Below are 141094 nucleotides of genomic sequence, written 5' to 3' on the forward strand. Positions count from 1 at the left end.
AGAGCAGAGCCAGTTAAGGGCTCTGGGAAATAGCAGAGTCAAGAAAGGACTTTGGGGAAAGTAGTTTAGTCCGGTGGAAGAGACCCGGGGAAGAGGAGAGCCAGTTAGGGCTCTGTTGTGAAGCTGTGAGAATTCAGTAGTTCCTAGAATTTGTGAATATTTCTTCAGCAAGAGAGCTGAAGGGGTTACCTTGTTAGATTGCTTAGGTTAAAAGAATCTAACAGAGGGGGTCTTCAGGATTGCCAGTAAGGAAAGACTGGTGATCAGTGGTTTGTTCCGAGTATAGGGCAAACAGTGTGGACATTCACAATAGGGAACTCTGAAGTAATATAAACACTTCACTAAAGAAGAAGTTTGTAGAATTGTATCATCAGAAGCATGTATCTCAAACCAGCCATGTTGTAACATCAAGCCTTGTGCCAAGTTCAAATTCTCAAAACTGCAACAATTACGTTCTGTTAACAATAAATCTTGTTCTCTTTGTATTTCAAACCTGCCTCATCCATTTCTTTTATGCTTGGTGCATTCCACACTACCAAAGTCACCTCACAACACAACTAAAGATAAATAGAGACATAATCCAGCGTCTCTAAACATATTGGTGGCAGCTTAATTGATATTTAAAAGAAGGTTCCTCACAGAATATTGGTGGCATTAAAGAAGATTAATACTTCCTCACATAATTTTGGTGGCATCTAGTGAGATTAGCGCTGCTTCTTTACATTTTTGTTGACAAGCGGTGGGATTAACTACTTCTTTACACCAGCAATCCCTTGGCCAAGCTTGGAGAAGCCAGCAATCCCTTGGCCAATCTTGGAGAAGCCAACAATCCCTTGGCGAAACTTGGAGAAGCCAGCAATCCCGTGGCCAAGCTTGGAGAAGCCAAAAATCCCTTGGCCAAACTTGGAGAAGCCAGCGATTCCTTGGCCAAACTTGGAAGGAGACAGCAAATGTGCCTCTTATTTGTGGCAGCAGGTTACAAAATAGTGGTAGATCAGTAAGGGTGTATTTCCCTTGGCCAAAGATGGCAAGATACAGCAATTGTGCCTCTTTTTTGTGGCAGCAAATAACAAAAGAGTGGAGAATCTGTAAGGGTTTGTTTCCGTGGGCCAAAGTTGGGTGCAGACAGCAAATGTCCCCTTTTTCTCGCAGCAGGTTACAAAACAGTGGAGAATCAGGAAGGCCGTATTTCCCTTGGCCAAAGTTGGCAAGACCCATCAAATGTGCCTCTCATTGTGGGAGCAAATAACAAAACGGTGGAGAATCAGTAGGGGTTTATTTCTCTTCGCCAAAGTTGGCAAGACACAGCAAATGTGCCTCTTTTTGTGGGAGCAAATACCAAAACAGTAGAGAATCAGTAAGGGTTTATTTCCGTTGGCCAAAGTTGTCAGAAGACAGAAAATTTCATCTTTTTTTGTGGCAGCAGGTATCAAAACAGTGTAGAATCAGTAACTGGAGAAGCCAGCAATCCCTTGGCCAAGATTGGAGAAGCCAGCAAACCCTGGGCCAAACTTAGAAGGAGACAGCAAATGTGCTTCTTTCTTGTGGTGGCAGGTTACAAAACAGTGGAGAATCACTAAGGACGTATTTCCCTTGGCCAAAGTTGGCAAGACCCATCAAATATTCCTCTCTTTGTGGGAGCAAATAAAAAAACGGTGAAGAATAAGTAGGGGTTTATTTCTCTTCGCCAAAGTTGGCAAGACACAGCAAATGTGCCTCTTTTTGTGGGAGCAAATAACAAAACAGTGGAGAATCAGTAAGGGTTTATTTCCGTTGGCCAAACTTGTCAGAAGACAGAAAATTTCATCTTTTTTTGTGGCAACAGGTAACAAAACTGTGTAGAATCAGTAACTGGAGAAGCCAGCAATCCCTTGGCCAAGCTTGGAGAAGCCAGCAATCCCTTGGCCAAACTTGGAAGGAGACAGCATATGTGCCTCTTTTCTGTGGCAGTAGATTACAAAATAGTGGTAGATCAGTAAGGGTGTATTTCCCTTGGCCAAAGTTGGCAAGATACAGCAATTGTGCCTCTTTTTTGTGGCAGCAAATAACAAAAGTGGAGAATCAGTAAGGGTTTGTTTCCGTTGGCCAAAATTGGCAGCAGACAGCAAATGTCCCCTTTTTTGTGGCAGAAGGTTACAAAACAGTGGAGAATCAGTAAGGATGTATTTCCCTTTGCCAAATTTGGCAGCAGACAGCAAATGGGCCTCTTTTTTGTGGCAGCAGACTACAAAACATTGGAGAAACAGTACGGGTTTTCTCCCCTTGGCCAAAGTTGGCAAGATACAGCAAATGTGCCTCTTTTTGTGGGAGGAAATATCAAAACGGTGGAGAATCAGTAGGGGTTTATTTCTCTTCATCAAAGGTGGCAAGACACAGCAAATGTGCCTCTTTTTGTGGGAGCAAATAACAAAAGAGTGAAGAATCAGTAAGGGTTTATTTCCGTTGGCCAAAGTTGTCAGAAGACAGAAAATTTCGTCTTTTTTTTGTGGCAGCAGGTAACAAAACTGTGTAGAATCAGTAACTGGAGAAGCCAGCAATCCCTTGGCCAAGCTTCGAGAAGCCAGCAATCCCTTGGCCAAACTTGGAGAAGCCAGCGATTCCTTGGCCAAACTTGGAAGGAGACAGCAAATGTGCCTTTTTTTAGTGGCAGCAGGTTACAAAATAGTGGTAGATCAGTAAGGGTGTATTTCCCTTGGCCAAAATAGGCAAGATACAGCAATTGTGCCTCTTTTTTTGTGGCAGCAAATAACAAAAGAGTGGAGAATCTGTAAGGGTTTGTTTCCGTTGGCCAAAGTTGGCAGCAGACAGCAAATACCCCTTTTTTGTGGCAGCAGGTTACAAAACAGTGGAGAATCAGTAAGGGTTTATTTCCCTTGGCCAAAGATGGCAAAAGACAGCAAGTGTCCCTTTTTTGTGGCAGGAGGTTACAAAACAGTGGAGAATCAGTAAGGATGTATTTCCCTTTGCCAAATTTGGCAGCAGACAGCAAATAGGCCTCTTTTTTGTGGCAGCAGACTACAAAACAGTGGAGAAACAGTAAGGGTTTTGTCCCCTTGGCCAATGTTGGCAAGATACAGCCATATTTTTTTTGGAAGCAGGTAACAAAACATTGGAGAATAAGTAAGGGTTTATTTCCCTTGTACAAAGTTGGCAAGATAGAGTAAATGGGCCTCTTTTTTGTGGCGTCAGGTTACAAAACGATGGAAAATCAGTAGGGGTTTATTTCCTTCGTCAAAGTTGGCAAGATACAGCAAATATGCCTCTTTTTCTGGTAGAAAATAACAAACCACTGGAGAATCAGTAAGGGTTTATTTCCTTTGGCCAATAGTGGCAGAAGACAGCTGGTGTCCCTTTTTTGTGGCAGAAGGTTACAAAGTGGAGAATCAGTAAGGATATATTTTCCTTTGACAAATTTGGCAGCAGACAGCAAATGGGCCTCTTTTGTGAGAGCAAATAACAAAACAGTGGAGAATCAGTATGGGGTTTTTTTTGTGTTGGCCAAAGTTGGCAGAAGACAAAAAATGTCGGGTTTTTTTGTGGCAGCAGATAACAAAACAGTGTAGAATCAGCAACTGGAGAAGCCAGCAATCCTTTGGCCAAACTTGGAGAAGCCAGCAATCCCTTGACCAAACTTAGAAGGAGACAGCAAATGTGCTTCTTTCTGGTGGTGGCAGGTTACAAAACAGTGGAGAATCACTAAGGACCTATTTCCCTTGGCCAAAGTTGGCAAGACCCATCAAATGTTCCTCTCTTTGTGGGAGCAAATAAAAAAACGGTGAAGAATCAGTAGGGGTTTATTTCTCTTCGCCAAAGTTGGCAAGACACAGCAAATGTGCCTCTTTTTGTGGGAGCAAAAAACAAAACAGTGGAGAATCAGTAAGGGTTTATTTCCGTTGGCCAAAGTTGTCAGAAGACAGAAAATTTCATCTTTTTTTGTGGCAACAGGTAACAAAACTGTGTAGAATCAGTAACTGGAGAAGCCAGCAATCCCTTGGCCAAGCTTGGAGAAGCCAGCAATCCCTTGGCCAAACTTGGAAGGAGACAGCAAATGTGCCTCTTTTTTGTGGCAGTAGATTACAAAATAGTGGTAGATAAGTAAGGGTGTATTTCCCTTGGCCAAAGTTGGCAAGATACAGCAAATGTGCCTCTTTTTTGTGGCAGCAAATAACAAAAGTGGAGAATCAGTAAGGGTTTGTTTCCGTTGGCCAAAATTGGCAGCAGACAGCAAATGTCCCCTTTTTTGTGGCAGAAGGTTACAAAACAGTGGAGAATCAGTAAGGATGTGTTTCCCTTTGCCAAATTTGGCAGCAGACAGCAAATGAGCCTCTTTTTTGTGGCAGCAGACAACAAAACATTGGAGAAACAGTACGGGTTTTCTCCCCTTGGCCAAAGTTGGCAAGATACAGCAAATGTTCCTCTTTTTGTGGGAGCAAATAACAAAACAGTGGAGAATCAGTAAGGGTGTATTTCCGTTGGCCAAAGTTGGGAGAAGACAGAAAATATTGGGTTTTTTTGTGGCAGCAGATAACAAAACAGTGTAGAATCAGTAACTGGGAGAAGCCAGCAATCCTTTGGCCAAACTTGGAGAAGCCAGCAATTCCTTTCCAGGTTACAAAACAGTGGAGAATCAGTAAGGCCGTATTTCCCTTGGCCAAAGTTGGCAAGACCCATCAAATGTGCCTCTCTTTGTGGGAGCAAATAACAAAACGGTGGAGAATCAGTAGGGGTTTATTTCTCTTCACCAAAGTTGGCAAGACACAACAAATGTGCCTCTTTTTGTGGGAGCAAATAACAAAACAGTGGAGAATCAGTAAGGGTTTATTTCCGTTGGCCAAAGTTGTCACAAGACAGAAAATTTCATCTTTTTTTGTGGCAACAGGTAACAAAACTGTGTAGAATCAGTAACTGGAGAAGCCAGCAATCCCTTGGCCAAACTTGGAAGGAGACAGCAAATGTGCCTCTTTTTTGTGGCAGTAGATTACAAAATAGTGGTAGATCAGTAAGGGTGTATTTCCCTTGGCCAAAGTTGGCAAGATACAGCAAATGTGCCTCTTTTTTGTGGCAGCAAATAACAAAAGTGGAGAATCAGTAAGGGTTTGTTTCCGTTGGCCAAAATTGGCAGCAGACAGCAAATGTCCCCTTTTTTGTGGCAGAAGGTTACAAAACAGTGGAGAATCAGTACGGATGTGTTTCTTTGCCAAATTTGGCAGCAGACAGCAAATGAGCCTCTTTTTTGTGGCAGCAGACTACAAAACATTGGAGAAACAGTACGGGTTTTCTCCCCTTGGCCAAAGTTGGCAAGATACAGCAAATGTGCCTCTTTTTGTGGGAGGAAATAACAAAACAGTGGAGAATCAGTAAGGGTGTATTTCCGTTGGCCAAAGTTGTCAGAAGACAGAAAATTTCATCTTTTTTTGTGGCAACAGGTAACAAAACAGTGTAGAATCAGTAACTGGAGAAGCCAGCAGTCCCTTGGCCAAGCTTGGAGAAGCCAGCAATCCCTTGGCCAAAGTTGGCAAGACCCATCAAATGTGCCTCTCTTTGTGGGAGCAAATAACAAACGGTGAAGAATCAGTAGGGGTTTATTTCTCTTCGCCAAAGTTGGCAAGACACAGCAAATGTGCCTCTTTTTTGTGGCAGCAAATAACAAAACAGTGGAGAATCAGTAAGGGTTCATTTCCGTTGGCCAAAGTTGTCAGAAGACAGAAAATGTCATCTTTTTTTGTGGCAACAGGTAACAAAACAGTGTAGAATCAGTAACTGTAGAAGCCAGCAATCCCTTGGCCAAGCTTGGAGAAGCCAGCAATCCCTTGGCCAAACTTGGAAGGAGACAGCAAATGTGCCTCTTTTTTGTGGCAGTAGATTACAAAATAGTGGTAGATCAGTAAGGGTGTATTTCCCTTGGCTAAAGTTGGCAAGACACAGCAAATGTGCCTCTTTTTGTGGGATCAAATAACGAAACAGTGGAGAATCAGTAAGGGTTCATTTCCGTTGGCCAAAGTTGTCAGAAGACAGAAAATTTCATCTTTTTTTGTGGCAACAGGTAACAAAACTGTGTAGAATCAGTAACTGGAGAAGCCAGCAATCCCTTGGCCAAGCTTGGAGAAGCCAGCAATCCCTTGGCCAAACTTGGAAGGAGACAGCAAATGTGCCTCTTTTTTGTGGCAGTAGATTACACAATAGTGGTAGATCAGTAAGGGTGTATTTCCCTTGGCCAAAGTTGGCAAGATACAGCAATTGTGCCTCTTTTTTGTGGCAGCAAATAACAAAAGAGTGGAGAATCAGTAAGGGTTTCTTTCCGTTGGCCAAAGTTGGCAGCAGACAGCAAATGTCCCCTTTTTTGTGGCAGCAGGTTACAAAACAGTGAATCAGTAAGGGTTTATATCCCTTTGCCAAATTTGGCAGCAGAGAGCAAGTAGGCCTCTTTTTTGTGGCAGCAGACTACAAAACAGTGGAGAAACAATAAGGGTTTTGTCCCCTTGGCCAATGTTGGCAAGATACAGCCATATTTTTTTTGGAAGTAGGTAACAAAACATTGGAGAATAAGTCAGGGTTTATTTCGCTTGTACAAAGTTGGCAAAAAATGGGACTCTTTTTTGTGGCATCAGGTTACAAAACGATGGAAAATCAGTAGGGGTTTATTTCCTTCGTCAAAGGTGGCAAGATACAGCAAATATGCCTCTTTTTGTGGTAGAAAATAACAAACCACTGGAGAATCAGTAAGGGTTTATTTCTGTTGGCCAAAGTTGTCAGAAGACAGAAAATGTGTTTTTTTTTTGTGGCAGGATGTAACAAAACTGTGTAGAATCAGTAACTGGAGAAGCCAGCAATCCCTTGGCCAAACTTGGAAGGAGACAGCAAATGTGCCTCTTTTTTGTGGCAGTGGGTTACAAATTAGTGGTAGATCAGTAAGGGTGTATTTCCCTTGGCCAAAGTAGGCAAGATACAGCAATTGTGCCTCTTTTTTGTGGCAGAAGGTTACAAAGTGGAGAATCAGTAAGGATGTATTTCCCTTTGCCAAATTTGGCAGCAGACAGCAAATGGGCCTCTTTTTGTGAGAGCAAATATCAAAACAGTGGAGAATCAGTATGGGTGTATTTCCCTTGGCCAAAGTTGGCAAGATACAGCAAATGTGCCTCTTTTTTGTGGCAGCAAATAACAAAAGTGGAGAATCAGTAAGGGTTTGTTTCCGTTGGCCAAAATTGGCAGCAGACAGCAAATGTCCCCTTTTTTGTGGCAGAAGGTTACAAAACAGTGGAGAATCAGTACGGATGTGTTTCTTTGCCAAATTTGGCAGCAGACAGCAAATGAGCCTCTTTTTTGTGGCAGCAGACTACAAAACATTGGAGAAACAGTACGGGTTTTCTCCCCTTGGCCAAAGTTGGCAAGATACAGCAAATGTGCCTCTTTTTGTGGGAGGAAATAACAAAACAGTGGAGAATCAGTAAGGGTGTATTTCCGTTGGCCAAAGTTGTCAGAAGACAGACAATTTCATCTTTTTTTGTGGCAACAGGTAACAAAACAGTGTAGAATCAGTAACTGGAGAAGCCAGCAGTCCCTTGGCCAAGCTTGGAGAAGCCAGCAATCCCTTGGCCAAAGTTGGCAAGACCCATCAAATGTGCCTCTCTTTGTGGGAGCAAATAACAAACGGTGAAGAATCAGTAGGGGTTTATTTCTCTTCGCCAAAGTTGGCAAGACACAGCAAATGTGCCTCTTTTTTGTGGCAGCAAATAACAAAACAGTGGAGAATCAGTAAGGGTTCATTTCCGTTGGCCAAAGTTGTCAGAAGACAGAAAATGTCATCTTTTTTTGTGGCAACAGGTAACAAAACAGTGTAGAATCAGTAACTGTAGAAGCCAGCAATCCCTTGGCCAAGCTTGGAGAAGCCAGCAATCCCTTGGCCAAACTTGGAAGGAGACAGCAAATGTGCCTCTTTTTTGTGGCAGTAGATTACAAAATAGTGGTAGATCAGTAAGGGTGTATTTCCCTTGGCTAAAGTTGGCAAGACACAGCAAATGTGCCTCTTTTTGTGGGATCAAATAACGAAACAGTGGAGAATCAGTAAGGGTTCATTTCCGTTGGCCAAAGTTGTCAGAAGACAGAAAATTTCATCTTTTTTTGTGGCAACAGGTAACAAAACTGTGTAGAATCAGTAACTGGAGAAGCCAGCAATCCCTTGGCCAAGCTTGGAGAAGCCAGCAATCCCTTGGCCAAACTTGGAAGGAGACAGCAAATGTGCCTCTTTTTTGTGGCAGTAGATTACACAATAGTGGTAGATCAGTAAGGGTGTATTTCCCTTGGCCAAAGTTGGCAAGATACAGCAATTGTGCCTCTTTTTTGTGGCAGCAAATAACAAAAGAGTGGAGAATCAGTAAGGGTTTCTTTCCGTTGGCCAAAGTTGGCAGCAGACAGCAAATGTCCCCTTTTTTGTGGCAGCAGGTTACAAAACAGTGAATCAGTAAGGGTTTATATCCCTTTGCCAAATTTGGCAGCAGAGAGCAAGTAGGCCTCTTTTTTGTGGCAGCAGACTACAAAACAGTGGAGAAACAATAAGGGTTTTGTCCCCTTGGCCAATGTTGGCAAGATACAGCCATATTTTTTTTGGAAGTAGGTAACAAAACATTGGAGAATAAGTCAGGGTTTATTTCGCTTGTACAAAGTTGGCAAAAAATGGGACTCTTTTTTGTGGCATCAGGTTACAAAACGATGGAAAATCAGTAGGGGTTTATTTCCTTCGTCAAAGGTGGCAAGATACAGCAAATATGCCTCTTTTTGTGGTAGAAAATAACAAACCACTGGAGAATCAGTAAGGGTTTATTTCTGTTGGCCAAAGTTGTCAGAAGACAGAAAATGTGTTTTTTTTTTGTGGCAGGATGTAACAAAACTGTGTAGAATCAGTAACTGGAGAAGCCAGCAATCCCTTGGCCAAACTTGGAAGGAGACAGCAAATGTGCCTCTTTTTTGTGGCAGTGGGTTACAAATTAGTGGTAGATCAGTAAGGGTGTATTTCCCTTGGCCAAAGTAGGCAAGATACAGCAATTGTGCCTCTTTTTTGTGGCAGAAGGTTACAAAGTGGAGAATCAGTAAGGATGTATTTCCCTTTGCCAAATTTGGCAGCAGACAGCAAATGGGCCTCTTTTTGTGAGAGCAAATATCAAAACAGTGGAGAATCAGTATGGGTGTATTTCCCTTGGCCAAAGTTGGCAAGATACAGCAAATGTGCCTCTTTTTTGTGGCAGCAAATAACAAAAGTGGAGAATCAGTAAGGGTTTGTTTCCGTTGGCCAAAATTGGCAGCAGACAGCAAATGTCCCCTTTTTTGTGGCAGAAGGTTACAAAACAGTGGAGAATCAGTACGGATGTGTTTCTTTGCCAAATTTGGCAGCAGACAGCAAATGAGCCTCTTTTTTGTGGCAGCAGACTACAAAACATTGGAGAAACAGTACGGGTTTTCTCCCCTTGGCCAAAGTTGGCAAGATACAGCAAATGTGCCTCTTTTTGTGGGAGGAAATAACAAAACAGTGGAGAATCAGTAAGGGTGTATTTCCGTTGGCCAAAGTTGTCAGAAGACAGACAATTTCATCTTTTTTTGTGGCAACAGGTAACAAAACAGTGTAGAATCAGTAACTGGAGAAGCCAGCAGTCCCTTGGCCAAGCTTGGAGAAGCCAGCAATCCCTTGGCCAAAGTTGGCAAGACCCATCAAATGTGCCTCTCTTTGTGGGAGCAAATAACAAACGGTGAAGAATCAGTAGGGGTTTATTTCTCTTCGCCAAAGTTGGCAAGACACAGCAAATGTGCCTCTTTTTTGTGGCAGCAAATAACAAAACAGTGGAGAATCAGTAAGGGTTCATTTCCGTTGGCCAAAGTTGTCAGAAGACAGAAAATGTCATCTTTTTTTGTGGCAACAGGTAACAAAACAGTGTAGAATCAGTAACTGTAGAAGCCAGCAATCCCTTGGCCAAGCTTGGAGAAGCCAGCAATCCCTTGGCCAAACTTGGAAGGAGACAGCAAATGTGCCTCTTTTTTGTGGCAGTAGATTACAAAATAGTGGTAGATCAGTAAGGGTGTATTTCCCTTGGCTAAAGTTGGCAAGACACAACAAATGTGCCTCTTTTTGTGGGAGCAAATAACAAAACAGTGGAGAATCAGTAAGGGTTTATTTCCGTTGGCCAAAGTTGTCACAAGACAGAAAATTTCATCTTTTTTTGTGGCAACAGGTAACAAAACTGTGTAGAATCAGTAACTGGAGAAGCCAGCAATCCCTTGGCCAAGCTTGGAGAAGCCAGCAATCCCTTGGCCAAACTTGGAAGGAGACAGCAAATGTGCCTCTTTTTTGTGGCAGTAGATTACAAAATAGTGGTAGATCAGTAAGGGTGTATTTCCCTTGGCCAAAGTTGGCAAGATACAGCAAATGTGCCTCTTTTTTGTGGCAGCAAATAACAAAAGTGGAGAATCAGTAAGGGTTTGTTTCCGTTGGCCAAAATTGGCAGCAGACAGCAAATGTCCCCTTTTTTGTGGCAGAAGGTTACAAAACAGTGGAGAATCAGTACGGATGTGTTTCTTTGCCAAATTTGGCAGCAGACAGCAAATGAGCCTCTTTTTTGTGGCAGCAGACTACAAAACATTGGAGAAACAGTACGGGTTTTCTCCCCTTGGCCAAAGTTGGCAAGATACAGCAAATGTGCCTCTTTTTGTGGGAGGAAATAACAAAACAGTGGAGAATCAGTAAGGGTGTATTTCCGTTGGCCAAAGTTGTCAGAAGACAGAAAATTTCATCTTTTTTTGTGGCAACAGGTAACAAAACAGTGTAGAATCAGTAACTGGAGAAGCCAGCAGTCCCTTGGCCAAGCTTGGAGAAGCCAGCAATCCCTTGGCCAAAGTTGGCAAGACCCATCAAATGTGCCTCTCTTTGTGGGAGCAAATAACAAACGGTGAAGAATCAGTAGGGGTTTATTTCTCTTCGCCAAAGTTGGCAAGACACAGCAAATGTGCCTCTTTTTTGTGGCAGCAAATAACAAAACAGTGGAGAATCAGTAAGGGTTCATTTCCGTTGGCCAAAGTTGTCAGAAGACAGAAAATGTCATCTTTTTTTGTGGCAACAGGTAACAAAACAGTGTAGAATCAGTAACTGTAGAAGCCAGCAATCCCTTGGCCAAGCTTGGAGAAGCCAGCAATCCCTTGGCCAAACTTGGAAGGAGACAGCAAATGTGCCTCTTTTTTGTGGCAGTAGATTACAAAATAGTGGTAGATCAGTAAGGGTGTATTTCCCTTGGCTAAAGTTGGCAAGACACAGCAAATGTGCCTCTTTTTGTGGGATCAAATAACGAAACAGTGGAGAATCAGTAAGGGTTCATTTCCGTTGGCCAAAGTTGTCAGAAGACAGAAAATTTCATCTTTTTTTGTGGCAACAGGTAACAAAACTGTGTAGAATCAGTAACTGGAGAAGCCAGCAATCCCTTGGCCAAGCTTGGAGAAGCCAGCAATCCCTTGGCCAAACTTGGAAGGAGACAGCAAATGTGCCTCTTTTTTGTGGCAGTAGATTACACAATAGTGGTAGATCAGTAAGGGTGTATTTCCCTTGGCCAAAGTTGGCAAGATACAGCAATTGTGCCTCTTTTTTGTGGCAGCAAATAACAAAAGAGTGGAGAATCAGTAAGGGTTTCTTTCCGTTGGCCAAAGTTGGCAGCAGACAGCAAATGTCCCCTTTTTTGTGGCAGCAGGTTACAAAACAGTGAATCAGTAAGGGTTTATATCCCTTTGCCAAATTTGGCAGCAGAGAGCAAGTAGGCCTCTTTTTTGTGGCAGCAGACTACAAAACAGTGGAGAAACAATAAGGGTTTTGTCCCCTTGGCCAATGTTGGCAAGATACAGCCATATTTTTTTTGGAAGTAGGTAACAAAACATTGGAGAATAAGTCAGGGTTTATTTCGCTTGTACAAAGTTGGCAAAAAATGGGACTCTTTTTTGTGGCATCAGGTTACAAAACGATGGAAAATCAGTAGGGGTTTATTTCCTTCGTCAAAGGTGGCAAGATACAGCAAATATGCCTCTTTTTGTGGTAGAAAATAACAAACCACTGGAGAATCAGTAAGGGTTTATTTCTGTTGGCCAAAGTTGTCAGAAGACAGAAAATGTGTTTTTTTTTTGTGGCAGGATGTAACAAAACTGTGTAGAATCAGTAACTGGAGAAGCCAGCAATCCCTTGGCCAAACTTGGAAGGAGACAGCAAATGTGCCTCTTTTTTGTGGCAGTGGGTTACAAATTAGTGGTAGATCAGTAAGGGTGTATTTCCCTTGGCCAAAGTAGGCAAGATACAGCAATTGTGCCTCTTTTTTGTGGCAGAAGGTTACAAAGTGGAGAATCAGTAAGGATGTATTTCCCTTTGCCAAATTTGGCAGCAGACAGCAAATGGGCCTCTTTTTGTGAGAGCAAATATCAAAACAGTGGAGAATCAGTATGGGTGTATTTCCCTTGGCCAAAGTTGGCAAGATACAGCAAATGTGCCTCTTTTTTGTGGCAGCAAATAACAAAAGTGGAGAATCAGTAAGGGTTTGTTTCCGTTGGCCAAAATTGGCAGCAGACAGCAAATGTCCCCTTTTTTGTGGCAGAAGGTTACAAAACAGTGGAGAATCAGTACGGATGTGTTTCTTTGCCAAATTTGGCAGCAGACAGCAAATGAGCCTCTTTTTTGTGGCAGCAGACTACAAAACATTGGAGAAACAGTACGGGTTTTCTCCCCTTGGCCAAAGTTGGCAAGATACAGCAAATGTGCCTCTTTTTGTGGGAGGAAATAACAAAACAGTGGAGAATCAGTAAGGGTGTATTTCCGTTGGCCAAAGTTGTCAGAAGACAGACAATTTCATCTTTTTTTGTGGCAACAGGTAACAAAACAGTGTAGAATCAGTAACTGGAGAAGCCAGCAGTCCCTTGGCCAAGCTTGGAGAAGCCAGCAATCCCTTGGCCAAAGTTGGCAAGACCCATCAAATGTGCCTCTCTTTGTGGGAGCAAATAACAAACGGTGAAGAATCAGTAGGGGTTTATTTCTCTTCGCCAAAGTTGGCAAGACACAGCAAATGTGCCTCTTTTTTGTGGCAGCAAATAACAAAACAGTGGAGAATCAGTAAGGGTTCATTTCCGTTGGCCAAAGTTGTCAGAAGACAGAAAATGTCATCTTTTTTTGTGGCAACAGGTAACAAAACAGTGTAGAATCAGTAACTGTAGAAGCCAGCAATCCCTTGGCCAAGCTTGGAGAAGCCAGCAATCCCTTGGCCAAACTTGGAAGGAGACAGCAAATGTGCCTCTTTTTTGTGGCAGTAGATTACAAAATAGTGGTAGATCAGTAAGGGTGTATTTCCCTTGGCTAAAGTTGGCAAGACACAACAAATGTGCCTCTTTTTGTGGGAGCAAATAACAAAACAGTGGAGAATCAGTAAGGGTTTATTTCCGTTGGCCAAAGTTGTCACAAGACAGAAAATTTCATCTTTTTTTGTGGCAACAGGTAACAAAACTGTGTAGAATCAGTAACTGGAGAAGCCAGCAATCCCTTGGCCAAGCTTGGAGAAGCCAGCAATCCCTTGGCCAAACTTGGAAGGAGACAGCAAATGTGCCTCTTTTTTGTGGCAGTAGATTACAAAATAGTGGTAGATCAGTAAGGGTGTATTTCCCTTGGCCAAAGTTGGCAAGATACAGCAAATGTGCCTCTTTTTTGTGGCAGCAAATAACAAAAGTGGAGAATCAGTAAGGGTTTGTTTCCGTTGGCCAAAATTGGCAGCAGACAGCAAATGTCCCCTTTTTTGTGGCAGAAGGTTACAAAACAGTGGAGAATCAGTACGGATGTGTTTCTTTGCCAAATTTGGCAGCAGACAGCAAATGAGCCTCTTTTTTGTGGCAGCAGACTACAAAACATTGGAGAAACAGTACGGGTTTTCTCCCCTTGGCCAAAGTTGGCAAGATACAGCAAATGTGCCTCTTTTTGTGGGAGGAAATAACAAAACAGTGGAGAATCAGTAAGGGTGTATTTCCGTTGGCCAAAGTTGTCAGAAGACAGAAAATTTCATCTTTTTTTGTGGCAACAGGTAACAAAACAGTGTAGAATCAGTAACTGGAGAAGCCAGCAGTCCCTTGGCCAAGCTTGGAGAAGCCAGCAATCCCTTGGCCAAAGTTGGCAAGACCCATCAAATGTGCCTCTCTTTGTGGGAGCAAATAACAAACGGTGAAGAATCAGTAGGGGTTTATTTCTCTTCGCCAAAGTTGGCAAGACACAGCAAATGTGCCTCTTTTTTGTGGCAGCAAATAACAAAACAGTGGAGAATCAGTAAGGGTTCATTTCCGTTGGCCAAAGTTGTCAGAAGACAGAAAATGTCATCTTTTTTTGTGGCAACAGGTAACAAAACAGTGTAGAATCAGTAACTGTAGAAGCCAGCAATCCCTTGGCCAAGCTTGGAGAAGCCAGCAATCCCTTGGCCAAACTTGGAAGGAGACAGCAAATGTGCCTCTTTTTTGTGGCAGTAGATTACAAAATAGTGGTAGATCAGTAAGGGTGTATTTCCCTTGGCTAAAGTTGGCAAGACACAGCAAATGTGCCTCTTTTTGTGGGATCAAATAACGAAACAGTGGAGAATCAGTAAGGGTTCATTTCCGTTGGCCAAAGTTGTCAGAAGACAGAAAATTTCATCTTTTTTTGTGGCAACAGGTAACAAAACTGTGTAGAATCAGTAACTGGAGAAGCCAGCAATCCCTTGGCCAAGCTTGGAGAAGCCAGCAATCCCTTGGCCAAACTTGGAAGGAGACAGCAAATGTGCCTCTTTTTTGTGGCAGTAGATTACACAATAGTGGTAGATCAGTAAGGGTGTATTTCCCTTGGCCAAAGTTGGCAAGATACAGCAATTGTGCCTCTTTTTTGTGGCAGCAAATAACAAAAGAGTGGAGAATCAGTAAGGGTTTCTTTCCGTTGGCCAAAGTTGGCAGCAGACAGCAAATGTCCCCTTTTTTGTGGCAGCAGGTTACAAAACAGTGAATCAGTAAGGGTTTATATCCCTTTGCCAAATTTGGCAGCAGAGAGCAAGTAGGCCTCTTTTTTGTGGCAGCAGACTACAAAACAGTGGAGAAACAATAAGGGTTTTGTCCCCTTGGCCAATGTTGGCAAGATACAGCCATATTTTTTTTGGAAGTAGGTAACAAAACATTGGAGAATAAGTCAGGGTTTATTTCGCTTGTACAAAGTTGGCAAAAAATGGGACTCTTTTTTGTGGCATCAGGTTACAAAACGATGGAAAATCAGTAGGGGTTTATTTCCTTCGTCAAAGGTGGCAAGATACAGCAAATATGCCTCTTTTTGTGGTAGAAAATAACAAACCACTGGAGAATCAGTAAGGGTTTATTTCTGTTGGCCAAAGTTGTCAGAAGACAGAAAATGTGTTTTTTTTTTGTGGCAGGATGTAACAAAACTGTGTAGAATCAGTAACTGGAGAAGCCAGCAATCCCTTGGCCAAACTTGGAAGGAGACAGCAAATGTGCCTCTTTTTTGTGGCAGTGGGTTACAAATTAGTGGTAGATCAGTAAGGGTGTATTTCCCTTGGCCAAAGTAGGCAAGATACAGCAATTGTGCCTCTTTTTTGTGGCAGAAGGTTACAAAGTGGAGAATCAGTAAGGATGTATTTCCCTTTGCCAAATTTGGCAGCAGACAGCAAATGGGCCTCTTTTTGTGAGAGCAAATATCAAAACAGTGGAGAATCAGTATGGGTGTATTTCCCTTGGCCAAAGTTGGCAAGATACAGCAAATGTGCCTCTTTTTTGTGGCAGCAAATAACAAAAGTGGAGAATCAGTAAGGGTTTGTTTCCGTTGGCCAAAATTGGCAGCAGACAGCAAATGTCCCCTTTTTTGTGGCAGAAGGTTACAAAACAGTGGAGAATCAGTACGGATGTGTTTCTTTGCCAAATTTGGCAGCAGACAGCAAATGAGCCTCTTTTTTGTGGCAGCAGACTACAAAACATTGGAGAAACAGTACGGGTTTTCTCCCCTTGGCCAAAGTTGGCAAGATACAGCAAATGTGCCTCTTTTTGTGGGAGGAAATAACAAAACAGTGGAGAATCAGTAAGGGTGTATTTCCGTTGGCCAAAGTTGTCAGAAGACAGACAATTTCATCTTTTTTTGTGGCAACAGGTAACAAAACAGTGTAGAATCAGTAACTGGAGAAGCCAGCAGTCCCTTGGCCAAGCTTGGAGAAGCCAGCAATCCCTTGGCCAAAGTTGGCAAGACCCATCAAATGTGCCTCTCTTTGTGGGAGCAAATAACAAACGGTGAAGAATCAGTAGGGGTTTATTTCTCTTCGCCAAAGTTGGCAAGACACAGCAAATGTGCCTCTTTTTTGTGGCAGCAAATAACAAAACAGTGGAGAATCAGTAAGGGTTCATTTCCGTTGGCCAAAGTTGTCAGAAGACAGAAAATGTCATCTTTTTTTGTGGCAACAGGTAACAAAACAGTGTAGAATCAGTAACTGTAGAAGCCAGCAATCCCTTGGCCAAGCTTGGAGAAGCCAGCAATCCCTTGGCCAAACTTGGAAGGAGACAGCAAATGTGCCTCTTTTTTGTGGCAGTAGATTACAAAATAGTGGTAGATCAGTAAGGGTGTATTTCCCTTGGCTAAAGTTGGCAAGACACAGCAAATGTGCCTCTTTTTGTGGGATCAAATAACAAAACAGTGGAGAATCAGTAAGGGTTCATTTCCGTTGGCCAAAGTTGTCAGAAGACAGAAAATTTCATCTTTTTTTGTGGCAACAGGTAACAAAACTGTGTAGAATCAGTAACTGGAGAAGCCAGCAATCCCTTGGCCAAGCTTGGAGAAGCCAGCAATCCCTTGGCCAAACTTGGAAGGAGACAGCAAATGTGCCTCTTTTTTGTGGCAGTAGATTACACAATAGTGGTAGATCAGTAAGGGTGTATTTCCCTTGGCCAAAGTTGGCAAGATACAGCAATTGTGCCTCTTTTTTGTGGCAGCAAATAACAAAAGAGTGGAGAATCAGTAAGGGTTTCTTTCCGTTGGCCAAAGTTGGCAGCAGACAGCAAATGTCCCCTTTTTTGTGGCAGCAGGTTACAAAACAGTGAATCAGTAAGGGTTTATATCCCTTTGCCAAATTTGGCAGCAGAGAGCAAGTAGGCCTCTTTTTTGTGGCAGCAGACTACAAAACAGTGGAGAAACAATAAGGGTTTTGTCCCCTTGGCCAATGTTGGCAAGATACAGCCATATTTTTTTTGGAAGTAGGTAACAAAACATTGGAGAATAAGTCAGGGTTTATTTCGCTTGTACAAAGTTGGCAAAAAATGGGACTCTTTTTTGTGGCATCAGGTTACAAAACGATGGAAAATCAGTAGGGGTTTATTTCCTTCGTCAAAGGTGGCAAGATACAGCAAATATGCCTCTTTTTGTGGTAGAAAATAACAAACCACTGGAGAATCAGTAAGGGTTTATTTCTGTTGGCCAAAGTTGTCAGAAGACAGAAAATGTGTTTTTTTTTTGTGGCAGGATGTAACAAAACTGTGTAGAATCAGTAACTGGAGAAGCCAGCAATCCCTTGGCCAAACTTGGAAGGAGACAGCAAATGTGCCTCTTTTTTGTGGCAGTGGGTTACAAATTAGTGGTAGATCAGTAAGGGTGTATTTCCCTTGGCCAAAGTAGGCAAGATACAGCAATTGTGCCTCTTTTTTGTGGCAGAAGGTTACAAAGTGGAGAATCAGTAAGGATGTATTTCCCTTTGCCAAATTTGGCAGCAGACAGCAAATGGGCCTCTTTTTGTGAGAGCAAATATCAAAACAGTGGAGAATCAGTATGGGGGTTTTTTTGCGTTGGCCAAAGTTGGCAGAAGACAAAAAATGTCGGGTTTTTTTGTGGCAGCAGATAACAAAACAGTGTAGAATCAGTAACTGGAGAAGCCAGCAATCCTTTGGCCAAACTTGGAGAAGCCAGCAATCCCTTGGCCAAACTTAGAAGGAGACAGCAAATGTGCTTCTTTCTCTCGGCGGCAGGTTACAAACAGTGGAGAATCAGTAAGGCCGTATTTACCTTGGCCAAAGTTGGCAAGACCCATCAAATGTGCCTCTCTTTGTGGGAGCAAATAACAAAACGGTGAAGAATCAGTAGGGGTTTATTTCTCTTCGCCAAAGTTGGCAAGACACAGCAAATGTGCCTCTTTTTGTGGGAGCAAATAACAAAACAGTGGAGAATCAGTAAGGGTTTATTTCCGTTGGCCAAAGTTGTCAGAAGACAGAAAATTTCATCTTTTTTTGTGGCAACAGGTAACAAAACAGTGTAGAATCAGTAACTGGAGAAGCCAGCAATCCCTTGGCCAAGCTTGGAGAAGCCAGCAATCCCTTGGCCAAAGTTGGCAAGACCCATCAAATGTGCCTCTCTTTGTGGGAGCAAATAACAAACGGTGAAGAATCAGTAGGGGTTTATTTCTCTTCGCCAAAGTTGGCAAGACACAGCAAATGTGCCTCTTTTTGTGGGAGCAAATAACAAACCACTTGAGAATCAGTAAGGGTTTAATTCTGTTGGCCAAAGTTGTCACAAGACAGAAAATTTCATCTTTTTTTGTGGCAACAGGTAACAAAACAGTGTAGAATCAGTAACTGGAGAAGCCAGCAATCCCTTGGCCAAGCTTGGAGAAGCCAGCAATCCCTTGGCCAAACTTGGAAGGAGACAGCAAATGTGCCTCTTTTTTGTGGCAGTAGATTACAAAATAGTGGTAGATCAGTAAGGGTGTATTTCCCTTGGCAAAAGGTGGCAAGACACAGCAAATGTGCCTCTTTTTGTGGGATCAAATAACAAAACAGTGGAGAATCAGTAAGGGTTCATTTCCGTTGGCCAAAGTTGTCAGAAGACAAAAAATTTCATCTTTTTTTGTGGCAACAGGTAACAAAACAGTGTAGAATCAGTAACTGTAGAAGCCAGCAATCCCTTAGCCAAGCTTGGAGAAGCCAGCAATCCCTTGGCCAAACTTGGAAGGAGACAGCAAATGTGCCTCTTTTTTGTGGCAGTAGATTACAAAATAGTGGTAGATCAGTAAGGCTGTATTTCCCTTGGCTAAAGTTGGCAAGATACAGCAAATGTGCCTCTTTTTGTGGGAGCAAATAACAAACCACTGGAGAATCAGTAAGGGTTTATTTCCGTTGGCCAAAGTTGTCAGAAGACAGAAAATTTCATCTTTTTTTGTGGCAACAGGTAACAAAACAGTGTAGAATCAGTAACTGGAGAAGCCAGCAGTCCCTTGGCCAAGCTTGGAGAAGCCAGCAATCCCTTGGCCAAAGTTGGCAAGACCCATCAAATGTGCCTCTCTTTGTGGGAGCAAATAACAAACGGTGAAGAATCAGTAGGGGTTTATTTCTCTTCGCCAAAGTTGGCAAGACACAGCAAATGTGCCTCTTTTTTGTGGCAGCAAATAACAAAACAGTGGAGAATCAGTAAGGGTTCATTTCCGTTGGCCAAAGTTGTCAGAAGACAGAAAATTTCATCTTTTTTTGTGGCAACAGGTAACAAAACAGTGTAGAATCAGTAACTGTAGAAGCCAGCAATCCCTTGGCCAAGCTTGGAGAAGCCAGCAATCCCTTGGCCAAACTTGGAAGGAGACAGCAAATGTGCCTCTTTTTTGTGGCAGTAGATTACAAAACAGTGGAGAATCAGTAAGGCCGTATTTCCCTTGGCCAAAGTTGGCAAGACCCATCAAATGTGCCTCTCTTTGTGGGAGCAAATAACAAAACGGTGAAGAATCAGTAGGGGTTTATTTCTCTTCGCCAAAGTTGGCAAGACACAGCAAATGTGCCTCTTTTTGTGGGAGCAAATAACAAAACAGTGGAGAATCAGTAAGGGTTTATTTCCGTTGGCCAAAGTTGTCAGAAGACAGAAAATTTCATCTTTTTTTGTTGCAACAGGTAACAAAACAGTGTAGAATCAGTAACTGGAGAAGCCAGCAATCCCTTGGCCAAGCTTGGAGAAGCCAGCAATCGCTTGGCCAAACTTGGAAGGAGACAGCAAATGTGCCTCTTTTTTGTGGCCGTAGGTTACAAATTAGTGGTAGATCAGTAAGGGTGTATTTCCCTTGGCCAAAGTAGGCAAGATACAGCAATTGTGCCTCTTTTTTGTGGCAGCAAATAACCAAAGAGTGGAGAATCAGTAAGGGTTTGTTTCCGTTGGCCAAAGTTGGCAGCAGACAGCAAATGTCCCCTTTTTTGTGGCAGCAGGTTACAAAACAGTGGAGAATCAGTAAGGGTTTATTTCCCTTGGCCAAAGATGGCAGAAGACAGCTGGTGTCCCTTTTTTGTGGCAGAAGGTTACAAAGTGGAGAATCAGTAAGGATGTATTTCCCTTTGCCAAATTTGGCAGCAGACAGCAAATGGGCCTCTTTTTGTGAGAGCAAATAACAAAACAGTGGAGAATCAGTATGGGGTTTTTTTTGCGTTGGCCAAAGTTGGCAGAAGACAAAAAATGTCGGGTTTTTTTGTGGCAGCAGATAACAAAACAGTGTAGAATCAGTAACTGGAGAAGCCAGCAACCCTTTGGCCAAACTTGGAGAAGCCAGCAATCCCTTGGCCAAACTTAGAAGGAGACAGCAAATGTGCTTTCTTGTGGCGGCAGGTTACAAAACAGTGCAGAATCAGTAAGGCCGTATTTCCCTTGGCCAAAGTTGGCAAGACCCATCAAATGTGCCTCTCTTTGTGGGAGCAAATAACAAAACGGTGAAGAATCAGTAGGGGTTTATTTCTCTTCGCCAAAGTTGGCAAGACACAGCAAATGTGCCTCTTTTTGTGGGAGCAAATAACAAAACAGTGGAGAATCAGTAAGGGTTTATTTCCGTTGGCCAAAGTTGTCAGAAGACAGAAAATTTCATCTTTTTTTGTGGCAACAGGTAACAAAACAGTGTAGAATCAGTAACTGGAGAAGCCAGCAATCCCTTGGCCAAGCTTGGAGAAGCCAGCAATCCCTTGGCCAAAGTTGGCAAGACCCATCAAATGTGCCTCTCTTTGTGGGAGCAAATAACAAACGGTGAAGAATCAGTAGGGGTTTATTTCTCTTCGCCAAAGTTGGCAAGACACAGCAAATGTGCCTCTTTTTTGTGGCCGCAAATAACAAAACAGTGGAGAATCAGTAAGGGTTCATTTCCGTTGGCCAAAGTTGTCAGAAGACAGAAAATTTCATCTTTTTTTGTGGCAACAGGTAACAAAACAGTGTAGAATCAGTAACTGTAGAAGCCAGCAATCCCTTGGCCAAGCTTGGAGAAGCCAGCAATCCCTTGGCCAAACTTGGAAGAAGACAGCAAATGTGCCTCTTTTTTGTGGCAGTAGATTACAAAATAGTGGTAGATCAGTAAGGGTGTATTTCCCTTGGCTAAAGTTGGCAAGACACAGCAAATGTGCCTCTTTTTGTGGGATCAAATAACAAAACAGTGGAGAATCAGTAAGGGTTCATTTCCGTTGGCCAAAGTTGTCAGAAGACAGAAAATTTCATCTTTTTTTGTGGCAACAGGTAACAAAACAGTGTAGAATCAGTAACTGGAGAAGCCAGCAGTCCCTTGGCCAAGCTTGGAGAAGCCAGCAATCCCTTGGCCAAACTTGGAAGGAGACAGCAAATGTGCCTCTTTTTTGTGGCAGTAGATTACAAAATAGTGGTAGATCAGTAAGGGTGTATTTCCCTTGGCCAAAGTTGGCAAGACACAGCAAATGTGCCTCTTTTTGTGGGAGCAAATAACAAACCACTGGAGAATCAGTAAGGGTTTAATTCTGTTGGCCAAAGTTGTCACAAGACAGAAAATTTCATCTTTTTTTGTGGCAACAGGTAACAAAACAGTGTAGAATCAGTAACTGTAGAAGCCAGCAATCCCTTGGCCAAGCTTGGAGAAGCCAGCAATCCCTTGGCCAAACTTGGAAGGAGACAGCAAATGTGCCTCTTTTTTGTGGCAGTAGATTACAAAATAGTGGTAGATCAGTAAGGGTGTATTTCCCTTGGCGAAAGGTGGCAAGACACAGCAAATGTGCCTCTTTTTGTGGGATCAAATAACAAAACAGTGGAGAATCAGTAAGGGTTCATTTCCGTTGGCCAAAGTTGTCAGAAGACAAAAAATTTCATCTTTTTTTGTGGCAACAGGTAACAAAACAGTGTAGAATCAGTAACTGTAGAAGCCAGCAATCCCTTAGCCAAGCTTGGAGAAGCCAGCAATCCCTTGGCCAAACTTGGAAGGAGACAGCAAATGTGCCTCTTTTTTGTGGCAGTAGATTACAAAATAGTGGTAGATCAGTAAGGGTGTATTTCCCTTGGCTAAAGTTGGCAAGACACAGCAAATGTGCCTCTTTTTGTGGGAGCAAATAACAAACCACTGGAGAATCAGTAAGGGTTTATTTCCGTTGGCCAAAGTTGTCAGAAGACAGAAAATTTCATCTTTTTTTGTGGCAACAGGTAACAAAACAGTGTAGAATCAGTAACTGGAGAAGCCAGCAGTCCCTTGGCCAAGCTTGGAGAAGCCAGCAATCCCTTGGCCAAAGTTGGCAAGACCCATCAAATGTGCCTCTCTTTGTGGGAGCAAATAACAAACGGTGAAGAATCAGTAGGGGTTTATTTCTCTTCGCCAAAGTTGGCAAGACACAGCAAATGTGCCTCTTTTTTGTGGCCGCAAATAACAAAACAGTGGAGAATCAGTAAGGGTTCATTTCCGTTGGCCAAAGTTGTCAGAAGACAGAAAATTTCATCTTTTTTTGTGGCAACAGGTAACAAAACAGTGTAGAATCAGTAACTGTAGAAGCCAGCAATCCCTTGGCCAAGCTTGGAGAAGCCAGCAATCCCTTGGCCAAACTTGGAAGGAGACAGCAAATGTGCCTCTTTTTTGTGGCAGTAGATTACAAAATAGTGGTAGATCAGTAAGGGTGTATTTCCCTTGGCTAAAGTTGGCAAGACACAGCAAATGTGCCTCTTTTTGTGGGAGCAAATAACAAAACAGTGGAGAATCAGTAAGGGTTCATTTCCGTTGGCCAAAGTTGTCAGAAGACAGAAAATTTCATCTTTTTTTGTGGCAACAGGTAACAAAACTGTGTAGAATCAGTAACTGGAGAAGCCAGCAATCCCTTGGCCAAGCTTGGAGAAGCCAGCAATCCCTTGGCCAAACTTGGAAGGAGACAGCAAATGTGCCTCTTTTTTGTGGCAGTAGATTACAAAATAGTGGTAGATCAGTAAGGGTGTATTTCCCTTGGCCAAAGTTGGCAAGATACAGCAATTGTGCCTCTTTTTTGTGGCAGCAAATAACAAAAGAGTGGAGAATCAGTAAGGGTTTCTTTCCGTTGGCCAAAGTTGGCAGCAGACAGCAAATGTCCCCTTTTTTGTGGCAGCAGGTTACAAAACAGTGAATCAGTAAGGGTTTATTTCCCTTTGCCAAATTTGGCAGCAGAGAGCAAGTAGGCCTCTTTTTTGTGGCAGCAGACTACAAAACAGTGAAGAAACAATAAGGGTTTTGTCCCCTTGGCCAATGTTGGCAAGATACAGCCATATTTTTTTTGGAAGCAGGTAACAAAACATTGGAGAATAAGTCAGGGTTTATTTCGCTTGTACAAAGTTGGCAAAAAATGGGACTCTTTTATGTGGCGTCAGGTTACAAAACGATGGAAAATCAGTAGGGGTTTATTTCCTTCGTCAAAGGTGGCAAGATACAGCAAATATGCCTCTTTTTGTGGTAGAAAATAACAAACCACTGGAGAATCAGTAAGGGTTTATTTCTGTTGGCCAAAGTTGTCAGAAGACAGAAAATGTGCCTCTTTTTTGTGGCAGTAGATTACAAAACTGTGTAGAATCAGTAACTGGAGAAGCCAGCAATCCCTTGGCCAAACTTGGAAGGAGACAGCAAATGTGCCTCTTTTTTGTGGCAGTGGGTTACAAATTAGTGGTAGATCAGTAAGGGTGTATTTCCCTTGGCCAAAGTAGGCAAGATACAGCAATTGTGCCTCTTTTTAGTGGCAGAAGGTTACAAAGTGGAGAATCAGTAAGGATGTATTTCCCTTTGCCAAATTTGGCAGCAGACAGCAAATGGGCCTCTTTTTGTGAGAGCAAATAACAAAACAGTGGAGAATCAGTATGGGTTTTTTTGCGTTGGCCAAAGTTGGCAGAAGACATAAAATGTCGGGTTTTTTTGTGGCAGCAGATAACAAAACAGTGTAGAATCAGTAACTGGAGAAGCCAGCAATCCCTTGGCCAAACTTAGAAGGAGACAGCAAATGTGCTTCTTTCTCTCGGCGGCAGGTTACAAAACAGTGGAGAATCAGTAAGGCCGTATTTACCTTGGCCAAAGTTGGCAAGACCCATCAAATGTGCCTCTCTTTGTGGGAGCAAATAACAAAACGGTGAAGAATCAGTAGGGGTTTATTTCTCTTCGCCAAAGTTGGCAAGACACAGCAAATGTGCCTCTTTTTGTGGGAGCAAATAACAAAACAGTGGAGAATCAGTAAGGGTTTATTTCCGTTGGCCAAAGTTGTCAGAAGACAGAAAATTTCATCTTTTTTTGTGGCAACAGGTAACAAAACAGTGTAGAATCAGTAACTGGAGAAGCCAGCAATCCCTTGGCCAAGCTTGGAGAAGCCAGCAATCCCTTGGCCAAACTTGGAAGGAGACAGCAAATGTGCCTCTTTTTTGTGGCAGTAGGTTACAAAATAGTGGTAGATCAGTAAGGGTGTATTTCCCTTGGCCAAAGTTGGCAAGACACAGCAATTGTGCCTCTTTTTTGTGGCAGCAAATAACAAAAGAGTGGAGAATCAGTAAGGGTTTATTTCCGTTGGCCAAAGTTGTCAGAAGACAGAAAATTTCATCTTTTTTTTGTGGCAGCAGGTAACAAAACAGTGTAGAATCAGTAACTGGAGGAGCCAGCAATCCCTTGGCCAAGCTTGGAGAAGCCAGCAATCCCTTGGCCAAACTTGGAAGGAGACAGCAAATACCCCTTTTTTGTGGCAGCAGGTTACAAAACAGTGGAGAATCAGTAAGGGTTTATTTCCCTTGGCCAAAGATGGCAGAAGACAGCAAATAGGCCTCTTTTTTGTGTTAGCAGACTACGAAACAGTGGAGAAACAGTACGGGTTTTGTCCCCTTGGCCAATGTTGGCAAGATACAGCCATATTTTTTTTGGAAGCAGGTAACAAAACATTGGAGAATAAGTAAGGGTTTATTTCTCTTGTACAAAGTTGGCAAGATAGAGTAAATGGGCCTCTTTAATGTGGCGTCAGGTTACAAAACGATGGAAAATCAGTAGGGGTTTATTTCCTTCGTCAAAGTTGGCAAGATACAGCAAATGTGCCTCTTTTTGTGGGAGAAAATAACAAACCACTGGAGAATCAGTAAGGTTTATTTCTGTTGGCCAAAGTTGTCAGAAGACAGAAAATGTGTTTTTTGGTGGCAATATGTAACAAAACTGTGTAGAATCAGTAACTGGAGAAGCCAGCAATCGCTTGGCCAAGCTTGGAGAAGCCAGCAATCCCTTGGCCAAACTTGGAAGGAGACAGCAAATGTGCCTCTTTTTTGTGGCAGTAGGTTACAAATTAGTGGTAGATCAGTAAGGGTTTATTTATTTCCCTTGGCCAAAGTAGGCAAGATACAGCAATTTTGCCTCTTTCTTATGGCAGCAAATAACAAAAGAGTGGAGAATCAGTAAGGGTTTGTTTCCGTTGGCCAAAGTTGTCAGAAGACAGAAAATTTCATCTTTTTTTGTGGCAGCAGGTTACAAAACAGTGGAGAATCAGTAAGGGTTTATTTCCCTTGGCCAAAGATGGCAGAAGACAGCAAGTGTCCCTTTTTTTTGAGGCAGCAGGTTACAAAACAGTGGAGAATCAGTAAGGATGTATTTCCCTTTGCCAAATTTGGCAGCAGACAGCAAATAGGCCTCTTTTTTGTGGCAGCAGACTACGAAACAGTGGAGAAACAGTACGGCTTTTGTCCCCTTGGCCAATGTTGGCAAGATACAGCCATATTTTTTTTTTGGAAGCAGGTAACAAAACATTGGAGAATAAGTAAGGGTTTATTTCTCTTGTACAAAGTTGGCAAGATAGAGTAAATGGGCCTCTTTATTGTGGCGTCAGGTTACAAAACGATGGAAAATCAGTAGGGGTTTATTTCCTTCGTCAAAGTTGGCAAGATACAGCAAATGTGCCTCTTTTTGTGGGAGAAAATAACAAAACACTGCAGAATCAGTAAGGGTTTATTTCCTTTTGCCAAAGTTGGCAGAAGACAGAAAATGTCGTGTTCTTTTTTGTGGCAGTATTTAACAAAACAGTTTAGAAATAGTAACTGGAGAAGCCAGCAATCCCTTGGCCAAGCTTGGAGAAGCCAGCAATCCCTTGGCCAAACTTGGAGAAGCCAACAATCCCTTGGCCAAACTCGGAGAAGCCAGCAATCCCTTGGCCAAGCTTGGAGAAGCCAAAAATCCCTTGGCCAAACTTGGAAGGAGACAGCAAATGTGCCTCTTATTTGTGGCAGTAGGTTACAAATTAGTGGTAGATCAGTAAGGGGGTATTTCCCTTGGCCAAAGTTGGCAAGATACAGCAATTGTGCCTCTTTTTGTGGGAGGAAATATCAAAACGGTGGAGAATCAGTAGGGGTTTACTTCTCTTCACCAAAGGTGGCAAGACACAGCAAATGTGCCTCTTTTTGTGGGAGCAAATAACAAAAGAGTGAAGAATCAGTAAGGGTTTCTTTACGTTGGCCAAAGTTGTCAGAAGACAGAAAATTTCGTCTTTTTTTGTGGCAGCAGGTAACAAAACAGTGTAGAATCAGTAACTGGAGAAGCCAGCAATCCCTTGGCCAAGCTTCGAGAAGCCAGCAATCCCTTGGCCAAACTTGGAGAAGCCAGCGATTCCTTGGCCAAACTTGGAAGGAGACAGCAGATGTGCCTTTTTTTAGTGGCAGCAGGTTACAAAATAGTGGTAGATCAGTAAGGGTGTATTTCCCTTGGCCAAAGTTGGCAAGACACAGCAAATGTGCCTCTTTTTGTGGGATCAAATAACAAAACAGTGGAGAATCAGTAAGGGTTCATTTCCGTTGGCCAAAGTTGTCAGAAGACAGAAAATTTCATCTTTTTTTGTGGTAACAGGTAACAAAACAGTGTAGAATCAGTAACTGTAGAAGCCAGCAATCCCTTGGCCAAACTTGGAAGGAGACAGCAAATGTGCCTCTTTTTTGTGGCAGTAGATTACAAAATAGTGGTAGATCAGTAAGGGTGTATTTCCCTTGGCCAAAGTTGGCAAGATACAGCAATTGTGCCTCTTTTTTGTGGCAGCAAATAACAAAAGAGTGGAGAATCAGTAAGGGTTTGTTTCCGTTGGCCAAAGTTGGCAGCAGACAGCAAATGTCCCCTTTTTTGTGGCAGCAGGTTACAAAACAGTGAATCAGTAAGGGTTTATTTCCCTTTGCCAAATTTGGCAGCAGAGAGCAAGTAGGCCTCTTTTTTGTGGCAGCAGACTACAAAACAGTGAAGAAACAATAAGGGTTTTGTCCCCTTGGCCAATGTTGGCAAGATACAGCCATATTTTTTTTGGAAGCAGGTAACAAAACATTGGAGAATAAGTCAGGGTTTATTTCGCTTGTACAAAGTTGGCAAAAAAATGGGACTCTTTTTTGTGGCGTCAGGTTACAAAACGATGGAAAATCAGTAGGGGTTTATTTCCTTCGTCAAAGGTGGCAAGATACAGCAAATATGCCTCTTTTTGTGGTAGAAAATAACAAACCACTGGAGAATCAGTAAGGGTTTATTTCTGTTGGCCAAAGTTGTCAGAAGACAGAAAATGTGCCTCTTTTTTGTGGCAGTAGATTACAAAACTGTGTAGAATCAGTAACTGGAGAAGCCAGCAATCCCTTGGCCAAACTTGGAAGGAGACAGCAAATGTGCCTCTTTTTTGTGGCAGTGGGTTACAAATTAGTGGTAGATCAGTAAGGGTGTATTTCCCTTGGCCAAAGTAGGCAAGATACAGCAATTGTGCCTCTTTTTAGTGGCAGAAGGTTACAAAGTGGAGAATCAGTAAGGATGTATTTCCCTTTGCCAAATTTGGCAGCAGACAGCAAATGGGCCTCTTTTTGTGAGAGCAAATAACAAAACAGTGGAGAATCAGTATGGGTTTTTTTGCGTTGGCCAAAGTTGGCAGAAGACAAAAAATGTCGGGTTTTTTTGTGGCAGCAGATAACAAAACAGTGTAGAATCAGTAACTGGAGAAGCCAGCAATCCTTTGGCCAAACTTGGAGAAGCCAGCAATCCCTTGGCCAAACTTAGAAGGAGACAGCAAATGTGCTTCTTTCTCTCGGCGGCAGGTTACAAAACAGTGGAGAATCAGTAAGGCCGTATTTACCTTGGCCAAAGTTGGCAAGACCCATCAAATGTGCCTCTCTTTGTGGGAGCAAATAACAAAACGGTGAAGAATCAGTAGGGGTTTATTTCTCTTCGCCAAAGTTGGCAAGACACAGCAAATGTGCCTCTTTTTGTGGGAGCAAATAACAAAACAGTGGAGAATCAGTAAGGGTTTATTTCCGTTGGCCAAAGTTGTCAGAAGACAGAAAATTTCATCTTTTTTTGTGGCAACAGGTAACAAAACAGTGTAGAATCAGTAACTGGAGAAGCCAGCAATCCCTTGGCCAAGCTTGGAGAAGCCAGCAATCCCTTGGCCAAACTTGGAAGGAGACAGCAAATGTGCCTCTTTTTTGTGGCAGTAGGTTACAAAATAGTGGTAGATCAGTAAGGGTGTATTTCCCTTGGCCAAAGTTGGCAAGACACAGCAATTGTGCCTCTTTTTTGTGGCAGCAAATAACAAAAGAGTGGAGAATCAGTAAGGGTTTATTTCCGTTGGCCAAAGTTGTCAGAAGACAGAAAATTTCATCTTTTTTTTGTGGCAGCAGGTAACAAAACAGTGTAGAATCAGTAACTGGAGGAGCCAGCAATCCCTTGGCCAAGCTTGGAGAAGCCAGCAATCCCTTGGCCAAACTTGGAAGGAGACAGCAAATACCCCTTTTTTGTGGCAGCAGGTTACAAAACAGTGGAGAATCAGTAAGGGTTTATTTCCCTTGGCCAAAGATGGCAGAAGACAGCAAATAGGCCTCTTTTTTGTGTTAGCAGACTACGAAACAGTGGAGAAACAGTACGGGTTTTGTCCCCTTGGCCAATGTTGGCAAGATACAGCCATATTTTTTTTGGAAGCAGGTAACAAAACATTGGAGAATAAGTAAGGGTTTATTTCTCTTGTACAAAGTTGGCAAGATAGAGTAAATGGGCCTCTTTAATGTGGCGTCAGGTTACAAAACGATGGAAAATCAGTAGGGGTTTATTTCCTTCGTCAAAGTTGGCAAGATACAGCAAATGTGCCTCTTTTTGTGGGAGAAAATAACAAACCACTGGAGAATCAGTAAGGTTTATTTCTGTTGGCCAAAGTTGTCAGAAGACAGAAAATGTGTTTTTTGGTGGCAATATGTAACAAAACTGTGTAGAATCAGTAACTGGAGAAGCCAGCAATCGCTTGGCCAAGCTTGGAGAAGCCAGCAATCCCTTGGCCAAACTTGGAAGGAGACAGCAAATGTGCCTCTTTTTTGTGGCAGTAGGTTACAAATTAGTGGTAGATCAGTAAGGGTTTATTTATTTCCCTTGGCCAAAGTAGGCAAGATACAGCAATTTTGCCTCTTTCTTGTGGCAGCAAATAACAAAAGAGTGGAGAATCAGTAAGGGTTTGTTTCCGTTGGCCAAAGTTGTCAGAAGACAGAAAATTTCATCTTTTTTTGTGGCAGCAGGTTACAAAACAGTGGAGAATCAGTAAGGGTTTATTTCCCTTGGCCAAAGATGGCAGAAGACAGCAAGTGTCCCTTTTTTTTGAGGCAGCAGGTTACAAAACAGTGGAGAATCAGTAAGGATGTATTTCCCTTTGCCAAATTTGGCAGCAGACAGCAAATAGGCCTCTTTTTTGTGGCAGCAGACTACGAAACAGTGGAGAAACAGTACGGCTTTTGTCCCCTTGGCCAATGTTGGCAAGATACAGCCATATTTTTTTTTGGAAGCAGGTAACAAAACATTGGAGAATAAGTAAGGGTTTATTTCTCTTGTACAAAGTTGGCAAGATAGAGTAAATGGGCCTCTTTATTGTGGCGTCAGGTTACAAAACGATGGAAAATCAGTAGGGGTTTATTTCCTTCGTCAAAGTTGGCAAGATACAGCAAATGTGCCTCTTTTTGTGGGAGAAAATAACAAAACACTGCAGAATCAGTAAGGGTTTATTTCCTTTTGCCAAAGTTGGCAGAAGACAGAAAATGTCGTGTTCTTTTTTGTGGCAGTATTTAACAAAACAGTTTAGAAATAGTAACTGGAGAAGCCAGCAATCCCTTGGCCAAGCTTGGAGAAGCCAGCAATCCCTTGGCCAAACTTGGAGAAGCCAACAATCCCTTGGCCAAACTCGGAGAAGCCAGCAATCCCTTGGCCAAGCTTGGAGAAGCCAAAAATCCCTTGGCCAAACTTGGAAGGAGACAGCAAATGTGCCTCTTATTTGTGGCAGTAGGTTACAAATTAGTGGTAGATCAGTAAGGGGGTATTTCCCTTGGCCAAAGTTGGCAAGATACAGCAATTTTGCCTCTTTCTTGTGGCAGCAAATAACAAAAGAGTGGAGAATCAGTAAGGGTTTGTTTCCGTTGGCCAAAGTTGTCAGAAGACAGAAAATTTCATCTTTTTTTGTGGCAGCAGGTTACAAAACAGTGGAGAATCAGTAAGGGTTTATTTCCCTTGGCCAAAGATGGCAGAAGACAGCAAGTGTCCCTTTTTTTTGAGGCAGCAGGTTACAAAACAGTGGAGAATCAGTAAGGATGTATTTCCCTTTGCCAAATTTGGCAGCAGACAGCAAATAGGCCTCTTTTTTGTGGCAGCAGACTACGAAACAGTGGAGAAACAGTACGGCTTTTGTCCCCTTGGCCAATGTTGGCAAGATACAGCCATATTTTTTTTTGGAAGCAGGTAACAAAACATTGGAGAATAAGTAAGGGTTTATTTCTCTTGTACAAAGTTGGCAAGATAGAGTAAATGGGCCTCTTTATTGTGGCGTCAGGTTACAAAACGATGGAAAATCAGTAGGGGTTTATTTCCTTCGTCAAAGTTGGCAAGATACAGCAAATGTGCCTCTTTTTGTGGGAGAAAATAACAAAACACTGCAGAATCAGTAAGGGTTTATTTCCTTTTGCCAAAGTTGGCAGAAGACAGAAAATGTCGTGTTCTTTTTTGTGGCAGTATTTAACAAAACAGTTTAGAAATAGTAACTGGAGAAGCCAGCAATCCCTTGGCCAAGCTTGGAGAAGCCAGCAATCCCTTGGCCAAACTTGGAGAAGCCAACAATCCCTTGGCCAAACTCGGAGAAGCCAGCAATCCCTTGGCCAAGCTTGGAGAAGCCAAAAATCCCTTGGCCAAACTTGGAAGGAGACAGCAAATGTGCCTCTTATTTGTGGCAGTAGGTTACAAATTAGTGGTAGATCAGTAAGGGGGTATTTCCCTTGGCCAAAGTTGGCAAGATACAGCAATTTTGCCTCTTTCTTGTGGCAGCAAATAACAAAAGAGTGGAGAATCAGTAAGGGTTTGTTTCCGTTGGCCAAAGTTGTCAGAAGACAGAAAATTTCATCTTTTTTTGTGGCAGCAGGTTACAAAACAGTGGAGAATCAGTAAGGGTTTATTTCTCTTGGCCAAAGATGGCAGAAGACAGCAAGTGTCCCTTTTTTTTGAGGCAGCAGGTTACAAAACAGTGGAGAATCAGTAAGGATGTATTTCCCTTTGCCAAATTTGGCAGCAGACAGCAAATAGGCCTCTTTTTTGTGGCAGCAGACTACGAAACAGTGGAGAAACAGTACGGCTTTTGTCCCCTTGGCCAATGTTGGCAAGATACAGCCATATTTTTTTTTGGAAGCAGGTAACAAAACATTGGAGAATAAGTAAGGGTTTATTTCTCTTGTACAAAGTTGGCAAGATAGAGTAAATGGGCCTCTTTATTGTGGCGTCAGGTTACAAAACGATGGAAAATCAGTAGGGGTTTATTTCCTTCGTCAAAGTTGGCAAGATACAGCAAATGTGCCTCTTTTTGTGGGAGAAAATAACAAAACACTGCAGAATCAGTAAGGGTTTATTTCCTTTTGCCAAAGTTGGCAGAAGACAGAAAATGTCGTGTTCTTTTTTGTGGCAGTATTTAACAAAACAGTTTAGAAATAGTAACTGGAGAAGCCAGCAATCCCTTGGCCAAGCTTGGAGAAGCCAGCAATCCCTTGGCCAAACTTGGAGAAGCCAACAATCCCTTGGCCAAACTCGGAGAAGCCAGCAATCCCTTGGCCAAGCTTGGAGAAGCCAAAAATCCCTTGGCCAAACTTGGAAGGAGACAGCAAATGTGCCTCTTATTTGTGGCAGTAGGTTACAAATTAGTGGTAGATCAGTAAGGGGGTATTTCCCTTGGCCAAAGTTGGCAAGATACAGCAATTGTGCCTCTTTTTGTGGGAGGAAATATCAAAACGGTGGAGAATCAGTAGGGGTTTACTTCTCTTCACCAAAGGTGGCAAGACACAGCAAATGTGCCTCTTTTTGTGGGAGCAAATAACAAAAGAGTGAAGAATCAGTAAGGGTTTCTTTACGTTGGCCAAAGTTGTCAGAAGACAGAAAATTTCGTCTTTTTTTGTGGCAGCAGGTAACAAAACAGTGTAGAATCAGTAACTGGAGAAGCCAGCAATCCCTTGGCCAAGCTTCGAGAAGCCAGCAATCCCTTGGCCAAACTTGGAGAAGCCAGCGATTCCTTGGCCAAACTTGGAAGGAGACAGCAGATGTGCCTTTTTTTAGTGGCAGCAGGTTACAAAATAGTGGTAGATCAGTAAGGGTGTATTTCCCTTGGCCAAAGTTGGCAAGACACAGCAAATGTGCCTCTTTTTGTGGGATCAAATAACAAAACAGTGGAGAATCAGTAAGGGTTCATTTCCGTTGGCCAAAGTTGTCAGAAGACAGAAAATTTCATCTTTTTTTGTGGTAACAGGTAACAAAACAGTGTAGAATCAGTAACTGTAGAAGCCAGCAATCCCTTGGCCAAACTTGGAAGGAGACAGCAAATGTGCCTCTTTTTTGTGGCAGTAGATTACAAAATAGTGGTAGATCAGTAAGGGTGTATTTCCCTTGGCCAAAGTTGGCAAGATACAGCAATTGTGCCTCTTTTTTGTGGCAGCAAATAACAAAAGAGTGGAGAATCAGTAAGGGTTTGTTTCCGTTGGCCAAAGTTGGCAGCAGACAGCAAATGTCCCCTTTTTTGTGGCAGCAGGTTACAAAACAGTGAATCAGTAAGGGTTTATTTCCCTTTGCCAAATTTGGCAGCAGAGAGCAAGTAGGCCTCTTTTTTGTGGCAGCAGACTACAAAACAGTGAAGAAACAATAAGGGTTTTGTCCCCTTGGCCAATGTTGGCAAGATACAGCCATATTTTTTTTGGAAGCAGGTAACAAAACATTGGAGAATAAGTCAGGGTTTATTTCGCTTGTACAAAGTTGGCAAAAAAATGGGACTCTTTTTTGTGGCGTCAGGTTACAAAACGATGGAAAATCAGTAGGGGTTTATTTCCTTCGTCAAAGGTGGCAAGATACAGCAAATATGCCTCTTTTTGTGGTAGAAAATAACAAACCACTGGAGAATCAGTAAGGGTTTATTTCTGTTGGCCAAAGTTGTCAGAAGACAGAAAATGTGCCTCTTTTTTGTGGCAGTAGATTACAAAACTGTGTAGAATCAGTAACTGGAGAAGCCAGCAATCCCTTGGCCAAACTTGGAAGGAGACAGCAAATGTGCCTCTTTTTTGTGGCAGTGGGTTACAAATTAGTGGTAGATCAGTAAGGGTGTATTTCCCTTGGCCAAAGTAGGCAAGATACAGCAATTGTGCCTCTTTTTAGTGGCAGAAGGTTACAAAGTGGAGAATCAGTAAGGATGTATTTCCCTTTGCCAAATTTGGCAGCAGACAGCAAATGGGCCTCTTTTTGTGAGAGCAAATAACAAAACAGTGGAGAATCAGTATGGGTTTTTTTGCGTTGGCCAAAGTTGGCAGAAGACAAAAAATGTCGGGTTTTTTTGTGGCAGCAGATAACAAAACAGTGTAGAATCAGTAACTGGAGAAGCCAGCAATCCTTTGGCCAAACTTGGAGAAGCCAGCAATCCCTTGGCCAAACTTAGAAGGAGACAGCAAATGTGCTTCTTTCTCTCGGCGGCAGGTTACAAAACAGTGGAGAATCAGTAAGGCCGTATTTACCTTGGCCAAAGTTGGCAAGACCCATCAAATGTGCCTCTCTTTGTGGGAGCAAATAACAAAACGGTGAAGAATCAGTAGGGGTTTATTTCTCTTCGCCAAAGTTGGCAAGACACAGCAAATGTGCCTCTTTTTGTGGGAGCAAATAACAAAACAGTGGAGAATCAGTAAGGGTTTATTTCCGTTGGCCAAAGTTGTCAGAAGACAGAAAATTTCATCTTTTTTTGTGGCAACAGGTAACAAAACAGTGTAGAATCAGTAACTGGAGAAGCCAGCAATCCCTTGGCCAAGCTTGGAGAAGCCAGCAATCCCTTGGCCAAACTTGGAAGGAGACAGCAAATGTGCCTCTTTTTTGTGGCAGTAGGTTACAAAATAGTGGTAGATCAGTAAGGGTGTATTTCCCTTGGCCAAAGTTGGCAAGACACAGCAATTGTGCCTCTTTTTTGTGGCAGCAAATAACAAAAGAGTGGAGAATCAGTAAGGGTTTATTTCCGTTGGCCAAAGTTGTCAGAAGACAGAAAATTTCATCTTTTTTTTGTGGCAGCAGGTAACAAAACAGTGTAGAATCAGTAACTGGAGGAGCCAGCAATCCCTTGGCCAAGCTTGGAGAAGCCAGCAATCCCTTGGCCAAACTTGGAAGGAGACAGCAAATACCCCTTTTTTGTGGCAGCAGGTTACAAAACAGTGGAGAATCAGTAAGGGTTTATTTCCCTTGGCCAAAGATGGCAGAAGACAGCAAATAGGCCTCTTTTTTGTGTTAGCAGACTACGAAACAGTGGAGAAACAGTACGGGTTTTGTCCCCTTGGCCAATGTTGGCAAGATACAGCCATATTTTTTTTGGAAGCAGGTAACAAAACATTGGAGAATAAGTAAGGGTTTATTTCTCTTGTACAAAGTTGGCAAGATAGAGTAAATGGGCCTCTTTAATGTGGCGTCAGGTTACAAAACGATGGAAAATCAGTAGGGGTTTATTTCCTTCGTCAAAGTTGGCAAGATACAGCAAATGTGCCTCTTTTTGTGGGAGAAAATAACAAACCACTGGAGAATCAGTAAGGTTTATTTCTGTTGGCCAAAGTTGTCAGAAGACAGAAAATGTGTTTTTTGGTGGCAATATGTAACAAAACTGTGTAGAATCAGTAACTGGAGAAGCCAGCAATCGCTTGGCCAAGCTTGGAGAAGCCAGCAATCCCTTGGCCAAACTTGGAAGGAGACAGCAAATGTGCCTCTTTTTTGTGGCAGTAGGTTACAAATTAGTGGTAGATCAGTAAGGGTTTATTTATTTCCCTTGGCCAAAGTAGGCAAGATACAGCAATTTTGCCTCTTTCTTGTGGCAGCAAATAACAAAAGAGTGGAGAATCAGTAAGGGTTTGTTTCCGTTGGCCAAAGTTGTCAGAAGACAGAAAATTTCATCTTTTTTTGTGGCAGCAGGTTACAAAACAGTGGAGAATCAGTAAGGGTTTATTTCCCTTGGCCAAAGATGGCAGAAGACAGCAAGTGTCCCTTTTTTTTGAGGCAGCAGGTTACAAAACAGTGGAGAATCAGTAAGGATGTATTTCCCTTTGCCAAATTTGGCAGCAGACAGCAAATAGGCCTCTTTTTTGTGGCAGCAGACTACGAAACAGTGGAGAAACAGTACGGCTTTTGTCCCCTTGGCCAATGTTGGCAAGATACAGCCATATTTTTTTTTGGAAGCAGGTAACAAAACATTGGAGAATAAGTAAGGGTTTATTTCTCTTGTACAAAGTTGGCAAGATAGAGTAAATGGGCCTCTTTATTGTGGCGTCAGGTTACAAAACGATGGAAAATCAGTAGGGGTTTATTTCCTTCGTCAAAGTTGGCAAGATACAGCAAATGTGCCTCTTTTTGTGGGAGAAAATAACAAAACACTGCAGAATCAGTAAGGGTTTATTTCCTTTTGCCAAAGTTGGCAGAAGACAGAAAATGTCGTGTTCTTTTTTGTGGCAGTATTTAACAAAACAGTTTAGAAATAGTAACTGGAGAAGCCAGCAATCCCTTGGCCAAGCTTGGAGAAGCCAGCAATCCCTTGGCCAAACTTGGAGAAGCCAACAATCCCTTGGCCAAACTCGGAGAAGCCAGCAATCCCTTGGCCAAGCTTGGAGAAGCCAAAAATCCCTTGGCCAAACTTGGAAGGAGACAGCAAATGTGCCTCTTATTTGTGGCAGTAGGTTACAAATTAGTGGTAGATCAGTAAGGGGGTATTTCCCTTGGCCAAAGTTGGCAAGATACAGCAATTTTGCCTCTTTCTTGTGGCAGCAAATAACAAAAGAGTGGAGAATCAGTAAGGGTTTGTTTCCGTTGGCCAAAGTTGTCAGAAGACAGAAAATTTCATCTTTTTTTGTGGCAGCAGGTTACAAAACAGTGGAGAATCAGTAAGGGTTTATTTCCCTTGGCCAAAGATGGCAGAAGACAGCAAGTGTCCCTTTTTTTTGAGGCAGCAGGTTACAAAACAGTGGAGAATCAGTAAGGATGTATTTCCCTTTGCCAAATTTGGCAGCAGACAGCAAATAGGCCTCTTTTTTGTGGCAGCAGACTACGAAACAGTGGAGAAACAGTACGGCTTTTGTCCCCTTGGCCAATGTTGGCAAGATACAGCCATATTTTTTTTTGGAAGCAGGTAACAAAACATTGGAGAATAAGTAAGGGTTTATTTCTCTTGTACAAAGTTGGCAAGATAGAGTAAATGGGCCTCTTTATTGTGGCGTCAGGTTACAAAACGATGGAAAATCAGTAGGGGTTTATTTCCTTCGTCAAAGTTGGCAAGATACAGCAAATGTGCCTCTTTTTGTGGGAGAAAATAACAAAACACTGCAGAATCAGTAAGGGTTTATTTCCTTTTGCCAAAGTTGGCAGAAGACAGAAAATGTCGTGTTCTTTTTTGTGGCAGTATTTAACAAAACAGTTTAGAAATAGTAACTGGAGAAGCCAGCAATCCCTTGGCCAAGCTTGGAGAAGCCAGCAATCCCTTGGCCAAACTTGGAGAAGCCAACAATCCCTTGGCCAAACTCGGAGAAGCCAGCAATCCCTTGGCCAAGCTTGGAGAAGCCAAAAATCCCTTGGCCAAACTTGGAAGGAGACAGCAAATGTGCCTCTTATTTGTGGCAGTAGGTTACAAATTAGTGGTAGATCAGTAAGGGGGTATTTCCCTTGGCCAAAGTTGGCAAGATACAGCAATTTTGCCTCTTTCTTGTGGCAGCAAATAACAAAAGAGTGGAGAATCAGTAAGGGTTTGTTTCCGTTGGCCAAAGTTGTCAGAAGACAGAAAATTTCATCTTTTTTTGTGGCAGCAGGTTACAAAACAGTGGAGAATCAGTAAGGGTTTATTTCCCTTGGCCAAAGATGGCAGAAGACAGCAAGTGTCCCTTTTTTTTGAGGCAGCAGGTTACAAAACAGTGGAGAATCAGTAAGGATGTATTTCCCTTTGCCAAATTTGGCAGCAGACAGCAAATAGGCCTCTTTTTTGTGGCAGCAGACTACGAAACAGTGGAGAAACAGTACGGCTTTTGTCCCCTTGGCCAATGTTGGCAAGATACAGCCATATTTTTTTTTGGAAGCAGGTAACAAAACATTGGAGAATAAGTAAGGGTTTATTTCTCTTGTACAAAGTTGGCAAGATAGAGTAAATGGGCCTCTTTATTGTGGCGTCAGGTTACAAAACGATGGAAAATCAGTAGGGGTTTATTTCCTTCGTCAAAGTTGGCAAGATACAGCAAATGTGCCTCTTTTTGTGGGAGAAAATAACAAAACACTGCAGAATCAGTAAGGGTTTATTTCCTTTTGCCAAAGTTGGCAGAAGACAGAAAATGTCGTGTTCTTTTTTGTGGCAGTATTTAACAAAACAGTTTAGAAATAGTAACTGGAGAAGCCAGCAATCCCTTGGCCAAGCTTGGAGAAGCCAGCAATCCCTTGGCCAAACTTGGAGAAGCCAACAATCCCTTGGCCAAACTCGGAGAAGCCAGCAATCCCTTGGCCAAGCTTGGAGAAGCCAAAAATCCCTTGGCCAAACTTGGAAGGAGACAGCAAATGTGCCTCTTATTTGTGGCAGTAGGTTACAAATTAGTGGTAGATCAGTAAGGGGGTATTTCCCTTGGCCAAAGTTGGCAAGATACAGCAATTTTGCCTCTTTCTTGTGGCAGCAAATAACAAAAGAGTGGAGAATCAGTAAGGGTTTGTTTCCGTTGGCCAAAGTTGGCAGCAGACAGCAAATGTCCCCTTTTTGTGGCAGCAGGTTACAAAACAGTGAATCAGTAAGGGTTTATTTCCCTTTGCCAAATTTGGCAGCAGAGAGCAAGTAGGCCTCTTTTTTGTGGCAGCAGACTACAAAACAGTGAAGAAACAATAAGGGTTTTGTCCCCTTGGCCAATGTTGGCAAGATACAGCCATATTTTTTTTGGAAGCAGGTAACAAAACATTGGAGAATAAGTCAGGGTTTATTTCGCTTGTACAAAGTTGGCAAAAAATGGGACTCTTTTTTGTGGCGTCAGGTTACAAAACGATGGAAAATCAGTAGGGGTTTATTTCCTTCGTCAAAGGTGGCAAGATACAGCAAATATGCCTCTTTTTGTGGTAGAAAATAACAAACCACTGGAGAATCAGTAAGGGTTTATTTCTGTTGGCCAAAGTTGTCAGAAGACAGAAAATGTGCCTCTTTTTTGTGGCAGTAGATTACAAAACTGTGTAGAATCAGTAACTGGAGAAGCCAGCAATCCCTTGGCCAAACTTGGAAGGAGACAGCAAATGTGCCTCTTTTTTGTGGCAGTGGGTTACAAATTAGTGGTAGATCAGTAAGGGTGCATTTCCCTTGGCCAAAGTAGGCAAGATACAGCAATTGTGCCTCTTTTTAGTGGCAGAAGGTTACAAAGTGGAGAATCAGTAAGGATGTATTTCCCTTTGCCAAATTTGGCAGCAGACAGCAAATGGGCCTCTTTTTGTGAGAGCAAATAACAAAACAGTGGAGAATCAGTATGGGTTTTTTTGCGTTGGCCAAAGTTGGCAGAAGACAAAAAATGTCGGGTTTTTTTGTGGCAGCAGATAACAAAACAGTGTAGAATCAGTAACTGGAGAAGCCAGCAATCCTTTGGCCAAACTTGGAGAAGCCAGCAATCCCTTGGCCAAACTTAGAAGGAGACAGCAAATGTGCTTCTTTCTCTCGGCGGCAGGTTACAAAACAGTGGAGAATCAGTAAGGCCGTATTTACCTTGGCCAAAGTTGGCAAGACCCATCAAATGTGCCTCTCTTTGTGGGAGCAAATAACAAAACGGTGAAGAATCAGTAGGGGTTTATTTCTCTTCGCCAAAGTTGGCAAGACACAGCAAATGTGCCTCTTTTTGTGGGAGCAAATAACAAAACAGTGGAGAATCAGTAAGGGTTTATTTCCGTTGGCCAAAGTTGTCAGAAGACAGAAAATTTCATCTTTTTTTGTGGCAACAGGTAACAAAACAGTGTAGAATCAGTAACTGGAGAAGCCAGCAATCCCTTGGCCAAGCTTGGAGAAGCCAGCAATCCCTTGGCCAAACTTGGAAGGAGACAGCAAATGTGCCTCTTTTTTGTGGCAGTAGGTTACAAAATAGTGGTAGATCAGTAAGGGTGTATTTCCCTTGGCCAAAGTTGGCAAGACACAGCAATTGTGCCTCTTTTTTGTGGCAGCAAATAACAAAAGAGTGGAGAATCAGTAAGGGTTTATTTCCATTGGCCAAAGTTGTCAGAAGACAGAAAATTTCATCTTTTTTTTGTGGCAGCAGGTAACAAAACAGTGTAGAATCAGTAACTGGAGGAGCCAGCAATCCCTTGGCCAAGCTTGGAGAAGCCAGCAATCCCTTGGCCAAACTTGGAAGGAGACAGCAAATACCCCTTTTTTGTGGCAGCAGGTTACAAAACAGTGGAGAATCAGTAAGGGTTTATTTCCCTTGGCCAAAGATGGCAGAAGACAGCAAATAGGCCTCTTTTTTGTGTTAGCAGACTACGAAACAGTGGAGAAACAGTACGGGTTTTGTCCCCTTGGCCAATGTTGGCAAGATACAGCCATATTTTTTTTGGAAGCAGGTAACAAAACATTGGAGAATAAGTAAGGGTTTATTTCTCTTGTACAAAGTTGGCAAGATAGAGTAAATGGGTCTCTTTAATGTGGCGTCAGGTTACAAAACGATGGAAAATCAGTAGGGGTTTATTTCCTTCGTCAAAGTTGGCAAGATACAGCAAATGTGCCTCTTTTTGTGGGAGAAAATAACAAACCACTGGAGAATCAGTAAGGTTTATTTCTGTTGGCCAAAGTTGTCAGAAGACAGAAAATGTGTTTTTTGGTGGCAATATGTAACAAAACTGTGTAGAATCAGTAACTGGAGAAGCCAGCAATCGCTTGGCCAAGCTTGGAGAAGCCAGCAATCCCTTGGCCAAACTTGGAAGGAGACAGCAAATGTGCCTCTTTTTTGTGGCAGTAGGTTACAAATTAGTGGTAGATCAGTAAGGGTTTATTTATTTCCCTTGGCCAAAGTAGGCAAGATACAGCAATTTTGCCTCTTTCTTGTGGCAGCAAATAACAAAAGAGTGGAGAATCAGTAAGGGTTTGTTTCCGTTGGCCAAAGTTGTCAGAAGACAGAAAATTTCATCTTTTTTTGTGGCAGCAGGTTACAAAACAGTGGAGAATCAGTAAGGGTTTATTTCCCTTGGCCAAAGATGGCAGAAGACAGCAAGTGTCCCTTTTTTTTGAGGCAGCAGGTTACAAAACAGTGGAGAATCAGTAAGGATGTATTTCCCTTTGCCAAATTTGGCAGCAGACAGCAAATAGGCCTCTTTTTTGTGGCAGCAGACTACGAAACAGTGGAGAAACAGTACGGCTTTTGTCCCCTTGGCCAATGTTGGCAAGATACAGCCATATTTTTTTTTGGAAGCAGGTAACAAAACATTGGAGAATAAGTAAGGGTTTATTTCTCTTGTACAAAGTTGGCAAGATAGAGTAAATGGGCCTCTTTATTGTGGCGTCAGGTTACAAAACGATGGAAAATCAGTAGGGGTTTATTTCCTTCGTCAAAGTTGGCAAGATACAGCAAATGTGCCTCTTTTTGTGGGAGAAAATAACAAAACACTGCAGAATCAGTAAGGGTTTATTTCCTTTTGCCAAAGTTGGCAGAAGACAGAAAATGTCGTGTTCTTTTTTGTGGCAGTATTTAACAAAACAGTTTAGAAATAGTAACTGGAGAAGCCAGCAATCCCTTGGCCAAGCTTGGAGAAGCCAGCAATCCCTTGGCCAAACTTGGAGAAGCCAACAATCCCTTGGCCAAACTCGGAGAAGCCAGCAATCCCTTGGCCAAGCTTGGAGAAGCCAAAAATCCCTTGGCCAAACTTGGAAGGAGACAGCAAATGTGCCTCTTATTTGTGGCAGTAGGTTACAAATTAGTGGTAGATCAGTAAGGGGGTATTTCCCTTGGCCAAAGTTGGCAAGATACAGCAATTGTGCCTCTTTTTGTGGGAGGAAATATCAAAACGGTGGAGAATCAGTAGGGGTTTACTTCTCTTCACCAAAGGTGGCAAGACACAGCAAATGTGCCTCTTTTTGTGGGAGCAAATAACAAAAGAGTGAAGAATCAGTAAGGGTTTCTTTACGTTGGCCAAAGTTGTCAGAAGACAGAAAATTTCGTCTTTTTTTGTGGCAGCAGGTAACAAAACAGTGTAGAATCAGTAACTGGAGAAGCCAGCAATCCCTTGGCCAAGCTTCGAGAAGCCAGCAATCCCTTGGCCAAACTTGGAGAAGCCAGCGATTCCTTGGCCAAACTTGGAAGGAGACAGCAGATGTGCCTTTTTTTAGTGGCAGCAGGTTACAAAATAGTGGTAGATCAGTAAGGGTGTATTTCCCTTGGCCAAAGTTGGCAAGACACAGCAAATGTGCCTCTTTTTGTGGGATCAAATAACAAAACAGTGGAGAATCAGTAAGGGTTCATTTCCGTTGGCCAAAGTTGTCAGAAGACAGAAAATTTCATCTTTTTTTTGTGGCAGCAGGTAACAAAACAGTGTAGAATCAGTAACTGGAGGAGCCAGCAATCCCTTGGCCAAGCTTGGAGAAGCCAGCAATCCCTTGGCCAAACTTGGAAGGAGACAGCAAATACCCCTTTTTTGTGGCAGCAGGTTACAAAACAGTGGAGAATCAGTAAGGGTTTATTTCCCTTGGCCAAAGATGGCAGAAGACAGCAAATAGGCCTCTTTTTTGTGTTAGCAGACTACGAAACAGTGGAGAAACAGTACGGGTTTTGTCCCCTTGGCCAATGTTGGCAAGATACAGCCATATTTTTTTTGGAAGCAGGTAACAAAACATTGGAGAATAAGTAAGGGTTTATTTCTCTTGTACAAAGTTGGCAAGATAGAGTAAATGGGTCTCTTTAATGTGGCGTCAGGTTACAAAACGATGGAAAATCAGTAGGGGTTTATTTCCTTCGTCAAAGTTGGCAAGATACAGCAAATGTGCCTCTTTTTGTGGGAGAAAATAACAAACCACTGGAGAATCAGTAAGGTTTATTTCTGTTGGCCAAAGTTGTCAGAAGACAGAAAATGTGTTTTTTGGTGGCAATATGTAACAAAACTGTGTAGAATCAGTAACTGGAGAAGCCAGCAATCGCTTGGCCAAGCTTGGAGAAGCCAGCAATCCCTTGGCCAAACTTGGAAGGAGACAGCAAATGTGCCTCTTTTTTGTGGCAGTAGGTTACAAATTAGTGGTAGATCAGTAAGGGTTTATTTATTTCCCTTGGCCAAAGTAGGCAAGATACAGCAATTTTGCCTCTTTCTTGTGGCAGCAAATAACAAAAGAGTGGAGAATCAGTAAGGGTTTGTTTCCGTTGGCCAAAGTTGTCAGAAGACAGAAAATTTCATCTTTTTTTGTGGCAGCAGGTTACAAAACAGTGGAGAATCAGTAAGGGTTTATTTCCCTTGGCCAAAGATGGCAGAAGACAGCAAGTGTCCCTTTTTTTTGAGGCAGCAGGTTACAAAACAGTGGAGAATCAGTAAGGATGTATTTCCCTTTGCCAAATTTGGCAGCAGACAGCAAATAGGCCTCTTTTTTGTGGCAGCAGACTACGAAACAGTGGAGAAACAGTACGGCTTTTGTCCCCTTGGCCAATGTTGGCAAGATACAGCCATATTTTTTTTTGGAAGCAGGTAACAAAACATTGGAGAATAAGTAAGGGTTTATTTCTCTTGTACAAAGTTGGCAAGATAGAGTAAATGGGCCTCTTTATTGTGGCGTCAGGTTACAAAACGATGGAAAATCAGTAGGGGTTTATTTCCTTCGTCAAAGTTGGCAAGATACAGCAAATGTGCCTCTTTTTGTGGGAGAAAATAACAAAACACTGCAGAATCAGTAAGGGTTTATTTCCTTTTGCCAAAGTTGGCAGAAGACAGAAAATGTCGTGTTCTTTTTTGTGGCAGTATTTAACAAAACAGTTTAGAAATAGTAACTGGAGAAGCCAGCAATCCCTTGGCCAAGCTTGGAGAAGCCAGCAATCCCTTGGCCAAACTTGGAGAAGCCAACAATCCCTTGGCCAAACTCGGAGAAGCCAGCAATCCCTTGGCCAAGCTTGGAGAAGCCAAAAATCCCTTGGCCAAACTTGGAAGGAGACAGCAAATGTGCCTCTTATTTGTGGCAGTAGGTTACAAATTAGTGGTAGATCAGTAAGGGGGTATTTCCCTTGGCCAAAGTTGGCAAGATACAGCAATTGTGCCTCTTTTTGTGGGAGGAAATATCAAAACGGTGGAGAATCAGTAGGGGTTTACTTCTCTTCACCAAAGGTGGCAAGACACAGCAAATGTGCCTCTTTTTGTGGGAGCAAATAACAAAAGAGTGAAGAATCAGTAAGGGTTTCTTTACGTTGGCCAAAGTTGTCAGAAGACAGAAAATTTCGTCTTTTTTTGTGGCAGCAGGTAACAAAACAGTGTAGAATCAGTAACTGGAGAAGCCAGCAATCCCTTGGCCAAGCTTCGAGAAGCCAGCAATCCCTTGGCCAAACTTGGAGAAGCCAGCGATTCCTTGGCCAAACTTGGAAGGAGACAGCAGATGTGCCTTTTTTTAGTGGCAGCAGGTTACAAAATAGTGGTAGATCAGTAAGGGTGTATTTCCCTTGGCCAAAGTTGGCAAGACACAGCAAATGTGCCTCTTTTTGTGGGATCAAATAACAAAACAGTGGAGAATCAGTAAGGGTTCATTTCCGTTGGCCAAAGTTGTCAGAAGACAGAAAATTTCATCTTTTTTTGTGGTAACAGGTAACAAAACAGTGTAGAATCAGTAACTGTAGAAGCCAGCAATCCCTTGGCCAAACTTGGAAGGAGACAGCAAATGTGCCTCTTTTTTGTGGCAGTAGATTACAAAATAGTGGTAGATCAGTAAGGGTGTATTTCCCTTGGCTAAAGTTGGCAAGTCACAGCAAATGTGCCTCTTTTTGTGGGAGCAAATAACAAAACAGTGGAGAATCAGTAAGGGTTTAATTCTGTTGGCCAAAGTTGTCACAAGAGAGAAAATGTGTTTTTTTTGTGGCAGTATGTAACAAAACTGTGTAGAATCAGTAACTGGAGAAGCCAGCAATCCCTTGGCCAAGCTTGGAGAAGCCAGCAATCCCTTGGCCAAACTTGGAAGGAGACAGCAAATGTGCCTCTTTTTTGTGGCAGTAGATTACAAAATAGTGGTAGATCAGTAAGGGTGTATTTCCCTTGGCCAAAGTTGGCAAGATACAGCAATTGTGCCTCTTTTTTGTGGCAGCAAATAACAAAAGAGTGGAGAATCAGTAAGGGTTTGTTTCCGTTGGCCAAAGTTGGCAGCAGACAGCAAATGTCCCCTTTTTGTGGCAGCAGGTTACAAAACAGTGAATCAGTAAGGGTTTATTTCCCTTTGCCAAATTTGGCAGCAGAGAGCAAGTAGGCCTCTTTTTTGTGGCAGCAGACTACAAAACAGTGAAGAAACAATAAGGGTTTTGTCCCCTTGGCCAATGTTGGCAAGATACAGCCATATTTTTTTTGGAAGCAGGTAACAAAACATTGGAGAATAAGTCAGGGTTTATTTCGCTTGTACAAAGTTGGCAAAAAATGGGACTCTTTTTTGTGGCGTCAGGTTACAAAACGATGGAAAATCAGTAGGGGTTTATTTCCTTCGTCAAAGGTGGCAAGATACAGCAAATATGCCTCTTTTTGTGGTAGAAAATAACAAACCACTGGAGAATCAGTAAGGGTTTATTTCTGTTGGCCAAAGTTGTCAGAAGACAGAAAATGTGCCTCTTTTTTGTGGCAGTAGATTACAAAACTGTGTAGAATCAGTAACTGGAGAAGCCAGCAATCCCTTGGCCAAACTTGGAAGGAGACAGCAAATGTGCCTCTTTTTTGTGGCAGTGGGTTACAAATTAGTGGTAGATCAGTAAGGGTGCATTTCCCTTGGCCAAAGTAGGCAAGATACAGCAATTGTGCCTCTTTTTAGTGGCAGAAGGTTACAAAGTGGAGAATCAGTAAGGATGTATTTCCCTTTGCCAAATTTGGCAGCAGACAGCAAATGGGCCTCTTTTTGTGAGAGCAAATAACAAAACAGTGGAGAATCAGTATGGGTTTTTTTGCGTTGGCCAAAGTTGGCAGAAGACAAAAAATGTCGGGTTTTTTTGTGGCAGCAGATAACAAAACAGTGTAGAATCAGTAACTGGAGAAGCCAGCAATCCTTTGGCCAAACTTGGAGAAGCCAGCAATCCCTTGGCCAAACTTAGAAGGAGACAGCAAATGTGCTTCTTTCTCTCGGCGGCAGGTTACAAAACAGTGGAGAATCAGTAAGGCCGTATTTACCTTGGCCAAAGTTGGCAAGACCCATCAAATGTGCCTCTCTTTGTGGGAGCAAATAACAAAACGGTGAAGAATCAGTAGGGGTTTATTTCTCTTCGCCAAAGTTGGCAAGACACAGCAAATGTGCCTCTTTTTGTGGGAGCAAATAACAAAAGAGTGAAGAATCAGTAAGGGTTTCTTTACGTTGGCCAAAGTTGTCAGAAGACAGAAAATTTCATCTTTTTTTGTGGCAACAGGTAACAAAACAGTGTAGAATCAGTAACTGGAGAAGCCAGCAATCCCTTGGCCAAGCTTGGAGAAGCCAGCAATCCCTTGGCCAAACTTGGAAGGAGACAGCAAATGTGCCTCTTTTTTGTGGCAGTAGGTTACAAAATAGTGGTAGATCAGTAAGGGTGTATTTCCCTTGGCCAAAGTTGGCAAGACACAGCAATTGTGCCTCTTTTTTGTGGCAGCAAATAACAAAAGAGTGGAGAATCAGTAAGGGTTTATTTCCGTTGGCCAAAGTTGTCAGAAGACAGAAAATTTCATCTTTTTTTTGTGGCAGCAGGTAACAAAACAGTGTAGAATCAGTAACTGGAGGAGCCAGCAATCCCTTGGCCAAGCTTGGAGAAGCCAGCAATCCCTTGGCCAAACTTGGAAGGAGACAGCAAATACCCCTTTTTTGTGGCAGCAGGTTACAAAACAGTGGAGAATCAGTAAGGGTTTATTTACCTTGGCCAAAGATGGCAGAAGACAGCAAATAGGCCTCTTTTTTGTGTTAGCAGACTACGAAACAGTGGAGAAACAGTACGGGTTTTGTCCCCTTGGCCAATGTTGGCAAGATACAGCCATATTTTTTTTGGAAGCAGGTAACAAAACATTGGAGAATAAGTAAGGGTTTATTTCTCTTGTACAAAGTTGGCAAGATAGAGTAAATGGGCCTCTTTAATGTGGCGTCAGGTTACAAAACGATGGAAAATCAGTAGGGGTTTATTTCCTTCGTCAAAGTTGGCAAGATACAGCAAATGTGCCTCTTTTTGTGGGAGAAAATAACAAACCACTGGAGAATCAGTAAGGTTTATTTCTGTTGGCCAAAGTTGTCAGAAGACAGAAAATGTGTTTTTTGGTGGCAATATGTAACAAAACTGTGTAGAATCAGTAACTGGAGAAGCCAGCAATCGCTTGGCCAAGCTTGGAGAAGCCAGCAATCCCTTGGCCAAACTTGGAAGGAGACAGCAAATGTGCCTCTTTTTTGTGGCAGTAGGTTACAAATTAGTGGTAGATCAGTAAGGGTTTATTTATTTCCCTTGGCCAAAGTAGGCAAGATACAGCAATTTTGCCTCTTTCTTGTGGCAGCAAATAACAAAAGAGTGGAGAATCAGTAAGGGTTTGTTTCCGTTGGCCAAAGTTGTCAGAAGACAGAAAATTTCATCTTTTTTTGTGGCAGCAGGTTACAAAACAGTGGAGAATCAGTAAGGGTTTATTTCCCTTGGCCAAAGATGGCAGAAGACAGCAAGTGTCCCTTTTTTTTGAGGCAGCAGGTTACAAAACAGTGGAGAATCAGTAAGGATGTATTTCCCTTTGCCAAATTTGGCAGCAGACAGCAAATAGGCCTCTTTTTTGTGGCAGCAGACTACGAAACAGTGGAGAAACAGTACGGCTTTTGTCCCCTTGGCCAATGTTGGCAAGATACAGCCATATTTTTTTTTGGAAGCAGGTAACAAAACATTGGAGAATAAGTAAGGGTTTATTTCTCTTGTACAAAGTTGGCAAGATAGAGTAAATGGGCCTCTTTATTGTGGCGTCAGGTTACAAAACGATGGAAAATCAGTAGGGGTTTATTTCCTTCGTCAAAGTTGGCAAGATACAGCAAATGTGCCTCTTTTTGTGGGAGAAAATAACAAAACACTGCAGAATCAGTAAGGGTTTATTTCCTTTTGCCAAAGTTGGTAGAAGACAGAAAATGTCGTGTTCTTTTTTGTGGCAGTATTTAACAAAACAGTTTAGAAATAGTAACTGGAGAAGCCAGCAATCCCTTGGCCAAGCTTGGAGAAGCCAGCAATCCCTTGGCCAAACTTGGAGAAGCCAACAATCCCTTGGCCAAACTCGGAGAAGCCAGCAATCCCTTGGCCAAGCTTGGAGAAGCCAAAAATCCCTTGGCCAAACTTGGAAGGAGACAGCAAATGTGCCTCTTATTTGTGGCAGTAGGTTACAAATTAGTGGTAGATCAGTAAGGGGGTACTTCCCTTGGCCAAAGTTGGCAAGATACAGCAATTGTGCCTCTTTTTGTGGGAGGAAATATCAAAACGGTGGAGAATCAGTAGGGGTTTACTTCTCTTCACCAAAGGTGGCAAGACACAGCAAATGTGCCTCTTTTTGTGGGAGCAAATAACAAAAGAGTGAAGAATCAGTAAGGGTTTCTTTACGTTGGCCAAAGTTGTCAGAAGACAGAAAATTTCGTCTTTTTTTGTGGCAGCAGGTAACAAAACAGTGTAGAATCAGTAACTGGAGAAGCCAGCAATCCCTTGGCCAAGCTTCGAGAAGCCAGCAATCCCTTGGCCAAACTTGGAGAAGCCAGCGATTCCTTGGCCAAACTTGGAAGGAGACAGCAGATGTGCCTTTTTTTAGTGGCAGCAGGTTACAAAATAGTAGTAGATCAGTAAGGGTGTATTTCCCTTGGCCAAAGTTGGCAAGACACAGCAAATGTGCCTCTTTTTGTGGGATCAAATAACAAAACAGTGGAGAATCAGTAAGGGTTCATTTCCGTTGGCCAAAGTTGTCAGAAGACAGAAAACTTCATCTTTTTTTGTGGCAACAGGTAACAAAACAGTGTAGAATCAGTAACTGTAGAAGCCAGCAATCCCTTGGCCAAACTTGGAAGGAGACAGCAAATGTGCCTCTTTTTTGTGGCAGTAGGTTACAAATTAGTGGTAGATCAGTAAGGGTTTATTTATTTCCCTTGGCCAAAGTAGGCAAGATACAGCAATTTTGCCTCTTTCTTGTGGCAGCAAATAACAAAAGAGTGGAGAATCAGTAAGGGTTTGTTTCCGTTGGCCAAAGTTGTCAGAAGACAGAAAATTTCATCTTTTTTTGTGGCAGCAGGTTACAAAACAGTGGAGAATCAGTAAGGGTTTATTTCCCTTGGCCAAAGATGGCAGAAGACAGCAAGTGTCCCTTTTTTTTGAGGCAGCAGGTTACAAAACAGTGGAGAATCAGTAAGGATGTATTTCCCTTTGCCAAATTTGGCAGCAGACAGCAAATAGGCCTCTTTTTTGTGGCAGCAGACTACGAAACAGTGGAGAAACAGTACGGCTTTTGTCCCCTTGGCCAATGTTGGCAAGATACAGCCATATTTTTTTTTGGAAGCAGGTAACAAAACATTGGAGAATAAGTAAGGGTTTATTTCTCTTGTACAAAGTTGGCAAGATAGAGTAAATGGGCCTCTTTATTGTGGCGTCAGGTTACAAAACGATGGAAAATCAGTAGGGGTTTATTTCCTTCGTCAAAGTTGGCAAGATACAGCAAATGTGCCTCTTTTTGTGGGAGAAAATAACAAAACACTGCAGAATCAGTAAGGGTTTATTTCCTTTTGCCAAAGTTGGCAGAAGACAGAAAATGTCGTGTTCTTTTTTGTGGCAGTATTTAACAAAACAGTTTAGAAATAGTAACTGGAGAAGCCAGCAATCCCTTGGCCAAGCTTGGAGAAGCCAGCAATCCCTTGGCCAAACTTGGAGAAGCCAACAATCCCTTGGCCAAACTCGGAGAAGCCAGCAATCCCTTGGCCAAGCTTGGAGAAGCCAAAAATCCCTTGGCCAAACTTGGAAGGAGACAGCAAATGTGCCTCTTATTTGTGGCAGTAGGTTACAAATTAGTGGTAGATCAGTAAGGGGGTATTTCCCTTGGCCAAAGTTGGCAAGATACAGCAATTGTGCCTCTTTTTGTGGGAGGAAATATCAAAACGGTGGAGAATCAGTAGGGGTTTACTTCTCTTCACCAAAGGTGGCAAGACACAGCAAATGTGCCTCTTTTTGTGGGAGCAAATAACAAAAGAGTGAAGAATCAGTAAGGGTTTCTTTACGTTGGCCAAAGTTGTCAGAAGACAGAAAATTTCGTCTTTTTTTGTGGCAGCAGGTAACAAAACAGTGTAGAATCAGTAACTGGAGAAGCCAGCAATCCCTTGGCCAAGCTTCGAGAAGCCAGCAATCCCTTGGCCAAACTTGGAGAAGCCAGCGATTCCTTGGCCAAACTTGGAAGGAGACAGCAGATGTGCCTTTTTTTAGTGGCAGCAGGTTACAAAATAGTGGTAGATCAGTAAGGGTGTATTTCCCTTGGCCAAAGTTGGCAAGACACAGCAAATGTGCCTCTTTTTGTGGGATCAAATAACAAAACAGTGGAGAATCAGTAAGGGTTCATTTCCGTTGGCCAAAGTTGTCAGAAGACAGAAAATTTCATCTTTTTTTGTGGTAACAGGTAACAAAACAGTGTAGAATCAGTAACTGTAGAAGCCAGCAATCCCTTGGCCAAACTTGGAAGGAGACAGCAAATGTGCCTCTTTTTTGTGGCAGTAGATTACAAAATAGTGGTAGATCAGTAAGGGTGTATTTCCCTTGGCTAAAGTTGGCAAGTCACAGCAAATGTGCCTCTTTTTGTGGGAGCAAATAACAAAACAGTGGAGAATCAGTAAGGGTTTAATTCTGTTGGCCAAAGTTGTCACAAGAGAGAAAATGTGTTTTTTTTGTGGCAGTATGTAACAAAACTGTGTAGAATCAGTAACTGGAGAAGCCAGCAATCCCTTGGCCAAGCTTGGAGAAGCCAGCAATCCCTTGGCCAAACTTGGAAGGAGACAGCAAATGTGCCTCTTTTTTGTGGCAGTAGATTACAAAATAGTGGTAGATCAGTAAGGGTGTATTTCCCTTGGCCAAAGTTGGCAAGATACAGCAATTGTGCCTCTTTTTTGTGGCAGCAAATAACAAAAGAGTGGAGAATCAGTAAGGGTTTGTTTCCGTTGGCCAAAGTTGGCAGCAGACAGCAAATGTCCCCTTTTTGTGGCAGCAGGTTACAAAACAGTGAATCAGTAAGGGTTTATTTCCCTTTGCCAAATTTGGCAGCAGAGAGCAAGTAGGCCTCTTTTTTGTGGCAGCAGACTACAAAACAGTGAAGAAACAATAAGGGTTTTGTCCCCTTGGCCAATGTTGGCAAGATACAGCCATATTTTTTTTGGAAGCAGGTAACAAAACATTGGAGAATAAGTCAGGGTTTATTTCGCTTGTACAAAGTTGGCAAAAAATGGGACTCTTTTTTGTGGCGTCAGGTTACAAAACGATGGAAAATCAGTAGGGGTTTATTTCCTTCGTCAAAGGTGGCAAGATACAGCAAATATGCCTCTTTTTGTGGTAGAAAATAACAAACCACTGGAGAATCAGTAAGGGTTTATTTCTGTTGGCCAAAGTTGTCAGAAGACAGAAAATGTGCCTCTTTTTTGTGGCAGTAGATTACAAAACTGTGTAGAATCAGTAACTGGAGAAGCCAGCAATCCCTTGGCCAAACTTGGAAGGAGACAGCAAATGTGCCTCTTTTTTGTGGCAGTGGGTTACAAATTAGTGGTAGATCAGTAAGGGTGCATTTCCCTTGGCCAAAGTAGGCAAGATACAGCAATTGTGCCTCTTTTTAGTGGCAGAAGGTTACAAAGTGGAGAATCAGTAAGGATGTATTTCCCTTTGCCAAATTTGGCAGCAGACAGCAAATGGGCCTCTTTTTGTGAGAGCAAATAACAAAACAGTGGAGAATCAGTATGGGTTTTTTTGCGTTGGCCAAAGTTGGCAGAAGACAAAAAATGTCGGGTTTTTTTGTGGCAGCAGATAACAAAACAGTGTAGAATCAGTAACTGGAGAAGCCAGCAATCCTTTGGCCAAACTTGGAGAAGCCAGCAATCCCTTGGCCAAACTTAGAAGGAGACAGCAAATGTGCTTCTTTCTCTCGGCGGCAGGTTACAAAACAGTGGAGAATCAGTAAGGCCGTATTTACCTTGGCCAAAGTTGGCAAGACCCATCAAATGTGCCTCTCTTTGTGGGAGCAAATAACAAAACGGTGAAGAATCAGTAGGGGTTTATTTCTCTTCGCCAAAGTTGGCAAGACACAGCAAATGTGCCTCTTTTTGTGGGAGCAAATAACAAAACAGTGGAGAATCAGTAAGGGTTTATTTCCGTTGGCCAAAGTTGTCAGAAGACAGAAAATTTCATCTTTTTTTGTGGCAACAGGTAACAAAACAGTGTAGAATCAGTAACTGGAGAAGCCAGCAATCCCTTGGCCAAGCTTGGAGAAGCCAGCAATCCCTTGGCCAAACTTGGAAGGAGACAGCAAATGTGCCTCTTTTTTGTGGCAGTAGGTTACAAAATAGTGGTAGATCAGTAAGGGTGTATTTCCCTTGGCCAAAGTTGGCAAGACACAGCAATTGTGCCTCTTTTTTGTGGCAGCAAATAACAAAAGAGTGGAGAATCAGTAAGGGTTTATTTCCATTGGCCAAAGTTGTCAGAAGACAGAAAATTTCATCTTTTTTTTGTGGCAGCAGGTAACAAAACAGTGTAGAATCAGTAACTGGAGGAGCCAGCAATCCCTTGGCCAAGCTTGGAGAAGCCAGCAATCCCTTGGCCAAACTTGGAAGGAGACAGCAAATACCCCTTTTTTGTGGCAGCAGGTTACAAAACAGTGGAGAATCAGTAAGGGTTTATTTCCCTTGGCCAAAGATGGCAGAAGACAGCAAATAGGCCTCTTTTTTGTGTTAGCAGACTACGAAACAGTGGAGAAACAGTACGGGTTTTGTCCCCTTGGCCAATGTTGGCAAGATACAGCCATATTTTTTTTGGAAGCAGGTAACAAAACATTGGAGAATAAGTAAGGGTTTATTTCTCTTGTACAAAGTTGGCAAGATAGAGTAAATGGGTCTCTTTAATGTGGCGTCAGGTTACAAAACGATGGAAAATCAGTAGGGGTTTATTTCCTTCGTCAAAGTTGGCAAGATACAGCAAATGTGCCTCTTTTTGTGGGAGAAAATAACAAACCACTGGAGAATCAGTAAGGTTTATTTCTGTTGGCCAAAGTTGTCAGAAGACAGAAAATGTGTTTTTTGGTGGCAATATGTAACAAAACTGTGTAGAATCAGTAACTGGAGAAGCCAGCAATCGCTTGGCCAAGCTTGGAGAAGCCAGCAATCCCTTGGCCAAACTTGGAAGGAGACAGCAAATGTGCCTCTTTTTTGTGGCAGTAGGTTACAAATTAGTGGTAGATCAGTAAGGGTTTATTTATTTCCCTTGGCCAAAGTAGGCAAGATACAGCAATTTTGCCTCTTTCTTGTGGCAGCAAATAACAAAAGAGTGGAGAATCAGTAAGGGTTTGTTTCCGTTGGCCAAAGTTGTCAGAAGACAGAAAATTTCATCTTTTTTTGTGGCAGCAGGTTACAAAACAGTGGAGAATCAGTAAGGGTTTATTTCCCTTGGCCAAAGATGGCAGAAGACAGCAAGTGTCCCTTTTTTTTGAGGCAGCAGGTTACAAAACAGTGGAGAATCAGTAAGGATGTATTTCCCTTTGCCAAATTTGGCAGCAGACAGCAAATAGGCCTCTTTTTTGTGGCAGCAGACTACGAAACAGTGGAGAAACAGTACGGCTTTTGTCCCCTTGGCCAATGTTGGCAAGATACAGCCATATTTTTTTTTGGAAGCAGGTAACAAAACATTGGAGAATAAGTAAGGGTTTATTTCTCTTGTACAAAGTTGGCAAGATAGAGTAAATGGGCCTCTTTATTGTGGCGTCAGGTTACAAAACGATGGAAAATCAGTAGGGGTTTATTTCCTTCGTCAAAGTTGGCAAGATACAGCAAATGTGCCTCTTTTTGTGGGAGAAAATAACAAAACACTGCAGAATCAGTAAGGGTTTATTTCCTTTTGCCAAAGTTGGCAGAAGACAGAAAATGTCGTGTTCTTTTTTGTGGCAGTATTTAACAAAACAGTTTAGAAATAGTAACTGGAGAAGCCAGCAATCCCTTGGCCAAGCTTGGAGAAGCCAGCAATCCCTTGGCCAAACTTGGAGAAGCCAACAATCCCTTGGCCAAACTCGGAGAAGCCAGCAATCCCTTGGCCAAGCTTGGAGAAGCCAAAAATCCCTTGGCCAAACTTGGAAGGAGACAGCAAATGTGCCTCTTATTTGTGGCAGTAGGTTACAAATTAGTGGTAGATCAGTAAGGGGGTATTTCCCTTGGCCAAAGTTGGCAAGATACAGCAATTGTGCCTCTTTTTGTGGGAGGAAATATCAAAACGGTGGAGAATCAGTAGGGGTTTACTTCTCTTCACCAAAGGTGGCAAGACACAGCAAATGTGCCTCTTTTTGTGGGAGCAAATAACAAAAGAGTGAAGAATCAGTAAGGGTTTCTTTACGTTGGCCAAAGTTGTCAGAAGACAGAAAATTTCGTCTTTTTTTGTGGCAGCAGGTAACAAAACAGTGTAGAATCAGTAACTGGAGAAGCCAGCAATCCCTTGGCCAAGCTTCGAGAAGCCAGCAATCCCTTGGCCAAACTTGGAGAAGCCAGCGATTCCTTGGCCAAACTTGGAAGGAGACAGCAGATGTGCCTTTTTTTAGTGGCAGCAGGTTACAAAATAGTGGTAGATCAGTAAGGGTGTATTTCCCTTGGCCAAAGTTGGCAAGACACAGCAAATGTGCCTCTTTTTGTGGGATCAAATAACAAAACAGTGGAGAATCAGTAAGGGTTCATTTCCGTTGGCCAAAGTTGTCAGAAGACAGAAAATTTCATCTTTTTTTGTGGTAACAGGTAACAAAACAGTGTAGAATCAGTAACTGGAGAAGCCAGCAATCCCTTGGCCAAGCTTCGAGAAGCCAGCAATCCCTTGGCCAAACTTGGAGAAGCCAGCGATTCCTTGGCCAAACTTGGAAGGAGACAGCAGATGTGCCTTTTTTTAGTGGCAGCAGGTTACAAAATAGTGGTAGATCAGTAAGGGTGTATTTCCCTTGGCCAAAGTTGGCAAGACACAGCAAATGTGCCTCTTTTTGTGGGATCAAATAACAAAACAGTGGAGAATCAGTAAGGGTTCATTTCCGTTGGCCAAAGTTGTCAGAAGACAGAAAATTTCATCTTTTTTTGTGGTAACAGGTAACAAAACAGTGTAGAATCAGTAACTGTAGAAGCCAGCAATCCCTTGGCCAAACTTGGAAGGAGACAGCAAATGTGCCTCTTTTTTGTGGCAGTAGATTACAAAATAGTGGTAGATCAGTAAGGGTGTATTTCCCTTGGCTAAAGTTGGCAAGTCACAGCAAATGTGCCTCTTTTTGTGGGAGCAAATAACAAAACAGTGGAGAATCAGTAAGGGTTTAATTCTGTTGGCCAAAGTTGTCACAAGAGAGAAAATGTGTTTTTTTTGTGGCAGTATGTAACAAAACTGTGTAGAATCAGTAACTGGAGAAGCCAGCAATCCCTTGGCCAAGCTTGGAGAAGCCAGCAATCCCTTGGCCAAACTTGGAAGGAGACAGCAAATGTGCCTCTTTTTTGTGGCAGTAGATTACAAAATAGTGGTAGATCAGTAAGGGTGTATTTCCCTTGGCCAAAGTTGGCAAGATACAGCAATTGTGCCTCTTTTTTGTGGCAGCAAATAACAAAAGAGTGGAGAATCAGTAAGGGTTTGTTTCCGTTGGCCAAAGTTGGCAGCAGACAGCAAATGTCCCCTTTTTGTGGCAGCAGGTTACAAAACAGTGAATCAGTAAGGGTTTATTTCCCTTTGCCAAATTTGGCAGCAGAGAGCAAGTAGGCCTCTTTTTTGTGGCAGCAGACTACAAAACAGTGAAGAAACAATAAGGGTTTTGTCCCCTTGGCCAATGTTGGCAAGATACAGCCATATTTTTTTTGGAAGCAGGTAACAAAACATTGGAGAATAAGTCAGGGTTTATTTCGCTTGTACAAAGTTGGCAAAAAATGGGACTCTTTTTTGTGGCGTCAGGTTACAAAACGATGGAAAATCAGTAGGGGTTTATTTCCTTCGTCAAAGGTGGCAAGATACAGCAAATATGCCTCTTTTTGTGGTAGAAAATAACAAACCACTGGAGAATCAGTAAGGGTTTATTTCTGTTGGCCAAAGTTGTCAGAAGACAGAAAATGTGCCTCTTTTTTGTGGCAGTAGATTACAAAACTGTGTAGAATCAGTAACTGGAGAAGCCAGCAATCCCTTGGCCAAACTTGGAAGGAGACAGCAAATGTGCCTCTTTTTTGTGGCAGTGGGTTACAAATTAGTGGTAGATCAGTAAGGGTGCATTTCCCTTGGCCAAAGTAGGCAAGATACAGCAATTGTGCCTCTTTTTAGTGGCAGAAGGTTACAAAGTGGAGAATCAGTAAGGATGTATTTCCCTTTGCCAAATTTGGCAGCAGACAGCAAATGGGCCTCTTTTTGTGAGAGCAAATAACAAAACAGTGGAGAATCAGTATGGGTTTTTTTGCGTTGGCCAAAGTTGGCAGAAGACAAAAAATGTCGGGTTTTTTTGTGGCAGCAGATAACAAAACAGTGTAGAATCAGTAACTGGAGAAGCCAGCAATCCTTTGGCCAAACTTGGAGAAGCCAGCAATCCCTTGGCCAAACTTAGAAGGAGACAGCAAATGTGCTTCTTTCTCTCGGCGGCAGGTTACAAAACAGTGGAGAATCAGTAAGGCCGTATTTACCTTGGCCAAAGTTGGCAAGACCCATCAAATGTGCCTCTCTTTGTGGGAGCAAATAACAAAACGGTGAAGAATCAGTAGGGGTTTATTTCTCTTCGCCAAAGTTGGCAAGACACAGCAAATGTGCCTCTTTTTGTGGGAGCAAATAACAAAACAGTGGAGAATCAGTAAGGGTTTATTTCCGTTGGCCAAAGTTGTCAGAAGACAGAAAATTTCATCTTTTTTTGTGGCAACAGGTAACAAAACAGTGTAGAATCAGTAACTGGAGAAGCCAGCAATCCCTTGGCCAAGCTTGGAGAAGCCAGCAATCCCTTGGCCAAACTTGGAAGGAGACAGCAAATGTGCCTCTTTTTTGTGGCAGTAGGTTACAAAATAGTGGTAGATCAGTAAGGGTGTATTTCCCTTGGCCAAAGTTGGCAAGACACAGCAATTGTGCCTCTTTTTTGTGGCAGCAAATAACAAAAGAGTGGAGAATCAGTAAGGGTTTATTTCCATTGGCCAAAGTTGTCAGAAGACAGAAAATTTCATCTTTTTTTTGTGGCAGCAGGTAACAAAACAGTGTAGAATCAGTAACTGGAGGAGCCAGCAATCCCTTGGCCAAGCTTGGAGAAGCCAGCAATCCCTTGGCCAAACTTGGAAGGAGACAGCAAATACCCCTTTTTTGTGGCAGCAGGTTACAAAACAGTGGAGAATCAGTAAGGGTTTATTTACCTTGGCCAAAGATGGCAGAAGACAGCAAATAGGCCTCTTTTTTGTGTTAGCAGACTACGAAACAGTGGAGAAACAGTACGGGTTTTGTCCCCTTGGCCAATGTTGGCAAGATACAGCCATATTTTTTTTGGAAGCAGGTAACAAAACATTGGAGAATAAGTAAGGGTTTATTTCTCTTGTACAAAGTTGGCAAGATAGAGTAAATGGGTCTCTTTAATGTGGCGTCAGGTTACAAAACGATGGAAAATCAGTAGGGGTTTATTTCCTTCGTCAAAGTTGGCAAGATACAGCAAATGTGCCTCTTTTTGTGGGAGAAAATAACAAACCACTGGAGAATCAGTAAGGTTTATTTCTGTTGGCCAAAGTTGTCAGAAGACAGAAAATGTGTTTTTTGGTGGCAATATGTAACAAAACTGTGTAGAATCAGTAACTGGAGAAGCCAGCAATCGCTTGGCCAAGCTTGGAGAAGCCAGCAATCCCTTGGCCAAACTTGGAAGGAGACAGCAAATGTGCCTCTTTTTTGTGGCAGTAGGTTACAAATTAGTGGTAGATCAGTAAGGGTTTATTTATTTCCCTTGGCCAAAGTAGGCAAGATACAGCAATTTTGCCTCTTTCTTGTGGCAGCAAATAACAAAAGAGTGGAGAATCAGTAAGGGTTTGTTTCCGTTGGCCAAAGTTGTCAGAAGACAGAAAATTTCATCTTTTTTTGTGGCAGCAGGTTACAAAACAGTGGAGAATCAGTAAGGGTTTATTTCCCTTGGCCAAAGATGGCAGAAGACAGCAAGTGTCCCTTTTTTTTGAGGCAGCAGGTTACAAAACAGTGGAGAATCAGTAAGGATGTATTTCCCTTTGCCAAATTTGGCAGCAGACAGCAAATAGGCCTCTTTTTTGTGGCAGCAGACTACGAAACAGTGGAGAAACAGTACGGCTTTTGTCCCCTTGGCCAATGTTGGCAAGATACAGCCATATTTTTTTTTGGAAGCAGGTAACAAAACATTGGAGAATAAGTAAGGGTTTATTTCTCTTGTACAAAGTTGGCAAGATAGAGTAAATGGGCCTCTTTATTGTGGCGTCAGGTTACAAAACGATGGAAAATCAGTAGGGGTTTATTTCCTTCGTCAAAGTTGGCAAGATACAGCAAATGTGCCTCTTTTTGTGGGAGAAAATAACAAAACACTGCAGAATCAGTAAGGGTTTATTTCCTTTTGCCAAAGTTGGCAGAAGACAGAAAATGTCGTGTTCTTTTTTGTGGCAGTATTTAACAAAACAGTTTAGAAATAGTAACTGGAGAAGCCAGCAATCCCTTGGCCAAGCTTGGAGAAGCCAGCAATCCCTTGGCCAAACTTGGAGAAGCCAACAATCCCTTGGCCAAACTCGGAGAAGCCAGCAATCCCTTGGCCAAGCTTGGAGAAGCCAAAAATCCCTTGGCCAAACTTGGAAGGAGACAGCAAATGTGCCTCTTATTTGTGGCAGTAGGTTACAAATTAGTGGTAGATCAGTAAGGGGGTATTTCCCTTGGCCAAAGTTGGCAAGATACAGCAATTGTGCCTCTTTTTGTGGGAGGAAATATCAAAACGGTGGAGAATCAGTAGGGGTTTACTTCTCTTCACCAAAGGTGGCAAGACACAGCAAATGTGCCTCTTTTTGTGGGAGCAAATAACAAAAGAGTGAAGAATCAGTAAGGGTTTCTTTACGTTGGCCAAAGTTGTCAGAAGACAGAAAATTTCGTCTTTTTTTGTGGCAGCAGGTAACAAAACAGTGTAGAATCAGTAACTGGAGAAGCCAGCAATCCCTTGGCCAAGCTTCGAGAAGCCAGCAATCCCTTGGCCAAACTTGGAGAAGCCAGCGATTCCTTGGCCAAACTTGGAAGGAGACAGCAGATGTGCCTTTTTTTAGTGGCAGCAGGTTACAAAATAGTGGTAGATCAGTAAGGGTGTATTTCCCTTGGCCAAAGTTGGCAAGACACAGCAAATGTGCCTCTTTTTGTGGGATCAAATAACAAAACAGTGGAGAATCAGTAAGGGTTCATTTCCGTTGGCCAAAGTTGTCAGAAGACAGAAAATTTCATCTTTTTTTGTGGTAACAGGTAACAAAACAGTGTAGAATCAGTAACTGTAGAAGCCAGCAATCCCTTGGCCAAACTTGGAAGGAGACAGCAAATGTGCCTCTTTTTTGTGGCAGTAGATTACAAAATAGTGGTAGATCAGTAAGGGTGTATTTCCCTTGGCTAAAGTTGGCAAGTCACAGCAAATGTGCCTCTTTTTGTGGGAGCAAATAACAAAACAGTGGAGAATCAGTAAGGGTTTAATTCTGTTGGCCAAAGTTGTCACAAGAGAGAAAATGTGTTTTTTTTGTGGCAGTATGTAACAAAACTGTGTAGAATCAGTAACTGGAGAAGCCAGCAATCCCTTGGCCAAGCTTGGAGAAGCCAGCAATCCCTTGGCCAAACTTGGAAGGAGACAGCAAATGTGCCTCTTTTTTGTGGCAGTAGATTACAAAATAGTGGTAGATCAGTAAGGGTGTATTTCCCTTGGCCAAAGTTGGCAAGATACAGCAATTGTGCCTCTTTTTTGTGGCAGCAAATAACAAAAGAGTGGAGAATCAGTAAGGGTTTGTTTCCGTTGGCCAAAGTTGGCAGCAGACAGCAAATGTCCCCTTTTTGTGGCAGCAGGTTACAAAACAGTGAATCAGTAAGGGTTTATTTCCCTTTGCCAAATTTGGCAGCAGAGAGCAAGTAGGCCTCTTTTTTGTGGCAGCAGACTACAAAACAGTGAAGAAACAATAAGGGTTTTGTCCCCTTGGCCAATGTTGGCAAGATACAGCCATATTTTTTTTGGAAGCAGGTAACAAAACATTGGAGAATAAGTCAGGGTTTATTTCGCTTGTACAAAGTTGGCAAAAAATGGGACTCTTTTTTGTGGCGTCAGGTTACAAAACGATGGAAAATCAGTAGGGGTTTATTTCCTTCGTCAAAGGTGGCAAGATACAGCAAATATGCCTCTTTTTGTGGTAGAAAATAACAAACCACTGGAGAATCAGTAAGGGTTTATTTCTGTTGGCCAAAGTTGTCAGAAGACAGAAAATGTGCCTCTTTTTTGTGGCAGTAGATTACAAAACTGTGTAGAATCAGTAACTGGAGAAGCCAGCAATCCCTTGGCCAAACTTGGAAGGAGACAGCAAATGTGCCTCTTTTTTGTGGCAGTGGGTTACAAATTAGTGGTAGATCAGTAAGGGTGCATTTCCCTTGGCCAAAGTAGGCAAGATACAGCAATTGTGCCTCTTTTTAGTGGCAGAAGGTTACAAAGTGGAGAATCAGTAAGGATGTATTTCCCTTTGCCAAATTTGGCAGCAGACAGCAAATGGGCCTCTTTTTGTGAGAGCAAATAACAAAACAGTGGAGAATCAGTATGGGTTTTTTTGCGTTGGCCAAAGTTGGCAGAAGACAAAAAATGTCGGGTTTTTTTGTGGCAGCAGATAACAAAACAGTGTAGAATCAGTAACTGGAGAAGCCAGCAATCCTTTGGCCAAACTTGGAGAAGCCAGCAATCCCTTGGCCAAACTTAGAAGGAGACAGCAAATGTGCTTCTTTCTCTCGGCGGCAGGTTACAAAACAGTGGAGAATCAGTAAGGCCGTATTTACCTTGGCCAAAGTTGGCAAGACCCATCAAATGTGCCTCTCTTTGTGGGAGCAAATAACAAAACGGTGAAGAATCAGTAGGGGTTTATTTCTCTTCGCCAAAGTTGGCAAGACACAGCAAATGTGCCTCTTTTTGTGGGAGCAAATAACAAAAGAGTGAAGAATCAGTAAGGGTTTCTTTACGTTGGCCAAAGTTGTCAGAAGACAGAAAATTTCATCTTTTTTTGTGGCAACAGGTAACAAAACAGTGTAGAATCAGTAACTGGAGAAGCCAGCAATCCCTTGGCCAAGCTTGGAGAAGCCAGCAATCCCTTGGCCAAACTTGGAAGGAGACAGCAAATGTGCCTCTTTTTTGTGGCAGTAGGTTACAAAATAGTGGTAGATCAGTAAGGGTGTATTTCCCTTGGCCAAAGTTGGCAAGACACAGCAATTGTGCCTCTTTTTTGTGGCAGCAAATAACAAAAGAGTGGAGAATCAGTAAGGGTTTATTTCCGTTGGCCAAAGTTGTCAGAAGACAGAAAATTTCATCTTTTTTTTGTGGCAGCAGGTAACAAAACAGTGTAGAATCAGTAACTGGAGGAGCCAGCAATCCCTTGGCCAAGCTTGGAGAAGCCAGCAATCCCTTGGCCAAACTTGGAAGGAGACAGCAAATACCCCTTTTTTGTGGCAGCAGGTTACAAAACAGTGGAGAATCAGTAAGGGTTTATTTACCTTGGCCAAAGATGGCAGAAGACAGCAAATAGGCCTCTTTTTTGTGTTAGCAGACTACGAAACAGTGGAGAAACAGTACGGGTTTTGTCCCCTTGGCCAATGTTGGCAAGATACAGCCATATTTTTTTTGGAAGCAGGTAACAAAACATTGGAGAATAAGTAAGGGTTTATTTCTCTTGTACAAAGTTGGCAAGATAGAGTAAATGGGCCTCTTTAATGTGGCGTCAGGTTACAAAACGATGGAAAATCAGTAGGGGTTTATTTCCTTCGTCAAAGTTGGCAAGATACAGCAAATGTGCCTCTTTTTGTGGGAGAAAATAACAAACCACTGGAGAATCAGTAAGGTTTATTTCTGTTGGCCAAAGTTGTCAGAAGACAGAAAATGTGTTTTTTGGTGGCAATATGTAACAAAACTGTGTAGAATCAGTAACTGGAGAAGCCAGCAATCGCTTGGCCAAGCTTGGAGAAGCCAGCAATCCCTTGGCCAAACTTGGAAGGAGACAGCAAATGTGCCTCTTTTTTGTGGCAGTAGGTTACAAATTAGTGGTAGATCAGTAAGGGTTTATTTATTTCCCTTGGCCAAAGTAGGCAAGATACAGCAATTTTGCCTCTTTCTTGTGGCAGCAAATAACAAAAGAGTGGAGAATCAGTAAGGGTTTGTTTCCGTTGGCCAAAGTTGTCAGAAGACAGAAAATTTCATCTTTTTTTGTGGCAGCAGGTTACAAAACAGTGGAGAATCAGTAAGGGTTTATTTCCCTTGGCCAAAGATGGCAGAAGACAGCAAGTGTCCCTTTTTTTTGAGGCAGCAGGTTACAAAACAGTGGAGAATCAGTAAGGATGTATTTCCCTTTGCCAAATTTGGCAGCAGACAGCAAATAGGCCTCTTTTTTGTGGCAGCAGACTACGAAACAGTGGAGAAACAGTACGGCTTTTGTCCCCTTGGCCAATGTTGGCAAGATACAGCCATATTTTTTTTTGGAAGCAGGTAACAAAACATTGGAGAATAAGTAAGGGTTTATTTCTCTTGTACAAAGTTGGCAAGATAGAGTAAATGGGCCTCTTTATTGTGGCGTCAGGTTACAAAACGATGGAAAATCAGTAGGGGTTTATTTCCTTCGTCAAAGTTGGCAAGATACAGCAAATGTGCCTCTTTTTGTGGGAGAAAATAACAAAACACTGCAGAATCAGTAAGGGTTTATTTCCTTTTGCCAAAGTTGGCAGAAGACAGAAAATGTCGTGTTCTTTTTTGTGGCAGTATTTAACAAAACAGTTTAGAAATAGTAACTGGAGAAGCCAGCAATCCCTTGGCCAAGCTTGGAGAAGCCAGCAATCCCTTGGCCAAACTTGGAGAAGCCAACAATCCCTTGGCCAAACTCGGAGAAGCCAGCAATCCCTTGGCCAAGCTTGGAGAAGCCAAAAATCCCTTGGCCAAACTTGGAAGGAGACAGCAAATGTGCCTCTTATTTGTGGCAGTAGGTTACAAATTAGTGGTAGATCAGTAAGGGGGTACTTCCCTTGGCCAAAGTTGGCAAGATACAGCAATTGTGCCTCTTTTTGTGGGAGGAAATATCAAAACGGTGGAGAATCAGTAGGGGTTTACTTCTCTTCACCAAAGGTGGCAAGACACAGCAAATGTGCCTCTTTTTGTGGGAGCAAATAACAAAAGAGTGAAGAATCAGTAAGGGTTTCTTTACGTTGGCCAAAGTTGTCAGAAGACAGAAAATTTCGTCTTTTTTTGTGGCAGCAGGTAACAAAACAGTGTAGAATCAGTAACTGGAGAAGCCAGCAATCCCTTGGCCAAGCTTCGAGAAGCCAGCAATCCCTTGGCCAAACTTGGAGAAGCCAGCGATTCCTTGGCCAAACTTGGAAGGAGACAGCAGATGTGCCTTTTTTTAGTGGCAGCAGGTTACAAAATAGTAGTAGATCAGTAAGGGTGTATTTCCCTTGGCCAAAGTTGGCAAGACACAGCAAATGTGCCTCTTTTTGTGGGATCAAATAACAAAACAGTGGAGAATCAGTAAGGGTTCATTTCCGTTGGCCAAAGTTGTCAGAAGACAGAAAACTTCATCTTTTTTTGTGGCAACAGGTAACAAAACAGTGTAGAATCAGTAACTGTAGAAGCCAGCAATCCCTTGGCCAAACTTGGAAGGAGACAGCAAATGTGCCTCTTTTTTGTGGCAGTAGGTTACAAATTAGTGGTAGATCAGTAAGGGTTTATTTATTTCCCTTGGCCAAAGTAGGCAAGATACAGCAATTTTGCCTCTTTCTTGTGGCAGCAAATAACAAAAGAGTGGAGAATCAGTAAGGGTTTGTTTCCGTTGGCCAAAGTTGTCAGAAGACAGAAAATTTCATCTTTTTTTGTGGCAGCAGGTTACAAAACAGTGGAGAATCAGTAAGGGTTTATTTCCCTTGGCCAAAGATGGCAGAAGACAGCAAGTGTCCCTTTTTTTTGAGGCAGCAGGTTACAAAACAGTGGAGAATCAGTAAGGATGTATTTCCCTTTGCCAAATTTGGCAGCAGACAGCAAATAGGCCTCTTTTTTGTGGCAGCAGACTACGAAACAGTGGAGAAACAGTACGGCTTTTGTCCCCTTGGCCAATGTTGGCAAGATACAGCCATATTTTTTTTTGGAAGCAGGTAACAAAACATTGGAGAATAAGTAAGGGTTTATTTCTCTTGTACAAAGTTGGCAAGATAGAGTAAATGGGCCTCTTTATTGTGGCGTCAGGTTTCAAAACGATGGAAAATCAGTAGGGGTTTATTTCCTTCGTCAAAGTTGGCAAGATACAGCAAATGTGCCTCTTTTTGTGGGAGAAAATAACAAAACACTGCAGAATCAGTAAGGGTTTATTTCCTTTTGCCAAAGTTGGCAGAAGACAGAAAATGTCGTGTTATTTTTTGTGGCAGTATTTAACAAAACAGTTTAGAAATAGTAACTGGAGAAGCCAGCAATCCCTTGGCCAAGCTTGGAGAAGCCAGCAATCCCTTGGCCAAACTTGGAGAAGCCAACAATCCCTTGGCCAAACTCGGAGAAGCCAGCAATCCCTTGGCCAAGCTTGGAGAAGCCAAAAATCCCTTGGCCAAACTTGGAAGGAGACAGCAAATGTGCCTCTTATTTGTGGCAGTAGGTTACAAATTAGTGGTAGATCAGTAAGGGGGTACTTCCCTTGGCCAAAGTTGGCAAGATACAGCAATTGTGCCTCTTTTTGTGGGAGGAAATATCAAAACGGTGGAGAATCAGTAGGGGTTTACTTCTCTTCACCAAAGGTGGCAAGACACAGCAAATGTGCCTCTTTTTGTGGGAGCAAATAACAAAAGAGTGAAGAATCAGTAAGGGTTTCTTTACGTTGGCCAAAGTTGTCAGAAGACAGAAAATTTCGTCTTTTTTTGTGGCAGCAGGTAACAAAACAGTGTAGAATCAGTAACTGGAGAAGCCAGCAATCCCTTGGCCAAGCTTCGAGAAGCCAGCAATCCCTTGGCCAAACTTGGAGAAGCCAGCGATTCCTTGGCCAAACTTGGAAGGAGACAGCAGATGTGCCTTTTTTTAGTGGCAGCAGGTTACAAAATAGTAGTAGATCAGTAAGGGTGTATTTCCCTTGGCCAAAGTTGGCAAGACACAGCAAATGTGCCTCTTTTTGTGGGATCAAATAACAAAACAGTGGAGAATCAGTAAGGGTTCATTTCCGTTGGCCAAAGTTGTCAGAAGACAGAAAATTTCATCTTTTTTTGTGGCAACAGGTAACAAAACAGTGTAGAATCAGTAACTGTAGAAGCCAGCAATCCCTTGGCCAAACTTGGAAGGAGACAGCAAATGTGCCTCTTTTTTGTGGCAGTAGATTACAAAATAGTGGTAGATCAGTAAGGGTGTATTTCCCTTGGCTAAAGTTGGCAAGTCACAGCAAATGTGCCTCTTTTTGTGGGAGGAAATAACAAAACAGTGGAGAATCAGTAAGGGTTTAATTCTGTTGGCCAAAGTTGTCACAAGAGAGAAAATGTGTTTTTTTTTGTGGCAGTATGTAACAAAACTGTGTAGAATCAGTAACTGGAGAAGCCAGCAATCCCTTGGCCAAACTCGGAGAAGCCAGCAATCCCTTGGCCAAGCTTGGAGAAGCCAAAAATCCCTTGGCCAAACTTGGAAGGAGACAGCAAATGTGCCTCTTATTTGTGGCAGTAGGTTACAAATTAGTGGTAGATTAGTAAGGGGGTATTTCCCTTGGCCAAAGTTGGCAAGATACAGCAATTGTGCCTCTTTTTGTGGGAGGAAATATCAAAACGGTGGAGAATCAGTAGGGGTTTACTTCTCTTCACCAAAGGTGGCAAGACACAGCAAATGTGCCTCTTTTTGTGGGAGCAAATAACAAAAGAGTGAAGAATCAGTAAGGGTTTCGTTCCGTTGGCCAAAGCTGTCAGAAGACAGAAAATTTCGTCTTTTTTTGTGGCAGCAGGTAACAAAACAGTGTAGAATCAGTAACTGGAGAAGCCAGCAATCCCTTGGCCAAGCTTCGAGAAGCCAGCAATCCCTTGGCCAAACTTGGAGAAGCCAGCGTTTCCTTGGCCAAACTTGGAAGGAGACAGCAAATGTGCCTCTTTTTAGTGGCAGCAGGTTACCAAATAGTGGTAGATCAGTAAGGGTGTATTTCCCTTGGCCAAAGTTGGCAAGATACAGTAATTGTGCCTTTTTTGTGGCAGCAAATAACAAAAGAGTGGAGAATCTGTAAGGGTTTGTTTCCGTTGGCCAAAGATGGCTGCAGACAGCAAATGTCCCCTTTTTTGTCGCAGCAGGGTACAAAACAGTGGAGAATCAGTAAGGGTTTATTTCCCTTTGCCAAAGATGGCAGAAGACAGCAAATGTCCCTTTTTTGTGGCAGAAGGTTACGAAACAGTGGAGAATCAGTAAGGATGTATTTCCCTTTGCCAAATTTGGCAGCAGACAGCAAATGTGCCTCTTTTTTGTGGCAGTAAGTTACAAAATAGTGGGAATCAGTAAGGGTGTATTTCCCTTGGCAAAAATTGGCAAGATGCAGCAATTGTGCCTCTTTTTTGTTGCAGCAGGTAACAAAATAGTGTAGAATCAGTAACTGGAGAAACCAGCAATACTTTGGCCAAACTTGGAGAAGCCTGCAATCCCTTGGCCAAACTTGGAAGGAGATAGCAAATGTGCCTCTTTTTTGTGGCGGCAGGTTACAAAACAGTGGAGAATCAGTAAGGACCTATTTCCCTTGGCCAAAGTTGGCAAGACACAGCAAATATGCCTCTATATGTAGGAGCAAATAACAAAACAGGGGAAAATCAGTAGGGGTTTATTTCCCTTGGCCAAAGTTGGCAACACAGAAAATGTGCCTCTTTTTCTGGGAGTAAATAACAAAACGTTGAAGAATCAGTAGTTTATTTCCCTTGGCCAAATTTGGGAAGACACTGCGAATGTGCCTTTTTTTGTGGGAGCAAATAACAAAACAGTAGAGAATAAGTCAGCATTTATTTCCGTTGTCCAAAGTTGTCAGAAGACAGAAAATGTCGTTTTTTTTGTGGCAGCAGGTAACAAAACAGTGTAGAATCAGTAACAGGAGAAGCCAGCAATCCCTTCGCCGAGCTTGGAGAAGCCAGCAATCCCTTGGCAAAACTTGGAAGGAGACAGCAAATGTGCCTCTTTCTTTGTGGCAGCAGGTTACAAAACAGTGGAAAATCAGTAGGGGTTTATTCTCTTGGCCAAAGTTGGCAAGATACAGCAATTGTGCCTCTTTTTTGTGGCAGCAAATAACAAAAGTGGAGAATCAGTAAGGGTTTGTTTCCATTGGCCAAAGTTGGCAGCAGACAGCAAATGTCCCCTTTTTTGTGGCAGCAGGTTACAAAACAGTGGAGAATCAGTAAGGGTTTATTACCCTTGGCCAAAGATGGCAGAAGACAGCTGGTGTCCCTTTTTTGTGGCAGAAGGTTACAAAGTGGAGAATCAGTAAGGATGTATTTCCCTTTGCCAAATTTGGCAGCAGACAGCAAATGTGCCTCTTTTTGTGGGAGCAAATAACAAAACAGTGGAGAATCAGTAAGGGTTTATTTCCGTTGGCCAAAGTTGTCAGAAGACAGAAAATTTCATCTTTTTTTGTGGCAGCAGGTATCAAAACGGTGTAGAATCAGTAACTGGAGAAGCCAGCAATCCCTTGGCCAAGCTTGGAGAAGCCAGCAATCCCTTGGCCAAACTTGGAAGGAGACAGCTAATGTGCCTCTTTTTTGTGGCAGTAGATTACAAAATAGTGGTAGATCAGTAAGGGTTTGTTTCCGTTGGCCAAAGTTGGCAGCAGACAGCAAATACCCCTTTTTTGTTGCATCAGGTTACAAAACAGTGGAGAATCAGTAAGGGTTTATTTCCCTTGGCCAAAGATGGCAGAAGACAGCAAGTGTCCCTTTTTTGTGGCAGGAGGTTACAAAACAGTGGAGAATCAGTAAGGATGTATTTCCCTTTGCCAAATTTGGCAGCAGACAGCAAATAGGCCTCTTTTTTGTGGCAGCAGACTACAAAACAGTGGAGAAACAGTAAGGGTTTTGTCCCCTTGGCCAATGTTGGCAAGATACAGCCATATTTTTTTTGGAAGCAGGTAACAAAACATTGGAGAATAAGTAAGGGTTTATTTCCCTTGTACAAAGTTGGCAAGATAGAGTAAATGGGCCTCTTTATTGTGGCGTCAGGTTCTAAACGATGGAAAATCAGTAGGGGTTTATTTCCTTCGTCAAAGTTGGCAAGATACAGCAAATGTGCCTCTTTTTGTGGGAGAAAATAACAAAACACTGCAGAATCAGTAAGGGTTTATTTCCTTTTGCCAAAGTTGGCAGAAGACAGAAAATGTCGTGTTCTTTTTTGTGGCAGTATTTAACAAAACAGTTTAGAAATAGTAACTGGAGAAGCCAGCAATCCCTTGGCCAAGCTTGGAGAAGCCAGCAATCCCTTGGCCAAACTTGGAGAAGCCAACAATCCCTTGGCCAAACTCGGAGAAGCCAGCAATCCCTTGGCCAAGCTTGGAGAAGCCAAAAATCCCTTGGCCAAACTTGGAAGGAGACAGCAAATGTGCCTCTTATTTGTGGCAGTAGGTTACAAATTAGTGGTAGATCAGTAAGGGGGTATTTCCCTTGGCCAAAGTTGGCAAGATACAGCAATTGTGCCTCTTTTTGTGGGAGGAAATATCAAAACGGTGGAGAATCAGTAGGGGTTTACTTCTCTTCACCAAAGGTGGCAAGACACAGCAAATGTGCCTCTTTTTGTGGGAGCAAATAACAAAAGAGTGAAGAATCAGTAAGGGTTTCTTTACGTTGGCCAAAGTTGTCAGAAGACAGAAAATTTCGTCTTTTTTTGTGGCAGCAGGTAACAAAACAGTGTAGAATCAGTAACTGGAGAAGCCAGCAATCCCTTGGCCAAGCTTCGAGAAGCCAGCAATCCCTTGGCCAAACTTGGAGAAGCCAGCGATTCCTTGGCCAAACTTGGAAGGAGACAGCAGATGTGCCTTTTTTTAGTGGCAGCAGGTTACAAAATAGTGGTAGATCAGTAAGGGTGTATTTCCCTTGGCCAAAGTTGGCAAGACACAGCAAATGTGCCTCTTTTTGTGGGATCAAATAACAAAACAGTGGAGAATCAGTAAGGGTTCATTTCCGTTGGCCAAAGTTGTCAGAAGACAGAAAATTTCATCTTTTTTTGTGGCAACAGGTAACAAAACAGTGTAGAATCAGTAACTGTAGAAGCCAGCAATCCCTTGGCCAAACTTGGAAGGAGACAGCAAATGTGCCTCTTTTTTGTGGCAGTAGATTACAAAATAGAGGTAGATCAGTAAGGGTGTATTTCCCTTGGCCAAAGTTGGCAAGATACAGCAATTGTGCCTCTTTTTTGTGGCAGCAAATAACAAAAGAGTGGAGAATCAGTAAGGGTTTCTTTCCGTTGGCCAAAGTTGGCAGCAGACAGCAAATGTCCCCTTTTTTGTGGCAGCAGGTTACAAAACAGTGAATCAGTAAGGGTTTATTTCCCTTTGCCAAATTTGGCAGCAGAGAGCAAGTAGGCCTCTTTTTTGTGGCAGCAGACTACAAAACAGTGAAGAAACAATATGGGTGTTGTCCCCTTGGCCAATGTTGGCAAGATACAGCCATATTTTTTTTGGAAGCAGGTAACAAAACATTGGAGAATAAGTCAGGGTTTATTTCGCATGTACAAAGTTGGCAAAAAATGGGACTCTTTTTTGTGGCGTCAGGTTACAAAACGATGGAAAATCAGTAGGGGTTTATTTCCTTCGTCAAAGGTGGCAAGATACAGCAAATATGCCTCTTTTTGTGGTAGAAAATAACAAACCACTGGAGAATCAGTAAGGGTTTATTTCTGTTGGCCAAAGTTGTCAGAAGACAGAAAATGTGCCTCTTTTTTGTGGCAGTAGATTACAAAACTGTGTAGAATCAGTAACTGGAGAAGCCAGCAATCCCTTGGCCAAACTTGGAAGGAGACAGCAAATGTGCCTCTTTTTTGTGGCAGTGGGTTACAAATTAGTGGTAGATCAGTAAGGGTGTATTTCCCTTGGCCAAAGTAGGCAAGATACAGCAATTGTGCCTCTTTTTAGTGGCAGAAGGTTACAAAGTGGAGAATCAGTAAGGATGTATTTCCCTTTGCCAAATTTGGCAGCAGACAGCAAATGGGCCTCTTTTTGTGAGAGCAAATAACAAAACAGTGGAGAATCAGTATGGGTTTTTTTGCGTTGGCCAAAGTTGGCAGAAGACAAAAAATGTCGGGTTTTTTTGTGGCAGCAGATAACGAAACAGTGTAGAATCAGTAACTGGAGAAGCCAGCAATCCTTTGGCCAAACTTGGAGAAGCCAGCAATCCCTTGGCCAAACTTAGAAGGAGACAGCAAATGTGCTTCTTTCTCTCGGCGGCAGGTTACAAAACAGTGGAGAATCAGTAAGGCCGTATTTACCTTGGCCAAAGTCGGCAAGACCCATCAAATGTGCCTCTCTTTGTGGGAGCAAATAACAAAACGGTGAAGAATCAGTAGGGGTTTATTTCTCTTCGCCAAAGTTGGCAAGACACAGCAAATGTGCCTCTTTTTGTGGGAGCAAATAACAAAACAGTGGAGAATCAGTAAGGGTTTATTTCCGTTGGCCAAAGTTGTCAGAAGACAGAAAATTTCATCTTTTTTTTGTGGCAGCAGGTAACAAAACAGTGTAGAATCAGTAACTGGAGGAGCCAGCAATCCCTTGGCCAAGCTTGGAGAAGCCAGCAATCCCTTGGCCAAACTTGGAAGGAGACAGCAAATACCCTTTTTTTGTGGCAGCAGGTTACAAAAGAGTGGAGAATCAGTAAGGGTTTATTTCCCTTGGCCAAAGATGGCAGAAGACAGCAAATAGGCCTCTTTTTTGTGTTAGCAGACTACGAAACAGTGGAGAAACAGTACGGGTTTTGTCCCCTTGGCCAATGTTGGCAAGATACAGCCATATTTTTTTTGGAAGCAGGTAACAAAACATTGGAGAATAAGTAAGGGTTTATTTCTCTTGTACAAAGTTGGCAAGATAGAGTAAATGGGCCTCTTTAATGTGGCGTCAGGTTACAAAACGATGGAAAATCAGTAGGGGTTTATTTCCTTCGTCAAAGTTGGCAAGATACAGCAAATGTGCCTCTTTTTGTGGGAGAAAATAACAAACCACTGGAGAATCAGTAAGGTTTATTTCTGTTGGCCAAAGTTGTCAGAAGACAGAAAATGTGTTTTTTGGTGGCAATATGTAACAAAACTGTGTAGAATCAGTAACTGGAGAAGCCAGCAATCGCTTGGCCAAGCTTGGAGAAGCCAGCAATCCCTTGGCCAAACTTGGAAGGAGACAGCAAATGTGCCTCTTTTTTGTGGCAGTAGGTTACAAATTAGTGGTAGATCAGTAAGGGTTTATTTATTCCCCTTGGCCAAAGTAGGCAAGATACAGCAATTTTGCCTCTTTCTTGTGGCAGCAAATAACAAAAGAGTGGAGAATCAGTAAGGGTTTGTTTCCGTTGGCCAAAGTTGTCAGAAGACAGAAAATTTCATCTTTTTTTGTGGCAGCAGGTTACAAAACAGTGGAGAATCAGTAAGGGTTTATTTCCCTTGGCCAAAGATGGCAGAAGACAGCAAGTGTCCCTTTTTTTGAGGCAGCAGGTTACAAAACAGTGGAGAATCAGTAAGGATGTATTTCCCTTTGCCAAATTTGGCAGCAGACAGCAAATAGGCCTCTTTTTTGTGGCAGCAGACTACGAAACAGTGGAGAAACAGTACGGCTTTTGTCCCCTTGGCCAATGTTGGCAAGATACAGCCATATTTTTTTTTGGAAGCAGGTAACAAAACATTGGAGAATAAGTAAGGGTTTATTTCTCTTGTACAAAGTTGGCAAGATAGAGTAAATGGGCCTCTTTATTGTGGCGTCAGGTTACAAAACGATGGAAAATCAGTAGGGGTTTATTTCCTTCGTCAAAGTTGGCAAGATACAGCAAATGTGCCTCTTTTTGTGGGAGAAAATAACAAAACACTGCAGAATCAGTAAGGGTTTATTTCCTTTTGCCAAAGTTGGCAGAAGACAGAAAATGTCGTGTTCTTTTTTGTGGCAGTATGTAACAAAACAGTTTAGAAATAGTAACTGGAGAAGCCAGCAATCCCTTGGCCAAGCTTGGAGAAGCCAGCAATCCCTTGGCCAAACTCGGAGAAGCCAGCAATCCCTTGGCCAAGCTTGGAGAAGCCAAAAATCCCTTGGCCAAACTTGGAAGGAGACAGCAAATGTGCCTCTTATTTGTGGCAGTAGGTTACAAATTAGTGGTAGATCAGTAAGGGGGTATTTCCCTTGGCCAAAGTTGGCAAGATACAGCAATTGTGCCTCTTTTTGTGGGAGGAAATATCAAAACGGTGGAGAATCAGTAGGGGTTTACTTCTCTTCACCAAAGGTGGCAAGACACAGCAAATGTGCCTCTTTTTGTGGGAGCAAATAACAAAAGAGTGAAGAATCAGTAAGGGTTTCTTTCCGTTGGCCAAAGTTGTCAGAAGACAGAAAATTTCGTCTTTTTTTGTGGCAGCAGGTAACAAAACAGTGTAGAATCAGTAACTGGAGAAGCCAGCAATCCCTTGGCCAAGCTTCGAGAAGCCAGCAATCCCTTGGCCAAACTTGGAGAAGCCAGCATTTCCTTGGCCAAACTTGGAAGGAGACAGCAAATGTGCCTCTTTTTAGTGGCAGCAGGTTACCAAATAGTGGTAGATCAGTAAGGGTGTATTTCCCTTGGCCAAAGTTGGCAAGATACAGTAATTGTGCCTCTTTTTTGTGGCAGCAAATAACAAAAGAGTGGAGAATCTGTAAGGGTTTGTTTCCGTTGGCCAAAGATGGCTGCAGACAGCAAATGTCCCCTTTTTTGTCGCAGCAGGGTACAAAACAGTGGAGAATCAGTAAGGGTTTATTTCCCTTTGCCAAAGATGGCAGAAGACAGCAAATGTCCCTTTTTTGTGGCAGAAGGTTACGAAACAGTGGAGAATCAGTAAGGATGTATTTCCCTTTGCCAAATTTGGCAGCAGACAGCAAATGTGCCTCTTTTTTGTGGCAGTAAGTTACAAAATAGTGTTAATCAGTAAGGGTGTATTTCCCTTGGCAAAAATTGGCAAGATGCAGCAATTGTGCCTCTTTTTTGTTGCAGCAGGTAACAAAATAGTGTAGAATCAGTAACTGGAGAAACCAGCAATACTTTGGCCAAACTTGGAGAAGCCTGCAATCCCTTGGCCAAACTTGGAAGGAGATAGCAAATGTGCCTCTTTTTTGTGGCAGCAGGTTACAAAACAGTGGAGAATCAGTAAGGACCTATTTCCCTTGGCCAAAGTTGGCAAGACACAGCAAATATGCCTCTATATGTAGGAGCAAATAACAAAACAGGGGAAAATCAGTAGGGGTTTATTTCCCTTGGCCAAAGTTGGCAACACAGAAAATGTGCCTCTTTTTCTGGGAGTAAATAACAAAACGTTGAAGAATCAGTAGTTTATTTCCCTTGGCCAAATTTGGGAAGACACTGCGAATGTGCCTTTTTTTGTGGGAGCAAATAACAAAACAGTAGAGAATAAGTCAGCGTTTATTTCCGTTGTCCAAAGTTGTCAGAAGACAGAAAATGTCGGTTTTTTTGTGGCAGCAGGTAACAAAACAGTGTAGAATCAGTAACAGGAGAAGCCAGCAATCCCTTCGCCGAGCTTGGAGAAGCCAGCAATCCCTTGGCAAAACTTGGAAGGAGACAGCAAATGTGCCTCTTTTTTTGTGGCAGCAGGTTACAAAACAGTGGAAAATCAGTAGGGGTTTATTCTCTTGGCCAAAGTTGGCAAGATACAGCAATTGTGCCTCTTTTTTGTGGCAGCAAATAACAAAAGTGGAGAATCAGTAAGGGTTTGTTTCCGTTGGCCAAAGTTGGCAGCAGACAGCAAATGTCCCCTTTTTTGTGGCAGCAGGTTACAAAACAGTGGAGAATCAGTAAGGGTTTATTTCCCTTGGCCAAAGATGGCAGAAGACAGCTGGTGTCCCTTTTTTGTGGCAGAAGGTTACAAAGTGGAGAATCAGTAAGGATGTATTTCCCTTTGCCAAATTTGGCAGCAGACAGCATATGGGCCTCTTTTTGTGAGAGCAAATAACAAAACAGTGGAGAATCAGTATGGGGTTTTTTTGCGTTGGCCAAAGTTGGCAGAAGACAAAAAATGTCGGGTATTTTTGTGGCAGCAGATAACAAAACAGTGTAGAATCAGTAACTGGAGAAGCCAGCAACCCTTTGGCCAAACTTGGAGAAGCCAGCAATCCCTTGGCCAAACTTAGAGGGAGACAGCAAATGTGCTTTCTTGTGGCGGCAGGTTACAAAACAGTGGAGAATCAGTAAGGCCGTATTTCCCTTGGCCAAAGTTGGCAAGACCCATCAAATGTGCCTCTCTTTGTGGGAGCAAATAACAAAACGGTGAAGAATCAGTAGGGGTTTATTTCTCTTCGCCAAAGTTGGCAAGACACAGCAAATGTGCCTCAGTGTACATTTGCTCAAGACACAGCAAATGTGCCTCAGTGTACATTTGGCCAACGGTTTATTTCCGTTGGCCAAAGTTGTCAGAAGACAGAAAATTTCATCTTTTTTTGTGGCAGCAGGTTACAAAACAGTGGAGAATCAGTAAGGGTTTATTTCCCTTGGCCAAAGATGGCAGAAGACAGCAAGTGTCCCTTTTTTGAGGCAGCAGGTTACAAAACAGTGGAGAATCAGTAAGGATGTATTTCCCTTTGCCAAATTTGGCAGCAGACAGCAAATAGGCCTCTTTTTTGTGGCAGCAGACTACGAAACAGTGGAGAAACAGTACGGCTTTTGTCCCCTTGGCCAATGTTGGCAAGATACAGCCATATTTTTTTTTTTGGAAGCAGGTAACAAAACATTGGAGAATAAGTAAGGGTTTATTTCTCTTGTACAAAGTTGGCAAGATAGAGTAAATGGGCCTCTTTATTGTGGCGTCAGGTTACAAAACGATGGAAAATCAGTAGGGGTTTATTTCCTTCGTCAAAGTTGGCAAGATACAGCAAATGTGCCTCTTTTTGTGGGAGAAAATAACAAAACACTGCAGAATCAGTAAGGGTTTATTTTCTTTTGCCAAAGTTGGCAGAAGACAGAAAATGTCGTGTTCTTTTTTGTGGCAGTATTTAACAAAACAGTTTAGAAATAGTAACTGGAGAAGCCAGCAATCCCTTGGCCAAGCTTGGAGAAGCCAGCAATCCCTTGGCCAAACTTGGAGAAGCCAACAATCCCTTGGCCAAACTCGGAGAAGCCAGCAATCCCTTGGCCAAGCTTGGAGAAGCCAAAAATCCCTTGGCCAAACTTGGAAGGAGACAGCAAATGTGCCTCTTATTTGTGGCAGTAGGTTACAAATTAGTGGTAGATCAGTAAGGGGGTATTTCCCTTGGCCAAAGTTGGCAAGATACAGCAATTGTGCCTCTTTTTGTGGGAGGAAATATCAAAACGGTGGAGAATCAGTAGGGGTTTACTTCTCTTCACCAAAGGTGGCAAGACACAGCAAATGTGCCTCTTTTTGTGGGAGCAAATAACAAAAGAGTGAAGAATCAGTAAGGGTTTCTTTCCGTTGGCCAAAGTTGTCAGAAGACAGAAAATTTCGTCTTTTTTTGTGGCAGCAGGTAACAAAACAGTGTAGAATCAGTAACTGGAGAAGCCAGCAATCCCTTGGCCAAGCTTCGAGAAGCCAGCAATCCCTTGGCCAAACTTGGAGAAGCCAGCGATTCCTTGGCCAAACTTGGAAGGAGACAGCAGATGTGCCTTTTTTTAGTGGCAGCAGGTTACAAAATAGTGGTAGATCAGTAAGGGTGTATTTCCCTTGGCCAAAGTTGGCAAGACACAGCAAATGTGCCTCTTTTTGTGGGATCAAATAACAAAACAGTGGAGAATCAGTAAGGGTTCATTTCCGTTGGCCAAAGTTGTCAGAAGACAGAAAATTTCATCTTTTTTTGTGGCAACAGGTAACAAAACAGTGTAGAATCAGTAACTGTAGAAGCCAGCAATCCCTTGGCCAAACTTGGAAGGAGACAGCAAATGTGCCTCTTTTTTGTGGCAGTAGATTACAAAATAGTGGTAGATCAGTAAGGGTGTATTTCCCTTGGCTAAAGTTGGCAAGTCACAGCAAATGTGCCTCTTTTTGTGGGAGCAAATAACAAAACAGTGGAGAATCAGTAAGGGTTTAATTCTGTTGGCCAAAGTTGTCACAAGAGAGAAAATGTGTTTTTTTGGTGGCAGTATGTAACAAAACTGTGTAGAATCAGTAACTGGAGAAGCCAGCAATCCCTTGGCCAAGCTTCGAGAAGCCAGCAATCCCTTGGCCAAACTTGGAAGGAGACAGCAAATGTGCCTCTTTTTTGTGGCAGTAGATTACAAAATAGTGGTAGATCAGTAAGGGTGTATTTCCCTTGGCCAAAGTTGGCAAGATACAGCAATTGTGCCTCTTTTTTGTGGCAGCAAATAACAAAAGAGTGGAGAATCAGTAAGGGTTTCTTTCCGTTGGCCAAAGTTGGCAGCAGACAGCAAATGTCCCCTTTTTTGTGGCAGCAGGTTACAAAACAGTGATTCAGTTAGGGTTTATTTCCCTTTGCCAAATTTGGCAGCAGAGAGCAAGTAGGCCTCTTTTTTGTGGCAGCAGACTACAAAACAGTGGAGAAACAATAAGGGTTTTGTCCCCTTGGCCAATGTTGGCAAGATACAGCCATATTTTTTTTGGAAGCAGGTAACAAAACATTGGAGAATAAGTAAGGGTTTATTTCGCTTGTACAAAGTTGGCAAGATAGAGTAAATGGGCCTCTTTTTTGTGGCGTCAGGTTACAAAACGATGGAAAATCAGTAGGGGTTTATTTCCTTCGTCAAAGGTGGCAAGATACAGCAAATATGCCTCTTTTTGTGGTAGAAAATAACAAACCACTGGAGAATCAGTAAGGGTTTATTTCTGTTGGCCAAAGTTGTCAGAAGACAGAAAATGTGCCTCTTTTTTGTGGCAGTAGATTACAAAACTGTGTAGAATCAGTAACTGGAGAAGCCAGCAATCCCTTGGCCAAACTTGGAAGGAGACAGCAAATGTGCCTCTTTTTTGTGGCAGTGGGTTACAAATTAGTGGTAGATCAGTAAGGGTGTATTTCCCTTGGCCAAAGTAGGCAAGATACAGCAATTGTGCCTCTTTTTAGTGGCAGAAGGTTACAAAGTGGAGAATCAGTAAGGATGTATTTCCTTTTGCCAAATTTGGCAGCAGACAGCAAATGGGCCTCTTTTCTGTGAGAGCAAATAACAAAACAGTGGAGAATCAGTATGGGGTTTTTTGCGTTGGCCAAAGTTGGCAGAAGACAAAAAATGTCGAATTTTTTTGTGGCAGCAGATAACAAAACAGTGTAGAATCAGTAACTGGAGAAGCCAGCAATCCTTTGGCCAAACTTGGAGAAGCCAGCAATCCCTTGGCCAAACTTAGAAGGAGACAGGAAATGTGCTTCTTTCTCTCGGCGGCAGGTTACAAAACAGTGGAGAATCAGTAAGGCCGTATTTACCTTGGCCAAAGTTGGCAAGACCCATCAAATGTGCCTCTCTTTGTGGGAGCAAATAACAAAACGGTGAAGAATCAGTAGGGGTTTATTTCTCTTCGCCAAAGTTGGCAAGACACAGCAAATATGCCTCTTTTTGTGGGAGCAAATAACAAAAGAGTGGAGAATCAGTAAGGGTTTATTTCCATTGGCCAGTTGTCAGAAGACAGAAAATTTCATCTTTTTTTGTGGCAGCAGGTAACAAAACAGTGTAGAATCAGTAACTGGAGGAGCCAGCAATCCCTTGGCCAAGCTTGGAGAAGCCAGCAATCCCTTGGCCAAACTTGGAAGGAGACAGCAAATACCCCTTTTTTGTGGCAGCAGGTTACAAAACAGTGGAGAATCAGTAAGGGTTTATTTCCCTTGGCCAAAGATGGCAGAAGACAGCAAATAGGCCTCTTTTTTGTGGTAGCAGACTACGAAACAGTGGAGAAACAGTACGGGTTTTGTCCCCTTGGCCAATGTTGGCAAGATACAGCCATATTTTTTTTGGAAGCAGGTAACAAAACATTGGAGAATAAGTAAGGGTTTATTTCTCTTGTACAAAGTTGGCAAGATAGAGTAAATGGGCCTCTTTAATGTGGCGTCAGGTTACAAAACGATGGAAAATCAGTAGGGGTTTATTTCCTTCGTCAAAGTTGGCAAGATACAGCAAATGTGCCTCTTTTTGTGGTAGAAAATAACAAACCACTGGAGAATCAGTAAGGGTTTATTTCCTTTTGCCAAAGTTGGCAGAAGACAGAAAATGTCGTGTTCTTTTTTGTGGCAGTATGTAACAAAACAGTTTAGAAATAGTAACTGGAGAAGCCAGCAATCCCTTGACCAAGGTTGGAGAAGCCAGCAATCCCTTGGCCAAACTTGGAGAAGCCAACAATCCCTTGGCCAAACTCTGAGAAGCCAGCAATCCCTTGGCCAAGCTTGGAGAAGCCAAAAATCCCTTGGCCAAACTTGGAAGGAGACAGCAAATGTGCCTCTTATTTGTGGCAGTAGGTTACAAATTAGTGGTAGATCAGTAAGGGGGTATTTCCCTTGGCCAAAGTTGGCAAGATACAGCAATTGTGCCTCTTTTTGTGGGAGGAAATATCAAAACGGTGGAGAATCAGTAGGGGTTTACTTCTCTTCACCAAAGGTGGCAAGACACAGCAAATGTGCCTCTTTTTGTGGGAGCAAATAACAAAAGAGTGAAGAATCAGTAAGGGTTTCTTTACGTTGGCCAAAGTTGTCAGAAGACAGAAAATTTCGTCTTTTTTTGTGGCAGCAGGTAACAAAACAGTGTAGAATCAGTAACTGGAGAAGCCAGCAATCCCTTGGCCAAGCTTCGAGAAGCCAGCAATCCCTTGGCCAAACTTGGAGAAGCCAGCGATTCCTTGGCCAAACTTGGAAGGAGACAGCAGATGTGCCTTTTTTTAGTGGCAGCAGGTTACAAAATAGTGGTAGATCAGTAAGGGTGTATTTCCCTTGGCCAAAGTTGGCAAGACACAGCAAATGTGCCTCTTTTTGTGGGATCAAATAACAAAACAGTGGAGAATCAGTAAGGGTTCATTTCCGTTGGCCAAAGTTGTCAGAAGACAGAAAATTTCATCTTTTTTTGTGGCAACAGGTAACAAAACAGTGTAGAATCAGTAACTGTAGAAGCCAGCAATCCCTTGGCCAAACTTGGAAGGAGACAGCAAATGTGCCTCTTTTTTGTGGCAGTAGATTACAAAATAGAGGTAGATCAGTAAGGGTGTATTTCCCTTGGCCAAAGTTGGCAAGATACAGCAATTGTGCCTCTTTTTTGTGGCAGCAAATAACAAAAGAGTGGAGAATCAGTAAGGGTTTCTTTCCGTTGGCCAAAGTTGTCAGAAGACAGAAAATTTCGTCTTGTTTTGTGGCAGCAGGTAACAAAACAGTGTAGAATCAGTAACTGGAGAAGCCAGCAATCACGTGGCCAAGCTTCGAGAAGCCAGCAATCCCTTGGCCAAACTTGGAGAAGCCAGCAATCCCTTGGCCAAACTTGGAAGGAGACAGCAAATGTGCCTCTTTTTTGTGGCAGTAGATTACAAAATAGTGGTAGATCAGTAAGGGTGTATTTCCCTTGGCCAAAGTTGGCAAGACACAGCAAATGTGCCTCTTTTTGTGGGATCAAATAACAAAACAGTGGAGAGTCAGTAAGGGTTCATTTCCGTTGGCCAAAGTTGTCAGAAGACAGAAAATTTCATCTTTTTTTGTGGCAACAGGTAACAAAACAGTGTAGAATCAGTAACTGTAGAAGCCAGCAATCCCTTGGCCAAGCTTGGAGAAGCCAGCAATCCCTTGGCCAAACTTGGAAGGAGACAGCAAATGTGCCTCTTTTTTGTGGCAGTAGATTACAAAATAGTGGTAGATCAGTAAGGGTGTATTTCCCTTGGCTAAAGTTGGCAAGACACAGCAAATGTGCCTCTTTTTGTGGGAGCAAATAACAAAACAGTGGAGAATCAGTAAGGGTTTAATTCTGTTGGCCAAAGTTGTCACAAGATAGAAAATGTGTTTTTTTTTGTGGCAGTATGTAACAAAACTGTGTAGAATCAGTAACTGGAGAAGCCAGCAATCCCTTGGCCAAGCTTGGAGAAGCCAGCAATCCCTTGGCCAAACTTGGAAGGAGACAGCAAATGTGCCTCTTTTTTGTGGCAGTAGATTACAAAATAGTGGTAGATCAGTAAGGGTGTATTTCCCTTGGCCAAAGTTGGCAAGATACAGCAATTGTGCCTCTTTTTTGTGGCAGCAAATAACAAAAGAGTGGAGAATCAGTAAGGGTTTCTTTCCGTTGGCCAAAGTTGGCAGCAGACAGCAAATGTCCCCTTTTTTGTGGCAGCAGGTTACAAAACAGTGAATCAGTAAGGGTTTATTTCCCTTTGCCAAGTTTGGAAGCAGAGAGCAAGTAGGCCTCTTTTTTGTGGCAGCAGACTACAAAACAGTGGAGAAACAATAAGGGTTTTGTCCCCTTGGCCAATGTTGGCAAGATACAGCCATATTTTTTTTGGAAGCAGGTAACAAAACATTGGAGAATAAGTAAGGGTTTATTTCGCTTGTACAAAGTTGGCAAAAAATGTTACTCTTTTTTGTGGCGTCAGGTTACAAAACGATGGAAAATCAGTAGGGGTTTATTTCCTTCGTCAAAGGTGGCAAGATACAGCAAATATGCCTCTTTTTGTGGGAGCAAATAACAAAACAGTGGAGAATCAGTAAGGGTTTAATTCTGTTGGCCAAAGTTGTCACAAGAGAGAAAATGTGTTTTTTTTTGTGGCAGTATGTAACAAAACTGTGTAGAATCAGTAACTGGAGAAGCCAGCAATCCCTTGGCCAAGCTTGGAGAAGCCAGCAATCCCTTGGCCAAACTTGGAAGGAGACAGCAAATGTGCCTCTTTTTTGTGGCAGTAGATTACAAAATAGTGGTAGATCAGTAAGGGTGTATTTCCCTTTGCCAAAGTTGGCAAGATACAGCAATTGTGCCTCTTTTTTGTGGCAGCAAATAACAAAAGAGTGGAGAATCAGTAAGGGTTTCTTTCCGTTGGCCAAAGTTGGCAGCAGACAGCAAATGTCCCCTTTTTTGTGGCAGCAGGTTACAAAACAGTGAATCAGTAAGGGTTTATTTCCCTTTGCCAAGTTTGGCAGCAGAGAGCAAGTAGGCCTCTTTTTTGTGGCAGCAGACTACAAAACAGTGGAGAAACAGTACGGCTTTTGTCCCCTTGGCCAATGTTGGCAAGATACAGCCATATTTTTTTTTTGGAAGCAGGTAACAAAACATTGGAGAATAAGTAAGGGTTTATTTCTCTTGTACAAAGTTGGCAAGATAGAGTAAATGGGCCTCTTTATTGTGGCGTCAGGTTACAAAACGATGGAAAATCAGTAGGGGTTTATTTCCTTCGTCAAAGTTGGCAAGATACAGCAAATGTGCCTCTTTTTGTGGGAGAAAATAACAAAACACTGCAGAATCAGTAAGGGTTTATTTCCTTTTGCCAAAGTTGGCAGAAGACAGAAAATGTCGTGTTCTTTTTTGTGGCAGTATGTAACAAAACAGTTTAGAAATAGTAACTGGAGAAGCCAGCAATCCCTTCACCAAGCTTGGAGAAGCCAGCAATCCCTTGGCCAAACTTGGAGAAGCCAACAATCCCTTGGCCAAACTCGGAGAAGCCAGCAATCCCTTGGCCAAGCTTGGAGAAGCCAAAAATCCCTTGGCCAAACTTGGAAGGAGACAGCAAATGTGCCTCTTATTTGTGGCAGTAGGTTACAAATTAGTGGTAGATCAGTAAGGGGGTATTTCCCTTGGCCAAAGTTGGCAAGATACAGCAATTGTGCCTCTTTTTGTGGGAGGAAATATCAAAACGGTGGAGAATCAGTAGGGGTTTACTTCTCTTCACCAAAGGTGGCAAGACACAGCAAATGTGCCTCTTTTTGTGGGAGCAAATAACAAAAGAGTGAAGAATCAGTAAGGGTTTCTTTCCGTTGGCCAAAGTTGTCAGAAGACAGAAAATTTCGTCTTTTTTTGTGGCAGCAGGTAACAAAACAGTGTAGAATCAGTAACTGGAGAAGCCAGCAATCCCTTGGCCAAGCTTCGAGAAGCCAGCAATCCTTTGGCCAAACTTGGAGAAGCCAGCGTTTCCTTGGCCAAACTTGGAAGGAGACAGCAAATGTGCCTCTTTTTAGTGGCAGCAGGTTACAAAATAGTGGTAGATCAGTAAGGGTGTATTTCCCTTGGCCAAAGTTGGCAAGATACAGTAATTGTGCCTCTTTTTTGTGGCAGCAAATAACAAAAGAGTGGAGAATCTGTAAGGGTTTGTTTCCGTTGGCCAAAGATGGCTGCAGACAGCAAATGTCCCCTTTTTTGTCGCAGCAGGTTACAAAACAGTGGAGAATCAGTAAGGGTTTATTTCCCTTTGCCAAAGATGGCAGAATACAGCAAATGTCCCTTTTTTGTGGCAGAAGGTTACAAAACAGTGGAGAATCAGTAAGGATGTATTTCCCTTTGCCAAATTTGGCAGCAGACAGCAAATGTGCCTCTTTTTTGTGGCAGTAAGTTACAAAATAGTGGTAATCAGTAAGGGTGTATTTCCCTTGGCAAAAATCGGCAAGATGCAGCAATTGTGCCTCTTTTTTGTTGCAGCAGGTAACAAAATAGTGTAGAATCAGTAACTGGAGAAACCAGCAATACTTTGGCCAAACTTGGAGAAGCCTGCAATCCCTTGGCCAAACTTGGAAGGAGATAGCAAATGTGCCTCTTTTTTGTGGCGGCAGGTTACAAAACAGTGGAGAATCAGTAAGGACCTATTTCCCTTGGCCAAAGTTGGCAAGACACAGCAAATATGCCTCTATTTGTAGGAGCAAATAACAAAACAGGGGAAAATCAGTAGGGGTTTATTTCCCTTGGCCAAAGTTGGCAACACAGAAAATGTGCCTCTTTTTCTGGGAGTAAATAACAAAACGTTGAAGAATCAGTAGTTTATTTCCCTTGGCCAAATTTGGGAAGACACTGCGAATGTGCCTTTTTTTGTGGGAGCAAATAACAAAACAGTAGAGAATAAGTCAGCGTTTATTTCCGTTGTCCAAAGTTGTCAGAAGACAGAAAATGTCGTTTTTTTGTGGCAGCAGGTAACAAAACAGTGTAGAATCAGTAACAGGAGAAGCCAGCAATCCCTTCGCCGAGCTTGGAGAAGCCAGCAATCCCTTGGCAAAACTTGGAAGGAGACAGCAAATGTGCCTCTTTTTTTGTGGCAGCAGGTTACAAAACAGTGGAAAATCAGTAGGGGTTTATTCTCTTGGCCAAAGTTGGCAAGATACAGCAATTGTGCCTCTTTTTTGTGGCAGCAAATAACAAAAGAGTGGAGAATCAGTAAGGGTTTCTTTCCGTTGGCCAAAGTTGGCAGCAGACAGCAAATGTCCCCTTTTTTGTGGCAGCAGGTTACAAAACAGTGGAGAATCAGTAAGGGTTTATTTCCCTTGGCCAAAGATGGCAGAAGACAGCTGGTGTCCCTTTTTTGTGACAGAAGGTTACAAAGTGGAGAATCAGTAAGGATGTATTTCCCTTTGCCAAATTTGGCAGCAGACAGCAAATGGGCCTCTTTTTGTGAGAGCAAATAACAAAACAGTGGAGAATCAGTATGGGTTTTTTTTGCGTTGGCCAAAGTTGGCAGAAGACAAAAAAATGTCGGGTTTTTTGTGGCAGCAGATAACAAAACAGTGTAGAATCAGTAACTGGAGAAGCCAGCAACCTTTTGGCCAAACTTGGAGAAGCCAGCAGTCCCCTGGCCAAACTTAGAAGGAGACAGCAAATGTGCTTCTTTCTTGCGGCGGCAGGTTACAAAACAGTGGAGAATCAGTAAGGGTTTATTTCCCTTGTACAAAGTTGGCAAGACCCATCAAATGTGCCTCTCTTTGTGGGAGCAAATAACAAAACGGTGAAGAATCAGTAGGGGTTTATTTCTCTTCGCCAAAGTTGGCAAGACACAGCAAATGTGCCTCTTTTTGTGGGGGCAAATAACAAAACAGTGGAGAATCAGTAAGGGTTTATTTCCGTTGGCCAAAGTTGTCAGAAGACAGAAAATTTCATCTTTTTTTGTGGCAACAGGTAACAAAACAGTGTAGAATCAGTAACTGGAGAAGCCAGCAATCCCTTGGCCAAGCTTGGAGAAACCAGCAATCCCTTTGCCAAACTTGGAAGGAGACAGCAAATGTGCCTCTTTTTTGTGGCAGTAGATTACAAAATAGTGGTAGATCAGTAAGGGTGTATTTCCCTTGGCCAAAGTTGGCAAGACACAGCAATTGTGCCTCTTTTTTGTGGCAGCAAATAACAAAAGAGTGGAGAATCAGTAAGGGTTTATTTCCGTTGGCCAAAGTTGTCAGAAGACAGAAAATTTCATCTTTTTTTGTGGCAGCAGGTAACAAAACAGTGTAGAATCAGTAACTGGAGGAGCCAGCAATCCCTTGGCCAAGCTTGGAGAAGCCAGCAATCCCTTGGCCAAACTTGGAAGGAGACAGCAAATACCCCTTTTTTGTGGCAGCAGGTTACAAAACAGTGGAGAATCAGTAAGGGTTTATTTCCCTTGGCCAAAGATGGCAGAAGACAGCAAATAGGCCTCTTTTTTGTGGTAGCAGACTACGAAACAGTGGAGAAACAGTACGGGTTTTGTCCCCTTGGCCAATGTTGGCAAGATACAGCCATATTTTTTTTGGAAGCAGGTAAAACATTGGAGAATAAGTAAGGGTTTATTTCTCTTGTACAAAGTTGGCAAGATAGAGTAAATGGGCCTCTTTAATGTGGCGTCAGGTTACAAAACGATGGAAAATCAGTAGAGGTTTATTTCCTTCGTCAAAGTTGGCAAGATACAGCAAATGTGCCTCTTTTTGTGGGAGAAAATAACAAACCACTGGAGAATCAGTAAGGTTTATTTCTGTTGGCCAAAGTTGTCAGAAGACAGAAAATGGGTTTTTTGGTGGCAGTATGTAACAAAACTGTGTAGAATCAGTAACTGGAGAAGCCAGCAATCGCTTGGCCAAGCTTGGAGAAGCCAGCAATCCCTTGGCCAAACTTGGAAGGAGACAGCAAATGTGCCTTTTTTTTGTGGCAGTAGGTTACAAATTAGTGGTAGATCAGTAAGGGTGTATTTCCCTTGGCCAAAGTTGGCAAGATACAGCAATTGTGCCTCTTTTTTGTGGCAGCAAATAACAAAAGAGTGGAGAATCAGTAAGGGTTTGTTTCCGTTGGCCAAAGTTGTCAGAAGACAGAAAATTTCATCTTTTTTTTGTGGCAGCAGGTTACAAAACAGTGGAGAATCAGTAAGGGTTTATTTCCCTTGGCCAAAGATGGCAGAAGACAGCAAGTGTCCCTTTTTTGAGGCAGCAGGTAACAAAACAGTGGAGAATCAGTAAGGATGTATTTCCCTTTGCCAAATTTGGCAGCAGACAGCAAATAGGCCTCTTTTTTGTGGCAGCAGACTACGAAACAGTGGAGAAACAGTACGGCTTTTGTCCCCTTGGCCAATGTTGGCAAGATACAGCCATATTTTTTTTTGGAAGCAGGTAACAAAACATTGGAGAATAAGTAAGGGTTTATTTCTCTTGTACAAAGTTGGCAAGATAGAGTAAATGGGCCTCTTTATTGTGGCGTCAGGTTACAAAACGATGGAAAATCAGTAGGGGTTTATTTCCTTCGTCAAAGTTGGCAAGATACAGCAAATGTGCCTCTTTTTGTGGGAGAAAATAACAAAACACTGCAGAATCAGTAAGGGTTTATTTCCTTTTGCCAAAGTTGGCAGAAGACAGAAAATGTCGTGTTCTTTTTTGTGGCAGTATGTAACAAAACAGTTTAGAAATAGTAACTGGAGAAGCCAGCAATCCCTTGGCCAAGCTTGGAGAAGCCAGCAATCCCTTGGCCAAACTCGGAGAAGCCAGCAATCCCTTGGCCAAGCTTGGAGAAGCCAAAAATCCCTTGGCCAAACTTGGAAGGAGACAGCAAATGTGCCTCTTATTTGTGGCAGTAGGTTACAAATTAGTGGTAGATCAGTAAGGGGGTATTTCCCTTGGCCAAAGTTGGCAAGATACAGCAATTGTGCCTCTTTTTGTGGGAGGAAATATCAAAACGGTGGAGAATCAGTAGGGGTTTACTTCTCTTCACCAAAGGTGGCAAGACACAGCAAATGTGCCTCTTTTTGTGGGAGCAAATAACAAAAGAGTGAAGAATCAGTAAGGGTTTCTTTCCGTTGGCCAAAGTTGTCAGAAGACAGAAAATTTCGTCTTTTTTTGTGGCAGCAGGTAACAAAACAGTGTAGAATCAGTAACTGGAGAAGCCAGCAATCCCTTGGCCAAGCTTCGAGAAGCCAGCAATCCCTTGGCCAAACTTGGAGAAGCCAGCGTTTCCTTGGCCAAACTTGGAAGGAGACAGCAAATGTGCCTCTTTTTAGTGGCAGCAGGTTACCAAATAGTGGTAGATCAGTAAGGGTGTATTTCCCTTGGCCAAAGTTGGCAAGATACAGTAATTGTGCCTCTTTTTTGTGGCAGCAAATAACAAAAGAGTGGAGAATCTGTAAGGGTTTGTTTCCGTTGGCCAAAGATGGCTGCAGACAGCAAATGTCCCCTTTTTTGTCGCAGCAGGGTACAAAACAGTGGAGAATCAGTAAGGGTTTATTTCCCTTTGCCAAAGATGGCAGAAGACAGCAAATGTCCCTTTTTTGTGGCAGAAGGTTACGAAACAGTGGAGAATCAGTAAGGATGTATTTCCCTTTGCCAAATTTGGCAGCAGACAGCAAATGTGCCTCTTTTTTGTGGCAGTAAGTTACAAAATAGTGGTAATCAGTAAGGGTGTATTTCCCTTGGCAAAAATTGGCAAGATGCAGCAATTGTGCCTCTTTTTTGTTGCAGCAGGTAACAAAATAGTGTAGAATCAGTAACTGGAGAAACCAGCAATACTTTGGCCAAACTTGGAGAAGCCTGCAATCCCTTGGCCAAACTTGGAAGGAGATAGCAAATGTGCCTCTTTTTTGTGGCGGCAGGTTACAAAACAGTGGAGAATCAGTAAGGACCTATTTCCCTTGGCCAAAGTTGGCAAGACACAGCAAATATGCCTCTATATGTAGGAGCAAATAACAAAACAGGGGAAAATCAGTAGGGGTTTATTTCCCTTGGCCAAAGTTGGCAACACAGAAAATGTGCCTCTTTTTCTGGGAGTAAATAACAAAACGTTGAAGAATCAGTAGTTTATTTCCCTTGGCCAAATTTGGGAAGACACTGCGAATGTGCCTTTTTTTGTGGGAGCAAATAACAAAACAGTAGAGAATAAGTCAGCGTTTATTTCCGTTGTCCAAAGTTGTCAGAAGACAGAAAATGTCGTTTTTTTTGTGGCAGCAGGTAACAAAACAGTGTAGAATCAGTAACAGGAGAAGCCAGCAATCCCTTCGCCGAGCTTGGAGAAGCCAGCAATCCCTTGGCAAAACTTGGAAGGAGACAGCAAATGTGCCTCTTTTTTTGTGGCAGCAGGTTACAAAACAGTGGAAAATCAGTAGGGGTTTATTCTCTTGGCCAAAGTTGGCAAGATACAGCAATTGTGCCTCTTTTTTGTGGCAGCAAATAACAAAAGTGGAGAATCAGTAAGGGTTTGTTTCCGTTGGCCAAAGTTGGCAGCAGACAGCAAATGTCCCCTTTTTTGTGGCAGCAGGTTACAAAACAGTGGAGAATCAGTAAGGGTTTATTTCCCTTGGCCAAAGATGGCAGAAGACAGCTGGTGTCCCTTTTTTGTGGCAGAAGGTTACAAAGTGGAGAATCAGTAAGGATGTATTTCCCTTTGCCAAATTTGGCAGCAGACAGCATATGGGCCTCTTTTTGTGAGAGCAAATAACAAAACAGTGGAGAATCAGTATGGGGTTTTTTTGCGTTGGCCAAAGTTGGCAGAAGACAAAAAATGTCGGGTATTTTTGTGGCAGCAGATAACAAAACAGTGTAGAATCAGTAACTGGAGAAGCCAGCAACCCTTTGGCCAAACTTGGAGAAGCCAGCAATCCCTTGGCCAAACTTAGAGGGAGACAGCAAATGTGCTTTCTTGTGGCGGCAGGTTACAAAACAGTGGAGAATCAGTAAGGCCGTATTTCCCTTGGCCAAAGTTGGCAAGACCCATCAAATGTGCCTCTCTTTGTGGGAGCAAATAACAAAACGGTGAAGAATCAGTAGGGGTTTATTTCTCTTCGCCAAAGTTGGCAAGACACAGCAAATGTGCCTCTTTTTGTGGGAGCAAATAACAAAACAGTGGAGAATCAGTAAGGGTTTATTTCCGTTGGCCAAAGTTGTCAGAAGACAGAAAATTTCATCTTTTTTTGTGGCAGCAGGTTACAAAACAGTGGAGAATCAGTAAGGGTTTATTTCCCTTGGCCAAAGATGGCAGAAGACAGCAAGTGTCCCTTTTTTGAGGCAGCAGGTTACAAAACAGTGGAGAATCAGTAAGGATGTATTTCCCTTTGCCAAATTTGGCAGCAGACAGCAAATAGGCCTCTTTTTTGTGGCAGCAGACTACGAAACAGTGGAGAAACAGTACGGCTTTTGTTCCCTTGGCCAATGTTGGCAAGATACAGCCATATTTTTTTTTTGGAAGCAGGTAACAAAACATTGGAGAATAAGTAAGGGTTTATTTCTCTTGTACAAAGTTGGCAAGATAGAGTAAATGGGCCTCTTTATTGTGGCGTCAGGTTACAAAACGATGGAAAATCAGTAGGGGTTTATTTCCTTCGTCAAAGTTGGCAAGATACAGCAAATGTGCCTCTTTTTGTGGGAGAAAATAACAAAACACTGCAGAATCAGTAAGGGTTTATTTCCTTTTGCCAAAGTTGGCAGAAGACAGAAAATGTCGTGTTCTTTTTTGTGGCAGTATTTAACAAAACAGTTTAGAAATAGTAACTGGAGAAGCCAGCAATCCCTTGGCCAAGCTTGGAGAAGCCAGCAATCCCTTGGCCAAACTTGGAGAAGCCAACAATCCCTTGGCCAAACTCGGAGAAGCCAGCAATCCCTTGGCCAAGCTTGGAGAAGCCAAAAATCCCTTGGCCAAACTTGGAAGGAGACAGCAAATGTGCCTCTTATTTGTGGCAGTAGGTTACAAATTAGTGGTAGATCAGTAAGGGGGTATTTCCCTTGGCCAAAGTTGGCAAGATACAGCAATTGTGCCTCTTTTTGTGGGAGGAAATATCAAAACGGTGGAGAATCAGTAGGGGTTTACTTCTCTTCACCAAAGGTGGCAAGACACAGCAAATGTGCCTCTTTTTGTGGGAGCAAATAACAAAAGAGTGAAGAATCAGTAAGGGTTTCTTTACGTTGGCCAAAGTTGTCAGAAGACAGAAAATTTCGTCTTTTTTTGTGGCAGCAGGTAACAAAACAGTGTAGAATCAGTAACTGGAGAAGCCAGCAATCCCTTGGCCAAGCTTCGAGAAGCCAGCAATCCCTTGGCCAAACTTGGAGAAGCCAGCGATTCCTTGGCCAAACTTGGAAGGAGACAGCAGATGTGCCTCTTTTTTGTGGCAGTAGGTTACAAATTAGTGGTAGATCAGTAAGGGTGTATTTTCCTTGGCCAAGGTAGGCAAGATACAGCAATTGTGCCTCTTTTTTGTGGCAGCAAATAACAAAAGAGTGGAGAATCAGTAAGGGTTTGTTTCCGTTGGCCAAAGTTGGCAGCAGACAGCAAATGTCCCCTTTTTTGTGGCAGCAGGTTACAAAACAGTGGAGAATCAGTAAGGGTTTATTTCCCTTGGCCAAAGATGGCAGAAGACAGCTGGTGTCCCTTTTTTGTGGCAGAAGGTTACAAAGTGGAGAATCAGTAAGGATGTATTTCCCTTTGCCAAATTTGGCAGCAGACAGCATATGGGCCTCTTTTTGTGAGAGCAAATAACAAAACAGTGGAGAATCAGTATGGGGTTTTTTTGCGTTGGCCAAAGTTGGCAGAAGACAAAAAATGTCGGGTATTTTTGTGGCAGCAGATAACAAAACAGTGTAGAATCAGTAACTGGAGAAGCCAGCAACCCTTTGGCCAAACTTGGAGAAGCCAGCAATCCCTTGGCCAAACTTAGAGGGAGACAGCAAATGTGCTTTCTTGTGGCGGCAGGTTACAAAACAGTGGAGAATCAGTAAGGCCGTATTTCCCTTGGCCAAAGTTGGCAAGACCCATCAAATGTGCCTCTCTTTGTGGGAGCAAATAAAACGGTGAAGAATCAGTAGGGGTTTATTTCTCTTCGCCAAAGTTGGCAAGACACAGCAAATGTGCCTCTTTTTGTGGGAGCAAATAACAAAACTGGAGAATCAGTAAGGGTTTATTTCCGTTGGCCAAAGTTGTCAGAAGACAGAAAATTTCATCTTTTTTTGTGGCAACAGGTAACAAAACAGTGTAGAATCAGAAACTGGAGAAGCCAGCAATCCCTTGGCCAAGCTTGGAGAAGCCAGCAATCCCTTGGCCAAACTTGGAAGGAGACAGCAAATGTGCCTCTTTTTTGTGGCAGTAGATTACAAAATAGTGGTAGATCAGTAAGGGTGTATTTCCCTTGGCCAAAGTTGGCAAGACACAGCAAATGTGCCTCTTTTTTGTGGCAGCAAATAACAAAACAGTGGAGAATCGGTAAGGGTTCATTTCCGTTGGCCAAAGTTGTCAGAAGACAGAAAATTTCATCTTTTTTTGTGGCAACAGGTAACAAAACAGTGTAGAATCAGTAACTGTAGAAGCCAGCAATCCCTTGGCCAAGCTTGGAGAAGCCAGCAATCCCTTGGCCAAACTTGGAAGGAGACAGCAAATGTGCCTCTTTTTTGTGGCAGTAGATTACAAAATAGTGATAGATCAGTAAGGGTGTATTTCCCTTGGCCAAAGTAGGCAAGATACAGCAATTGTGCCTCTTTTTTTGGCAGCAAATAACAAAAGAGTGGAGAATCAGTAAGGGTTTGTTTCCGTTGGCCAAAGTTGGCAGCAGACAGCAAATGTCCCCTTCTTTATGACAGCAGGTTACAAAACAGTGGAGAATCAGTAAGGATGTATTTCCCTTTGCCAAATTTGGCAGCAGAGAGCAAGTAGGCCTCTTTTTTGTGGCAGCAGACTACAAAACAGTGGAGAAACAGTACGGGTTTTGTCCCCTTGGCCAATGTTGGCAAGATACAGCCATTTTTTTTTGGAAGCAGGTAACAAAACATTGGAGAATAAGTAAGGGTTTATTTCGCTTGTACAAAGTTGGCAAGATAGAGTAAATGGGCCTCTTTAATGTGGCGTCAGGTTACAAAACGATGGAAAATCAGTAGGGGTTTATTTCCTTCGTCAAAGTTGGCAAGATACAGCAAATGTGCCTCTTTTTGTGGGAGAAAATAACAAACCACTGGAGAATCAGTAAGGTTTATTTCTGTTGGCCAAAGTTGTCTGAAGACAGAAAATGTGTTTTTTGGTGGCAGTATGTAACAAAACTGTGTAGAATCAGTAACTGGAGAAGCCAGCAATCACTTGGCCAAGCTTGGAGAAGCCAGCAATCCCTTGGCCAAACTTGGAAGGAGACAGCAAATGTGCCTCTTATTTGTGGTAGTAGGTTACAAATTAGTGGTAGATCAGTAAGGGTGTATTTCCCTTGGCCAAAGTAGGCAAGATACAGCAATTGTGCCTCTTTTTTGTGGCAGCAAATAACAAAAGAGTGGAGAATCAGTAAGGGTTTGTTTCCGTTGGCCAAAGTTGTCAGAAGACAGAAAATTTCATCTTTTTTTGTGGCAGCAGGTTACAAAACAGTGGAGAATCAGTAAGGGTTTATTTCCCTTGGCCAAAGATGGCAGAAGACAGCAAGTGTCCCTTTTTTGAGGCAGCAGGTTACAAAACAGTGGAGAATCAATAAGGATGTATTTCCCTTTGCCAAATTTGGCAGCAGACAGCAAATAGGCCTCTTTTTTGTGGCAGTAAGTTACAAAATAGTGGTAATCAGTAAGGGTGTATTTCCCTTGGCAAAAATTGGCAAGATACAGCAATTGTGCCTCTTTTTTGTTGCAGCAGGTAAAAAAATAGTGTAGAATCAGTAACTGGAGAAACCAGCAATACTTTGGCCAAACTTGGAGAAGCCTGCAATCCCTTGGCCAAACTTGGAAGGAGATAGCAAATGTGCCTCTTTTTTGTGGCGGCAGGTTACAAAACAGTGGAGAATCAGTAAGGACCTATTTCCCTTGGCCAAAGTTGGCAAGACACAGCAAATGTGCCTCTATTTGTAGGAGCAAATAACAAAACAGGGGAAAATCAGTAGGGGTTTATTTTCCTTGGCCAAAATTGGCAACACAGAAAATGTGCCTCTTTTTCTGGGAGTAAATAACAAAACGTTGAAGAATCAGTTGTTTATTTCCCTTGGCCAAATTTGGGAGGACACTGCGAATGTGCCTTTTTTTGTGGGAGCAAATAACAAAACAGTAGAGAATAAGTCAGCGTTTATTTCCGTTGTCCAAAGTTGTCAGAAGACAGAAAATGTCTTTTTTTGTGGCAGCAGGTAACAAAACAGTGTAGAATCAGTAACAGGAGAAGCCAGCAATCCCTTCGCCGAGCTTGGAGAAGCCAGCAATCCCTTGGCAAAACTTGGAAGGAGACAGCAAATGTGCCTCTTTTTGTGTGGCAGCAGGTTACAAAACAGTGGAAAATCAGTAGGGGTTTATTCTCTTGGCCAAAGTTGGCAAGATACAGCAATTGTGCCTCTTTTTTGTGGCAGCAAATAACAAAAGAGTGGAGAATCAGTAAGGGTTTGTTTCCGTTGGCCAAAGTTGGCAGCAGACAACAAATGTCCCCTTTTTTGTGACAGAAGGTTACAAAGTGTAGAATCAGTAAGGATGTATTTCCCTTTGCCAAATTTGGCAGCAGACAGCAAATGGGCCTCTTTTTGTGAGAGCAAATAACAAAACAGTGGAGAATCAGTATGGGGTTTTTTGCGTAGGCCAAAGTTGGCAGAAGACAAAAAAATGTCGGGTTTTTTTGTGGCAGCAGATAACAAAACAGTGTAGAATCAGTAACTGGAGAAGCCAGCAACCTTTTGGCCAAACTTGGAGAAGCCAGCAGTCCCCTGGCCAAACTTAGAAGGAGACAGCAAATGTGCTCCTTTCTTGCGGCGGCAGGTTACAAAACAGTGGAGAATCAGTAAGGCCGTATTTCCCTTGGCCAAAGTTGGCAAGACCCATCAAATGTGCCTCTCTTTGTGGGAGCAAATAACAAAACGGTGAAGAATCAGTAGGGGGTTATTTCTCTTCGCCAAAGTTGGCAAGACACAGCAAATGTGCCTCTTTTTGTGGGAGCAAATAACAAAACAGTGGAGAATCAGTAAGGGTTTATTTCCGTTGGCCAAAGTTGTCAGAAGACAGAAAATTTCATCTTTTTTTGTGGCAACAGGTAACAAAACAGTGTAGAATCAGTAACTGGAGAAGCCAGCAATCCCTTGGCCAAGCTTGGAGAAGCCAGCAATCCCTTGGCCAAACTTGGAAGGAGACAGCAAATGTGCCTCTTTTTTGTGGCAGTAGGTTACAAATTAGTGGTAGATCAGTAAGGGTGTATTTCCCTTGGCCAAAGTAGGCAAGATACAGCAATTGTGCCTCTTTTTTGTGGCAGCAAATAACAAAAGAGTGGAGAATCAGTAAGGGTTTGTTTCCGTTGGCCAAAGTTGGCAGCAGACAGCAAATGTCCCCTTTTTTGTGGCAGCAGGTTACAAAACAGTGGAGAATCAGTAAGGGTTTATTTCCCTTGGCCAAAGTAGGCAAGATACAGCAATTGTGCCTCTTTTTTGTGGCAGCAAATAACAAAAGAGTGGAGAATCAGTAAGGGTTTGTTTCCGTTGGCCAAAGTTGGCAGCAGACAGCAAATGTCCCCTTTTTTGTGGCAGCAGGTTACAAAACAGTGGAGAATCAGTAAGGGTTTATTTCCCTTGGACAATGATGGCAGAAGACAGCTGGTGTCCCTTTTTTGTGGCAGAAGGTTACAAAGTGGAGAATCAGTAACGATGTATTTCCCTTTGCCAAATTTGGCAGCAGACAGCAAATGGTCCTCTTTTTGTGAGAGCAAATAACAAAACAGTGGAGAATCAGTATGGGTTTTTTTTTGCGTTGGCCAAAGTTGGCAGAAGACAAAAAATGTCGGGTTTTTTGGTGGCAGCAGATAACAAAACAGTGTAGAATCAGTAACTGGAGAAGCCAGCAACCCTTTGGCCAAACTTGGAGAAGCCAGCAATCCCTTGGCCAAACTTAGAAGGAGACAGCAAATGTGCTTCTTTCTTGTGGCGGCAGGTTACAAAACAGTGCAGAATCAGTAAGGCCGTATTTCCCTTGGCCAAAGTTGGCAAGACCCATCAAATGTGCCTCTCTTTGTGGGAGCAAATAACAAAACGGTGAAGAATCAGTAGGGGTTTATTTCTCTTCGCCAAAGTTGGCAAGACACAGCAAATGTGCCTCTTTTTGTGGGAGCAAATAACAAAACAGTGGGGAATCGGTAAGGGTTTATTTCCGTTGGCCAAAGTTGTCAGAAGACAGAAAATTTCATCTTTTTTTGTGGCAACAGGTAACAAAACAGTGTAGAATCAGTAACTGGAGAAGCCCCAATCCCTTGGCCAATCTTGGAGAAGCCAGCAATCCCTTGGCCAAACTTGGAAGGAGACAGCAAATGTGCCTCTTTTTTGTGGCAGTAGATTACAAAATAGTGGTAGATCAGTAAGCGTGTATTTCCCTTGGCCAAAGTTGGCAAGACACAGCAAATGTGCCTCTTTTTTGTTGCAGCAAATAACAAAACAGTGGAGAATCAGTAAGGGTTCATTTCCGTTGGCCAAAGTTGTCAGAAGACAGAAAATTTCATCTTTTTTTGTGGCAACAGGTAACAAAACAGTGTAGAATCAGTAACTGTAGAAGCCAGCAATCCCTTGGCCAAGCTTGGAGAAGCCAGCAATCCCTTGGCCAAACTTGGAAGGAGACAGCAAATGTGCCTCTTTTTTGTGGCAGTAGATTACAAAATAGTGGTAGATCAGTAACTGTGTATTTCCCTTGGCCAAAGTTGGCAAGACACAGCAAATGTGCCTCTTTTTGTGGGAGCAAATAACAAAACAGTGGAGAATCAGTAAGGGTTCATTTCCGTTGGCCAAAGTTGTCCGAAGACAGAAAATTTCATCTTTTTTTGTGGCAACAGGTAACAAAACAGTGTAGAATCAGTAACTGTAGAAGCCAGCAATCCCTTGGCCAAACTTGGAAGGAGACAGCAAATGTACCTCTTTTTTGTGGCAGTAGATTACAAAATAGTGGTAGATCAGTAAGGGTGTATTTCCCTTGGCTAAAGTTGGCAAGACACAGCAAATGTGCCTCTTTTTGTGGGAGCAAATAACAAAACAGTGGAGAATCAGTAAGGGTTTATTTCCGTTGGCCAAAGTTGTCAGAAGACAGAAAATTTCATCTTTTTTTGTGGCAACAGGTAACAAAACAGTGTAGAATCAGTAACTGGCGAAGCCAGCAATCCCTTGGCCAAGCTTGGAGAAGCCAGCAATCCCTTGGCCAAACTTGGAAGGAGACAGCAAATGTGCCTCTTTTTTGTGGCAGTAGATTCCAAAATAGTGGTAGATCAGTAAGGGTGTATTTCCCTTGGCCAAAGTTGGCAAGACACAGCAAATGTGACTCCTTTTGTGGGAGCAAATAACAAAACAGTGGAGAATCAGTAAGGGTTTATTTCCGTTGGCCAAAGTTGTCAGAAGACAGAAAATTTCATCTTTTTTTGTGGCAACAGGTAACAAAACAGTGTAGAATCAGTAACTGGAGAAGCCAGCAATCCCTTGGCCAAGCTTGGAGAAGCCAGCAATCCCTTGGCTAAACTTGGAAGGAGACAGCAAATGTGCCTCTTTTTTGTTTCAGTAGATAACAAAATAGTGGTAGATCAGTAAGGGTGTATTTCCCTTTGCCAAAGTTGGCAAGATACAGCAATTGTGCCTCTTTTTTGTGGCAGCAAATAACAAAAGAGTGGAGAATCAGTAAGGGTTTGTTTCCGTTGGCCAAAGTTGGCAGCAGACAGCAAATGTCCCCTTTTTTGTGGCAGCAGGTTACAAAACAGTGGAGAATCAGTAAGGATGCATTTCCCTTTGCCAAATTTGGCAGCAGACAGCAAATAGGCCTCTTTTTTGTGGCAGCAGACTACAAAACAGTGGAGAAACAATAAGGGTTTTGTCCCCTTGGCCAATGTTGGCAAGATACAGCCATATTTTTTTGGAAGCAGGTAACGAAACATTGGAGAATAAGTAAGGGTTTATTTCGCTTGTACAAAGTTGGCAAGATAGAGTAAATGGGCCTCTTTTTTGTGGCGTCAGGTTACAAAATGATGGAAAATCAGTAGGGGTTTATTTCCTTCGTCAAAGTTGGCAAGATACAGCAAATGTGCCTCTTTTTGTGGTAGAAAATAACAAACCACTGGAGAATCAGTAAGGGTTTAATTCTGTTGGCCAAAGTTGTCACAAGAGAGAAAATGTGTTTTTTTTGTGGCAGTATGTAACAAAACTGTGTAGAATCAGTAACTGGAGAAGCCAGCAATGCCTTGGCCAAGCTTGGAGAAGCCAGCAATCCCTTGGCCAAACTTGGAAGAAGACAGCAAATGTGCCTCTTTTTTGTGGCAGTAGAAAGGGTTTATTTGCCTTGGCCAAAGATGGCAGAAGACAGCTGGTGTCCCTTTTTTGTGACAGAAGGTTACAAAGTGGAGAATCAGTAAGGATGTATTTCCCTTTGCCAAATTTGGCAGCAGACAGCAAATGGGCCTCTTTTTGTGAGAGCAAATAACAAAACAGTGGAGAATCAGTATGGGTTTTTTTTGCGTTGGCCAAGATTGGCAGAAGACAAAAAAATGTCGGGTTTTTTTGTGGCAGCAGATAACAAAACAGTGTAGAATCAGTAACTGGAGAAGCCAGTAATCCCCTGACCAAACTTAGAAGGAGACAGCAAATGTGCTTCTTTCTCTCGGCGGCAGGTTACAAAACAGTGGAGAATCAGTAAGGCCGTATTTCCCTTGGCCAAAGTTGGCAAGACCCATCAAATGTGCCTCTCTTTGTGGGAGCAAATAACAAAACGGTGAAGAATCAGTAGGGGTTTATTTCTCTTCGCCAAAGTTGGCAAGACACAGCAAATGTGCCTCTTTTTTGTTGCAGCAAATAACAAAACAGTGGAGAATCAGTAAGGGTTCATTTCCGTTGGCCAAAGTTGTCAGAAGACAGAAAATTTCATCTTTTTTTGTGGCAACAGGTAACAAAACAGTGTAGAATCAGTAACTGTAGAAGCCAGCAATCCCTTGGCCAAGCTTGGAGAAGCCAGCAATCCTTTGGCCAAACTTGGAAGGAGACAGCAAATGTGCCTCTTTTTTGTGGCAGTAGATTACAAAATAGTGGTAGATCAGTAAGCGTGTATTTCCCTTGGCTAAAGTTGGCAAGACACAGCAAATGTGCCTCTTTTTGTGGGAGCAAATAACAAAACAGTGGAGAATCAGTAAGGGTTTATTTCCGTTGGCCAAAGTTGTCAGAAGACAGAAAATTTCATCTTTTTTTGTGGCAACAGGTAACAAAACAGTGTAGAATCAGTAACTGGAGAAGCCAGCAATCCCTTGGCCAAGCTTGGAGAAGCCAGCAATCCCTTGGCCAAACTTGGAAGAAGACAGCAAATGTGCCTCTTTTTTGTGGCAGTAGATTCCAAAATAGTGGTAGATCAGTAAGGGTGTATTTCCCTTGGCCAAAGTTGGCAAGACACAGCAAATGTGCCTCTTCTTTGTGGCGTCAGGTTACAAAACGGTGGAGAATCAGTAAGGGTTTCTTTCCGTTGGCCAAAGTTGGCAGCAGACAGCAAATGTCCCCTTTTTTGTGGCAGCAGGTTACAAAACAGTGGAGAATCAGCAAGGGTTTATTTCCCTTGGACAAAGATGGCAGAAGACAGCTGGTGTCCCTTTTTTGTGGCAGAAGGTTACAAAGTGGAGAATCAGTAAGGATGTATTTCCCTTTGCCAAATTTGGCAGCAGACAGCAAATGGTCCTCTTTTTGTGAGAGCAAATAACAAAACAGTGGAGAATCAGTATGGGTTTTTTTTTGCATTGGCCAAAGTTGGCAGAAGACAAAAAATGTCGGGTTTTTTGGTGGCAGCAGATAACAAAACAGTGTAGAATCAGTAACTGGAGAAGCCAGCAACCTTTTGGCCAAACTTGGAGAAGCCAGCAAATGTGCTTCTTTCTCTCGGCGGCAGGTTACAAAACAGTGGAGAATCAGTAAGGCCGTATTTCCCTTGGCCAAAGTTGGCAAGACCCATCAAATGTGCCTCTCTTTGTGGGAGCAAATAACAAAACGGTGAAGAATCAGTAGGGGTTTATTTCTCTTCGCCAAAGTTGGCAAGACACAGCAAATGTGCCTCTTTTTTGTTGCAGCAAATAACAAAACAGTGGAGAATCAGTAAGGGTTCATTTCCGTTGGCCAAAGTTGTCAGAAGACAGAAAATTTCATCTTTTTTTGTGGCAACAGGTAACAAAACAGTGTAGAATCAGTAACTGTAGAAGCCAGCAATCCCTTGGCCAAGCTTGGAGAAGCCAGCAATCCTTTGGCCAAACTTGGAAGGAGACAGCAAATGTGCCTCTTTTTTGTGGCAGTAGATTACAAAATAGTGGTAGATCAGTAAGCGTGTATTTCCCTTGGCTAAAGTTGGCAAGACACAGCAAATGCGCCTCTTTTTGTGGGAGCAAATAACAAAACAGTGGAGAATCAGTAAGGGTTTATTTCCGTTGGCCAAAGTTGTCAGAAGACAGAAAATTTCATCTTTTTTTGTGGCAACAGGTAACAAAACAGTGTAGAATCAGTAACTGGAGAAGCCAGCAATCCCTTGGCCAAGCTTGGAGAAGCCAGCAATCCCTTGGCCAAACTTGGAAGAAGACAGCAAATGTGCCTCTTTTTTGTGGCAGTAGATTCCAAAATAGTGGTAGATCAGTAAGGGTGTATTTCCCTTGGCCAAAGTTGGCAAGACACAGCAAATGTGCCTCTTCTTTGTGGCGTCAGGTTACAAAACGGTGGAGAATCAGTAAGGGTTTCTTTCCGTTGGCCAAAGTTGGCAGCAGACAGCAAATGTCCCCTTTTTTGTGGCAGCAGGTTACAAAACAGTGGAGAATCAGCAAGGGTTTATTTCCCTTGGACAAAGATGGCAGAAGACAGCTGGTGTCCCTTTTTTGTGGCAGAAGGTTACAAAGTGGAGAATCAGTAAGGATGTATTTCCCTTTGCCAAATTTGGCAGCAGACAGCAAATGGTCCTCTTTTTGTGAGAGCAAATAACAAAACAGTGGAGAATCAGTATGGGTTTTTTTTTGCATTGGCCAAAGTTGGCAGAAGACAAAAAATGTCGGGTTTTTTGGTGGCAGCAGATAACAAAACAGTGTAGAATCAGTAACTGGAGAAGCCAGCAACCCTTTGGCCAAACTTGGAGAAGCCAGCAATCCCTTGGCCAAACTTAGAAGGAGACAGCAAATGTGCTTCTTTCTTGTGGCGGCAGGTTACAAAACAGTGCAGAATCAGTAAGGCCGTATTTCCCTTGGCCAAAGTTGGCAAGACCCATCAAATGTGCCTCTCTTTGTGGGAGCAAATAACAAAACGGTGAAGAATTAGTAGGGGTTTATTTCTCTTCGCCAAAGTTGGCAAGACACAGCAAATGTGCCTCTTTTTGTGGGAGCAAATAACAAAACAGTGGGGAATCAGTAAGGGTTTATTTCCGTTGGCCAAAGTTGTCAGAAGACAGAAAATTTCATCTTTTTTTGTGGCAACAGGTAACAAAACAGTGTAGAATCAGTAACTGGAGAAGCCCCAATCCCTTGGCCAATCTTGGAGAAGCCAGCAATCCCTTGGCCAAACTTGGAAGGAGACAGCAAATGTGCCTCTTTTTTGTGGCAGTAGATTACAAAATAGTGGTAGATCAGTAAGGGTGTATTTCCCTTGGCCAAAGTTGGCAAGACACAGCAAATGTGCCTCTTTTTTGTTGCAGCAAATAACAAAACAGTGGAGAATCAGTAAGGGTTCATTTCCGTTGGCCAAAGTTGTCAGAAGACAGAAAATTTCATCTTTTTTTGTTGCAACAGGTAACAAAACAGTGTAGAATCAGTAACTGTAGAAGCCAGCAATCCCTTGGCCAAGCTTGGAGAAGCCAGCAATCCCTTGGCCAAACTTGGAAGGAGACAGCAAATGTGCCTCTTTTTTGTGGCAGTAGATTACAAAATAGTGGTAGATCAGTAAGGGTGTATTTCCCTTGGCCAAAGTTGGCAAGACACAGCAAATGTGACTCCTTTTGTGGGAGCAAATAACAAAACAGTGGAGAATCAGTAAGGGTTTATTTCCGTTGGCCAAAGTTGTCAGAAGACAGAAAATTTCATCTTTTTTTTGTGGCAACAGGTAACAAAACAGTGTAGAATCAGTAACTGGAGAAGCCAGCAATCCCTTGGCCAAGCTTGGAGAAGCCAGCAATCCCTTGGCTAAACTTGGAAGGAGACAGCAAATGTGCCTCTTTTTTGTTTCAGTAGATAACAAAATAGTGGTAGATCAGTAAGGGTGTATTTCCCTTTGCCAAAGTTGGCAAGATACAGCAATTGTGCCTCTTTTTTGTGGCAGCAAATAACAAAAGAGTGGAGAATCAGTAAGGGTTTATTTCCGTTGGCCAAAGTGTGCAGCAGACAGCAAATGTCCCCTTTTTTGTGGCAGCAGGTTACAAAACAGTGGAGAATCAGTAAGGATGCATTTCCCTTTGCCAAATTTGGCAGCAGACAGCAAATAGGCCTCTTTTTTGTGGCAGCAGACTACAAAACAGTGGAGAAACAATAAGGGTTTTGTCCCCTTGGCCAATGTTGGCAAGATACAGCCATATTTTTTTGGAAGCAGGTAACGAAACATTGGAGAATAAGTAAGGGTTTATTTCGCTTGTACAAAGTTGGCAAGATAGAGTAAATGGGCCTCTTTTTTGTGGCGTCAGGTTACAAAATGATGGAAAATCAGTAGGGGTTTATTTCCTTCGTCAAAGTTGGCAAGATACAGCAAATGTGCCTCTTTTTGTGGTAGAAAATAACAAACCACTGGAGAATCAGTAAGGGTTTAATTCTGTTGGCCAAAGTTGTCACAAGAGAGAAAATGTGTTTTTTTTTGTGGCAGTATGTAACAAAACTGTGTAGAATCAGTAACTGGAGAAGCCAGCAATGCCTTGGCCAAGCTTGGAGAAGCCAGCAATCCCTTGGCCAAACTTGGAAGAAGACAGCAAATGTGCCTCTTTTTTGTGGCAGTAGAAAGGGTTTATTTGCCTTGGCCAAAGATGGCAGAAGACAGCTGGTGTCCCTTTTTTGTGACAGAAGGTTACAAAGTGGAGAATCAGTAAGGATGTATTTCCCTTTGCCAAATTTGGCAGCAGACAGCAAATGGGCCTCTTTTTGTGAGAGCAAATAACAAAACAGTGGAGAATCAGTATGGGTTTTTTTTGCGTTGGCCAAGATTGGCAGAAGACAAAAAAATGTCGGGTTTTTTTGTGGCAGCAGATAACAAAACAGTGTAGAATCAGTAACTGGAGAAGCCAGCAATCCCCTGACCAAACTTAGAAGGAGACAGCAAATGTGCTTCTTTCTCTCGGCGGCAGGTTACAAAACAGTGGAGAATCAGTAAGGCCGTATTTCCCTTGGCCAAAGTTGGCAAGACCCATCAAATGTGCCTCTCTTTGTGGGAGCAAATAACAAAACGGTGAAGAATCAGTAGGGGTTTATTTCTCTTCGCCAAAGTTGGCAAGACACAGCAAATGTGCCTCTTTTTTGTTGCAGCAAATAACAAAACAGTGGAGAATCAGTAAGGGTTCATTTCCGTTGGCCAAAGTTGTCAGAAGACAGAAAATTTCATCTTTTTTTGTGGCAACAGGTAACAAAACAGTGTAGAATCAGTAACTGTAGAAGCCAGCAATCCCTTGGCCAAGCTTGGAGAAGCCAGCAATCCTTTGGCCAAACTTGGAAGGAGACAGCAAATGTGCCTCTTTTTTGTGGCAGTAGATTACAAAATAGTGGTAGATCAGTAAGCGTGTATTTCCCTTGGCTAAAGTTGGCAAGACACAGCAAATGTGCCTCTTTTTGTGGGAGCAAATAACAAAACAGTGGAGAATCAGTAAGGGTTTATTTCCGTTGGCCAAAGTTGTCAGAAGACAGAAAATTTCATCTTTTTTTGTGGCAACAGGTAACAAAACAGTGTAGAATCAGTAACTGGAGAAGCCAGCAATCCCTTGGCCAAGCTTGGAGAAGCCAGCAATCCCTTGGCCAAACTTGGAAGAAGACAGCAAATGTGCCTCTTTTTTGTGGCAGTAGATTCCAAAATAGTGGTAGATCAGTAAGGGTGTATTTCCCTTGGCCAAAGTTGGCAAGACACAGCAAATGTGCCTCTTCTTTGTGGCGTCAGGTTACAAAACGGTGGAGAATCAGTAAGGGTTTCTTTCCGTTGGCCAAAGTTGGCAGCAGACAGCAAATGTCCCCTTTTTTGTGGCAGCAGGTTACAAAACAGTGGAGAATCAGTAAGGGTTTATTTCCCTTGGACAAAGATGGCAGAAGACAGCTGGTGTCCCTTTTTTGTGGCAGAAGGTTACAAAGTGGAGAATCAGTAAGGATGTATTTCCCTTTGCCAAATTTGGCAGCAGACAGCAAATGGTCCTCTTTTTGTGAGAGCAAATAACAAAACAGTGGAGAATCAGTATGGGTTTTTCTTTGCGTTGGCCAAAGTTGGCAGAAGACAAAAAATGTCGGGGTTTTTGGTGGCAGCAGATAACAAAACAGTGTAGAATCAGTAACTGGAGAAGCCAGCAACCCTTTGGCCAAACTTGGAGAAGCCAGCAATCCCTTGGCCAAACTTAGAAGGAGACAGCAAATGTGCTTCTTTCTTGTGGCGGCAGGTTACAAAACAGTGCAGAATCAGTAAGGCCGTATTTCCCTTGGCCAAAGTTGGCAAGACCCATCAAATGTGCCTCTCTTTGTGGGAGCAAATAACAAAACGGTGAAGAATCAGTAGGGGTTTATTTCTCTTCGCCAAAGTTGGCAAGACACAGCAAATGTGCCTCTTTTTGTGGGAGCAAATAACAAAACAGTGGGGAATCAGTAAGGGTTTATTTCCGTTGGCCAAAGTTGTCAGAAGACAGAAAATTTCATCTTTTTTTGTGGCAACAGGTAACAAAACAGTGTAGAATCAGTAACTGGAGAAGCCCCAATCCCTTGGCCAATCTTGGAGAAGCCAGCAATCCCTTGGCCAAACTTGGAAGGAGACAGCAAATGTGCCTCTTTTTTGTGGCAGTAGATTACAAAATAGTGGTAGATCAGTAAGGGTGTATTTCCCTTGGCCAAAGTTGGCAAGACACAGCAAATGTGCCTCTTTTTTGTTGCAGCAAATAACAAAACAGTGGAGAATCAGTAAGGGTTCATTTCCGTTGGCCAAAGTTGTCAGAAGAGAGAAAATTTCATCTTTTTTTGTGGCAACAGGTAACAAAACAGTGTAGAATCAGTAACTGTAGAAGCCAGCAATCCCTTGGCCAAGCTTGGAGAAGCCAGCAATCCCTTGGCCAAACTTGGAAGGAGACAGCAAATGTGCCTCTTTTTTGTGGCAGTAGATTACAAAATAGTCGTAGATCAGTAAGGGTGTATTTTCCTTGGCCAAAGTTGGCAAGACACAGCAAATGTGCCTCTTTTTGTGGGAGCAAATAACAAAACAGTGGAGAATCAGTAAGGGTTCATTTCCGTTGGCCAAAGTTGTCCGAAGACAGAAAATTTCATCTTTTTTTGTGGCAACAGGTTACAAAACAGTGTAGAATCAGTAACTGTAGAAGCCAGCAATCCCTTGGCCAAACTTGGAAGGAGACAGCAAATGTGCCTCTTTTTTGTGGCAGTAGATTACAAAATAGTGGTAGATCAGTAAGGGTGTATTTCCCTTGGCTAAAGTTGGCAAGACACAGCAAATGTGCCTCTTTTTTGTGGCAGCAAATAACAAAACAGTGGAGAATCAGTAAGGGTTCATTTCCGTTGGCCAAAGTTGTCAGAAGACAGAAAATTTCATCTTAAATTTCATCAAACAGGTAACAAACAGGTAACAAAACAGTGTAGAATCAGTAACTGTAGAAGCCAGCAATCCCTTGGCCAAGCTTGGAGAAGCCAGTTTCGCCAAGGGCAGTAGGTTACAAAACAGTGGTAGATCAGTAATCGTGTATTTCCCTTGTACAAAGTTGGCAAGATACAGTAAATGTGCCTCTTTTTCGTGGCGTCAGGTTACAAAACGGTGGAGAATCAGTAGGGGTTTATTTCCCTTGGCCAAAGTTGGCAAGAAACAGCAAATGTGCCTCTTTTTGTGGGAGCAAATAACAAAACAGTGGAGAATCAGTAAGGGTTTATATCGGTTGGCCAAAGTCGTCAGAAGACAGAAAATGTCGAGTTTTTTATTTGTGGCAGCAGGTTAAAAAACAGTGTAGAATCAGTAAGGGTTTATTTCGGTTTGCCGAAATTGCCAGAAGGCAGAAAATTTCGTGGTTTTTTTGTGGCAGCAGGTTAAAAAACAGTGTAGAATCATTAAGTGGAGAAGACAGCAATCCCTTGGCCAAACTTGGAGATGCCAGCAATCCCTTGGCCAAACTTGGAAGGAGACAGCAAATGTGCCTCTTTTTGTGGGAGCTAATAACAAAACAGTGTCGAATCCGTAAGGGTTTATTTCCGTTGACCAAAGTTGTCAGAAGACAGAAAATGTCGGGGGTTTTGTGGCAGAAGGTTAAAAAACAGTGTAGAATCATTAACTGGAGAAGCCAGAAATCCCTTGGCCAAACTTGGAAGGAGACAGCAAATGTGCCTCTTTTTTGTGGCAGCAGGTTACAAAACAGTGGTACATCAGTAAGGGTGTATTTCCCTTGTACAAAGGTGGCAAGATACAGTAAATGTGCTTCTTTTTTGTGGCGTCAGGTTACAAAACGGTGGAGAATCAGTAGGGGTTTATTTTCCTTGGCCAAAGTTGGCAAGATACAGCAAACGTGCTTATTTTTGTGGGAGCAAATAACAAAACAGTGGAGTATCAGTAAGAGTTTATTTCCGTTGGTCAAAGTTGGCAGAAGACAGAAAATGTCGGGTTTTTTTGTGGCAGCAGATAATAAAACAGTGTAGAATCAGTAACTGGAGAAGCCAGCAATCCCTTGGCCAAACTTGGAAGGAGACAGGAAATGTGCCTCTTTTTTGTGGCGGCAGGTCACAAAACAGTGGAGAATCAATAAGGGTTCATTTCCCTTGGCCAATGATGGCAGAAGACAGCAAATGTCCCTTTTTTGTGGTAGATGGTTACAAAACAGTGGAGAATCAGTAAGGAGGTATTTCCCTTGGCCAAAGTTGGCAAGGCACAGCAAATGTGCCTCTTTTTTGTGGCAGCAGGCTACAAAACAGTGGAGAAACAGTAAGGGTTTTGTCCCCTTGGCCAATGTTGGCAAGATAGAGCCAACTTTTTTTGGAAGCAGGTAACAAAACAGTGGAGAATCAGTAAGAGTTTATTTCCCTTGTACAAAGTTGGCAAGATTCAGTAAATGTGCCTCTTTTTTGTGGCGTCAGGTTACAAAACGGTGGAGAATCAGTAGGGTTTATTTCCCGTGGCCAAAGTTGGCAAGACACAGCAAATGTGCCTCTTTTTGTGGGAGCAAATAACAAAACAGTGGAGAATCAGTAAGGGTTTATTTCCGTTGGCCAACGTTGTCAGAAGACAGAAAATGTCATGTTTTTTTTTGTGGCAGGAGGTTAAAAAACAGTGTAGAATCATTAACTGGAGAAGACAGCAATCCCTTGGCCAAACTTGGAGAAGCCAGCAATCCCTTGGCCAAACTTGGAAGGAGACAGCAAATGAGCCTCTTTTTTGTGGCAGCAGGTTACAAAACAGTGGTAGATCAGTAAGCGTGTATTTCCCTTGTACAAGTTTGGCAAGATACAGTAAATGTGCCTCTTCTTTGTGGCGTCAGGTTACAAAACGGTGGAGAATCAGTAGGGGTTTATTTCCCTTGGCCAAAGTTAGCAGAAGACAGAAAATGTCGGGTTTTTTTTGTGGCAGCAGATAACAAAACAGTATAGAATCAGTTACTCTAGAAGCCAGCAATCCCTTGGCCAAACTTGGAAGGAGACAGCAAATGTGCCTCTTTTTTGTGGCAGCAGGCTACAAAACAGTGGAGAAACAGTAAGGGTTTATTTCCGTTGGCCAAAGTTGTCAGAAGACAGAAAATTTCATCTTTTTTTGTGGCAACAGGTAACAAAACAGTGTAGAATCAGTAACTGGAGAAGCCAGCAATCCCTTGGCCAAGCTTGGAGAAGCCAGCAATCCCTTGGCCAAACTTGGAAGGAGACAGCAAATGTGCCTCTTTTTTGTGGCAGTAGATTACAAAATAGTGGTAGATCAGTAAGGGTGTATTTCCCTTGGCCAAAGTTGGCAAGACACAGCAAATGTGACTCCTTTTGTGGGAGCAAATAACAAAACAGTGGAGAATCAGTAAGGGTTTATTTCCGTTGGCCAAAGTTGTCAGAAGACAGAAAATTTCATCTTTTTTTGTGGCAACAGGTAACAAAACAGTGTAGAATCAGTAACTGGAGAAGCCAGCAATCCCTTGGCCAAGCTTGGAGAAGCCAGCAATCCCTTGGCTAAACTTGGAAGGAGACAGCAAATGTGCCTCTTTTTTGTTTCAGTAGATAACAAAATAGTGGTAGATCAGTAAGGGTGTATTTCCCTTTGCCAAAGTTGGCAAGATACAGCAATTGTGCCTCTTTTTTGTGGCAGCAAATAACAAAACAGTGGAGAATCAGTAAGGGTTTGTTTTTGCGTTGGCCAAAGTTGGCAGAAGACAAAAAATGTCGGGTTTTTTGGTGGCAGCAGATAACAAAACAGTGTAGAATCAGTAACTGGAGAAGCCAGCAACCCTTTGGCCAAACTTGGAGAAGCCAGCAATCCCTTGGCCAAACTTAGAAGGAGACAGCAAATGTGCTTCTTTCTTGTGGCGGCAGGTTACAAAACAGTGCAGAATCAGTAAGGCCGTATTTCCCTTGGCCAAAGTTGGCAAGACCCATCAAATGTGCCTCTCTTTGTGGGAGCAAATAACAAAACGGTGAAGAATCAGTAGGGGTTTATTTCTCTTCGCCAAAGTTGGCAAGACACAGCAAATGTGCCTCTTTTTGTGGGAGCAAATAACAAAACAGTGGGGAATCGGTAAGGGTTTATTTCCGTTGGCCAAAGTTGTCAGAAGACAGAAAATTTCATCTTTTTTTGTGGCAACAGGTAACAAAACAGTGTAGAATCAGTAACTGGAGAAGCCCCAATCCCTTGGCCAATCTTGGAGAAGCCAGCAATCCCTTGGCCAAACTTGGAAGGAGACAGCAAATGTGCCTCTTTTTTGTGGCAGTAGATTACAAAATAGTGGTAGATCAGTAAGCGTGTATTTCCCTTGGCCAAAGTTGGCAAGACACAGCAAATGTGCCTCTTTTTTGTTGCAGCAAATAACAAAACAGTGGAGAATCAGTAAGGGTTCATTTCCGTTGGCCAAAGTTGTCAGAAGACAGAAAATTTCATCTTTTTTTGTGGCAACAGGTAACAAAACAGTGTAGAATCAGTAACTGTAGAAGCCAGCAATCCCTTGGCCAAGCTTGGAGAAGCCAGCAATCCCTTGGCCAAACTTGGAAGGAGACAGCAAATGTGCCTCTTTTTTGTGGCAGTAGATTACAAAATAGTGGTAGATCAGTAACTGTGTATTTCCCTTGGCCAAAGTTGGCAAGACACAGCAAATGTGCCTCTTTTTGTGGGAGCAAATAACAAAACAGTGGAGAATCAGTAAGGGTTCATTTCCGTTGGCCAAAGTTGTCCGAAGACAGAAAATTTCATCTTTTTTTGTGGCAACAGGTAACAAAACAGTGTAGAATCAGTAACTGTAGAAGCCAGCAATCCCTTGGCCAAACTTGGAAGGAGACAGCAAATGTACCTCTTTTTTGTGGCAGTAGATTACAAAATAGTGGTAGATCAGTAAGGGTGTATTTCCCTTGGCTAAAGTTGGCAAGACACAGCAAATGTGCCTCTTTTTGTGGGAGCAAATAACAAAACAGTGGAGAATCAGTAAGGGTTTATTTCCGTTGGCCAAAGTTGTCAGAAGACAGAAAATTTCATCTTTTTTTGTGGCAACAGGTAACAAAACAGTGTAGAATCAGTAACTGGCGAAGCCAGCAATCCCTTGGCCAAGCTTGGAGAAGCCAGCAATCCCTTGGCCAAACTTGGAAGGAGACAGCAAATGTGCCTCTTTTTTGTGGCAGTAGATTCCAAAATAGTGGTAGATCAGTAAGGGTGTATTTCCCTTGGCCAAAGTTGGCAAGACACAGCAAATGTGACTCCTTTTGTGGGAGCAAATAACAAAACAGTGGAGAATCAGTAAGGGTTTATTTCCGTTGGCCAAAGTTGTCAGAAGACAGAAAATTTCATCTTTTTTTGTGGCAACAGGTAACAAAACAGTGTAGAATCAGTAACTGGAGAAGCCAGCAATCCCTTGGCCAAGCTTGGAGAAGCCAGCAATCCCTTGGCTAAACTTGGAAGGAGACAGCAAATGTGCCTCTTTTTTGTTTCAGTAGATAACAAAATAGTGGTAGATCAGTAAGGGTGTATTTCCCTTTGCCAAAGTTGGCAAGATACAGCAATTGTGCCTCTTTTTTGTGGCAGCAAATAACAAAAGAGTGGAGAATCAGTAAGGGTTTGTTTCCGTTGGCCAAAGTTGGCAGCAGACAGCAAATGTCCCCTTTTTTGTGGCAGCAGGTTACAAAACAGTGGAGAATCAGTAAGGATGCATTTCCCTTTGCCAAATTTGGCAGCAGACAGCAAATAGGCCTCTTTTTTGTGGCAGCAGACTACAAAACAGTGGAGAAACAATAAGGGTTTTGTCCCCTTGGCCAATGTTGGCAAGATACAGCCATATTTTTTTGGAAGCAGGTAACGAAACATTGGAGAATAAGTAAGGGTTTATTTCGCTTGTACAAAGTTGGCAAGATAGAGTAAATGGGCCTCTTTTTTGTGGCGTCAGGTTACAAAATGATGGAAAATCAGTAGGGGTTTATTTCCTTCGTCAAAGTTGGCAAGATACAGCAAATGTGCCTCTTTTTGTGGTAGAAAATAACAAACCACTGGAGAATCAGTAAGGGTTTAATTCTGTTGGCCAAAGTTGTCACAAGAGAGAAAATGTGTTTTTTTTGTGGCAGTATGTAACAAAACTGTGTAGAATCAGTAACTGGAGAAGCCAGCAATGCCTTGGCCAAGCTTGGAGAAGCCAGCAATCCCTTGGCCAAACTTGGAAGAAGACAGCAAATGTGCCTCTTTTTTGTGGCAGTAGAAAGGGTTTATTTGCCTTGGCCAAAGATGGCAGAAGACAGCTGGTGTCCCTTTTTTGTGACAGAAGGTTACAAAGTGGAGAATCAGTAAGGATGTATTTCCCTTTGCCAAATTTGGCAGCAGACAGCAAATGGGCCTCTTTTTGTGAGAGCAAATAACAAAACAGTGGAGAATCAGTATGGGTTTTTTTTGCGTTGGCCAAGATTGGCAGAAGACAAAAAAATGTCGGGTTTTTTTGTGGCAGCAGATAACAAAACAGTGTAGAATCAGTAACTGGAGAAGCCAGCAATCCCCTGACCAAACTTAGAAGGAGACAGCAAATGTGCTTCTTTCTCTCGGCGGCAGGTTACAAAACAGTGGAGAATCAGTAAGGCCGTATTTCCCTTGGCCAAAGTTGGCAAGACCCATCAAATGTGCCTCTCTTTGTGGGAGCAAATAACAAAACGGTGAAGAATCAGTAGGGGTTTATTTCTCTTCGCCAAAGTTGGCAAGACACAGCAAATGTGCCTCTTTTTTGTTGCAGCAAATAACAAAACAGTGGAGAATCAGTAAGGGTTCATTTCCGTTGGCCAAAGTTGTCAGAAGACAGAAAATTTCATCTTTTTTTGTGGCAACAGGTAACAAAACAGTGTAGAATCAGTAACTGTAGAAGCCAGCAATCCCTTGGCCAAGCTTGGAGAAGCCAGCAATCCTTTGGCCAAACTTGGAAGGAGACAGCAAATGTGCCTCTTTTTTGTGGCAGTAGATTACAAAATAGTGGTAGATCAGTAAGCGTGTATTTCCCTTGGCTAAAGTTGGCAAGACACAGCAAATGTGCCTCTTTTTGTGGGAGCAAATAACAAAACAGTGGAGAATCAGTAAGGGTTTATTTCCGTTGGCCAAAGTTGTCAGAAGACAGAAAATTTCATCTTTTTTTGTGGCAACAGGTAACAAAACAGTGTAGAATCAGTAACTGGAGAAGCCAGCAATCCCTTGGCCAAGCTTGGAGAAGCCAGCAATCCCTTGGCCAAACTTGGAAGAAGACAGCAAATGTGCCTCTTTTTTGTGGCAGTAGATTCCAAAATAGTGGTAGATCAGTAAGGGTGTATTTCCCTTGGCCAAAGTTGGCAAGACACAGCAAATGTGCCTCTTCTTTGTGGCGTCAGGTTACAAAACGGTGGAGAATCAGTAAGGGTTTCTTTCCGTTGGCCAAAGTTGGCAGCAGACAGCAAATGTCCCCTTTTTTGTGGCAGCAGGTTACAAAACAGTGGAGAATCAGTAAGGGTTTATTTCCCTTGGACAAAGATGGCAGAAGACAGCTGGTGTCCCTTTTTTGTGGCAGAAGGTTACAAAGTGGAGAATCAGTAAGGATGTATTTCCCTTTGCCAAATTTGGCAGCAGACAGCAAATGGTCCTCTTTTTGTGAGAGCAAATAACAAAACAGTGGAGAATCAGTATGGGTTTTTCTTTGCGTTGGCCAAAGTTGGCAGAAGACAAAAAATGTCGGGGTTTTTGGTGGCAGCAGATAACAAAACAGTGTAGAATCAGTAACTGGAGAAGCCAGCAACCCTTTGGCCAAACTTGGAGAAGCCAGCAATCCCTTGGCCAAACTTAGAAGGAGACAGCAAATGTGCTTCTTTCTTGTGGCGGCAGGTTACAAAACAGTGCAGAATCAGTAAGGCCGTATTTCCCTTGGCCAAAGTTGGCAAGACCCATCAAATGTGCCTCTCTTTGTGGGAGCAAATAACAAAACGGTGAAGAATCAGTAGGGGTTTATTTCTCTTCGCCAAAGTTGGCAAGACACAGCAAATGTGCCTCTTTTTGTGGGAGCAAATAACAAAACAGTGGGGAATCAGTAAGGGTTTATTTCCGTTGGCCAAAGTTGTCAGAAGACAGAAAATTTCATCTTTTTTTGTGGCAACAGGTAACAAAACAGTGTAGAATCAGTAACTGGAGAAGCCCCAATCCCTTGGCCAATCTTGGAGAAGCCAGCAATCCCTTGGCCAAACTTGGAAGGAGACAGCAAATGTGCCTCTTTTTTGTGGCAGTAGATTACAAAATAGTGGTAGATCAGTAAGGGTGTATTTCCCTTGGCCAAAGTTGGCAAGACACAGCAAATGTGCCTCTTTTTTGTTGCAGCAAATAACAAAACAGTGGAGAATCAGTAAGGGTTCATTTCCGTTGGCCAAAGTTGTCAGAAGAGAGAAAATTTCATCTTTTTTTGTGGCAACAGGTAACAAAACAGTGTAGAATCAGTAACTGTAGAAGCCAGCAATCCCTTGGCCAAGCTTGGAGAAGCCAGCAATCCCTTGGCCAAACTTGGAAGGAGACAGCAAATGTGCCTCTTTTTTGTGGCAGTAGATTACAAAATAGTCGTAGATCAGTAAGGGTGTATTTTCCTTGGCCAAAGTTGGCAAGACACAGCAAATGTGCCTCTTTTTGTGGGAGCAAATAACAAAACAGTGGAGAATCAGTAAGGGTTCATTTCCGTTGGCCAAAGTTGTCCGAAGACAGAAAATTTCATCTTTTTTTGTGGCAACAGGTTACAAAACAGTGTAGAATCAGTAACTGTAGAAGCCAGCAATCCCTTGGCCAAACTTGGAAGGAGACAGCAAATGTGCCTCTTTTTTGTGGCAGTAGATTACAAAATAGTGGTAGATCAGTAAGGGTGTATTTCCCTTGGCTAAAGTTGGCAAGACACAGCAAATGTGCCTCTTTTTTGTGGCAGCAAATAACAAAACAGTGGAGAATCAGTAAGGGTTCATTTCCGTTGGCCAAAGTTGTCAGAAGACAGAAAATTTCATCTTAAATTTCATCAAACAGGTAACAAACAGGTAACAAAACAGTGTAGAATCAGTAACTGTAGAAGCCAGCAATCCCTTGGCCAAGCTTGGAGAAGCCAGTTTCGCCAAGGGCAGTAGGTTACAAAACAGTGGTAGATCAGTAATCGTGTATTTCCCTTGTACAAAGTTGGCAAGATACAGTAAATGTGCCTCTTTTTCGTGGCGTCAGGTTACAAAACGGTGGAGAATCAGTAGGGGTTTATTTCCCTTGGCCAAAGTTGGCAAGAAACAGCAAATGTGCCTCTTTTTGTGGGAGCAAATAACAAAACAGTGGAGAATCAGTAAGGGTTTATATCGGTTGGCCAAAGTCGTCAGAAGACAGAAAATGTCGAGTTTTTTATTTGTGGCAGCAGGTTAAAAAACAGTGTAGAATCAGTAAGGGTTTATTTCGGTTTGCCGAAATTGCCAGAAGGCAGAAAATTTCGTGGTTTTTTTGTGGCAGCAGGTTAAAAAACAGTGTAGAATCATTAAGTGGAGAAGACAGCAATCCCTTGGCCAAACTTGGAGATGCCAGCAATCCCTTGGCCAAACTTGGAAGGAGACAGCAAATGTGCCTCTTTTTGTGGGAGCTAATAACAAAACAGTGTCGAATCCGTAAGGGTTTATTTCCGTTGACCAAAGTTGTCAGAAGACAGAAAATGTCGGGGGTTTTGTGGCAGAAGGTTAAAAAACAGTGTAGAATCATTAACTGGAGAAGCCAGAAATCCCTTGGCCAAACTTGGAAGGAGACAGCAAATGTGCCTCTTTTTTGTGGCAGCAGGTTACAAAACAGTGGTACATCAGTAAGGGTGTATTTCCCTTGTACAAAGGTGGCAAGATACAGTAAATGTGCTTCTTTTTTGTGGCGTCAGGTTACAAAACGGTGGAGAATCAGTAGGGGTTTATTTTCCTTGGCCAAAGTTGGCAAGATACAGCAAACGTGCTTATTTTTGTGGGAGCAAATAACAAAACAGTGGAGTATCAGTAAGAGTTTATTTCCGTTGGTCAAAGTTGGCAGAAGACAGAAAATGTCGGGTTTTTTTGTGGCAGCAGATAATAAAACAGTGTAGAATCAGTAACTGGAGAAGCCAGCAATCCCTTGGCCAAACTTGGAAGGAGACAGGAAATGTGCCTCTTTTTTGTGGCGGCAGGTCACAAAACAGTGGAGAATCAATAAGGGTTCATTTCCCTTGGCCAATGATGGCAGAAGACAGCAAATGTCCCTTTTTTGTGGTAGATGGTTACAAAACAGTGGAGAATCAGTAAGGAGGTATTTCCCTTGGCCAAAGTTGGCAAGGCACAGCAAATGTGCCTCTTTTTTGTGGCAGCAGGCTACAAAACAGTGGAGAAACAGTAAGGGTTTTGTCCCCTTGGCCAATGTTGGCAAGATAGAGCCAACTTTTTTTGGAAGCAGGTAACAAAACAGTGGAGAATCAGTAAGAGTTTATTTCCCTTGTACAAAGTTGGCAAGATTCAGTAAATGTGCCTCTTTTTTGTGGCGTCAGGTTACAAAACGGTGGAGAATCAGTAGGGTTTATTTCCCGTGGCCAAAGTTGGCAAGACACAGCAAATGTGCCTCTTTTTGTGGGAGCAAATAACAAAACAGTGGAGAATCAGTAAGGGTTTATTTCCGTTGGCCAACGTTGTCAGAAGACAGAAAATGTCATGTTTTTTTTTGTGGCAGGAGGTTAAAAAACAGTGTAGAATCATTAACTGGAGAAGACAGCAATCCCTTGGCCAAACTTGGAGAAGCCAGCAATCCCTTGGCAAAACTTGGAAGGAGACAGCAAATGAGCCTCTTTTTTGTGGCAGCAGGTTACAAAACAGTGGTAGATCAGTAAGCGTGTATTTCCCTTGTACAAGTTTGGCAAGATACAGTAAATGTGCCTCTTCTTTGTGGCGTCAGGTTACAAAACGGTGGAGAATCAGTAGGGGTTTATTTCCCTTGGCCAAAGTTAGCAGAAGACAGAAAATGTCGGGTTTTTTTGTGGCAGCAGATAACAAAACAGTATAGAATCAGTTACTGTAGAAGCCAGCAATCCCTTGGCCAAACTTGGAAGGAGACAGCAAATGTGCCTCTTTTTTGTGGCAGCAGGCTACAAAACAGTGGAGAAACAGTAAGGGTTTTGTCCCCTTGGCCAATGCTGGCAAGATACAGCCATCTTTCTTTGGAAGCAGGTAAAAAAAGAGTGGAGAATCAGTAAGGGTTTATTTCCCTGGTACAAAGTTGGCAAGATACAGCAAATGTGCCTCTTTTTGTGGGAGCAAATTACAAAACAGTGGAGAATCAGTAAGGGTTTATTTCCGTTGGCCAAAGTTGTCGGAAGACAGAAAATGTCGTGGTATTTTTTGTGGCAGCAGGTTAAAACACAGTGTAGAATCAGTAAGGGTTTATTTCCGTTGGCCAACGTTGTCAGATGTCAGAAAATGTCGTGTTTTTTTTTTGTGGCAGCAGGTTAAAAAACAGTGTAGAATCATCAGCTGGAGAAGACAGCAATCCCTTGGCCAAACTTGGAGAAGCCAGCAATCCCTTGGCCAAACTTGGAAGGAGACAGCAAATGTGCCTCTTTTTTGTGGCAGCAGGTTACAAAAGTGGTAGATCAGTAAGCGTGTATTTCCCTTGTACAAAGTTGGCAAGATTCAGTAAATGTGCCTCTTTTTTGTGGCGTCAGGTTCCAAAATGGTGGAGTATCAGTAGGGGTTTATTTCCCTTGGCCAAAGTTGGCAAGACACAGCAAATGTGCCTCTTTTTGTGGGAGTAAATAACAAAACAATGGAGAATCAGTAAGGGTTTCTTTCCGTTGTTCAAAGTTATCAGAAGACAGAAAATGTCGTTTTTTTTTTTGTGGCAGCAGGTTAAAAAACAGTGTAGAATCATTAACTGGAGAAGACAGCAATCCCTTGGCCAAACTTGGAGAAGCCAGCAATCCCTTTCCCTTGTACAAATAAATAACAAAACAGTGGAGAATCAGTAAGGGTTTATTTCCGTTGGCCAAAGTTGTCAGAAGACAGAATATGTCGTGTGTTTTTTTTGTGGCAGTAGGTTAAAAAACAGTGTAGAATCAGTAAGGGTTTATTTCCGTTGGCCAAAGTTGTCCAAAGAAGCCAGCAATCCCATGGCCAAACTTGGAAGGAGACAGCCAATGTGCCTCTTTTTTGTGGCAGCAGGTTACAAAACAGTGGTGGATCAGTAAGGGTGTATTTCCCTGGTACAAAGTTGGCAAAATACAGTAAATGTGCCTTTTTTTTTGTGGCGTCAGGTTACAAAACGGTGTAGAATCAGTAGGGGTTTATTTCCCTTGGCCAAAGTTGGCAAAATACAGCGAATGTGCCTCTTTTTGTGGGAGCAAATAACAAAACAGTGGAGAATCAGTAAGGGTTTATTTCCGTTGTTCAAAGTTGGCAGAAGACAGAAAATGTTGGGATTTTTTGTGGCAGAAGATAACAAAAAAGTGTAGAATCAGTAACAGGAGAAGCCAGCAATCCCTTGGCCAAACTTGGAAGGAGACAGCAAGTGTGCCTCTTTTTTGTGGCGGCAGGTCACAAAACAGTGGAGAATCAGTAAGGGTTCATTTCCCTTGGCCAAAGATGGCAGAAGACAGCAAATGTCCCTTTTTTATTGCAGAAGGTTACAAACAGTGGAGAATCAGTAAGGATGTATTTCCCTTGGCCAAAGTTGGCATGGCACAGCAAATGTGCCTCTTTTTTGTGGCAGCAGGCTACAAAACAGTGGAGAAACAGTAAGGGTTTTGTCCCCTTGGCCAATGTTGGCAAGATACAGCCAACTTTTTTTGGAAGCAGGTAACAAAACAGTGGAGAATCAGTAAGGGTTTATTTCCCTTGTAAAAAGTTGGCAAGATACAGTAAATGTGCTTCTTTTTTGTGGCGTCAGGTTACACAGTGGTGGGGAATCAGTAGGGGTTTATTTCCCGTGGCAAAAGTTGACAAGACACAGCAAATGTGCCTCTTTTTGTGGGAGCAAATACCAAAACAGTGGAGAATCAGTAAGGGTTTATTTCCGTTGGCCAAAGTTGTCAGAAGACAGAATATGTTGTGTGTTTTTTTTTTGTGGCAGTAGGTTAAAAAACAGTGTAGAATCAGTAAGGGTTTATTTCCGTTGGCCAACGTTGTCAGAAGTCAGAAACTGTCGTGTTTTTTTTTTTGTGGCAGCAGGTTAAAAAACAGTGTAGAATCATTAGCTGGAGAAGATAGCAATCCCTTGGCCAAACTTGGAGAAGCCAGCAATCCCTTGGCCAAACTTGGAAGGAGACAGCAAATGTGCCTCTTTTTTGTGGCAGCAGGTTACAAAACAGTGGTAGATCAGTAAGCGTGTATTTCCCTTGTACAAAGTTGGCAAGATTCAGTAAATGTGCCTCTTTTTTGTGGCGTCAGGTTCCAAAACGGTGGAGAATCAGTAGGGGTTTATTTCCCTTGGCCAAAGTTGGCAAGACACAGCAAATGTGCCTCTTTTTTTTGGGAGCAAATAACAAAACAATGGAGAATCAGTAAGGGTTTATTTCCGTTGTTCAAAGTTATCAGAAGACAGAAAATGTCGTGTTTTTTTGTGGCAGCAGGTTAAAAAACAGTGTAGAATCATTAACTGGAGAAGACAGCAATCCCTTGGCCAAACTTGGAGAAGCCAGCAATCCCTTGGCCAAACTTGGAAGGAGACGGCAAATGTGCCTCTATTTGTGGGAGCAAATAACAAAACAGTGGAGAATCAGTAAGGGTTTATTTCCGTTGGCCAAAGTTGTCAGAAGACAGAAAATGTCATGCTTTTTTGTGGCAACAGGTTAAAAAAAAGTGTAGAATCAGTAAGGGTTTATTTCCGTTGGCCAAAGTTGTCAGAAGACAGAAAATGTCGTGGTTTTTTGTGTGGCAGAAGGTTAAAAAACAGTGTAGAATCATTAACTGGAGAAGACAGCAATACCTTGGCCGGACTTGGAGAAGCCAGCAATCCCTTGGCCAAACTTGGAAGGAGACAGCAAATGTGCCTCTTTTTTGTGGCAGCAGGTAACAAAACAGTGGAGAATCAGTAAGGATGTATTTTCCTTGTACAAAGTTGGCATGGCACAGCAAATGTGCCTCTTTTTTGTGGCAGCAGGATACAAAACAGTGGAGAAACAGTAAGGGTTTTGTCCCCTTGGCAAATGTTGGCAAGATACAGCCAACTTTTTTTGGAAGCAGGTAACAAAACAATGGAGAATCACTAAGGGTTTATTTCCCTTGTACAAAGTTGGCAAGATACAGTAAATGTGCCTCTTTTTGTGGCGTCAGGTTACAAAACGGTGGAGAATCAGTAGGGGTTTATTTCCCTTGGCCAAAGTTGGAAAGACACAGCAAATGTGCCTCATTTTGTGGGAGCAAATAACAAAACAGTGGAGAATCAGTAAGGGTTTATTTCCGTTGGCCAAAGTTGTTAGAAGAAAGAATATGTCGTGTGTTTTTTTGTGGCAGCTGGTTAAAAAACAGTGTAGAATCAGTAAGGGTTTATTTCCGTTGCCAACGTTGTCAGAAGTCAGAAAATGTCGTGTTTTTTTTTTTTGTGGCAGCAGGTCAAAAAACAGTGTAGAATCATTAGCTGGAGAAGACAGCAATCCCTTGGCCAAACTTGGAGAAGCCAGCAATCCCTTGGCCAAACTTGAAAGGAGACAGCAAATGTGCCTCTTTTTGTGGGAGCAAATAACAAAACAGTGGAGAATCAGTAAGGGTTTGTTTCCGTTGGCCAATGTTGTCAGAAGACAGAAAATGTCGTGTTTTTTGTAGCAGCAGGTTAAAAAACAGTATAGAATCAGTAAGGGTTTATTTCCGTTGAACAAAGTTGTCAGAAGACAGAATAGGTCGTGTGTTTTTTTTGTGGCAGTAGTTTAAAAAACAGTGTAGAATCAGTGTTTATTTCGGTTGGCCAACGTTGTCAGAAGTCAGAAAATGTCGTGTTTTTTTTTTTTTGTGGCAGCAGGTTAAAAAACAGTGTAGAATCATTAGCTGGAGAAGACAGCAATCCCTTGGCCAAACTTGGAAGGAGACAGCAAATGTGCCTCTTTTTTGTGGCAGCAGGTTACAAAACAGTGGTAGATCAGTAAGCGTGTATTTCCCTTGTACAAAGTTGGCAAGATTCAGTAAATGTGCCTCTTTTTTGTGGCGTCAGGTTCCAAAACGGTGGAGAATCAGTAGGGGTTTATTTCCCTTGGCCAAAGTTGGCAAGACACAGCAAATGTGCCTCTTTTTGTGGGAGCAAATAACAAAACAGTGGAGAATCAGTAAGGGTTTATTTCCGTTGGCCAAAGTTGGCAAAAGACAGAAAATGTCGGGTTTTTTTGTGGCAGCAGATAACTAAACTGTATAGAATCGGTAACTGGAGAAGCCAGCAATCCCTTGGCCAAACTTGGAATGAGAGAGGAAATGTGCCTCTTTTTTGTGGCGGCAGATCACAAAACTGTGGAGAATCAGTAAGGGTTCATTTCCTTGGCCAAAGATGGCAGAAGACAGCAAATGTCCCTTTTTTGTGGCAGAAGGTTACAAAACCTTGGAGAATCAGTAAGGATGTATTTCCCTTGGCCAAATTTGGCAGCAGACAGCAAATGGGCCTCTTTTTTGTGGCAGCAGACTACAAAACAGTGGAGAAACAGTAAGGGTTTTGTCCACTTGGCCAATGTTGGCAAGATACAGGCAACATTTTTTGGAAGCAGGTAACAAAACAGTGGAGAATCAGTAAGGGTTTATTTCTCTTGTACAAAGTTGGCAAGATAGAGTAAATGGGCCTCTTTTTTGTGGCGTCAGGTTACAAAACGGTGGAGAATCAGTAGGGTTTATTTCCCGTGGCCAAAGTTGGCAAGACACAGCAAATGTGCCTCTTTTTGTGGGAGCAAATAACAAAACAGTGTAGAATCATTAACTGGAGAAGACAGCAATCCCTTGGCCAAACTTGGAGAAGCCAGGAATCCCTTGGCCAAACTTGGAAGGAGACAGCAAATGAGCCTCTTTTTTGTGGCAGCAGGTTACAAAACAGTGGTAGATCAGTAAGCGTGTATTTCCCTTGTACAAGTTTGGCAAGATACAGTAAATGTGCCTCTTCTTTGTGGCGTCAGGTTACAAAACGGTGGAGAATCAGTAGGGGTTTATTTCCCTTGGCCAAAGTTAGCAGAAGACAGAAAATGTCGGGTTTTTTTGTGGCAGCAGATAACAAAACAGTATAGAATCAGTTACTGTAGAAGCCAGCAATCCCTTGGCCAAACTTGGAAGGAGACAGCAAATGTGCCTCTTTTTTGTGGCAGCAGGCTACAAAACAGTGGAGAAACAGTAAGGGTTTTGTCCCCTTGGCCAATGCTGGCAAGATACAGCCATCTTTCTTTGGAAGCAGGTAAGAAAAGAGTGGAGAATCAGTAAGGGTTTATTTCCCTGGTACAAAGTTGGCAAGATACAGCAAATGTGCCTCTTTTTGTGGGAGCAAATTACAAAACAGTGGAGAATCAGTAAGGGTTTATTTCCGTTGGCCAAAGTTGTCGGAAGACAGAAAATGTCGTGGTATTTTTTGTGGCAGCAGGTTAAAACACAGTGTAGAATCAGTAAGGGTTTATTTCCGTTGGCCAACGTTGTCAGATGTCAGAAAATGTCGTGGTTTTTTTTTGTGGCAGCAGGTTAAAAAACAGTGTAGAATCATCAGCTGGAGAAGACAACAATCCCTTGGCCAAACTTGGAGAAGCCAGCAATCCCTTGGCCAAACTTGGAAGGAGACAGCAAATGTGCCTCTTTTTTGTGGCAGCAGGTTACAAAAGTGGTAGATCAGTAAGCGTGTATTTCCCTTGTACAAAGTTGGCAAGATTCAGTAAATGTGCCACTTTTTTGTGGCGTCAGGTTCCAAAATGGTGGAGAATCAGTAGGGGTTTATTTCCCTTGGCCAAAGTTGGCAAGACACAGCAAATGTGCCTCTTTTTGTGGGAGTAAATAACAAAACAATGGAGAATCAGTAAGGGTTTATTTCCGTTGTTCAAAGTTATCAGATGTCAGAAAATGTCGTGTTGTTTTTTTGTGGCAGCAGGTTAAAAAACAGTGTAGAATCATTAGCTGGAGAAGACAGCAATCCCTTGGCCAAACTTGGAAGGAGACAGCAAATGTGCCTCTTTTTTGTGGCAGCAGGTTACAAAAGTGGTAAATCAGTAAGCGTGTATTTCCCTTGTACAAAGTTGGCAAGATTCAGTAAATGTGCCTCTTTTTTGTGGCGTCAGGTTCCAAAATGGTGGAGAATCAGTAGGGGTTTATTTCCCTTGGCCAAAGTTGGCAAGACACAGCAAATGTGCCTCTTTTTGTGGGAGTAAATAACAAAACAATGGAGAATCAGTAAGGGTTTATTTCCGTTGTTCAAAGTTATCAGAAGACAGAAAATGTCGTGGTTTTTTTTTGTGGCAGCAGGTTAAAAAACAGTGTAGAATCATTAACTGGAGAAGACAGCAATCCCTTGGCCAAACTTGGAGAAGCCAGCAATCCCTTGGCCAAACTTGGAAGGAGACGGCAAATGTGCCTCTATTTGTGGGAGCAAATAACAAAACAGTGGAGAATCAGTAAGGGTTTATTTCCGTTGGCCAAAGTTGTCAGAAGACAGAAAATGTCGTGCTTTTTTGTGGCAACAGGTTAAAAAAAAGTGTAGCATCAGTAAGGGTTTATTTCCGTTGGCCAAAGTTGTCAGAAGACAGAAAATGTCGTGGGTTTTTTTGTGGCAGAAGGTTAAAACACAGTGTAGAATCATTAACTGGAGAAGACAGCAATCCCTTGGCCAAACTTGGAGAAGCCAGCAATCCCTTGGCCAAACTTGGAAGGAGACAGCAAATGTGCCTCTTTTTTGTGGCAGCAGGTTACAAAACAGTGGTGGATCAGTAAGGGTGTATTTCCCTGGTACAAAGTTGGCAAAATACAGTAAATGTGCCTTTTTTTTTGTGGCGTCAGGTTACAAAACGGTGTAGAATCAGTAGGGGTTTATTTCCCTTGGCCAAAGTTGGCAAAATACAGCGAATGTGCCTCTTTTTGTGGGAGCAAATAACAAAACAGTGGAGAATCAGTAAGGGTTTATTTCCGTTGTTCAAAGTTGGCAGAAGACAGAAAATGTTGGGATTTTTTGTGGCAGAAGATAACAAAAAAGTGTAGAATCAGTAACAGGAGAAGCCAGCAATCCCTTGGCCAAACTTGGAAGGAGACAGCAAGTGTGCCTCTTTTTTGTGGCGGCAGGTCACAAAACAGTGGAGAATCAGTAAGGGTTCATTTCCCTTGGCCAAAGATGGCAGAAGACAGCAAATGTCCCTTTTTTATTGCAGAAGGTTACAAACAGTGGAGAATCAGTAAGGATGTATTTCCCTTGGCCAAAGTTGGCATGGCACAGCAAATGTGCCTCTTTTTTGTGGCAGCAGGCTACAAAACAGTGGAGAAACAGTAAGGGTTTTGTCCCCTTGGCCAATGTTGGCAAGATACAGCCAACTTTTTTTGGAAGCAGGTAACAAAACAGTGGAGAATCAGTAAGGGTTTATTTCCCTTGTAAAAAGTTGGCAAGATACAGTAAATGTGCTTCTTTTTTGTGGCGTCAGGTTACACAGTGGTGGGGAATCAGTAGGGGTTTATTTCCCGTGGCAAAAGTTGACAAGACACAGCAAATGTGCCTCTTTTTGTGGGAGCAAATACCAAAACAGTGGAGAATCAGTAAGGGTTTATTTCCGTTGGCCAAAGTTGTCAGAAGACAGAATATGTTGTGTGTTTTTTTTTTGTGGCAGTAGGTTAAAAAACAGTGTAGAATCAGTAAGGGTTTATTTCCGTTGGCCTACGTTGTCAGAAGTCAGAAACTGTCGTGTTTTTTTTTTTTGTGGCAGCAGGTTAAAAAACAGTGTAGAATCATTAGCTGGAGAAGATAGCAATCCCTTGGCCAAACTTGGAGAAGCCAGCAATCCCTTGGCCAAACTTGGAAGGAGACAGCAAATGTGCCTCTTTTTTGTGGCAGCAGGTTACAAAACAGTGGTAGATCAGTAAGCGTGTATTTCCCTTGTACAAAGTTGGCAAGATTCAGTAAATGTGCCTCTTTTTTGTGGCGTCAGGTTCCAAAACGGTGGAGAATCAGTAGGGGTTTATTTCCCTTGGCCAAAGTTGGCAAGACACAGCAAATGTGCCTCTTTTTTTTGGGAGCAAATAACAAAACAATGGAGAATCAGTAAGGGTTTATTTCCGTTGTTCAAAGTTATCAGAAGACAGAAAATGTCGTGTTTTTTTGTGGCAGCAGGTTAAAAAACAGTGTAGAATCATTAACTGGAGAAGACAGCAATCCCTTGGCCAAACTTGGAGAAGCCAGCAATCCCTTGGCCAAACTTGGAAGGAGACGGCAAATGTGCCTCTATTTGTGGGAGCAAATAACAAAACAGTGGAGAATCAGTAAGGGTTTATTTCCGTTGGCCAAAGTTGTCAGAAGACAGAAAATGTCATGCTTTTTTGTGGCAACAGGTTAAAAAAAAGTGTAGAATCAGTAAGGGTTTATTTCCGTTGGCCAAAGTTGTCAGAAGACAGAAAATGTCGTGGTTTTTTTTGTGGCAGAAGGTTAAAAAACAGTGTAGAATCATTAACTGGAGAAGACAGCAATACCTTGGCCGGACTTGGAGAAGCCAGCAATCCCTTGGCCAAACTTGGAAGGAGACAGCAAATGTGCCTCTTTTTTGTGGCAGCAGGTAACAAAACAGTGGAGAATCAGTAAGGATGTATTTTCCTTGTACAAAGTTGGCATGGCACAGCAAATGTGCCTCTTTTTTGTGGCAGCAGGATACAAAACAGTGGAGAAACAGTAAGGGTTTTGTCCCCTTGGCAAATGTTGGCAAGATACAGCCAACTTTTTTTGGAAGCAGGTAACAAAACAATGGAGAATCACTAAGGGTTTATTTCCCTTGTACAAAGTTGGCAAGATACAGTAAATGTGCCTCTTTTTGTGGCGTCAGGTTACAAAACGGTGGAGAATCAGTAGGGGTTTATTTCCCTTGGCCAAAGTTGGAAAGACACAGCAAATGTGCCTCATTTTGTGGGAGCAAATAACAAAACAGTGGAGAATCAGTAAGGGTTTATTTCCGTTGGCCAAAGTTGTTAGAAGAAAGAATATGTCGTGTGTTTTTTTGTGGCAGCTGGTTAAAAAACAGTGTAGAATCAGTAAGGGTTTATTTCCGTTGCCAACGTTGTCAGAAGTCAGAAAATGTCGTGTTTTTTTTTTTTGTGGCAGCAGGTCAAAAAACAGTGTAGAATCATTAGCTGGAGAAGACAGCAATCCCTTGGCCAAACTTGGAGAAGCCAGCAATCCCTTGGCCAAACTTGAAAGGAGACAGCAAATGTGCCTCTTTTTGTGGGAGCAAATAACAAAACAGTGGAGAATCAGTAAGGGTTTGTTTCCGTTGGCCAATGTTGTCAGAAGACAGAAAATGTCGTGTTTTTTGTAGCAGCAGGTTAAAAAACAGTATAGAATCAGTAAGGGTTTATTTCCGTTGAACAAAGTTGTCAGAAGACAGAATAGGTCGTGTGTTTTTTTTGTGGCAGTAGTTTAAAAAACAGTGTAGAATCAGTGTTTATTTCGGTTGGCCAACGTTGTCAGAAGTCAGAAAATGTCGTGTTTTTTTTTTGTGGCAGCAGGTTAAAAAACAGTGTAGAATCATTAGCTGGAGAAGACAGCAATCCCTTGGCCAAACTTGGAAGGAGACAGCAAATGTGCCTCTTTTTTGTGGCAGCAGGTTACAAAACAGTGGTAGATCAGTAAGCGTGTATTTCCCTTGTACAAAGTTGGCAAGATTCAGTAAATGTGCCTCTTTTTTGTGGCGTCAGGTTCCAAAACGGTGGAGAATCAGTAGGGGTTTATTTCCCTTGGCCAAAGTTGGCAAGACACAGCAAATGTGCCTCTTTTTGTGGGAGCAAATAACAAAACAGTGGAGAATCAGTAAGGGTTTATTTCCGTTGGCCAAAGTTGGCAAAAGACAGAAAATGTCGGGTTTTTTTGTGGCAGCAGATAACTAAACTGTATAGAATCGGTAACTGGAGAAGCCAGCAATCCCTTGGCCAAACTTGGAATGAGAGAGGAAATGTGCCTCTTTTTTGTGGCAGCAGATCACAAAACTGTGGAGAATCAGTAAGGGTTCATTTCCTTGGCCAAAGATGGCAGAAGACAGCAAATGTCCCTTTTTTGTGGCAGAAGGTTACAAAACCTTGGAGAATCAGTAAGGATGTATTTCCCTTGGCCAAATTTGGCAGCAGACAGCAAATGGGCCTCTTTTTTGTGGCAGCAGACTACAAAACAGTGGAGAAACAGTAAGGGTTTTGTCCACTTGGCCAATGTTGGCAAGATACAGGCAACATTTTTTGGAAGCAGGTAACAAAACAGTGGAGAATCAGTAAGGGTTTATTTCTCTTGTACAAAGTTGGCAAGATAGAGTAAATGGGCCTCTTTTTTGTGGCGTCAGGTTACAAAACGGTGGAGAATCAGTAGGGTTTATTTCCCGTGGCCAAAGTTGGCAAGACACAGCAAATGTGCCTCTTTTTGTGGGAGCAAATAACAAAACAGTGTAGAATCATTAACTGGAGAAGACAGCAATCCCTTGGCCAAACTTGGAGAAGCCAGGAATCCCTTGGCCAAACTTGGAAGGAGACAGCAAATGAGCCTCTTTTTTGTGGCAGCAGGTTACAAAACAGTGGTAGATCAGTAAGCGTGTATTTCCCTTGTACAAGTTTGGCAAGATACAGTAAATGTGCCTCTTCTTTGTGGCGTCAGGTTACAAAACGGTGGAGAATCAGTAGGGGTTTATTTCCCTTGGCCAAAGTTAGCAGAAGACAGAAAATGTCGGGTTTTTTTGTGGCAGCAGATAACAAAACAGTATAGAATCAGTTACTGTAGAAGCCAGCAATCCCTTGGCCAAACTTGGAAGGAGACAGCAAATGTGCCTCTTTTTTGTGGCAGCAGGCTACAAAACAGTGGAGAAACAGTAAGGGTTTTGTCCCCTTGGCCAATGCTGGCAAGATACAGCCATCTTTCTTTGGAAGCAGGTAAGAAAAGAGTGGAGAATCAGTAAGGGTTTATTTCCCTGGTACAAAGTTGGCAAGATACAGCAAATGTGCCTCTTTTTGTGGGAGCAAATTACAAAACAGTGGAGAATCAGTAAGGGTTTATTTCCGTTGGCCAAAGTTGTCGGAAGACAGAAAATGTCGTGGTATTTTTTGTGGCAGCAGGTTAAAACACAGTGTAGAATCAGTAAGGGTTTATTTCCGTTGGCCAACGTTGTCAGATGTCAGAAAATGTCGTGGTTTTTTTTTGTGGCAGCAGGTTAAAAAACAGTGTAGAATCATCAGCTGGAGAAGACAACAATCCCTTGGCCAAACTTGGAGAAGCCAGCAATCCCTTGGCCAAACTTGGAAGGAGACAGCAAATGTGCCTCTTTTTTGTGGCAGCAGGTTACAAAAGTGGTAGATCAGTAAGCGTGTATTTCCCTTGTACAAAGTTGGCAAGATTCAGTAAATGTGCCTCTTTTTTGTGGCGTCAGGTTCCAAAATGGTGGAGAATCAGTAGGGGTTTATTTCCCTTGGCCAAAGTTGGCAAGACACAGCAAATGTGCCTCTTTTTGTGGGAGTAAATAACAAAACAATGGAGAATCAGTAAGGGTTTATTTCCGTTGTTCAAAGTTATCAGATGTCAGAAAATGTCGTGTTGTTTTTTTGTGGCAGCAGGTTAAAAAACAGTGTAGAATCATCAGCTGGAGAAGACAACAATCCCTTGGCCAAACTTGGAGAAGCCAGCAATCCCTTGGCCAAACTTGGAAGGAGACAGCAAATGTGCCTCTTTTTTGTGGCAGCAGGTTACAAAAGTGGTAGATCAGTAAGCGTGTATTTCCCTTGTACAAAGTTGGCAAGATTCAGTAAATGTGCCTCTTTTTTGTGGCGTCAGGTTACAAAATGGTGGAGAATCAGTAGGGGTTTATTTCCCTTGGCCAAAGTTGGCAAGACACAGCAAATGTGCCTCTTTTTGTGGGAGTAAATAACAAAACAATGGGGAATCAGTAAGGGTTTATTTCCGTTGTTCAAAGTTATCAGATGTCAGAAAATGTCGTGTTGTTTTTTTGTGGCAGCAGGTTAAAAAACAGTGTAGAATCATTAGCTGGAGAAGACAGCAATCCCTTGGCCAAACTTGGAAGGAGACAGCAAATGTGCCTCTTTTTTGTGGCAGCAGGTTACAAAAGTGGTAAATCAGTAAGCGTGTATTTCCCTTGTACAAAGTTGGCAAGATTCAGTAAATGTGCCTCTTTTTTGTGGCGTCAGGTTCCAAAATGGTGGAGAATCAGTAGGGGTTTATTTCCCTTGGCCAAAGTTGGCAAGACACAGCAAATGTGCCTCTTTTTGTGGGAGTAAATAACAAAACAATGGAGAATCAGTAAGGGTTTATTTCCGTTGTTCAAAGTTATCAGAAGACAGAAAATGTCGTGGTTTTTTTTTGTGGCAGCAGGTTAAAAAACAGTGTAGAATCATTAACTGGAGAAGACAGCAATCCCTTGGCCAAACTTGGAGAAGCCAGCAATCCCTTGGCCAAACTTGGAAGGAGACGGCAAATGTGCCTCTATTTGTGGGAGCAAATAACAAAACAGTGGAGAATCAGTAAGGGTTTATTTCCGTTGGCCAAAGTTGTCAGAAGACAGAAAATGTCGTGCTTTTTTGTGGCAACAGGTTAAAAAAAAGTGTAGCATCAGTAAGGGTTTATTTCCGTTGGCCAAAGTTGTCAGAAGACAGAAAATGTCGTGGTTTTTTTTGTGGCAGAAGGTTAAAACACAGTGTAGAATCATTAACTGGAGAAGACAGCAATCCCTTGGCCAAACTTGGAGAAGCCAGCAATCCCTTGGCCAAACTTGGAAGGAGACAGCAAATGTGCCTCTTTTTTGTGGCAGCAGGTTACAAAACAGTGGTGGATCAGTAAGGGTGTATTTCCCTGGTACAAAATTGGCAAGATACAGTAAATGTGCCTCTTTTTTGTGGCGTCAGGTTACAAAACGGTGGAGAATCAGTAGGGGTTTATTTCTCTTGGCCAAAGTTGGCAAGATACAGCAAATGTGCCTCTTTTTGTGGGAGCAAATAACAAAACAGTGGAGAATCAATAAGGGTTCATTTCCCTTGGCCAAAGATGGCAGAAGACAGCAAATGTCCCTTTTTTGTGGTAGATGGTTACAAAACAGTGGAGAATCAGTAAGGAGGTATTTCCCTTGGCCAAAATTGGCAAGGCACATCAAATGTGCCTCTTTTTTGTGGCAGCAGGCTACAAAACAGTGGAGAAACAGTAAGGGTTTTGTCCCCTTGGCCAATGTTGGCAAGATAGAGCCAACTTTCTTTGGAAGCAGGTAACAAAAGAGTGGAGAATCAGTAAGGGTTTATTTCCCTGGTACAAAGTTGGCAAGATACAGCAAATGTGCCTCTTTTTGTGGGAGCAAATTACAAAACAGTGTAGAATCAGTAAGGGTTTATTTCCCTTGGCCAAAGTTGTCGGAAGACAGAAAATGTCGTGGTATTTTTTGTGGCAGCAGGTTAAAAAACAGTGTAGAATCATTAGCTGGAGAAGACAGCAATCCCTTGGCCAAACTTGGAGAAGCCAAGTTTTTTGGAAGCAGGTAACAAAACAGTGGAGAATCAGTAAGGGTTTATTTCCCTTGTACAAAGTTGGCAAGATTCAGTAAATGTGCCTCTTTTTTGTGGCGTCAGGTTACAAAACGGTGGAGAATCAGTAGGGGTTTATTTCCCTTGGCCAAAGTTAGCAGAAGACAGAAAATGTCGGGTTTTGTTGTGGCAGCAGATAACAAAACAGTATAGAATCAGTTACTGTAGAAGCCAGCAATCCCTTGGCCAAACTTGGAAGGAGACAGCAAATGTGCCTCTTTTTTGTGGCAGCAGGCTACAAAACAGTGGAGAAACAGTAAGGGTTTTGTCCCCTTGGCCAATGCTGGCAAGATACAGCCATCTTTCTTTGGAAGCAGGTAACAAAAGAGTGGAGAATCAGTAAGGGTTTATTTCCCTGGTACAAAGTTGGCAAGATACAGCAAATGTGCCTCTTTTTGTGGGAGCAAATTACAAAACAGTGGAGAATCAGTAAGGGTTTATTTCCGTTGGCCAAAGTTGTCGGAAGACAGAAAATGTCGTGGTTTTTTTTGTGGCAGAAGGTTAAAAAACAGTGTAGAATCATTAACTGGAGAAGACAGCAATACCTTGGCCAAACTTGGAAGGAGACAGCAAATGTGCCTCTTTTTTGTGGCAGCAGGTTACAAAACAGTGGTGGATCAGTAAGGGTGTATTTCCCTGGTACAAAATTGGCAAGATACAGTAAATGTGCCTCTTTTTTGTGGCGTCAGGTTACAAAACGGTGGAGAATCAGTAGGGGTTTATTTCTCTTGGCCAAAGTTGGCAAGATACAGCAAATGTGCCTCTTTTTGTGGGAGCAAATAACAAAACAGTGGAGAATCAATAAGGGTTCATTTCCCTTGGCCAAAGATGGCAGAAGACAGCAAATGTCCCTTTTTTGTGGTAGATGGTTACAAAACAGTGGAGAATCAGTAAGGAGGTATTTCCCTTGGCCAAAATTGGCAAGGCACATCAAATGTGCCTCTTTTTTGTGGCAGCAGGCTACAAAACAGTGGAGAAACAGTAAGGGTTTTGTCCCCTTGGCCAATGTTGGCAAGATAGAGCCAACTTTCTTTGGAAGCAGGTAACAAAAGAGTGGAGAATCAGTAAGGGTTTATTTCCCTGGTACAAAGTTGGCAAGATACAGCAAATGTGCCTCTTTTTGTGGGAGCAAATTACAAAACAGTGTAGAATCAGTAAGGGTTTATTTCCCTTGGCCAAAGTTGTCGGAAGACAGAAAATGTCGTGGTATTTTTTGTGGCAGCAGGTTAAAAAACAGTGTAGAATCATTAGCTGGAGAAGACAGCAATCCCTTGGCCAAACTTGGAGAAGCCAAGTTTTTTGGAAGCAGGTAACAAAACAGTGGAGAATCAGTAAGGTTTTATTTCCCTTGTACAAAGTTGGCAAGATTCAGTAAATGTGCCTCTTTTTTGTGGCGTCAGGTTACAAAACGGTGGAGAATCAGTAGGGGTTTATTTCCCTTGGCCAAAGTTAGCAGAAGACAGAAAATGTCGGGTTTTGTTGTGGCAGCAGATAACAAAACAGTATAGAATCAGTTACTGTAGAAGCCAGCAATCCCTTGGCCAAACTTGGAAGGAGACAGCAAATGTGCCTCTTTTTTGTGGCAGCAGGCTACAAAACAGTGGAGAAACAGTAAGGGTTTTGTCCCCTTGGCCAATGCTGGCAAGATACAGCCATCTTTCTTTGGAAGCAGGTAACAAAAGAGTGGAGAATCAGTAAGGGTTTATTTCCCTGGTACAAAGTTGGCAAGATACAGCAAATGTGCCTCTTTTTGTGGGAGCAAATTACAAAACAGTGGAGAATCAGTAAGGGTTTATTTCCGTTGGCCAAAGTTGTCGGAAGACAGAAAATGTCGTGGTATTTTTTGTGGCAGCAGGTTAAAACTCAGTGTAGAATCAGTAAGGGTTTATTTCCGTTGGCCAACGTTGTCAGATGTCAGAAAATGTCGTGTTTTTTTTTTGTGGCAGCAGGTTAAAAAACAGTGTAGAATCATTAGCTGGAGAAGATAGCAATCCCTTGGCCAAACTTGGAGAAGCCAGCAATCCCTTGGCCAAACTTGGAAGGAGACAGCAAATGTGCCTCTTTTTTGTGGCAGCAGGTTACAAAAGTGGTAGATCAGTAAGCGTGTATTTCCCTTGTACAAAGTTGGCAAGATTCAGTAAATGTGCCTCTTTTTTGTGGTGTCAGGTTCCAAAATGGTGGAGAATCAGTAGGGGTTTATTTCCCTTGGCCAAAGTTGGCATGACACAGCAAATGTGCCTCTTTTTGTGGGAGTAAATAACAAAACAATGGAGAATCAGTAAGGGTTTATTTCCGTTGTTCAAAGTTATCAGAAGACAGAAAATGTCGTGTTTTTTTTGTGGCAGCAGGTTAAAAAACAGTGTAGAATCATTAACTGGAGAAGACAGCAATCCCTTGGCCAAACTTGGAGAAGCCAGCAATCCCTTTCCCTTGTACAAATAAATAACAAAACAGTGGAGAATCAGTAAGGGTTTATTTCCGTTGGCCAAAGTTGTCAGAAGACAGAATATGTCGTGTGTTTTTTTTGTGGCAGTAGGTTAAAAAACAGTGTAGAATCAGTAAGGGTTTATTTCCGTTGGCCAAAGTTGTTCAAAGAAGCCAGCAATCCCTTGGCCAAACTTGGAAGGAGACAGCAAATGTGCCTCTTTTTTGTGGCAGCAGGTTACAAAACAGTGGTGGATCAGTAAGGGTGTATTTCCCTGGTACAAAGTTGGCAAAATACAGTAAATGTGCCTCTTTTTTGTGGCGTCAGGTTACAAAACGGTGGAGAATCAGTAGGGGTTTATTTCCCTTGGCCAAAGTTGGCAAAATACAGCGAATGTGCCTCTTTTTGTGGGAGCAAATAACAAAACAGTGAAGAATCAGTAAGGGTTTATTTCCGTTGGTCAAAGTTGGCAGAAGACAGAAAATGTTGGGATTTTTTGTGGCAGAAGATAACAAAAAAGTGTAGAATCAGTAACAGGAGAAGCCAGCAATCCCTTGGTCAAACTTGGAAGGAGACAGCAAGTGTGCCTCTTTTTTGTGGCGGCAGGTCACAAAACAGTGGAGAATCAGTAAGGGTTCATTTCCCTTGGCCAAAGATGGCAGAAGACAGCAAATGTCCCTTTTTTATTGCAGAAGGTTACCAACAGTGGAGAATCAGTAAGGATGTATTTCCCTTGGCCAAAGTTGGCATGGCACAGCAAATGTGCCTCTTTTTTGTGGCAGCAGGCTACAAAACAGTGGAGAAACAGTAAGGGTTTTGTCCCCTTGGCCAATGTTGGCAAGATACAGCCAACGTTTTTTGGAAGCAGGTAACAAAACAGTGGAGAATCAGTAAGGGTTTATTTCCCTTGTAAAAAGTTGGCAAGATACAGTAAATGTGCTTCTTTTTTGTGGCGTCAGGTTACACAGTGGTGGGGAATCAGTAGGGGTTTATTTCCCGTGGCCAAAGTTGACAAGACACAGCAAATGTGCCTCTTTTTGTGGGAGCAAATACCAAAACCGTGGAGAATCAGTAAGGGTTTATTTTCGTTGGCCAAAGTTGTCAGAAGACAGAATATGTTGTGTGTTTTTTTTGTGGCAGTCGGTTAAAAAACAGTGTAGAATCATTAGCTGGAGAAGACAGCAATCCCTTGGCCAAACTTGGAGAAGCCAGCAATCCCTTGGCCAAACTTGGAAGGAGACAGCAAATGTGCCTCTTTTTTGTGGCAGCAGGTTACAAAACAGTGGTAGATCAGTAAGCGTGTATTTCCCTTGTACAAAGTTGGCAAGATTCAGTAAATGTGCCTCTTTTTTGTGGCGTCAGGTTCCAAAACGGTGGAGAATCAGTAGGGGTTTATTTCCCTTGGCCAAAGTTGGCAAGACACAGCAAATGTGCCTCTTTTTTTTGGGAGCAAATAACAAAACAATGGAGAATCAGTAAGGGTTTATTTCCGTTGTTCAAAGTTATCAGAAGACAGAAAATGTCGTGTTTTTTTGTGGCAGCAGGTTAAAAAACAGTATAGAATCAGTAAGGGTTTATTTCCGTTGAACAAAGTTGTCAGAAGACAGAATATGTCGTGTGTTTTTTTTGTGGCAGTAGGTTAAAAAACAGTGTAGAATCAGTGTTTATTTCCGTTGGCCAACGTTGTCAGAAGTCAGAAAATGTCGTGTTTTTTTTTTGTGGCAGCAGGTTAAAAAACAGTGTAGAATCATTAGCTGGAGAAGACAGCAATCCCTTGGCCAAACTTGGAGAAGCCAGCAATCCCTTGGCCAAACTTGGAAGGAGACAGCAAATGTACCTCTATTTGTGGGAGCAAATAACAAAACAGTGGAGAATCAGTAAGGGTTTATTTCCGTTGGCCAAAGTTGTCAGAAGACAGAAAATGTCGTGCTTTTTTTGTGGCAGCAGGTTAAAAAAAAGTGTAGAATCAGTAATGGTTTATTTCCGTTGGCCAAAGTTGTCAGAAGACAGAAAATGTCGTGTTTTTTTTTTTGTGGCAGAAGGTTAAAAAACAGTGTAGAATCATTAACTGGAGAAGACAGCAATCCCTTGGCCAAACTTGGAGAAGCCAGCAATCCCTTGGCCAAACTTGGAAGGAGACAGCAAATGTGCCCCTTTTTTGTGGCAGCAGGTTACAAAACAGTGGTGGATCAGTAAGGGTGTATTTCCCTGGTACAAAGTTGGCAAGATACAGTAAATGTGCCTCTTTTTTGTTGCGTCAGGTTACAAAACGGTGGAGAATCAGTAGGGGTTTATTTCCCTTGGCCAAAGTTGGCAGAAGACAGAAAATGTTGGGATTTTTTGTGGCAGAAGATAACAAAACAGTGTAGAATCAGTAACAGGAGAAGCCAGCAATCCCTTGGCCAAACTTGGAAGGAGACAGCAAATGTGCCTCTTTTTTGTGGCGGCAGGTCACAAAACAGTGGAGAATCAGTAAGGGTTCATTTCCCTTGGCCAAAGATGGCAGAAGACAGCAAATGTCCCTTTTTTATGGCAGAAGGTTACAAAAAGTGGAGAATCAGTAAGGATGTATTTCCCTTGGCCAAAGTTGGCATGGCACAGCAAATGTGCCTCTTTTTGTGGCAGCAGGCTACAAAACAGTGGAGAAACAGTAAGGGTTTTGTCCCCTTGGCCAATGTTGGCAAGATAGAGCCAACTTTTTTTGGAAGCAGGTAACAAAACAGTGGAGAATCAGTAGGGGTTTATTTCCCTTGGCCAAAGTTGGCAAGACACAGCAAATGTGCCTCATTTTGTGGGAGCAAATAACAAAACAGTGGAGAATCAGTAAGGGTTTATTTCCGTTGGCCAAATTAGTCAGAAGAAAGAATATGTCGTGTGTTTTTTTGTGGCAGCAGGTTAAAAACAGTGTAGAATCAGTAAGGGTTTATTTCCGTTGGCCAACGTTGTCAGAAGTCAGAAAATGTCGTGTTGTTTTTTTTGTGGCAGCAGGTTAAAAAACAGTGTAGAATCATTAGCTGGAGAAGCCAGCAATCCCTTGACGAAACTTGAAAGGAGACAGCAAATGTGCCTCTTTTTGTGGGAGCAAATAACAAAACAGTGGAGAATCAGTAAGGGTTTGTTTCTGTTGGCCAATGTTGTCAGAAGACAGAAAATGTCATGGTTTCTTTTTTGTGGCAGCAGGTTAAAAAACAGTGTAGAATCAGTAACTGGAGAAGACAGCAATCCCTTGGCCAAACTTGGAGAAGCCAGCAATCCCGTGACAAAACTTGGAAGCAGACAGCAAATGTGGCTCTTTTTTGTGGCAGCAGGTTACAAAACAGTGGTAGATCAGTAAGGGTAGTTCCGTTTGCCAAAATTGACAAGATACAGCAATTGTGCTTCTTTTTTGTGGCAGCAAATAACAAAACAGTGGAGAATCAGTATGGTTTTGTTTCCGTTGGCCAAAGTTGGCAGAAGACAGAAAATATTGGGATTTTTTGTGGCAGCAGATAACAAAACAGTGTAGAATCAGTAACTGGAGAAGCCAGCAATCCCTTGCCAAACTTGGAAGGAGACAGCAAATGTGCCCCTTTTTTGTGGCAGCAGGTTAAAAAACAGTGTAGAATCAGTAACTGGAGAAGACAGCAATCCCTTGGCCAAACTTGGAGAAGCCAGCAATCCCTTGACAAAACTTGGAAGCAGACAGCAAATGTGGCTCTTTTTTGTGGCAGCAGGTTACAAAACAGTGGTAGATCAGTAAGGGTGTATTTCCGTTTGCCAAAATTGGCAAGATACAGCAATTGTGCTTCTTTTTTGTGGCAGCAAATAACAAAACAGTGGAGAATCAGTATGGTTTTGTTTCCGTTGGCCAAAGTTGGCAGAAGACAGAAAATATTGGGATTTTTTGTGGCAGCAGATAACAAAACAGTGTAGAATCTGTAACTGGAGAAGCCAGCAATCCCTTGCCAAACTTGGAAGGAGACAGCAAATGTGCCTCTTTTTTGTGGCGGCAGGTCACAAAACAGTGGAGAATCAGTAAGGATTTTGTCCCCTTGGCCAATGTTGGCAAGATACAGCCAACTTTTTTTGGAAGCAGGTAACAAAACAGTGGAGAATCAGTAAGGATGTATTTTCCTTGTACAAAGTTGGCATGGCACAGCAAATGTGCCTCTTTTTTGTGGCAGCAGGATACAAAACAGTGGAGAAACAGTAAGGGTTTTGTCCCCTTGGCAAATGTTGGCAAGATACAGCCATATTTTTTTGGAAGCAGGTAACAAAACAATGGAGAATCACTAAGGGTTTATTTCCCTTGTACAAAGTTGGCAAGATACAGTAAATGTGCCTCTTTTTTGTGGCGTCAGGTTACAAAACGGTGGAGAATCAGTAGGGGTTTATTTCCCTTGGCCAAAGTTGGAAAGACACAGCAAATGTGCCTCATTTTGTGGGAGCAAATAACAAAACAGTGGAGAATCAGTAAGGGTTTATTTCCGTTGGCCAAAGTTGTTAGAAGAAAGAATATGTCGTGTGTTTTTTTGTGGCAGCAGGTAAAAAAACAGTGTAGAATCAGTAAGGGTTTATTTCCGTTGCCAACGTTGTCAGAAGTCAGAAAATGTCGTGCTTTTTTTGTGGCAGCAGGTTAAAAAAAAGTGTAGAATCAGTAAGGGTTTATTTCCGTTGGCCAAAGTTGTCAGAAGACAGAAAATGTCATGTTTTTTTTTGTGGCAGAAGGTTAAAAAACAGTGTAGAATCATTAACTGGAGAAGACAGCAATCCCTTGGCCAAACTTGGAGAAGCCAGCAATCCCTTGGCCAAACTTGGAAGGAGACAGCAAATGTGCCCCTTTTTTGTGGCAGCAGGTTACAAAACAGTGGTGGATCAGTAAGGGTGTATTTCCCTGGTACAAAGTTGGCAAGATACAGTAAATGTGCCTCTTTTTTGTTGCGTCAGGTTACAAAACGGTGGAGAATCAGTAGGGGTTTATTTCCCTTGGCCAAAGTTGGCAGAAGACAGAAAATGTTGGGATTTTTTGTGGCAGAAGATAACAAAACAGTGTAGAATCAGTAACAGGAGAAGCCAGCAATCCCTTGGCCAAACTTGGAAGGAGACAGCAAATGTGCGTCTTTTTTGTGGCGGCAGGTCACAAAACAGTGGAGAATCAGTAATGGTTCATTTCCCTTGGCCAAAGATGGCAGAAGACAGCAAATGTCCCTTTTTTATGGCAGAAGGTTACGAACAGTGGAGAATCAGTAAGGATGTATTTCCCTTGGCCAAAGTTGGCATGGCACAGCAAATGTGCCTCTTTTTTGTGGCAGCAGGCTACAAAACAGTGGAGAAACAGTAAGGGTTTTGTCCCCTTGGCCAATGTTGGCAAGATACAGCCATATTTTTTTTGGAAGCAGGTAACAAAACAGTGGAGAATCAGTAGGGGTTTATTTCCCTTGGCCAAAGTTGGCAAGACACAGCAAATGTGCCTCATTTTGTGGGAGCAAATAACAAAACAGTGGAGAATCAGTAAGGGTTTATTTCCGTTGGCCAAATTAGTCAGAAGAAAGAATATGTCGTGTGTTTTTTTGTGGCAGCAGGTTAAAAACAGTGTAGAATCAGTAAGGGTTTATTTCCGTTGGCCAACGTTGTCAGAAGTCAGAAAATGTCGTGTTGTTTTTTTTGTGGCAGCAGGTTAAAAAACAGTGTAGAATCATTAGCTGGAGAAGACAGCAATCCCTTGGCCAAACTGGGAGAAGCCAGCAATCCCTTGGCGAAACTTGAAAGGAGACAGTAAATGTGCCTCTTTTTGTGGGAGCAAATAACAAAACAGTGGAGAATCAGTAAGGGTTTCTTTCCGTTGGCCAATGTTGTCAGAAGACAGAAAATGTCATGGTTTCTTTTTTGTGGCAGCAGGTTAAAAAACAGTGTAGAATCAGTAACTGGAGAAGACAGCAATCCCTTGGCCAAACTTGGAGAAGCCAGCAATCCCTTGACAAAACTTGGAAGCAGACAGCAAATGTGGCTCTTTTTTGTGGCAGCAGGTTACAGAACAGTGGTAGATCAGTAAGGGTGTATTTCCCTTTGCCAAAATTGGCAAGATACAGCAATTGTGCTTCTTTTTTGTGGCAGCAAATAACAAAACAGTGGAGAATCAGTATGGTTTTGTTTCCGTTGGCCAAAGTTGGCAGAAGACAGAAAATATTGGGATTTTTTGTGGCAGCAGATAACAAAACAGTGTAGAATCAGTAACTGGAGAAGCCAGCAATCCCTTGCCAAACTTGGAAGGAGACAGCAAATGTGCCTCTTTTTTGTGGCGGCAGGTCACAAAACAGTGGAGAATCAGTAAGGGTTTTGTTCCCTTGGCCAATGTTGGCAAGATACAGCCAACTTTATTTGGAAGCAGGTAACAAAACAGTGGAGAATCAGTAAGGATGTATTTCCCTTGTACAAAGTTGGCATGGCACAGCAAATGTGCCTCTTTTTTGTGGCAGCAGGCTACAAAACAGTGGAGAAACAGTAAGGGTTTTGTCCCCTTGGCCAATGTTGGCAAGATACAGCCAACTTTTTTTGGAAGCAGGTAACAAAACAATGGAGAATCAGTAAGGGTTTATTTCCCTTGTACAAAGTTGGCAAGATACAGTAAATGTGCCTCTTTTTTGTGGCGTCAGGTTACAAAACGGTGGAGAATCAGTAGGGGTTTATTTCCCTTGGCCAAAGTTGGAAAGACACAGCAAATGTGCCTCATTTTGTGGGAGCAAATAACAAAACAGTGGAGAATCAGTAAGGTTTTATTTCCGTTGGCCAAAGTTGTTAGAAGAAAGAATATGTCGTGTGTTTTTTTGTGGCAGCAGGTTAAAAAACAGTGTAGAATCAGTAAGGGTTTATTTCCGTTGCCAACGTTGTCAGAAGTCAGAAAATGTCGTTTTTTTTTTTTTTGTGGCAGCAGGTCAAAAAACAGTGTAGAATCATTAGCTGGAGAAGACAGCAATCCCTTGGCCAAACTTGGAGAAGCCAGCAATCCCTTGGCCAAACTTGAAAGGAGACAGCAAATGTGCCTCTTTTTGTGGGAGCAAATAACAAAACAGTGGAGAATCAGTAAGTGTTTGTTTCCGTTGGCCAATGTTGTCAGATGACAGAAAATGTCGTGTTTTTTTGTGGCAGCAGGTAACAAAACAGTGTAGAATCAGTACCAGGAGAAGCCAGCAATCCCTTCGCCGAGCTTGGAGAAGCCAGCAATCCCTTGGCCAAACTTGGAAGGAGACAGCAAATGTGCCTCTTTTTTGTGGCGGCAGGTCACAAAACAGTGGAGAATCAGTAAGGGTTCATTTCCCTTGGCCAAAGATGGCAGAAGACAGCAAATGTCCCTTTTTTATGGCAGGTTACAAACAGTGGAGAATCAGTAAGGATGTATTTCCCTTGGCCAAAGTTGGCATGGCACAGCAAATGGCTACAAAACAGTGGAGAAACAGTAAGGGTTTTGTCCCCTTGGCCAATGTTGGCAAGATACAGCCAACTTTTTTTGGAAGCAGGTAACAAAACAGTGGAGAATCAGTAAGGGTTTATTTCCCTTGTAAAAAGTTGGCAAGATACAGTAAATGTGCTTCTTTTTTGTGGCGTCAGGTTACACAGCGGTGGGGAATCAGTAGGGGTTTATTTCCCGTGGCCAAAGTTGACAAGACACAGCAAATGTGCCTCTTTTTGTGGGAGCAAATACCAAAACCGTGGAGAATCAGTAAGGGTTTATTTCCGTTGGCCAAAGTTGTCAGAAGACAGAATATGTTGTGTGTTTTTTTTTGTGGCAGTAGGTTAAAAAACAGTGTAGAATCAGTAAGGGTTTTATTTCCGTTGGCCAACGTTGTCAGAAGTCAGAAAATGTCGTGTTTTTTTTTTTTTGTGTGGCAGCCGGTTAAAAAACAGTGTAGAATCATTAGCTGGAGAAGACAGCAATCCCTTGGCCAAACTTGGAGAAGCCAGCAATCCCTTGGACAAACTTGGAAGGAGACAGCAAATGTGCCCCTTTTTTGTGGCAGCAGGTTACAAAACAGTGGTAGATCAGTAAACGTGTATTTCCCTTGTACAACGTTGGCAAGATTCAGTAAATGTGCCTCTTTTTTGTGGCGTCAGGTTCCAAAACGGTGGAGAATCAGTAGGGGTTTATTTCCCTTGGCCAAAGTTGGCAAGACACAGCAAATGTGCCTCTTTTTGTGGGAGCAAATAACAAAACAATGGAGAATCAGTAAGGGTTTATTTCCGTTGTTCAAAGTTATCAGAAGACAGAAAATGTCGTGTTTTTTTGTGGCAGCAGGTTAAAAAACAGTGTAGAATCATTAACTGGAGAAGACAGCAATCCCTTGGCCAAACTTGGAGAAGCCAGCAATCCCTTGGCCAAACTTGGAAGGAGACAGCAAATGTGCCTCTATTTGTGGGAGCAAATAACAAAACAGTGGAGAATCAGTAAGGGTTTATTTCCGTTGGCCAAAGTTGTCAGAAGACAGAAAATGTCGTGCTTTTTTTGTGGCAGCAGGTTAAAAAAAAGTGTAGAATCAGTAAGGGTTTATTTCCGTTGGCCAAAGTTGTCAGAAGACAGAAAATGTCGTGTTTTTTTTTGTGGCAGAAGGTTAAAAAACAGTGTAGAATCATTAACTGGAGAAGACAGCAATCCCTTGGCCAAACTTGGAGAAGCCAGCAATCCCTTGGCCAAACTTGGAAGGAGACAGCAAATGTGCCCCTTTTTTGTGGCAGCAGGTTACAAAACAGTGGTGGATCAGTAAGGGTGTATTTCCCTGGTACAAAGTTGGCAAGATACAGTAAATGTGCCTCTTTTTTGTTGCGTCAGGTTACAAAACGGTGGAGAATCAGTAGGGGTTTATTTCCCTTGGCCAAAGTTGGCAGAAGACAGAAAATGTTGGGATTTTTTGTGGCAGAAGATAACAAAACAGTGTAGAATCAGTAACAGGAGAAGCCAGCAATCCCTTGGCCAAACTTGGAAGGAGACAGCAAATGTGCGTCTTTTTTGTGGCGGCAGGTCACAAAACAGTGGAGAATCAGTAATGGTTCATTTCCCTTTGCCAAAGATGGCAGAAGACAGCAAATGTCCCTTTTTTAGGGCAGAAGGTTACAAACAGTGGAGAATCAGTAAGGATGTATTTCCCTTGGCCAAAGTTGGCATGGCACAGCAAATGTGCCTCTTTTTTGTGGCAGCAGGCTACAAAAGAGTGGAGAAACAGTAAGGGTTTTGTCCCCTTGGCCAATGTTGGCAAGATACAGCCATATTTTTTTTGGAAGCAGGTAACAAAACAGTGGAGAATCAGTAGGGGTTTATTTCCCTTGGCCAAAGTTGGCAAGACACAGCAAATGTGCCTCATTTTGTGGGAGCAAATAACAAAACAGTGGAGAATCAGTAAGGGTTTATTTCCGTTGGCCAAAGTTGTTAGAAGAAAGAATATGTCGTGTGTTTTTTTGTGGCAGCAGGTTAAAAAACAGTGTAGAATCAGTAAGGGTTTATTTCCGTTGCCAACGTTGTCAGAAGTCAGAAAATGTCGTTTTTTTTTTTTTTGTGGCAGCAGGTCAAAAAACAGTGTAGAATCATTAGCTGGAGAAGACAGCAATCCCTTGGCCAAACTTGGAGAAGCCAGCAATCCCTTGGCCAAACTTGAAAGGAGACAGCAAATGTGCCTCTTTTTGTGGGAGCAAATAACAAAACAGTGGAGAATCAGTAAGGGTTTGTTTCCGTTGGCCAATGTTGTCAGAAGACAGAAAATGTCGTGTTTTTTTGTGGCAGCAGGTAACAAAACAGTGTAGAATCAGTACCAGGAGAAGCCAGCAATCCCTTCGCCGAGCTTGGAGAAGCCAGCAATCCCTTGGCCAAACTTGGAAGGAGACAGCAAATGTGCCTCTTTTTTGTGGCGGCAGGTCACAAAACAGTGGAGAATCAGTAAGGGTTCATTTCCCTTGGCCAAAGATGGCAGAAGACAGCAAATGTCCCTTTTTTATGGCAGGTTACAAACAGTGGAGAATCAGTAAGGATGTATTTCCCTTGGCCAAAGTTGGCATGGCACAGCAAATGGCTACAAAACAGTGGAGAAACAGTAAGGGTTTTGTCCCCTTGGCCAATGTTGGCAAGATACAGCCAACTTTTTTTGGAAGCAGGTAACAAAACAGTGGAGAATCAGTAAGGGTTTATTTCCCTTGTAAAAAGTTGGCAAGATACAGTAAATGTGCTTCTTTTTTGTGGCGTCAGGTTACACAGCGGTGGGGAATCAGTAGGGGTTTATTTCCCGTGGCCAAAGTTGACAAGACACAGCAAATGTGCCTCTTTTTGTGGGAGCAAATACCAAAACCGTGGAGAATCAGTAAGGGTTTATTTCCGTTGGCCAAAGTTGTCAGAAGACAGAATATGTTGTGTGTTTTTTTTTGTGGCAGTAGGTTAAAAAACAGTGTAGAAT

Source organism: Anolis sagrei, chromosome Y (genome assembly GCF_037176765.1).
Source record: "Anolis sagrei isolate rAnoSag1 chromosome Y, rAnoSag1.mat, whole genome shotgun sequence".
NCBI lineage: Eukaryota > Metazoa > Chordata > Lepidosauria > Squamata > Dactyloidae > Anolis > Anolis sagrei.